Raw genomic sequence first — 144179 nt, 5'->3', positions numbered from 1 at the left:
GTAAGAACATTGTTCTTGAACATTTACTACACGCTACAAACCATTAAACACTTTTTCATAAATTCCCCCATGAATCACAGTGACCGATGAGAACATTAGAACTGAGTTTCATCTTTCAGAAGAATATCTTGGAAAAACTGTAGTAATAGTGTAGCTCAAGTTTTAGCCCAGATTGTCTGACTTTGAATTCGTCTAGTGGAACACACAGACCGCTATACAGAGGAAACCCTAAAAGAAGGTTCAGAGCAATTCTCAAAGTGAAAAACGTAATACAAACATAACTGAACCACAGAACTCATCACCAAAAAGGGGAATAGGATACAACATAAAACATGAAACATACAAATTGAATAAAAAATAAATGGGATAGAATTGAACTGTTTTGGTCATTGAAACCAAGAAATGTTTTCAGGGACTTAAAACGTATAGATCTATTTATGGTGGAAGATTTTTGTGTCATCCAAACACACCACAGAGACAACACTCACATTGATACAACCGACATAGCTATTGTTTGCGAATCCCCTAGTGTTTTCATAGTTTTTGTCTCATGGATCTTTTCTGCTGAATTTATTTTATATATTTAAGACAGTTGAGTCTATATGATGCATTTTTTCCCTAGAGCAACAGAGAACTGACAAGGAACAGTACATCTGTGACAAGAGTATAGAATCAGATGGAAACTTTCAGCAGCAAGGCCTGTCTGATTTACAATGTCCACTTTCAACACTAGTATCTTCAGCAAACATAAGAGAGAGCCTTATTTTCTAAAGAGACTAAAAACAACACGACACACAGAAGAGAATCTCCAGGTTAAATGAGGTGATTGATGTCCATCTTTCAGTAAGTCCTCCCAAGGAATTTAATGTTACATGGGAAAAATTATTAACCTATCGTGCAGGGATCTTGCAGGGAGCACAGAGCAAATGAAGTGCAGAGACCTGTAATGGTTCACAGTGGTGTCAGGTGCCCACCATTCCTGAAAGGACATATAATAACTGCTGGGAAATACATGTCCAGAGCAGCAAGGAAGTAAATAACGATGAAAAAAAACATGAAAACATGTTGACAGAAGCCCCAGTGCTCCTGCTGACTGATGTCTTTCTAATTTTTTTTCTTTCAAGGATGATGTTCTTCTCTTCCATCCTGAGAGTGCCCATAGCAAGGTACCTCTCCATATAAGCATTGTTCATCCAGTAAGGTAGAAGAGGGACAGGCAGAGTTTATCTAATGCCAGGGCTGAATCTATGTCTCCCTTACCTCAATTATCTCTCAAGTTTAACCAAAGAATGATTAAAATGTGATCCTTTTGAGGTGGTAGAAAAAGAGAAGAGGCACACCTCAAGTGGCAACCAAAAGATTGAATCAAGTCTCCATGGTATCCAGCTTGAGTTCAGTCAAGGGCATTAAGTGTATTTACAAAATGAAACAAAACCACAAAAATACTTCTATAATCAGAAGGATACTGCCCTTCTAGGCTAAGATTGAGAACCTATGCTCCAGACAAAATTCCAGGCCTGCATCACAGAAAATGAGCAGTTTCAAAGGATTCTTAAACATGGGGAAGAGGACAAAATAGGTGAGCCCAAGGCCCTTCTCAATCTTCACTTGTATCTCAAGCTGCCTCCACCTTTGCATGGAGTACTTTGTCAACCACTTTTATTTCCCCTTAATCTAGTCATCATGACAAAACTATTCTTGGAAATAGCTGGCTCTTTTAACAAGTACTTCAGGTACAACAGCTTCTGATTGCAATGTCCATTTCTTAGTTTGGAGCCAAGGATTCCATAGCCTTTCAAAATATCAAGTTTTCCCTGTCCTTTTAGTAATTCCCATGGCTTCATGCTACAGGATCAAATCACATTTCTTCGAAAATCTGGCTAAAATGAGCATGGACATAATATTTAATTGCACTTTCATGTTTCTCCAAAAGAATCCACTTCTGCAGAGAAGTCTTCAGAAGACATGTGCCTATTAGTACAGGCACTTTAGGAGGTGAGATATGAGAGAGAGCACACTGCAGGGCTAACAACTTAAGAAGCTCTCATAGAAATTATTATTCTTCATGTATCTCCTAGGCTGCTCAGGCTGTGAGGACTCCAGACTCCTCTAGATGCTCCTATTCACTTTTCCACTCAGCTGGGCACACTCCCCACTCTCCCATGTCCTACATTTCCTCCAGCAATTTACCTTCATCTCCATTTTGATAAAGATAAATTTGCTATCCTAAGTCTGCATTTTACTATGAACACCTAGGATGAGCATGATTTGGAGAGTAGGTTAAGCTTTCATTACAAGCAACTTCTTAACAAGAGTTTAACCTATATATATGTATATGTGTGTTGTGTATGTGTATTGGTATCTAATTTGTTTTCTCTTTGTTCTCTTAAAGTATACTTTATATACAATGTTATATCAGTTTAGATGTACAACTTGGTGATTTGACAACTCTATAGTGCTAATTATGTTCACCAGAAGTGGGCTACCATCTTTCACCATACAGTACTGTTATAATACTATCAAATGTATTCCCTGGGTCATACCTCTTATCAACATGACTTATTAATTCCCTAACTGGAATACTGTCCTTCCCTATCCCATTTACCCTTTTTGCCCATTCTTCCTCCCTGTTCCACTCTAGTAACCAAGTATTTCTACTTTTGTTGTCCTTTCTTGCCATTTGTGACAACATAGATAGACCTAGAAAGTATTATGCTATGTGACATAAATCAAAGAAAGAATATAATAGTATATCACATATATGTACAAATAAATAACAAAACAAATGCACAAACAAGAGGAGAAAATGACCCATGAATATCTACTTTGTTTTGATAAAATTCATGGAGAATCTTGAGAACTATAAAAATTCCATAATTCCACATATTCCATAATGTAATATTGGTTTGTAACAATTTTCCAATCCTGGCTGAAGACAGGAGACTCCTAGATCAACATCCAAGGATCTTATGGTTCATGACACAGCAAACACCATAAACTTCTTGATCACTCTAATATCACTTGCCAGCGCCGCTCCCCCTCCCCCACTCCTACAGGTAGATGCTCCACATAGAGTGTGTTTGTGAGACCCTGAGCATAGGAAACCCCAGTATCTTCAAGGATCAAGGATCCAAATCTCCACCCAAGGAGGAGCACAAACCTCACATAACATACAAAGTATGTATAGAAGAGTTTTCGTTCTTTTTTTCTTTTTTCTTTTTTTAAGTTTATTTATTTATTTATTTTGAGAGAGAGAGTGGGGGAAAAGGGAGAAAGAGAGAGAGAGAGACAAAGAGAGAGAGATAGAGACAATCCAAAGCAGGCACTACACTGTCAGCCTGGAGCCCAATGTGGGGCACTAACTCATGCATTATGAGATCATGCCCTGAGCTGAAATCAAGAGTCAGATGCTTAACTGACTGAGCCACCCAGCTGCTCCTAGAAGTGTTTTCTTAAGGTACTTTTACAATCTTATCCCTGATTCTATATAAGATGCCAAGACACCACTTCCTAAGTATCCACCTGAATCCTAAATAAAAGGAAATCTTTGTCCATTGGTCTTTAAATATCTCCTTTGTAAGTCATTCCCTCTGGTCTCTTTATTGGCTACAAACAATGAACAGGAAATTGGGAGATAAAGAATACAATTACTGAGTTTAAAAATACACTAAAGGGTCAACAACAGACTTGATCAACCAGAGGAAAAAGTCAGACAACCTAAAGTACTCTTGTGTTAAATTAGATCCCAATGGAAAATGTGGAAAAGGACAGTCTAGGGATTCATGGGACACCAACAAGTGATTTAATATGTACATTATGGGAACCATTGAGGAGGGGAGAGGGAGAGGTAGCAGAGCATTGACATGAATAATTAAAGTCTTGTAAGTGGAAAGAATAGACAAATGCAACAAGCTCAGTCAATTCTCAGTAGGATAAATGTCAAGATGTGAACACAGTGACACCTTATAATTAATCCATCAAAACTCACAGGTGAGAAGAGAAATTTGAACCAGCATGGCAAAAGCAACTCATCTCATCCAAGAGAGCTTCTTTAAGATTAGTAATGGGGTTTTCAGTAGACATTATGGGAAGAAATGCACGGGTCAATGTATTCAAATATTGAAAGTTCAAAACATATCCACTAAGAATACCCTACCTGGCAAAAACTGTTTTCCATGAATGTAGAAATAGAGACTTTCCCAAGTAAAAACCCCTCTACATTTACAAGTAGACCTCACGTACAAGAAATATTAAAGGAGGTCCTTCTGGTTGAAATAATTGGATTCTAAACAGTAACTGAAACCACATGAGAACATAAAACTCACTGCTAAATATAAAATTTACACAAGTATAGAAACCTGTAGTCTTGTAATGAGGTAGCATAAGTCGTTTTAATTTCTGCTACAATTTTTTCACCAAGAATATAATCTTAAATCTAAGTAACAAGGTACAAAACATAAAAGACAGTATTTGTGATACCAGTAAATTAATGTGGGTGCAGGAGTGGAACTGATAAGTAGAATAATTTTGTATGCATTTGAGAATATCAGTTTAAAATGGGTTTTTATATCTTTAAGATGTTTTAAGTAATCTCTGTGTAAACCACAATGAAAATACTACAGAAGACACACATTGCCAGGCACCTGGGTTGCTCAGTCAGTTAAGTGTCTGACATCGGCTCAGGTCATGATCTTGCAGTTGCTGAGTTTAAGCCCCTCATCAGGCTCTGTGCTGACAGCTCAGAGCTTGGAGCCTGCCTCAGATTTTGTGTCTCCTTCTCTTTCTGCCTCTTCGCTGCTCACTCTCTTTCTTGCTCTCACTCATTCTCAAAAATAAACATTAAAAAAAAAAACAGGAAGAGAAGACGCACAAGTGAATGAGAATGGTACCAAATAATGTCATGGGTATAACACCACATTAAGGATAAAATATCTAAACTTGATACAGAGGTATAGATTGGTTGATTGATTGGTTGATTGATTGATTTATTGAGAACAAGCGAGTGAGCAAGCAGGGGTGGGGGTGAGGGAGAGATAATCCCTAGGAAGTTCTATACTCAGCCGGGATCCTGACACAGGGCTCAATTTCGTGACCCTGAGTTCATGACCTGAACTGAAATCTAGAGTAGGAAACTTAGCTGATTGAGTCACCCAGGCACCCTGGAGGTGTAGAATGTTTAAAAATTACTTTCAATTCAAAAAAGTGATTCTTTCGTGAAAGGACAATATAAAGTCACCAATAAATACATGATGAAAAAATTGTCTATTCATATGACAACTCACCTAGACATAAAACGTTCACTGACCATTAACCAAGGAAAGAAATAAACAAGATGAGTCCCAAAGTGTTTATGAGTCATATTTTTACAAAGAAATACATACATAATTTTACTGGTAAAGACCATGGTTGATTCATATTTGACATAAACTCACAATGTCCTAAAATGTACTAGATGAACATTGTCATCATATAACAAAATACACAGTTAAAAAGGAAACTACAACTAAGGTGTAAAAAGTCCCAATCAAAAAAAATCACATTACTAGAGAATGCAAAACCAGAATAAAACAACATTTAACTGAAAACAGTCTACATAAAAGAAACAGGTTAATCCTTTAAAAGGAAACCTACTATGTAACTACAACTTTCAACTATGACTGTGCACCCATGAAAAAGGAGCATTTGAATTATTGGCATGTCTTCATTGACAGCAAAATAGGAAAAATATTCATTAAAATCAACCATAAAATACTCTAATAAAAACTTTTACAAATACACACTTAAAAGACATTAAAAATGTATAATTCTATTAATATATTCCTCCTCTTACACAGAGTGTAAGGGCATAATCCATTCTTTAGTACCAAGCTGACAGACCAAAACCTTTCATTTCTAAATAAGCAAACACCATCAAAGTTGCAAAATATACTAACAATCACTTTATAAAAAAAATAAATATTTGGGATGAAATTCAGATACATTCTGAGGAAAGCAAAAAAAAAAAAATCTCATGATGAATTCTTCCTGAAGTAAAATTACATTTATGAACAATCCTTTTATATATGTATATATATAAAATTCCATAAGGATTTATATATATAAATAAAAATATTTTTATTATATTTATTATATATATTATATATATATAATTCCAAAGGGATTTATATATATAAATTATATATAAATCCATTATATATAAAAAATTCCATACATGTATAAAAGGATTGTTCATAAATGTAATTTATATATATATAAATATTATATATATATGGAATTTTACTAATTATCTACCTCACTTCCTTATTTCCTTTTTTAAATGTTTATTTTTGAGAGAGAGAATGTTATGCAAGTGGGGGAGGGGCAGAGAGAGAGTGGACAGAGGATCAAATGCAGGCTCCACACCGACAGCGGACAGTCCAATGCAGGGCTCAAACTCATGAACCATGAGATCATGAACTGAGCCAAAGTCCAATGCTAAAATGACTGAGCTGCCCAGGCATTCCTCTACCTCACTTCTAATAAAGCACATAATCATGTCACATAGAACTTTTGATCTAAAACAATGAGAGATGAATCTCAGATACAACTCTTATACAATTAGAAAGTGAAAACCCATGTAGAAAAAGTCATAGAACTTTGTATTATACAAGGCAAAATTAGAAAATGATGCAATTACTAAGACAACCATTGAGACTTTATCGGAGGCTGTGAGTTCTAACTTCTAAATGTTCTACCTCCCTTATGGCACTGATATCTAAGAATGCTAGGATACTCATAGATACCTTATATGACTTAACTATTGAGGAATGGGACACATAGAGTGGAAATTTCAAATTTTAGTTAATGCAAAGAGAAATGAACTTTTGATGTGAAATAAAGTTTTCATTTTTCTCTTATTAGGGAGGTGCTCTGTTACCTGATAAAATTACTGTGCCTCAATTTTATACAACTAAGATAAAAGCCTCTGTAACATTGGAAAGCATAAACCAGAAATCAAGTGATCTCTGTCCCCAGTGTTCCCGGGAGTTGTGCACCAAACCCCAATATTCCCACCACTACCCTGAAACACTTCTTTTTTTTTTTTTTTAATGTTTTATTTATTTCTAGGAGAGAGAGAGAGAGACAGCGTGAGCAGGGGAGGGTCAGAGAGAGAGGGAGTCACAGACTGAAACAGGCTCCAGGCTCTGGGCTGGCAGTCAGCACAGAGCCCGACGCGGGGCTCGAACCCACGAACGCGAGATCATGACCTAAGCGAAAGTCGGACGCTCAACCGACTAAGCCACCCAGGCGCCCCTACCCTGAAACACTTCTCACAGGAGACAAGATAAAATTCTAAAATGACTTAGCATAGAATCCCTCAGAAATACAGAGATTTCCTCTGGAACCCTCAAAGCAATGGAGAAGCTCTCAGATTATGAAGGTCCTCACACAGCAAAGAGAGTCACCTGACCACTGAGGATGTGATGGACATTCACTGGAGCAGAAGGGGAATCTTTAGAGAATGTAAGAGCATGATAGTATTGGGTAGCAGATATTCCTCTGTGAGAGGGAGAAAACTAGGTTTCTCAAACTAATTTCCATTCACGGAGAGCAATCTGACCAAATTTTAGGGTCTGTCTTCCTCATTCACATTTGGACCTCACCTCTGTCATCTGCTTCCTTCCCACCTACCTGGGAAGGTGTCCTTTCTCTTCACATCCCACAGGTCTTTCTCTTGCTCCAAAAAGATGACCAGGTCTGGCTTCCCAACAATGAGACCTATTTATTAACAAAAGAAAAATGAGTAATACTGCAGATTCTCATTTTCAATCCATGATTGTGCTGAGTAGACAATCGAGGACATGAAAGAAGTTTAGAAAATGATTTCCCAAATGCAATTGCCCAAGGAACAGCCCCTTTACAACATGCAGGAGGAGCTTCAAATTTTCACATCATGATCTCTCCTTCCAAATCTTACCAATGCAATAAGGAGTAGAAATTGGTGGCTAAGATGTGGGCGGTACCATTTGATGTCATTCATTGTTTAGAATTGCCACTAATCCACATAAATGACAATGGTATCTTAAGGAAGGAGAAGCTAAAGCTAAGGAAACATCATGAAGATATTTCTCTACATCTACAAACACCTAATGCTATCCCTACTGCAGGGATCTGAATCCCAGTTGTGCAATGAGCAAGAGTAAGAGATGGTCTTCAAAAGAAGGAACAAAACCTCGACCACGGCTTGAGAGCTCTGGAAGGAATTGTCCTCACCCAAGAAGAGGAGGTGTCCATAGGTCTCTAACATCACATCTCTGTACAGTTCCCGCTGACTGTGGTTCAGGCATCCCCATTCTTCCTGAGAGAATTCTATGGCCACATCCCTGAATGTCAGCAGTCCCTGCAACAAATACCAGTTATCCAGTGGCCAAAGGCAGCATTCATAATGATACCTATGATGAAAGAGAGAGTTAATGTCACCAGCTAGACCCTACGACCTGACCTTCATGGCTTACCTGCTTGTGACTACCAATCTTAATCCCTCATTTTATTTAACCTCTTTTTTATACCTTATCTTCTACTGCTGGCAAAATACTCCATAGGCATAGCATCCTGTGCTGGAAACAGGAACCAACAAAATGTAATGACTACAACGAAGAGCTTGGGGAGGCCCAGTTTGAACTTACCCTCCACTTGTACCCAAGCTGATGGACTATGGAGTAACCATGGAGTAAGAAAGTTACCTTGACCTCCTTGTAATATCAAAATCTCCACCCAAGGAGGAGCACAAACCTCACCTAACATACAAAGTATGTATTGAAGTGTTTTCTTTTTTTTTAGTTTATTTATTTATTTTGAGAGAGAGAGAGGAGGGGGGCAGAGAGAGAGAGAGAGAGATCGAGAATCCAAAGCAGGTACTATGCTGTCAGCATGGAGCCTGATGTGGGACTCGAACTCATGAATCATGAGATCATGACCTGAGCTGAAATCAATAGTCAGACACTTAACTGACTGAGCCACCCAGGGGCTCCCAGAAGTGTTTTTCTTAAGGCACGTTTACAATCTTATCCCTCATCCTATATAACATGCCAAGACACCACTTCCTAATTATCCACCTGAATCCTAAATAAAAGGAAATCTTTCCCTCTTGGTCTTTAAGTCTCTACCTTGTAAGTTATTCCCTCTGATCTCCTTATTGGCTACAAATCAAGTTTCCTTTGTGTGACAACCCCAGCTTCTATACTTTCTATCTATGACTCTTTAATATTTGAGGACTTAAGACACTCAAATATGTCAGTTATGTGATTGTTTTCATTTTCTGAAAATATAAAGAAGTAAATAGAAGGGCATTTCTGTGACCTGAGTATGGAGTAAAGGAAAAACTTACGTGGGCTTTTTTTGTTATTGTTGTTATTCTAATCATGTTTGCTGTTTTCTGTCTTGTCTCTGCATCTGGTGATAACACGCTTTCACTCCCATAACTTCAACGGGACAGGTGATTCTTTCTACTCCAGGAAAGTCCCATATGTTATCAATTCTAAAGACAGCTGCCTTAGCCTTTCCTAACTCCTAGTAAATTCTCAACTGAACTACCTTGACTCATAGGTAGGGACATCTTTATGCCCCTATCAGCATGAAGAAGGTACAGAAGATGAGTCCTTCCATCTTTAACAACCTTAAAAATTTAAGGGTCAAAGTCATTCAAGGGGGGAAATGATGAGGATTATAAAGTCAAGAGACATGTAGCTTAGATAAAATTTTCTTACACTTTGCAGCCCACTGATAGAAACCTGAGACATGCAGAATATGCCCTTCCTCTAGGAACTCATAGCTGCTTTCGTGACTTAATGTTTATTTTTTATTAGATACTTGAGACAGGCAGGGTATGGAATTCCTTTATCAATGGGCTGCAAGTTGTAATGAAATTTCTTCTGCCTTCATTCTCATCAGAAATTACAAGCAAAGAGAAACTCGGAAGAAAGAAGTTTCCAGGGTTCTGCACATCGTTCGGGAAATGTAAGATCCTTGATAATGATAGGAGGGAAAATATGAACGTTATAGAGCAGAAATCTGGCAGAGAGCACCAAGTCAATAAAAGAAATGAACACCAGCTGTCATGAAACAAATTGCTATCAGTGCCTAAGACACACCAAAAGACATATAATCACTGTTGTGTTCTCCTGACCCCCAAACAGTAAATCAGATTATCAATCTAATTATGAGAATACAGTGGATTTATTCAAAATTCAATTACATATACTTTAAGTAGAGGCTGCTTTGAGGCAAACAGGCTTGAGCAATGGAATGTAGAGGTCCTTTGGGCCCACTTGGCTGAATACAGAGGAGCCCAGCAAGTGACCTGCCTCAAAATATCTATAGGCCCTAACAAAGGGCTACTTACAACCAGGCAGAATGACCAAATAAGGGCAAATTCCTAAGTCACCATACATCTTCATCTTCCCCTTTAAAAACAGCCCCAACTCACTGCCTCATGGCAGACAGCCTCTCCTCTGCTGTCCTGTTACTCGCTTGAAGTATAGTCATAAATCTATCACTTTATTCTGCCACAGGTGAATTGTTTTCACTGCTCATGCCCTCGGCTTTCACAGGATCATCGACCCATATTTGGTAGCCCCCACAGAATGGGAGTAACATCACATTTAGATGCTTATTTCCACGTCCTGTAATATCTAGTATATTAAATAGAGTATCACTTTCACATTTTATATTTTTATTATTTTTTTTTAAATTTTTTAAATGTTTTATTTATTTATAGGAGAGAGAGAGACAGTGTGAGCAGGGGAGGGTCAGAGAGAGAGGGAGTCACAGACTGAAACAGGCTCCAGGCTCTGAGCTGGCAGCCAGCACAGAGCCCGACGCGGGGCTCGAACCCACGAACCGCGAGATCATGACCTAAGCGAAAGTCGGACGCTCAACCGACTAAGCCACCCAGGCGCCCCAATATTTTTATTATTTTTAATAGTCTATTGTCAAGTTGGTTTCCATATAACACCCAATGCTCATCCCCACAAGTGTCCCCCTCCATGCCCATAACCTCCCTTCCCCTCTCCCCCACCCCCATCGGCCCTCAGTTTGTTCTCAGCATTCAAGAGTCTCTCATGGTTTGCCTCACTCCCTTTCCCCCACCATTTCCCCCCTTCTTCTCCCCCATGGTCCTCTGTTAAGTTCCTCCTAATCCTCCTATACGTGCAAACATATGATATTTGTCCTTCTCTGCCTGACTTATTTCGCTCAGCATAACACCCTCAAGGTCCATCCATGTTGCTACACATGGCCAGATTTCATTCTTTCTCATTGCCATGTAGTTTTCACATTTTAAAGAGCAAGACTGCCCTCCTTTTTCTGAGAACCTTCCAAGTTATTCTGGGCCTCATACCCATCCTGTGTCTTTTTGCATTTATTTTTTGGTACAAAAAGGTGGTTTCTGGGGCGCCTGGGTGGCTAAGTTGGTTAAGCGTCCAGCTTTGGCTCAGGTCATGATCTCACGGTTCGTGGGTTCGAGCCCCACATCGGGCTCTGTGCTGACAGCTCAGAGCCTGGAGCCTATTTCTGATTCAGTGTCTCCTTCTCTCCACCTCCCCCCCCACCCCCGCCGCTCATGCTCTGTCTCTCTCTGTCTCAAAAATAAATTAACTTCTCCAAAGAGGACATCCAGATGGCCAACAGACACATGAAACGATGCTCAGCATCCCTCCTCATCAGGGAAATACAAATCAAAACCACACTGAGATACCACCTCACGCCAGTCAGAGTGGCTAAAATGAGCAAATCAGAGAACTCTAGATGCTGGCGAGGATGTGGAGAAACGGGCACCCTCCTACACTGTTGGTGGGAATGTAAACTGGTACAGCCCCTCTGGAAAACAGTTTGAAGGCTCCTCAAAAAATTAACAATAGAACTCCCCTAGGACCCAGCAATAGCACTGCTAGGAATTTACCCAAGGGATACAGAAATGCTGATGCATAGGAGCACATGTACCCCAATGTTCATAGCAGCACTCTCCACAATAGCCAAAACATGGAAAGAAACTAAGTGTCCATCAACGGACGAATGGATCAAGAAGATGTGGCTTATCTATACCATGGAATACTACATGGCAATGAGAAACAATGAAATCTGGCCATGTGTAGCAACGTGGATGGACCTTGAGGGTGTTATGCTGAGTGAAATAAGTCAGGCAGAGAAGGACAGATACCATATGTTTACACGTATTGGAGGATTGGGAGGAACTTAACGGAGGATCGTGGGGGAGAAGAAGGGGGAAAATAGTGGGGGAGAGGGAGAGAGGCAAACCATGAGAGACTTGAATGCTGAGAACAAACTGAGGACTGATGGATGTGGGGGGAGGGGGGGATGGGCACGGAGAGGGGCACTTGTGGGGATGAGCACTGGGTGTTATATGGAAACCAACTTGACAATAAACTATTTGTAAAAAAAATAAACTAAAAACGTTAAAAAAACTTTTTTAAAGGTGGTTTTATTATAGCACAAGGAGAGGATCTGTGGTCAACAAGAGGCACGCTGGGGTTGTATCACGTATACAGTTTGCAGTCGGGGGAGGTAAAGACAGAAGACAGGTCTATGTCAGGACTTCCAAATGCTAAAGAGGATTCATAAGATATTAGAGGCCTTGTGTTGTGTTTTCTTAATCCTGGTCTACAGAAAGGTACTGAAGGGGGAACCTAAGGGGAAAGTGTTCTCCTTGACTGAAATCCCAGGACCAGACACCATCAGCAATAGGAATCTGGACTCCGTGCGTTCCACTGTGGATCTGTCATAAGGAAATATTTTCAAAACTCGCTGGACTTTGATTCAAAGTGACAATTGTTGATGCCCTGCTGGAAGCCAGGATGGAGAGAAGGGAGAGAAGACTCTGGGTTATAAGAGAGAAGTGTTCTAAAGATTTAACCTTGAGTACCATTTCTGAGAAGGTTTAAATACTTAAGTGAAAACATGAAGCGGAAACATCAGAAGTTACAGAAACCAACATTTGCAATTTTTAAATGCATGGAATTTTAGGAGAAAAAGATGACACAGCCTCTGACCTGGGACACTAGGCTTACCTGAGAGCTGGCCATTCCTTTTCTTTCACCTCGTCCTCGAGATTACTTTCTCAGAAGGTATTTGTGGAGAAATCACAGCTGCATCAGGAGGAAATGCCCTTAAAGGCACCAACACAAGCTTTTCACTAGTAAACTATTCACCGGCAGACAGGATATTAAATTCAGAAAGGCCCAACTTCCTAGTTTTTTTGGTGTCAGGATACTTTCAGAAATTAGAAGCTCCTACTTTCAGACCAGTCTCTGAGTTTTCCTTCTGTGCTTTCAGGAGCTTCTCCTTCCAAAGACACCCACAAATTCTGCTTGAGCATAGGCATACTTTGCTACATGAACCTGACCCTCCCTAACTCCTACAGAAGAGACCCAGGTACCTCTCCTTGAACAAAAGCCTGCACTCAAACTGTCATAAATTAATGGAAAGCCTTCCCCCTTAACGCTGGCCTCACTGAGAATCACCTGGAGAACTTAAACAACACAGTTGTTCCCACCCACGCCAATTGATAGACTCTGAGGAGGAGGGCACCAGGAAGGATTGGTTTGGAAGCTCCACACAAGATCATATTGGGAAGCATTTGAGAAAATAAGAAAGGCTACGGTTGTTATCCAGATTTAAATCCATTTTTTCTGCACTGATCAGAATTTCTAGACATTTCAGGGAAAAACAGTGTTACAAATTTAAGAGCTTTAGGAACCATTAGCTCTTTAGCCAACCTTTTCAAGGTGTTCCTCAGTCCCAATGACCGGGCTCCAAGGAGCCACAGAGGTCTTCCCAATCCCCCCTCTCAATTGGCTTGGAGAAACTACTCTCTGCACTGGGAATAAAAGTGTCTCTGTCCTTACTGACACTTGAGCTACACTCTTAGTGCTCAACCCAATGCTACCACACAGCCCCTGCCTCAGAGAACTAAAACAGTTCAAAGAACATGGGTCTTCCATAAATAACAATGGGTCCCTTTCTGTCTAGGCCTTTTGAGCATTACACACCCATTTCTCCTTAGTTCATCTGCCCCAAATTCATTTACTTGACTGAGGCTTCTTTGAAAAATGTCATACCAGAATTTCTTTTTCCCCAAAAAGGAGAAAAATCTAGAATTTAACAGTAGTAACCGTATTTGGAAACAAGGGAAAATAAATGATGCTTCAAGATGTCTTCTAAGCTCTGTCCCTCATGACATTATAGCTGACGGTAGGGGTAATGATCATTTATTCCTATCGGATCAGCTGCCGTCCTCTTGGTGAGAAAAATATTCAACCAATACTGGCACAAGCCACAGTGCATCACCCATCAAATTTCAAATACATCCCTTTATACTCTGTCTACAATTAATCATTGCCATATAAATAAACTCTTCAGGGCATCAACCACATAATAGAGTATTACAATAAGGAGGCTCAGGGCCTCCTTATTCCCTATACCAGTCCCTGTAACACCTGGAGTGTACCTGTGAGAAAACCCAAAGGCTGAGGATGGAAGTTTGATTATGACCTCTCAGCAGCAAATAACATTGTTATCTTTTTGTATTCTGTTGTTCCCAACCCTTATGTACTAGTGACATCCATTCCCACTGAAAAACATTTTCTTCTCAGAAACTGACCCATGCAGTGCTTTTTAAAAACATTCCAGGGGAAGAATGGCAATACACTCAGTCAGTAATCCTCAGAGTAACACAGAAGTTCCATTCTATATGTGACAACCTTAAAGGCTACATTGGATGATAGCGAGTTTCCTGCAGTCTCCCCTTTGTAACAATATGTACATGATTTTGTTCTCTGCCCCCTTCTCAAAGTTCTTTGCATGACACCAGCATACACCTGTGAAAACTTGTGGCTTTAAAGAGACATAAAGTGCCCAAAGAAAAATTGCAGTTTGCTCAAAGCCAGCTTAGATATTTAAGGCGCCTGCTGTCATAAAAGGATTAGATTTCAAGGCATCCTGAAAATCAAAAACCTAAAACTAAGTACCAATTCTGAGGCTTTCTCAGACTGTTTGGTTATTGCTGAAATTTGATTCCAAATTTCTCTCTTATAGTTCAAAGTGCATATGCTTTACTAAAAAAGGACAAACCTAACCCTATTATTTGGAAAGAAGGGGATGGGATAGTAATTGAGACTTTAACAAAACATCTAAATCTATAAAGAACTTCTCAAACTAAATACTGAAAAAACAAGCAACTCAGTTAAGAAATAGGCAGAAGACACGAATAGACACTTTTTGAAGACGGTAAGATGGTTAACAGACACATGAAAAGGTGCTCAACATCGCTCATCATCAGGGACATACAAATCAAAACAATGACTAGCTACCACCTCCCACCTGTCATAATGGGTGAAATTAACAACACAAGAAATAACAGGTGTTGACAAAGATGCAGAGAAAGAACCCTGTTTCACTGCTGGTGGGAATGCAAAGTGGTGCAGCCACTCTAGAGAGCAGGATGAGGTCCTAAAATAATTAAAAATATGCAGCACCTGGGTGACTTGGTGGGTTAAGTGTCCAGCTTTGGCTCAGTTCATGATCTCATGGTTCATTAGTTTAAGCCCTGTGTTGGGCTCAGTGCTGACAGTTCAGAGTCCAGAGCCTGCTTCAGATTCTGTGTCTCCCTTCTCTCTCTGCCTCTCCTCTGCTTGTGTTCTGTCCCTCTCTGTCTCTCAAAAGTGAATAAACATTAAGAAATTTTTAAATAACTCAAAAATTTAATTAGCGGTTCTTGGGTTCCTCAGTTGGTTGAGTGTTTAACTCTTGATTTTGCCTCAGGTCTTGATCTCATGGGCATGGGTCCAGCCCCACATGCAGCTCCACTGTGAATACAGAGCCTTTCTCCCTGTCTCTCTGCCCCTCCCTGACTCACACTTGCTCACTCGCTCTCTCAAATAAACATTTAAAAACACAACAGCAATTTCGTTTCAGTCCATGGTGCCCAAAAAGATAGCTGTATGATTTAATCTTCCTAAATTTCTTAATACTTGTTTTGTAGACTAGCATGTTATCTATACAGGATAATGAGCCATATACCGCAGATGTTTTGGGTTTAGGACTCATTTATGATTTTCATGCTGTGCATGCACAAGCTGAGAGGGCAACACATTGATAGAGTGTCACAAATAGATTGTCTCTGAGATAACAGGTACCCCAAGCATCCTTGTCCTAGGGAGCCTCTTGGTAGCTTTTTATACCTCTCTTCCATCATTGCAATTTTTCTCTTTTTCATTAGACCACCTGAGAGCAAGTGAACAATTGGAGCTAAATCAATGCCATTTTCCCCAACTGCCAGCTCCTTTATTGTCTTGCATGATGATTACTGTGTATTCAGGCTTTTCTCTATGTCCTGGAGAAATTACAGAACTTCCCCATCTCCGGAGAAAAATGTAATCTATTCTTCTTCATGTCAGTCAATTATATATTCATGCCTCCAAGAGTGTTTTGTACAATTGCAAGCCAGTGACATTGTAAGCAAAATTGTGAATAACGTAATCTATTCTAGGGGTGTCTGGGTGATGCAGTCGGTTAAGTCTCCAACTCTTGATCGCAGCTCAGGTTATGATCTTGTGGTTTGTGAATTAAAGCCCCACATCAGGCTGTGCACTGATGGTAACAAACCTGCTTGGAATTCTGTTTCTTCTCTCTGTTCCTTCCCTGCTTTTACTCTCTCTCTGTCTTAAAATAAATCAATAAATAAACTAATAGCAAAAATCTATTCTAGGAATAAATAATAAATTATAGGCATAGAATAAACCCATTATAATTATTATATAAGCAGCTGTACAATATTTAAATATAATTTATTATCAAACTGATTTACATACAACACCCAGTGCTCATCCCAACAAGTGCCCTCCTCCATGCCCACCATCCATTTTCCCCTTTCTCCCGCCCCCTCCCATCAACACACAGTTTGTTCTCTGTATTTAAGAGTCCCTTATGGTTTGCCTCGCTCCCTCTCTGTAACTATCTTTTGCCCCTTCCTTTGCCCTCTGGCCTTAAGTTTCTCAAGATCCGCCTATGAGTGAAAAATATGATATCTGTCCTTCTCTGACTGACTTATTTCACTCAGCATAATACCTTCCAATTCCATCCATGTTGCTGCAAATGGCAGGATTTCATTCTTTCTCATTGCCAAGTAGTATTCTATTGTATATATAAACCACATCTTCTTTTTCCATTCATCAGTTGATGGACATTTAGGCTCTTTCCATAATTTGGCTATTGTTGAAAGCGCTGCTATAAACATTGGGGTACATGTGCCCTAATGCATCAGCACTCTTGTATTAACTGAGTAAATTCCCAATAGTGCTATTTCTGGGTCATAGAGTAGTTCTATTTTTAATTTTTTGAGAAATCTCTACACTGTTTTCCAGAGCAACTGTACCAGTTTGCATTCCCACCAACAGTGGAAGAGGGTTCCTGTTTCTCCACATCCTCACCAGCATCTATAGTTTCCTGATTTGTTCATTTTAGCCACTCTGACCAGCATGAGGTGGTATCTCAGTGTTTTGATTTGTATTTCCCTGATGACGAGTGATGTTCAGTATCTTTTCATGTGTCTGTTGGCCAACTGGATGTCTTCTTTGGAAAAGTTTCTATTCATGCCTTCTCCCCATTACTTCACTGGATTATTTGTTTTTCAAGTGTTGAGTTTTGTAAGTTCTTTATAGAGATTTTGGGTAATAGCCCTTTATCCGATATGTCATTCACAAATATCTTTTCCCATTCTGTTGGCTGCCTTTTAGTTTTGTTGATTGTTTACTTTGCCATGCAGAGGTCCAATAGTTCATCTTTGCTTTTAATTCCCTTACCTTTTGAGATATGCCGAGTAAGAAATGGCTGTGGCTGAGGTCAAAGAGGTTGTTGTCTGCTTTCTCCTCTAGGGTTTTGATGGTTTTCTGTCTCAGATTTAGATATTTCATTCATTTTGAGTTTATTTTTGTGTATGATGTAAGTTAAGTGGTCTAGTTTCATCCTTCTTCATGTTGCTGTCTAGTTCTCCCACCACCATTTGCTAAAGAGACTGTCTTTTTTTCCATTGGATACTCTTTCCTGCCATACACTTGTGAGTCCAATTCTGAGTTCTCTATTCTATTCCATTGGTCTATGGATCTGTTTTTGTAAGCAGTTTTACAATTATGTTGTTAATGGTCTCAGCAATCAGGCGAGAGTCTTATCAGTAATATAACAGTTTGTCCCATAATAATGATGAAATACTTGAAATTATCTTTGAATGTGTATCTTTCAGAAAGAGAGGTTGTAGTTGCCCAACACTATCTGGGTATGGGGTTTGAAGACAGTTGCACAAAGACAGTTAACATGTTGGATGGTCCTTCAAGAATTGTCTCTATAGGAGGACACTTATGGGGATGAGCACTGAGTGTTATGTGGAAATTAATTTGACAATAAACTATTTGTAAAAAAAAAATAATAATAATAAAATAAAAATTAAAATAAAAAAAAAGAATTGTTTCTATAATGGAACTGAGTGGAGATGAAGCTGTAGGGAAAGTGAGGTTTTAGGGAATGCAGGCATTGGAGACCAAGTGGTGAACACTGTGCTTTGTATCTAGGAGAAATGCTGAAGCCTTGATAGACAAAATGCTCATGGAAATATTGCCATGTTTAAGTACTTTTATTATAATTGTAATAGTAAACTGCAAGGAACAGAAGAAAATGAAGGTGGATGTGTCAGCTGATATATATAAAAAGAATGCTGGTAGGTAGCAAATAATGAATAGACATTTCCTGTCTGAGATTAATTTAAATGGATTAGATATGCTGAAGTTCACTTGGTCTATGTTAAGCTTTGATTCCAACTGACACTTTTGAAAACAAACAGTTTACAAGGATAGTCTTCAAAAAGTCTCAATTTTCTTAAAATGTTAACTTATTTATTTTGAGAGAGAGAGAGAGGCAGTGAGAGCAGGAGAGAGAGAATCCCAAACAGGCTCTGTGTTGTCAGAGCAGAGCCTGATGTGGGTCTTGATCTCACAAACCCTGAGATCATGATCTGAGACAAATGAAGAGTCAGATGCTCAACCAACCAAGTCACCCAATTTCATGTCAATATGATTCTTAGTTTAGGCATAACAACACTATATGGGAAAGGAATTCTTACACCCCAAAAAGGGAACAGGACATTCTTGCTCCATGGTGGGTTCAAGAGCCAACCCATTCACCTTATTTTCCTTTTCTGAACATCTCGTGGTCACTCGGGTTTTAAAAAGGAAATATACATAGACCTTGTGAAATGGAAAGAGGACCCAGTAATACCTTCAACTGTCTCTATTTTGACCTCCGTCTCTACTTTCTTACTGATCCATTTCTTCCTAGTTCATCTTTTAGCTCAGACAGGTGCCCCGGCAGCCAAAGCATCCCAGGAGGGGAAAGGAAACTACCCCCTCAGACCTCCATCCTTCTTGGTGAGTCACAGATAGAATCTACACCAGCTGTGGTTGTCACACAAAGGAAGCTTGATTTGCAACAAGTAAGGAGCTCACAGGGAATAACTTCCAAAGCTGAGACTCAGAGAGAAAAGGGGAATAGTTTCCTTTTACTTAGGGTTAGGGTGGATATTTAGAAAGGGAAGCCCATCTTCTTCTGTAGAGCTGGGTAGACGGTTGTACAGGGACCTTAAGGAAACAGTTTTATACATATTTTGTTATGTAAATGAGGCTTTTGCTCCTCCTTGGGTGGAGATTTTAGTATTATAATGAGGTAATGATAACTGTCCTCCCTCTATGATTTTCTCCACTGTCCCCGTGCTTATGTGTGATTCAGGGATTGATCTCAAGTTGGGTGTGTATAAACTCTTTCTCTGGGAAGACATTACCTTTTGTATAGTTTCCGTTTGCATCACAGAAGGCTGTACCCTGGGGTGTTTTTCCTGAAGTAAAAGATAAGGTGGAATGGAGAAATTAGTAGGTACAGCAGGTAAGCAGTGAAGATCAGGTCTTGGGGTCCAGGTGGGGACATTAACTCCCTCTTTCATTTTAGGTACCATTATGAACACTGCTTATGGCCACTTGATAACTGTATTATTTATTGCAGGGACTGCTGACCTACAGGGATGTGGCCATAGAATTCTCTCAGGAGGAGTGGGGATGCCTGAACTACAGTCAGTGGGAACTGTACAGGGATGTGATGTTAGAGAAGTATGGACACCTACTCTTTCTGGGTGAGGATAACTCCTTCCAGATTTCCCAAATCACACTCAAGGTTTTGTTCCTTCCTCCAAAGGAAGATTCTCTCTTGGAAGCTTCCTCCATGCATGACTGGGATTCAGATCCCTGCAGTAAGAGAAAGAAGTAGGGGTTTGTAGAATAGAGAAATACCTGCATGGTGTTTCCTTTTCAGCTTTAGCTTCCCCTTCTTTAATGTAAGATCATCATTTCTGTAATTTACTGGCAATTGTAAACATTGACTGATATAAAATGGTATTGCCCACCTAATCTCCATTTGCTACTCATTATTGTAGTGGTAATACTTGAAGTGGAGGTCAAGATCTGAACACTGCAAATCCCTCCTGCATGTTATAAAGGGGCTGTTTGGCAACAGCTTTTGGGAAATCATTTTCTAGAATTCTACAATGTCTTCTCTTTTCTACTGAGTACAATACTGGTTGAAAGGTAGAATCTCCAATAACACATTACTTTTTCTGATAATCAGGTCTCATTGGTCAAAACCAGATCTGGTCATTTTTTTGGAACAAAAGAGGGAGCTCTGGAATATGAAGAGAAAGGAGACAGTAGCGTCACACCCAGCTAGGTGGGAATGAATGAAGCAGATGACAGAGATGAGGTCCAAATAGGAACCAGGAAGACAACTTAAAATGTTGTTCAAGTAGTCTCCTTGAGTGGAAATTAGTTTGAGAAGCCTACTTTTATGTCTCTCCCTCTCAGAGTAAGACATCTGCTTTCTAACACATCATGCTCTTACACTGTCTAAGGATTCTCCTTCAGCTCCAGTGATGGTCCATCACATCCACAGTGAGGGTCACCATAATCTGAGAGCTTTTCCACTGCTTTGAGGGCCCTGGGGAATTTTCTGTATTTCTGAAGAACTCTATGCTAAGCTGTTTCCAATTTCTGTTTTGCCTCCTGTGAGAAGTGTCTCAGGGTAGTATTGGGCATACTGGGGTGGAGGAGGGGTTGGTGCCCAAATTCCAGAAACACCAGAGACAAGTATCACATTATTTCTGTTTTATGCTTTCCAATGTTACTGAGGCTTTAATGATAATCATACTAAATTGAGATTCAGTAATTTCATCAGATAAAGCACCTTCCTAAAATGAGAAAATCTAATCCTCTATTTCACATCAGAAGTTCATTTTTCTTTGTATGAACTAAAATAAAAAATTTCGACTGCGTGTGTTCCATTCCTCAATGGTGAAATAATTTATGTTTATCCTAACATTCATAACTAAATTAATGCGACAGGTAAACTAGAAGATTTAGAACTTAGAACTTGCAGCCTGTAATTAAGTCTCAGTCGATACCTTATTTCTTAATAATTTCATAATTTTCATATTTTGTGTTATATGAAGTTCCTGTGATTTGTTATAAATGTTTTCATTTTCTAAGTAGTTATAGATGAGATTCATTTCTGATTTATTAGCTCAAAGTTGTAAATTGGGCATGTGCTTTATGATGTGTGAGGTAGAGAATTAGTAAAATTTTTATATTTAGAAAAAAGCCTTAATCATAAATGTAATTTTACTTCACAGTAGGTTTTTTTCTACTTTATGCAAAATGTATCTAAATTTAAACCAAGACTTTTTTTTTTTTTTTTATAAAGTGATTGTCAGCCTATTTTTCAACTTTGATGGTGTTTGTTTAGAAATGAAAGGGTTTTGCTTGGGGCACTTGGGTGGCTCAGTCCGTTAAGTCTCCCACTTTTGATTTCATCTCACACCATGATCTCAGTGTCCCTGAGATTGAATCTGTGTCAGGCTCTGTACTGAAAGTGTGGAGCCTGATTAGGATTCTCTCCCTCTCTCTGTCACTCCCCAGCCTGCGTGTGCTTGCATACTCTCTCTCTCTAAATAAAGAGGGCACTTGTGGGGATGAGCACTGGGTGTTATATGGAAACCAACTTGACAATAAACTATTAAAAAAAATTTAAAAAGATTTTTGTTAGCTTGATTCTAAAGAATGGATTATATATATACCCTTAAATCCTATGTGAGAAGAGGAATATATTGATAAAAATATATTTTAATGACTTTTAAGTGCTTATTCATAAAATTTTTTATTAGAAGTTTTCATGGTTGATTTTAACGAATATTCTTTACAATTTTACTGTCAATGGAGACATGCCAGTAATTCAAAATGCTTATTTTTTCTGGTTACACATAGTTTAAAATTATAGTTACATAAAAGGTTTCCTTTGAGGGGCTCCTGGGTGGCTCAGTCAGTTAAGCATCCGACTTCGGCTCAGGTCATGATCTCACCGTTCGTGGGTTCGAGCCTCGCGTCGGGCTCTGTGCTGACAGCTAGCTCAGAGCCTGGAGGCTGTTTCAGATTCTGTGTCTCCCTCTCACTCTGACCCTCCCCTGCTCATGATGTCTCTCTCTCAGAAATAAATTAAAAAAAAAAAAATTTAAAAAAAGGTTTCCTTTGAAATAATTCATCTCTTTTTTGGGTTAAATTTAGTCTTATTCTGTTTTTGCAATTCCATAAAATATGCCTCCTTGTCTATGGGATGTTCTGCAAGACTAGTTCGTTGTGGCTTCATTTGTACCTGTGTATTTTGTTATAAGATGACAACTATCAACTGGTTATGTTTTTGACAATGTGAGTGTAACTCGAATGTGAATCAGCTTTATGCCCTGTGCCACTAAAATTCTGTATTTGTCTGTATAAATTTCACCCGTACATACTTTGTCATTCGTCTTGTGTATTTCTTTCCTTGGTTAATGTTCAGTGTATGTTGTTTCATGTCTAGGTGAAATTGTCATAAGAATAGAATTAATTTCATCTCTATTTATTGGTGAATTTATATTCTCTTTGCATGAAAGTTTTTTTTTTTTTTTTTACAAATAGTTTATTGTCAAATTGGTTTCCATATAACACCCAGTGCTCATCCCCACAAGTGCCTCTCTCCGTGCCCATCTACCCCCTCCCCCCCACAACCATCAGTCCTCAGTTTGTTCTCAGCACTCAAGAGTCTCTCATGGTTTGCCTCTCTCCCTTTCCCCCACTGTTTCCCCCCTTCTTCTCCCCATGGTCCTCAGTTAAGTTCCTCCTAATCCTGCTATACATGCAAACATGTGATATTTGTCCTTCTCTGTCTGACTTATTTCGCTAAGCATAACACCCTCAAGATCCATCCATGTTGCTATACATGGCCAGATTTCATTGTTTCTCATTGCCATGTATTATTCCATCGTATAGATAAACCACATCTTCTTGATCCATTTTTCTGTTGATGGACACTTAGGCTCTTTCCATGTTTTGGCTATTGTTGAGAGTGCTGCTATGAACATTGGGGTACATGTACTCCTATGCATCAGCATTCCTGGATCCCTTGGGTAAATTCCTAGCAGTGCTATTGCTGGGTCATAGGGGAGTTCTATTGTTAGTTTCCTGAGGAACCTCCACACTGAGAAACACTCTTTTTAAGTTAAAAGTATTTTTTATTAAAAATTTTTAAATGTTTATTTATTTTTGACAGAGAGACAGACTGTGAGCAGGGGAGGGCCAGAGAAAGAGGGAGACACAGACTCTGAAATGGACTCCAGGCTCTGGGCTGTCAGCACAGAGTCTGACACGGGGCTCAAACTCATGAACCATGAGATCATGACCTTAGTTGAAGTTGGACGCCTAATCAACTGAGCCACCCAGACGCCCCTAAAGTAAAAATAATTTTTAAACATTATATCTGTTTGTCAAGATTAGTTATTATATCCTTAATTTTGGTGCAATACCCATGGCATGCTTTTAAACCATTCTCATTCACTTTTGTGTCTTCTGTTTGTATTTTCATTGTGGTTACATTGAGATTACTTAGCACTGGGTGTTATATGGAAACCAACTTGACAAACTATTAAAATTTTTTAAAAAAATCTTAAAGATATAAAAAACCATTTTAAACTCATATGTTCAATTTTACACAAAACTCTTGTACTTATCATCTATTATCCTGTACATACTTTATGGTGATGATATCACAAATTCCATACTTATGGTGTGTACTTGATTACCTAGATTTATGGTTTTTATGCGTTTAGGAAGAAACTCTGTACTATAAAAAATTCACTTGTGCCACCTCATTAAAAAATTATAGGTTTCTTTCTGTAAATATTTATATTTATCAGAGAGCTTTATGTTATAATGTGGTTTCAGGTACTCTTTAGAATCCTATTATTTTAACAAGAAGGACTTTCTTTAAAATTTGTTGTAAGATGGGTCTATTTATAAACTTAGAAGGGTTTTTACTTGGTAAAGTCTTCATTTCTACATTCCTGAAAAACAGCTTTGCCAAGTAGAGTATTCTTAGTGAGTATTTTTTGAGCTTATAGTACTTGAGTACATGGTCACATGCACTTCTTCCTATAAGCTCTACTGAGAATCCCACTACTAATTTTATAGGAGCTCTCTGCTACAAGATGAGTTGCTTCCATCATGCTGTTTCAAAATCCTCTTTTCACCTGTGATTTTTGATAAATACAGAGGTCACTGTTCATGTCTTGATACTTACCCTATGTTGACTTTACTGAGCTTGTTGAACTTGTCTCTTCTTTCCACATACTTGGGAAGTACGTGCCTTTAGTTCTTCATGTAAATACTCTAATCCTTTTTACTCTCCTCTCCTTACAGAGTCCCCTTAGTGTACATATTGGTCCACTTGTTGGTGTCCCATGAGTCCCTAGACTCTGTCCTTTTCCACATTTTTCTTTGGTCCTCTTAGTATATAAGTTAAAACTAGGGGTCTTAAAATTTTTTTAATGTTTATTCTTTTTTGAGAGAGAGCAACAATTTGAGTGGGAGCTGGACAGAGAGAGGAGACACAGAATCCAAAGCAGACTCCATGCCCTGAACTATCAGCACAGAGTCCGTTGCAGGACTGACACTCACTTGCCTTAGGGAGAAACAGATTATAGTGCTGCTGAAAGGCTGGGGCGGGAGGTCTGTGGTTGTGGAGAAGGGTGAGAGAGAGTGGAGCACACAGGAGAATGAACCATGAGATCATGACCTGAGCCAAAGTTGGATGCTTAACCGACTGAGCCACCCAGGATCATACCCCCAAACTAGAGGTCTTTAGAGTGTCTGATTCCTTCTTCTGCTTCATCAAGTCTGTTGCAGACTCCTTAGTATATTTTTAAATTCAGTGATTATACTCTTTGACTCCCAATTTCTGGTTGCTTGTTTGTTATACCTTGTCTCTTTGGGTTTACATGTTAGTCCTGCAGAGTTTTCCTATTATTTAGTTACTTGTTGTCTCTTCTTCTTCCATGAGTATCTTTAAAATGATTATTTGAATTGTTTGTCAAGCTATAGTTACTTATATTTTAATAAAATGGATGTTTTCATGTTTACATGTAGATTGTGGTTTACTTGTTCTGGGCATTTATTTCACAGCAGTTATTATGTGTCATTTGAAGAGCTTTAGGAATCTGATGCCAATGTAACCCGTTACAGGTTCATGCACATCATTTCCTCTGCTCTTTGCTGGATCCCTCCACTATAAGGTTAATATTTTTTTCTTTTATCATTAAGTATCTTCATTGAAAGATTTGTAAATCACCTCATTTATTCTGGAAGCTTCCTTCTTCATTTCACTTTGTTTTTAGTCTGCTTTGGAAAATGAAGGATCTCTCCTTTGTGTGCTGTAGAAAGTGGTGTTTGAAGTGGAGATTGTGAGTCAGTCAGGGCTTAGTCCTGAAAGTTTCCATTTTATTCTGCACTCATGTCCCACAGATACTCTTCCTTATGATTTCTCTGTTGCTTAGATAAACAAAATATCCATCATATGTGTTCAACTGCATTAAAATTGTAAAATATAACTCTGCACAAAAGATAAATGAGACAAAGATGTTCAATGCTATAGGAGATGCACAAACAATACTTATTTCTATTGCATGAGTGTGTGTGTGTTTGTGGTGTGTCTACAAGTCACAAAAACCTTCCTCCACAAATAGATGTATAAGTTTTATGCCACTGAAAACTTCTTAGTTTCAGTGAGAGTAAAAAAATCTTACTCTATCACTTTTATTCTTTTTTGTTCAATTTGTAATTTTTGTATTTTATGTGGCACCCTTACTTATTTTTTAGTTGATCAGTTTTGTGGTTTTATTGTATTTGTATTGCTATTGTCATGTTGAAATTTCCTGTGAACTTTTAGGTTTTCCTCTATATACTGGTTGGTGTATTTCTCATAGACAAATTGAAAGTCAGACAAGGAGGAGAAAACTTCATGCTCTACTGTTAATGAAATTTTGCCAGATATTCTTTTGAAAAATGAAAAACAATACTACTATTCTCATAGGTTACTGTGGATCCATGGGTGAATTTATGCAAAACTGTTAGAACGGAATGTAGTGTGTAGTAAATGTTCAAGGAAAATGGTTGTTTCTCTTCATTACTTTAGGGTTTATAATTTCCACATTATTCTTTAAGTTCAAAGTCTTCCACGATTTCTTGTCTTTCGTTTTTTTTTTTTTTTCTTGGAATTTTAAGAAATTTGGCTCTTGAACCAAAGATGTTAGCATCAGTTTCAGGCATGTGAGAAAGGTAGAAACTCAGACCGCATCTAGAAATCCAAATCAGAATGTGAGTTTTAAGGAGATCTTCTGTTCATTTTCATACACATTGACACTGAAGTGCACGTGTAGCTCAATATCTCTTTTTCATTATTCTATGCCTCTGTTTTCTTTTGTAGCTCATTATTTTGATAACTATGATTTTGTAGTATGGTGTAAACCAGGAAATGTGGTGCCACCAAAGTACTCTTCATTTTCAAGATTATTCCAAGTATGTAATATCCTGTAATATCCATGTGAATGTTCCATTTGGTTGTGATCATTCTGCCAAAAATGTCATTGGGATTCTGATAGAAAGTACATTAAATTGGTAGGTCATTTTGAGTAGTACCGAGAGCTGAATAGTTTTATGTGCTCCAGTGCAAGAACATGGATGTGTTTTCACTTATTTCTTCTTTCAATTCCTTTACAATATTTTATAGTTTTCATTACATCAGTTTTGACCTCTAGCATTATGTTAAATCTTAGGCAGTTTATTCTTTGTGAGGCTACTGTAAATGTAATTATATTTTATTTTGGGGCTTGTTCTTTGTATAAGCACAATAAATTTTTATGTGTTGAGTTTGTATTCTCCAATTTTGTAAACTTGTGTGAGTTTTAATATGTTTTTTAAAATGAGGATTCTTCAGGAGTGCCTGGGCGGCTCAGTCGGTGGAATGTCTGACTGATGATTTTGGTGAATTTTGTCATGGGATTGAGCCCTGTGTCGGGCTCCACACCTAGCATGGGGCTGGCTTGAGATACTCTCCCTACCTGTGCTGATCTCCCCACTTGTTCATTCTCTCTCTAAAATAAAATAAAGTTTAAATTTGAAAAATAAGGATTCTTAAGAGAAGAGGAAGAAGATAGTATAGTGACAGAGTAGGAGGACCTTAGCCTTATCACATCCCACAAACACATCTAGGTAACTACCAAATCATACTAAATATCCCAAAAAGCAATCTGAAGACTGAAAGAGGAACTACCCAGCTAATGAGAGAGAAGAGGCACATCAAAGATTGTAGAAAGTGTAGAGACTTGGCTTAGGGAGAAGCAGATTTTAGTGCTGTTGAGGTGTGTGTGTGTGTGAGCTGTGAGTGGAACCCACAGGAGAATGTACAAAGAGAACATTACTCCAAAGCCATTGAGTTGGAAAATGAGAATGGCTGAATATTGTGAGTTCTTGCAGTGTGGCTTCAAACTTCGAGTTTTATAGGTAAGCAGGCATAACTGGGAAAGAGCCAGGAGGACAGTGCACTGCTCCTGGACAGAAGACAGGCACACAACCTGGGATATACAGCATAGAATCAGTGATCTGTAGACCACTTGGGGGCACAATTGGGTGAGATTATTTGGTATTCTAGGAGTCCTTCACTGAGGTGCATGATGGGGAACAAAGGAGCTGGCTGGTGCCCTTTCCCTCCTCTGCTCCTCAGCCTACACAGAGCCACCTGAGAGAAACACCTCAGCAGGGACACTGGCTATCTGCCTTGCTTACAACAAGCCTCACCCACCCACCCCATGCTCTTGCGGGATTGCTCTTTTCAGTCAAGCTTCCCCCAACACAGCAAGGTTGGCCCCTGCCCCAGGAGACCTGCACAAGCTGCTGCGCACTCTGTATCTGACCACACTGTTTTGTAGGGCCTCTGTTCTGGTGGAGTTGATGTCAGGTCTCATCTCACAAGCAGACCACAGCACACATAGTTAAAACTCACCACATTAAGGCCAAACACAGGCAGTAGAGCCTCTACAGACCACTGGCCTGAAAGATAGAGCAGGAGACATAACTCGCTGTTTTAACATACAGAGGAAGGCCAAGACTTAGACAAATGTCAAGAATGGAAGAATTTCTTCAAAATGAAAGAACATGATATGGACATGGCCGGAGATCTAAGTGAAACACTTTATCAGTAACATCCTAGGTGGAAAATTTAAGGCAACTATCATAAGAATACTCAGTGGGTTGAGAAGAGAATGGAAGACAGCAGTGAGACCCTTACCACATGGAAAGAGAGTTAAAAATGGATCAGAGATACAAAATGCAATAAGCAGGATTCTTTTTTTTTTTTTTTAATATTTTTATTTATTTCTAGAAGAGAGAGAGAGAGAGAGAGAGAGAGAGAGAGACAGCGTGAAGAGGGGAGGGTCAGAGAGAGAGGGAGACACAGACTCCGAAATAGGCTCCAGGCTCTGAGCTGGCAGTCAGCACAGAGCCCGATGTGGGGCTCGAACCCACCACCGCGAGATCATGACCTAAGCGAAAGTCGGACGCCCAACTGACTAAGCCACCCAGGTGCCCCAATACAATAAGCAGGATTCTAAACACATTTAATGCAATGAACAGCTGGCTGGAAGAAGCAGAAGAACTAATTAGTAACCTTGAAAATAAAATAATGGAAATTAATGAAGCTTGAGGAAGAGAGAGAGATAAGAATTATGTAACACAAAGTAGACTTAGGAAATCAGGGACTCCATCAAACGTGATAACATTTGTATTGTAGGAGTCGCAGAAGAAGAGAGAAAGGGAGTCAGAAAATTTATTTCAAGGAATAATAGCAGAAAACTTCCCTATTCAGTTGAAGGAGGCATACCCTTCTCCAAAACCAAGAGGCACAGAGAACTCCCACTAAAATCATCAAAAGCAGGCAAACACCAAGACATATTGGAATCAAATTTGCAAACTATGGTGATAGTCTTAAAAGCAGCAAGACACAAGTATTTCACTTAAACTGAAAAACCCATAAGGCTAGCTGGAGATTTCTCAACAGAAACTTGGCAAGCCTGAAGGGAAGGGCATGATATATTCAAAGTGCTGAAGAGGAAAAATATGCACCCCAAAATACTCTATCTAGAAAGCTATCATTCAGAATAGAGGAGAGACAAAGAGTTTTCCAGACAGATAAAAGCTAAAGAAGTTTGTGACTACCTAACCAGCCCTCCAAAAAATGTTCAAGGGGAATCTTTGAATGAAGAGATCAAAATTGACAAAGACAAAAAAGGATTAGAGAAAATCTCCGGAATCAATACAAAACAAGTAATAAAATGGCAATAAATATGTATCAACCAAATAACTACTTTGAATGAAAATGTACTATACACTCCAATCAAAACACAGAGGGTGTTCTGTTCAATTAAAAAACAAACAAAAAAACAACCCCAGACCCATCTATAGCCTGCCTACAAGAGAATCAATTTAGACCTGAAGTACCCTGCAGACTGAAAGACAGAATAGGAGAAACATTTATCATGCAAATGATGTCAAAAGTAGGCCAGAGTAGCAATATTTATATTAGACAAGAAGACAATGTAGACTCTTTTTGTTCTTGTATTCTGGTTTCCTGTTTTGCTACAAGGGTAACGCCTGCCTTGGAGAATGATTTTGAATGGGTTCCCTGTATTCTACTATTTGTAATATTTTTTTACAAGTATTTATTTTTTTAAATGTTTTATTTATTTCTACGAGAGAGAGAGAGAGAGAGTGTATGAGCAGGGGAGGGTCAGAGAGAGAGGGAATCACAGACTGAAACAGGCTCCAGGCTCTGAGCTGGCAGTCAGCACAGAGCCCGACGCGGGGCTCGAACCCACGAACCGCGAGATCATGACCTAAGCGAAAGTCGGATGCTTAACCGACTATGCCACCCAGGCGCCCCAGTACTTACCTTTTTAAATGTAATGATCTCCATGATCTCTTTTCAGGTTTATTTATTCATTTTGAGAGAGAGAAAGAGGAGAGCATGCAAGGGAGAGGCACAGAGAGAGAATCCCAAGCAGGATCCTCACTGTGAGTGTAGAGCCCAATGTGGGGTTCAGACTCACAAATTGTGAGATAATGACCTGAGCCAAAACCAAATCGGATACTTAACGAACCGAGCCACGTAGGTTTCCCAGTAATTACTTTGGAAAATGTTTCATAGATGGACCAAAGAAGACATGTGGTCTTGTGCTTTTCTAAATTATATAACATATTAGTATATATTTGTTAATAGGAATCTTTTATCAAACTACATGTTTCTATGGTTGACTGTTGCATCATTTTCTTTTCCATTTCTCATTTTGGGCTTGAGTCTTTTTTTTAAGTTAGTGTATTTAAAGCATTGCCGATTTTGTTTCTTGTTTTGGAGAAAAAGGGTATTACATTCAACGTTATGTTATTATTTATTCGGGTGTTTTATTTATTTCTCGTTTCTCTTTAGTATTTCCGTCTATTGAATTTCTTCCTTCACTAGTTCCTTATGGTGTAATATTAAGATAAAAAGTTGAAATAAAGTACTTAACTCAAGCATTTATAGCATAAAAAACTGAAAGTGAAGTTTCTGTAAGTGTCTAATAGAAAAATTAGCAAAAATAAATACAAGTGATTATTCAAAAACTACGAGCAGATGAGGCAAGATGGTGGAGAAGTAGGGCACTCCATACATTTCGCTCACCTGCATCTCTCAAAGAAGGCCTGAAGCCATACGACACTGAACCACAAGAGTCTGGGAGGAAAAGAGACAGAGTCCACTAAGAAGACAGCCTCATAGGTGAGTGATTGCAAACTGGGGAAGATAAAAATGGGCCGGGTCGCAGAGGCACGGAGGGGAGGGAGCTCTCTTCGCAGAGAGCTGCAGAGAGAGGAGGGGAAGAGAAAGAGCAGCTGAAACCGCTCATAGATCTGTTCCTGGAGAAGAGAAAAACCTCAGCCCAGGACGAAGAGTGATCCTATCATCCCATTCCTAACCACAGGGCGCTCGGAGACATCCCATCTCTAGCTGTGGCGCTGTCTTTGGGCTGGGTGCCTTGGTCCCAGGCGGCACCAGGAGAAACTGCTCCACTGCTCTCGATCCCTGGCTAGGAGGCAGCCCGGCCTGTGGGATTACATTTCAGGTGGTATCATTAAAGCGCTCCGACTAAGATCTGGAAACAAGGCAGGACTTGGGATATGAACACAGCCCACCTTGGCTGCACCCGTGGCACAAGGAAATCGGACCCAAAAGAGATTTGCAATGCTTGGTTGAAGAAGGGACTGGGGCGCCGCCATTTTTCTCCCCATAACAACCAAGATGGGGCCGCAAGGAGCGGCCCAAGGGACCCTCAGTGGAGGGGAGATCTGCCTACACAAAACCACATCCATCCGCACTGGAGAGCTCCTTTTTTTTTTTTTTTTTTTTTTCTTTTTACCGGAGCCTGGGGCAAGAACAACAGTGATGCACTGCTGTGATTAGCTCTAGATCAATTCTTGCTATTCAGATATATTTCCCCCTTTCTCATTCTTATCACTCCCCTCTGCTGGAATGAGCACTCTGGTCATTGGTTTGCTTAAGCAGTCACATTTAATCCATTCTCTGGATGCGTATTCTACACCTCTGTCATTACTTTCCTTTCTCTCTCTCTCTGGAACAGACTATATAGTTTCTTTGGGTAACATTGTCTTTGTTCCTCTCTCCTCATCTCCTACCATATTCTCCTCTTTCTCCCTCTGAATTAAGCCTCTTAGTCTGCCTGGCCAATGTCCACATTTGCTTTCTCCCAACCCCTGTCATTTTGCTCTTTGTATATGCTCTTCCATCAGCACTGCATATACCCTGCTCTTTATTTGTAGCTGGAATTTCTGGTTTTATGCTTTTAGACTGTCATTTGTCTTTTGGGTTTTTTCTTTTTCTTTTTTATTTTCCTTTTCCCTTTCATTTTGCTTGCTTGTTGAATTTGTCTGTGCATTTGCGTGCTTTTGTTCCCTGTGTGTTTTTCTGTCTGTTTTCCTGTTCAGGGCTATCTCAAGAAGCAAGCCAAAGTACACATGGTGGAGAGTCCCAAATATCACTACATGTAAGGAAATAAAATAATCAAAGTTTCAACAAGAGAGACCAGGAGACACCATTAAAAGAACACTTCCTGAATGGACAGGCCCTGGACAGTGAGCCTTCTTTAATATAGCAGTACTCACAGGTGCAGAAGACATAACAATATTTTAAAACTGACAAGAGACAGAAAGCTATCCAAAATGATGAAATGGAAGAATTCTCCTCTAAAGAAATTCCAGGAAGAAGTGACAGCTAAAGAACTGCTCAAAACAGATATAAGCAACATAACTGAACAAGAATTTTGAACAATAGTCATAAAATTAATCTCTTGGCTTGAAAAAGGGATGAAAGACATTAGAGAAGCTATTCTTGCAAAGACTATGGCCCTTAAAAATACTTGTGATGAAGGGGCGCCTGGGTGGCTTAGTCGGTTAAGCGTCCGACTTTCACTTAGGTCATGATCTCGCGGTTCGTGGGTTCGAGCCCCGCGTCGGGCTCTGTGCTGACTGCCAGCTCGGAGCCTGGATTCTGTTTCAGTCTGTGACTCCCTCTCTCTCTGACCCTCCCCTGCTCATGCTGTCTCTCTCTCTCTCTCTCTCCTAGAAATAAATAAAAATATTAAAAAAAAATACTTGTGATGAATTAAAAAATGCTATAAATGAGGTGCATAATAAAATGGAAGTGGCCAGTGCACGGATTAAAGAGGCAGAGAGGAGAAGAGGTGAATTAGAAGGCACAATTATAGAAAAAGGAAGCTGAGAAAAAGAGATAAACTGGTCCAGGAGCACAAAAGTAGAATTCGAGAACTGAGTGATACAATCAAATGGAACAGTGACCGTATCATAGGAATTCCAGAAGAGGAAGAGAGAGGGAAAGGCGCTGAAGGGGTACTTGAAAAATTATAGCTGAGCACTTTCCTAATCTGGGGAAGGAAACAGACATTGAAATCCAAGAGGCACAGAGAATTCCTCTCAGACAGAAATCATAGTGAAACTGGCAAAGTATAAGGACAAAGAAAGAGTTCTGAAAGCAGCTAGGGAGAAAAGGGCCCTAATATACAAAGGGAGACCTATCACAGTAGTTAGAGACCTATCTACTGAAACTTGGCAGGCCATAAAGGAATGGCAGGAAATCTTCAATGTGATGAACAGAAAAAATCTGCAGCCAAGAATCCTCTATCCAGCAAGCCTGTCACTCAGAATAGAAGGAGAGATAAAAGTCATTCCAAAGAAACAAAAATTGAAAGAATTCGTCACCACTAAACCATCCCAGAAGAAATCCTGATGGGGACTCTATGAGGGAAATGTTGCAACGAACGCAAGGTACCAGAGACACCACCACAAGCATGAATCCTACAAAGAACTCAATGATTCTAAACCCATATTTTTTGATAATAACACTGAATGTAAATGGACTAAATGGTCCACTCAAAAGACATACGGTAGCAGAATGGATAAAAAAAATAAAATCCATCTATTTGCTGTCTACATGAGACTCATCTTAGACCTGAGGACACCTTCAGATTGAAAGTAATGGGATGGAGAAATATTTATCATGATACTGGAAGTCAAATGAAAGCTGGAGAAGCCATACTTATATCAGACAAACTGGACTTTAAAGTAAAGGCAGTAACAAGGGATGAAGAAGGGCATTCTATAATAATTACAGGGTCTATCCATCAGGAAGAACTAACAACTATAAATGTCTATGCACCAAATAAGAAAGCACCCAAATACATAAAACAATTGATCATAAACAGAAACAATCTTATGGATAAGAATGTGGTAATAGCAGGGGACTTTAATACTCCACGTACAGCAATGGATAGATCAACTAGACAGAAAATCACTAAAGAAACAATGGACCTGAATGACACATTGCACCACATGGATTTGATAGATATATTTAGAACTCTACACCCTGAGGCCATGGAATTCACTTTCTTTTCAAGTGTGCATGGCACATTCTCAAAGGTAGATCACATACTGGGACATAAAGCAGCCAGTATTGATCTCAATAAATATGAAAGAACTGAGATCATACCATGCACACTTTCAGATCACAATGCTATGAAACTTGAAATCAATCACAGGAAGAAGTCTGGAAAACCTCCAAAAACATGGAGGTTAAAGAACACCCTACTAAAGAACGAATGGGTCAATTGCCTGCAATTAGAGAAGAAATTTAAAAATATAAAGAAACAAATGAAAATGAAAATACAACAATCCAAGCTCTATGGGATGCAGCAAAGGCAGTCATAAGAGGAAAGTGCATTGCATTCCAGGCCTATTTCAAGAAACTAGAAAAAGCGCAAACACAAAATCTTACAGCGCATCTAAAGGAACTAAGAGGGATAGCAACAGGAGCACCCCAAGCCAGTAGAAGAAGAGAAATAATAAAAATCAGGGCAGAAATAAACAACATAGAAACAAACAAACAAAAAAACAACAGTCGAACAGATCAATGAAACCAAGAGTTGATTTTTTGAAAAAATAAACACAGTTGACAAACCTCTAGCCAGGCTTCTCAAAAAGAAAAGAGGCAGCACCCAAATAGACAAAATCATGAATGAAAAAGGACTTATTACATCCAACCCCTCAGAAATACAAGCAATTATCAGGGAATACTATGAAAAATTATATGCCAACAAATTGGACAACTTAGAAGAAATAAACAAATTGCTAAACACACACTCACTAAGAAAATTCAAACGGGAAGAGATAGAAAATCTGAACAGATCCATAACTAGTGAAGAAATCGAATCAGTTATCAAATTTAAATGTCTGGTAGAATTCCCCAGGGAAGGGTCCGATCTCCCTGTGCTGAGGACATAGTCAAGGTGGGCTGAGTTCTATACCCCACACCACGCTTCGTTTCCAGGTCCCAGTCCAGAGGCTTTGTTTATACCATCCGAAACAGTCCCGGAGGTCGCTGCTTCCCTGCTGCCAGGGGTTGAGTGGGGGGTGGGGGAAATGTCACAGCCTCAGGTCTGCTGGGGTCCAGCAGCGATACAACCTGGGATCCAAGGCCTCTGCGCCCCGCGTGCATGTGGGGGACGCAGCAGCCTCACCCCTCTGCGTTCCTGGGGGTCAAGCCCGGGGAACGCAGCCTCATACCCGCAGCATCCACGCCACTGCAGCCACCGCCACCGGGGATGGTGCCAGTGTTGGGCCCGATTCGCGAGTCCCCTGAGACCCCCAAGGAGCCAACACCGATGCAAGTACAAAAGGGTCTTTATTATAAGCTCAAGCAGTGGCTCACCTGCCTACCGGTGTAGTGGCAGCAAGGTGAAGCCCTGAACAATAGCGAGCAGGGTTTTTAAGGGGTAAGGGATGGGGGTGTTACAGTGCACACGTTGTATGTATAGCATCATCACATAAGCACCAATTACAATTGTACAGCATCCATGGTAACAGTTTTGACCAGTATCTGTGAGGTGTTCATTACTTTTGGTGGGACCCAGTCATGACTTTTGAGAATCCTTTGAAAATGACCAATTATGAGATGAGTTCAAAGGGCCCATGTGGGGTTCAGGCAAGTGGTGAGAAATTGGCTAGTTTGTACAGAATAACTGTCTACAGTTGCCAGCCTTGACTTAGACCACAGGAATGTTTTTTGATTAGCTGATATGACAGCGGTCCAAGGATGGCTTTAGCTTTGAGCAATCTGAGGAACTGGGGCTACGTGCAGCCTGAGGTTGCTCTTAATGGAGACCTTAATCTCAAAATGACGTTACTTAGGCTTTTCACCGGGAGGGCTGCAGAGCAGTTTTTTCTGGCACCTTCTGGGACCAGGGGCACTTAGTTCAAAGTCAGCACCCCAGCCAGAACTAAAAACACTCTCTTTCCAAGCCAAGGTTTTTCTCTTCTCCAGGGACGGTTCTATGAGCAATCTCAGCTTCTCTCTCCTTTCCCCTGGACTCGCCACGTCTCATCACTCAACGCAGCTGCACGCAAGCCAGGTTCCCTTCCCTCCCTCCGCATCTCCGGATCCTGGCCGCTTTTATCTTCCCCAGTTCCCACTCATGCACTTATGAGGTTTCCTTCCCAGTGTATTCTGTCTCTTTCTCTTCCCAAACTCCTATGGCTCAGTGTCCTATGACTTCAGGCCTTCTCTGTTTGAGAGATGGGTGCGAGCAAAATGCACGGAGCGCCCTACTTCTCCGCCATCTTGCTCTGTTCTAATTTGTACTTTTAACAACCGTTGAGGTTGCTGTCCCCAGACTTCACCTCCAGTAGCACAAATCAAGAGAAAACAGAAGAACACACTTGAACGTCTTATGCCCAACCATGCTGTCTCAACACAAATAGTGCTATTGCCAGTGGAAATTCTGAACAGCTTCTGGAAGGATGACATTCTCTGCTCATCCCCTGCAAGTTAAGAAGGGACTAGATAAGGCAGTAGTGTCTGAGCAAGGCTGTATGGAACAAATAATATGTACTCATTTATGAAAGGGATGTTTATTGAGTATCTAATACACAGTCCAAGTGTATAAGGATTCACGGTCTCCAGGATGCTGGGCAGGAATGTTACATTATGCAGTTTAATCTTTCTAAAACCCTGGTACTTAGAAACCATATGTTCATTTTTTTTTTCTCTAGGATTTAGATGCTGGGTGACCCTTCCTGGGAGCAAAGATTCCTTCTCTTGTTTTTCATTATCAGTAATCTTAAAAATAATGTTGGATGCGGAAGCACAAACATAGAGAACAGACTGGGAGACAGGAAGGTGGATTAGAGGCTCTGAGGGAAATTTAATGGGTCAATCATTTGCACTTATGTTTGGTTAATTTTAATGTGTGGAGAATCAATGGATATCCCAGGGATGGAAGGTGGGATGTTATGTTCTTGGAAGCACAGTTTGAACCAGAAAGGTGAAACTGACTCCCTAAATTCTAAGTTCTTTGCTCTCCTTTATCCGGGCCTGAGTATCAGGAAAGTATGAATGCCAGTTCGCCTAGGAAGTGGAGCTGCTAGGAACTCTGTTCTCTGAACTGTTCTGAGAAGGATCAGGGGCTGGCGGTGGAGCTATGGAGGGCAGTTTTGTGGTCTACGAGATCATTTTCGACAGAATCTGAAGGGATAATTCTCCGCTAGGCTCTGCAAGCACCATGTAGACACGAGGCCTATTCCAGATGCAAATTCTGGGACTGCTGAACTCTGCCCACAATGTTAGCCCCAAAGTATGAAACAGGAATAGGGGGTGGGGGAAGGCTCATCATAAGTTCTACTGGAGTTGGGATTGATGGACACCTTATGCGTTTATATTACACAGGGTGATCCTGAGTGGCTAGTCCCTGATCCCTGTCTGCTCAGGGTCCCTTACATTGTGGGTTGTATGGTTAGGTTGGGGGGGGGGCGGGTTCACCTACATTCTGCCTGTGCACATGTGTGAAGTTTTGGTACTAGGTAAGGCAGAAATGGGAGAGGGCATTAAAAACTCTGGGTGTGGTAACATTGGTTTGAGAGAGGCCTGGTCCCAACTTGCCTTAACTGTGAACTCAGATATGTGGGTGGTTAAGCTAATATTCAGAGCTGTTGCTCTGAAAACATGGGCAGGTGACGGTAGGAGCACATGACTGCAGGCTTTGGCCCTGAAGGGCGTGGTGTGTGCCCTAAGTCCTTTGTGCACATGTGCAGCACTTGAGGGGGAAACTCTATCTGCACAGGCGCTCTGGGGAGCCATTACTAAGTGTGAAATCTTATAAAGCACATGTGCAAAAGTGAGCAGAGTAAAGATGTCACCTTGACTCTTATGCCCACAATGCAAGCGGGCAAGATATTCATACCATATGAGAAAAGTGATCAAAAGGTGATACTGTGTGGTGTTAAATGATGAGCTGATGTATATTCAAATTTTCAAGAATTCACTGGACCAGTAAATTTGTCCATTCAAAAGGTTAGGCATGTTCCTTCTGTAGTAGACAGCGGTAAGCTTTGTCTAGGGATGATGTGGAAGCAAAGGAAGGACAGTGTTTGATTGGATAAACTTTCAGTAGTTACCTTATTTTTAGAATGCAATTTTATACAAAGAAAAATTGCCCCAAAATTAATATAATAAATCTTAGGACTTAGGGGTATTATGGCAACCTGCCTGAAAGGACAAATATGGAGATTAAAATACCACATAAAATGTAAATTAGATGACATGAGCGGGAAAAAAATAGTACAGGGTACAACAGCAAGAGGTTAGAAAACAGATTACTGTAGAAAAGATTTATTAGCCTATACAAGTGGTTTTGATAAACTATTGGCTACTTGTTACAGTAAATTACAATTTTTAGTCAACAGTATTTTCCCACACACAAATTCTAGAAACATTTCTTTCATTGTTTTTTGGCTGTTTTAGAATTATTTGCCCTTTCTTATTGATTTGCTCTTTACTTTTGTGATTTGATAGTGATGTACTTCCATTCTTTTATCTTTTGTGTATGTACTACAGGTTTTCACTTTATGGTTACCATGACGCTTAAAGAAAACATAATAGTCTACTTTCAGTTGTTAATAGCTTAATTTTGCATACTAAAACTCCTCCAAACCTAAAGTAATTATTTAAAAATGTGAATGTACAATCTTATGCCATTTTAGGGAAGAGTTAGCTATTCTCTTTCTGATATCTATGAAGATTTCATTTCAATCACATCAATTCATATTCTCTAGTTCTATTATTATGAAATTTATCAGTACGTTACTAGACTGCCACCTCTTTTTCCTTAAAGACCAATCAGTAAAAGTTTTGTTTCTAATAATGAGAAACTTGTTTAGTTTTAATAAATGGAGGATGATATTCTAAATTCTTTCATGATAAATTCCATCAATGTGATAACCACAAATAGCATCTTCATTTAGATTTCTACATATACTGCACATTGCATTGTCCTTCATCTTCCATGGAAAATTAGATATGCCTGAGCCTCACCTAAGGAAGGGCATCTCATATCTTTGATGCAGCAACAATCAGACACAAACTTTCTTACACCCCCTAGGAATAAATGAATTTTCTAAAGTAATATGAAACTAGAAACACATTAATATTTGCTAGTCACAAATCTTAAAGAAGGTCAATGTAAAACAAAAACATATTGAAATTATACCTATGCAAAAACCTATCTCTTCTATCTTTTGAAGTAAAATAGCACATACATTGTCTAAGTGTTGAACTTCACATTATTCCTTGTAAGTCTTTTGATGTAATGTCTGAATAGAGTGACTGATGTGGTGCTTTCTACTGTGAATTTGATGTTCAATTAAATACATTTCTAAATATATGTTTCAAGTTACTTTATTTTTTCTCTGATGCTTTCTAAAGTTTATATTAAAATGAAGGTCTTTGTTCATTCATAACATTCGTAGGGATTCAACCAAGCATACATTTTGGAGTATCTCATGAGTAACGACTGAATGGCAATTAAAGGCTAGGCCACTCTCTTTACATTTTACAGTTTTTTCTTGTATCATAACTATGATGTTAAGTGCATTGTGAGTTTCAGCTAGAGGTTTGTCACTTTCTTTACATTTGTAATGTTTCTCCTTAGTATGAACACTGTGATGCTGAATAAGGCTGAAGCAGTCTAAAAATGTTACATTTTCCCTATTTATAGAGCACCCCTCTAGTATGAATTGTCTGGTGTCGACTGAGACTTGAACATGGATTAAAGGGCTTGCCAATTTTTTTATATTGTAAAATCATCTCTAGGACACATTATCTGACCAGGCATCAGGGTTTACACAGCTTAGACACCTTGCCACAGTCTTTACATGTGTATCATGACTCTCCAATATTAATTCTCTGATGTGGAGTAAGAGTTGAACTGTCCTTACAAATTCTCAGTCTTAAAATTTGTAAGGTTTGCTCCAGTATGAATTCTGATAATGACTATAGGTAGAATAGTGATTAAAGGCCTTTCCACATTTTTTACACTGGTAAGTATTTTCCCCAGTATGAACTCTGTGATGGTCGAGTAAGGCTTGAGTCCTGGGTAAAGCCCTTGCCACATTCTTTACATTATAAGGTTTCTATACAGTATGAATTCTTTGATGTCGAATAAGGTTTGAGTGCTGATTAAAAGCCTTACCACATTCTTTACAGTCGTAAGGTTTCTCTCCAGTATGGATTCTGTGATGTTGAGTAAGGTTTGATTGGTGTTTAAAGGCCTTGCCACATTTTTTACAGTCATAAGGTTTCTCTCCAGTGTGGATTCTGTGATGTATAGTCAGTTGTGAATATCCATTAAATACTTTGCCACATTCTTTACATTTGTAAGGTTTTTCTCCAGTATGGATTCTGTGATGTTGAATAAGGTTTGAGTGCCTCTTAAAGGCTTTGCCACATTCTTTACATTTGTAAGGTTTCTCTCCAGTATGAATTCTGTGATGTTGAGTAAGGTGTGAGTGCTGGTTAAAGGCCTTGCCACATTCTTTACATTGGTAAGGTTTCTCTCCAGTATGGATTCTGTGATGTTGAGTAAGGTTTGAGTGCAAGTTAAAGGCCTTGCCACATTTTTTACATTGGTAAGGTTTTTCTCCAGTATGAATTCTGTGATGTTGAATAACTTTTGAGTACTGGTTAAAGGCCTTACCACATTCTTTACATATGTATGGTTTCTCTCCAGTATGAATTCTGTGATGTTGAGTAAGGCTTGAGCGATGGGTAAAGGCCTTGCCACATTCTTTACATTTGTAATGTTTCTCTCCAGTATGGATTCGCCTATGTCCATTTAGTGACGAGCCGTCCTTAAAGGCTTTACCACATTCTTCACATTTGTAAGGTTTCTCTCCAGTATGGATTTGTTGACGTTGAGTTGGTTTTGAGTGTGAGTCAAAAGTTTTGCCACATTCCTTACAAACATACCTATTCTCTCTAGTTTCAATTGTCTTATGTATAGTTAGTCTTGATGAGTGACTAAACATGTTCCCAGGTTTATGACATCTGTATGTGTTTTTTCCCACATCAGTCCTCTGATGATTACCAACACTGGAGAACTGGTTATGAGCTTTCCCATATTCATTATATTTATAAGAATTCTCTCCCATATGCTTACTCTTATTATATGTAATTAGTTTTGAGCTTTGATAAAAGTCTTCCCAACATTTATTATATTCAAAATGCTTCTCTGAAAAATGACTCCTCAGACATTTGTTAACATTTGAGGTATGGCTAAATATTTTCTCAGATTGACTGCATTTAGAAATTGTGTCTTCATTATAAATGCTCTCGTAAGTTTGTGGGGTTGACTGCTCAGTAAAGGACCTCTGAAATTTATGCAACTTAGCACTTTTTTCTTCATTTTTAAATCTCCGACTTTCAGAAATATTAGACTGAAAGGTCAATGCAATCCTATTTTCAAAATAGTTCAGATAATTATTTTCAGCATGGACTAGGTAATTTTCCACAGTTTCCAAATTTTCATTCCATAAATCTGTATGTTTGAATACTTGATTTGAGCTATTGCTTACAGAAACACACTGCGCTGCTGAAGTACTGGACTTAAAAAGGAAGTGTTTCCAAAATGCTTTATATTCTTCACCATTTGGGGCAGTGAGATTCTTATTATGGGCACTTGTCTCAGTTTGGATATGTCCTCCATGATATCCTTGATGCCCTTCACTTTCACCATCATTGTCCCCATCTGTCGTTAAGTGTAAATTCTCAAGTGTACTGTGTTTATATGCCTCCATTGACTTGTTTTGAAAAGATGCTTCTATGCATGACTTTAGCTGGAAGCTCAAGGTGCCATGTGAAGATACAGCTGAAAGATATCAAATAACAGAAAAGTAAAATCATTCCACTTCCTACTTTCAGATGAATGGGCTGATGACTTCTATTATACAACCTTAATATCAGTCACAGAAGGTCAGCAAGATGGCTGAGAAGTAAGCATAAAGACTTCATTCCTCCGTGGGCACATAAATTAGTACACAACGTACTGAGCACATGGCCTGATAGATAATTCAGTGTCATGGTGTAGCACAAATCACTTTCCTATGCCTCATGTAAGCCCAAAATTACTAGAAGGAAGGAAATTTAAACATAAAACACAAATGAACAAACTAGGATATAGCAAACATAGGAAATATCAATAGTAGAAATATTTATTTTTCAGAATAAGTCAACAAAGTTGATAGACTTTTAACTAAATCAAGAAGGAATCAAAGAGAAAATCAACTAAGGTCAGAAGTGAAGAAGCGATGGCAGACACAGTATAATAATACCATGCAAATAAGAATAATTTTAAAAGGTGACAATGGATAATTATAAGCCAAGATAGATACTAAAAAATAGGTATAAATTTCAAAAAAGATATAATCTACCTGGACTTCATCATGAAGAAATATTTTTAAAAATCTCAACTGATCTACAACTATTAAGTAAATTGAAAAAGTTCTTAAAACAAAACAAAAAACTCCCAATAAATAAAAGTCCTGTGCCAAATGAATTCTCAGAGAATTCATACAAACAGTTAATGAGAAAGTACTTCATTCTCCTCAAACATTTCCAAGGAGTAAAAACAAGGGAGATTATGGAAAAACTCTCTGTGACACTAGCATTAAGAGGTTATCAACACTAAAGGAAGATGCTACAAATAAAGAAGAATACAAATTACTACCTGTAGAGAATACTCATGCAAAGTACACACACACACACACACACACACACACACACACACACAAATAAAGCAAACTGGATCAAAAGTTCATTTTACCATTTTATAGCAGTCAACTGTGAATTCTTCCTAGAATTCAAGGGTGTTTCAGCACATGAAAACTATCAGTTTAAGACTTCACATTAACAGAATAAAGATCAAAAATGGTGATCATATTAGTTACAGAACAGGAAGTGAGCATATTGAACACCATTTCATGATTAAAAACAGTCAATAAAATGAGCTGCCTGGGTGGCTCAGTCGGTTAAGTGTCCGACTTTGGCTCAGGTCATGATCTCACGATTTGTGGGTTTGAGCCCTGCATCTGGCTCTGTGCTGATAGCTTGGAGCCTGGAGCCTGCTTCAGATTCTGTGTCTCCCTCTCTCTCTGCCCCTCTCCCATTCATGCTCTGTTCCTCTCTGTCTCAATAATAAACATTAAAAAATATTTTAAGAAAACTCAATAAAGCAGGAATGCAAGGAAACAACTGCAACCTAATAAAAGCCATGTATGTATGAAAAGCTGAAATCTCACATATTCAATAGTAAAAGACTGGAAGCTTCTCCTGTATGATCAGACAAGGCAATGAATGAAGTGACTTCACCACTTCCATTCAAAATAGTTGTGGATGTTTTAGTCAGAATACTTAGTAAAGAAAAAAAAGTAAATGAATCTAAATTAGATGACAAAAAACAAAATTATTTCTGTTCATAGATGACATAATCTATAAAAATCCTAGAGAATCCTTATTTTTATATTTTAGTTGTGTTATTCTTTTGGTCATCAGTTGCATTATTTGTTTCTAATAATTTTATCTATTAGACACACCAATTTCAATTTTTTATGCTATAAAGGCTTAAATTGTTTGTTTCAATTTTATTTTCCTTTTTTCCTAAATGTTTATTTATATTTGAAAGACACAATCCAAAGCAAGCTACATGCTCTCAGCATGGAACCTGACATGTGGCTTGAACTCACGAACTCTGAGATGGTGACCTGAACCAAAATCAACAGTAGTGTGCTTAATCAACTGAGCCACCCAGGTGCCCCTCAAATTTATTTTCTTAACCTTACACCATAAGGAACTAGAAAAAAAGAACAAATATAGGTGAACTGTAGTAGAGGAAGAAAACAACAAGGAAAAGTCAGAAATAAATAAAATAGAGACCAGAATAAATAACATAACATTGAAAGTAATGCCCAGTATTTCCAAAAAATAAACATCATCTATTTTCTCACTAGATTAACTAAGGAAAAAAGGAGACAAGACCCAAAAACCAAATGAGAAATGGAAGAGAAAATAACACAACAAATAATCCAATTAGTATATAGTATGATAACAGATTACTATGAATAATTATATATTAACAAATCAGATAATTTATGGGGAAAACACAGATAATCCCTAAAAATGCACACAAGTTAGCAAGATTGAAATATGAATCTTGAAACCAAGAAATATGAAATCTTCTGAGATGAATAACAAAATTGAATTTGAAATTTAAAAAAACCCTCCCAGCACAGAAAAGCCCAAGACCACATACCTTCACTGGTCAATTCTAACAAACATTAAAAAAAAAAAAAAAAGATTAATGACAATCTTCTTATAGATCTTACAAATGATGGAATAGAGGGAATCTGTTCAAAGTCATTCTATGAGGCCAGGATTACACTGGTACCAAAGCAGGATAAATGCAATACTAGAACAAAAATGTTTAGTTTGTCCATCATAAGTATTGCTACTCTGACTTTCTTTTGACATCCATTTGCAGGATAAATGTTTCTCCACCCCTTCACTTTTAATCTCAAGATGTCTTCAGTACTTGATTGAGTCTCTTATAGGCAGCATATAGATGGGTCTGGGTCATTTTTGTTTTTGTTTTTTAACAAAACACCCTAAGTGTTCTTATGGGAATGTATAAGTACCTTTTCTTCAAAGTAATTATTGATAGATATGCATTTATTGTTGTTTTATTACTTGTTTTGTCATTTTTTCTGGACATTTTCTCTGATCCATTCTTGTCTTTGTCACATTTGGTGTTTTCTGTGACCGCAAAGATCCCTCTTTAACATTTCTTGCAGGGCTGTTTGAGTAGTCCCAAATTCCTTTACTGTTTGCTTATCTGCGAAACTCTATCTTTCCTTCTATTCTGAATGATAGCCTTGGTGGGTACAGTATTCTTGGCTACAGATGTTTCCCATTCAGCACATTAAAGCTATCATGTCACTCACTTCTCACTTTCCAAGTTTCTGTTGAGAAATCTCCAGCTAGCCTTATGGGTTTTCCCCTGCAAGTGAATAACTGCTGATTTTAAGATTTTTTATTTATCACCGTATTTGAAATTTTAAACCCAATGTCTTGGTGTGGGCCTGCTTTTGGTTATTTTGATGCAAGTACACTGTGCCTCCTGAGGATGTCTGTTTCCCTACCAGACTAGGGAAGTTTTCTGCTATTTCTTGAAGAAATTTTTCTACTTTTTTTCTGTCTCTCCTTATTCTGAAGCTCCTATAATAAGAATGTCATTACTTTTGATAGAGACATTGAATGCCCTAAATCTCTTCTGATATTGGATAACTCTTCTGTCTCATTTGTTCAACTTAATTACTTTAGATTATTTTGTCTTCTAGGTCACCAATTCATTCTTCTGTTTACTCCAGCCTGCTATTCATTGTAACAAACCAATTTCCAATCTCATTTATTTGCATTCTTCATCATTGTTTGATTCTTCTTTAATTCTTTTTTTCCTCTGTGGTAAGGTTCTCACAGGGTGCCTGAGTGGCTCAGTTGATTAAGTGACCAACTTCAGCTCGGGTCATAATCCTGCAGTCTGTGGGGTCAAGCCCCACATCAGGCTCTGTGCTGACAGCTCACAGCCTGGGCCTGCTTTGGATTCTTTCTCTCTCTCTGCCCCTCCCCTGCTCATGCTCTGTCTCTCTCTCTCTCAAAAATAAAGCAAGGTTCTCACTATTCTTTTCTCAACTCAGTGAATGTCCTTATGATTAATGTCTCATAATCTCCATTTGGTATGCTACTGATAAATATGTTGCTTAAATCTCTGGCTGAAGCCACACCTTGTTCTTTCATTTGGGAAACATTCTTCCATCTTGGCATTTTGTCTAAGTCTCTGCCTTCCTGTGTAATTTAGAAAAGCCAGTTATATCTTCTGCTAAATCCTCCAGGCCAGTGATCTCTAGATGCTATCCTTGTCTGCTGTGGACAGTGCTTGGTCCCCGGCCTGAATGTAGTGAGTGTTCAGTAGGTGTGCTCTGGTGTCTTTGTGAAATTAGACCTGATACCAGCTCCACCAGAACTGAGGCCCTGCAGAACTGTCTGCTCAGGAAATGTGTGGGCAGCAGCTTGTGCAGGTCTCCTGGTGATGAGCTGAGCTTGCTCAGCCTGAGGCAAGCTTGAATCAGAATGGCACTTCCACCACAGCACTGGGTGGAAACCACTGTCACCAACTTAGACAACCAGTGTCCTCATTGAGCAGCCTCACTCAGGTGGCTCTGTGTGTATGCTGAGGAACAGGGACGGAAATAGTGCCACCCATCTCTCTCGTTCTCAGAAAGGCATCTCAGTGAATGTTGCCTTTGAGGGAAGTGCTCCTAGAATAGTGGATAATCTCACCCCTGTGTGCCCCTAACATTCTTCAGATGATTGTTTCCAACCTGTCTGCTCCTGAGTTGTGTGCCTGCCTTCTCTCCAGGAGCAGTGTGGTGGTCTCCTGTTACTTGTCTCCACTTGACTGTTAAAACTCTAGGCTTTAAGCCATGATGGTTTAAGAATTTATGAAGTACAGCCCCTGGCTTTTGAGAAGCATTCTCCTGCGTTCCCCTGTGTGCTCCCCTTTCTCTCACCCTTCATCACAACCACAGCTCCCTGCCCTCCACAGCACTACAATCCATTTCCCTTAATGACCTGTACATTCATGACTTCTTTGCAGCTGTGTGAGGGACTTGTTTCTGTCATGGTTGACATGGAAAATAGAGGGAATGAGAGCACCCTCTGGACGCAATGTGGTGGCCACTCAGATAAAAGGTTACCATTTGTCCAAACAATAGTGACTACAGAGCTGGAGACAAAGAGAGGAAGAATTGCAACTACAATTTCTTAAACTGGGAAATAATAAAAACTCAAACATTGCAAATCCCCAGATCATGTGTGAAAGGCACCAGAAATACCATTCTTCGCATTCCCTTCTACATATGGCTGTGCCCAGAGGGTTTTTTTAATTCCCAAATCTTACAAAAAGGTCACAAAATACACAAAGAAATGGAAAAAGGCATTCAGATCAGAAGAACAAAATAAACCTACAAAGTTGGCCCTAAATTAATTAATAAAGAACTAGAATTGCCTAACAAAGATTTCAAAAAAAACGATCATAAATGGGGCACCTGGCTGGCTCAGTTGGTGGAGTGTGTGACTCTTGATCTTGGGGTTGTGAGTTCTTGCCTCACATGGGTGTAGAAATCATTTAAATATAAAATCTTAAAAAGAAAAAAAAGAAAAAAGTATCATAAGGTGCTCATGGAGGAACAAAGGAAAACAACTAGATAACTAAATGATATCAGAAAACTATGCATAATATTTTCAGACCACAATGCTATAAAATTTGAAATCAACCACAAGAAAAAATATGGAAAGACCATGGATATTTGGAGATTAAAGATTATCCTAGTAAGGAATTAATGTGTTAACCAAGAAATTAGAGAGGAAATTAAAAAGTACATGGAAGCCAATGAAAATGAAAACACTCCATCCCCAAACCTCTGGGATGCAGTAAAGGCAGTCATAAGAGGGAAGGATATAGCACTCTGGGCCTTCCTAAATAAGGAAGAAAGGTTTCAAATACAGAACATAACCTTACATTCAAAGGAATGGGAAAAAGAACAGCATATAAAGCCCAAAACCGGAATAAAGATTAGAGCAGAAATCAATGATATTGGGGGGCGGGGAGCAAAAACAACAACAAAACACAGTAGAACAGATCAAGGAAACCAGGAGCTGGTTCTTTGAAAGTATTAACAAAATTGATAAACCCCTTGCCAGACTGATCACAAAGAAAAAACAAAGGACCCAAATTAATGAAATCACAAATCAAACAGGAGAGATCACAACCAACACTGCAGAAACACAAACAATAATAAGAGAATATTATGAGCCAACAAATATATGCCAACAAATTGGGTAATCTGGAAGAAATAGACAAATTCCTAGTAACATATAAACTACCAAAACTGAAGCAGGAAGAAATAAAATATTTGAACAGACCAGTAAAGACAATGAATCAGTAATCAAAAATCTCCCAACAAACAAGAGTCTAGGGTCAGATGGCTCCCTAGGGAGAATTCTACCAAAAATTTAAAGAAGAGTTAACACCTATTCTTTTGAAGCTGTTCCAAAAAGTGGTAATGGAAGGAAAACTTCCAAATTCATTCTATAAGGCCAGCATTATCTTGATTTCCAAATCAAAGACCCCACTAAAGTGGAGAACTACAGACTAATTTCCCTGATGAACATGGATACAAAAATTCTCAACAAGATACTAACCAACCAGATCCAACAACACATTACAAAAATTATTCACCACAATCAAGTGGGGTTTATTCCTGGGATGCAAGGCTGGTTCAATATCCCTAATCAATCACAGTGGTACATCACATTAATAAAAGAAAGGATAAGAATCACATGACCCTCTCAATAGATGCAGAAAAAACATTTGACAAAGTACAGCATCCTTTCTTGATAAAAAACCTCAAGAAAGTAGGAACAGAAGGAACATACCTCAACATCATAAAAGCCATATACGAAAAACCCACAGCTAATATCATCCTCAATGGGGAAAAACTGAGAGCTTTCCCCCTAAGGTCAGGAACATGACAAGGATGTCCACTCACACCACATATGTTGGAAGTTCTAGCCTCATCAACCAGACAACAAAATGAAGTAAAAGGCTTCCAAATCAGCAAGGAGGAAGTCAAACTCTCACTCTTCACAGACAACATGATACTCTATGTGGAAAACCCAAAAGACTCCACAAAAAAAAAAACCCTGCTAGAACTGATCAGCAATGTCCCAAGATATAAAATCAATACAGAAATCAGTTGCATTTCTATACACCAATAATGAAGCAGCAGAAAAATAAATCAAAGAATCAATCCCATTTATAATTGCACCAAAAAACAAAATATCTAAGGATAAACCTAACCAAAGACGTGAAAAATCTATACACAGAAAACTATAGAAAGCTAATGAAAGGAACTGAAGAAGACACTGAAGAAAGAAATGGAAAAACATTCCATGCTCATGGATTGGAAGAACAAATATTGTTAAAATATTGATACTACTCAAAGCAATCTATATCTTCAATGTAATCCCTATCAAAATAACACCAGCATTGTTCACAGAGATAAAACAACTCTAAAATTTGTAAGCAACCACAAAAGACCCAGAATACCCAAAGTAATGTTGGAAAATAAAGCCAAAGCTGGAGGCATCACAATTCTAGACTTCAAGTTGTATTACAAAGCTGTAATCATAGAGACAGTACAGTACTGGCACAAAAACAGACACACAGATCACTTGAACAGAATAGAGAACTCAGAAATGGACCCACAAATGTATGGCCAACGAATGTATGACAAAGCAGGAAAAAATATCCAATGGAATAAAGACAGTCTCTTCAGCAAATTGTGTTGGGAAAACTAGACAGCAACATGCAAAATTAACCTGGACCACTCTCTTATACCATACACAAAAGTAAACTCAAAAGAGATGAAAGACCTAAATGTCAGACAGGAAGCCACCAAAATCCTAGAGGAGAAAACAGGCAACAACCTCTTTGACCTCAGCTACACAAACTTCTTACTTGTCATGTCTCCAGAGGCAAGAGAAACAAAAGTAAAAATGGACCTCATCCAGATAAAAAGCTTCTGCATGGGGAAGAAACAAACAGCAAAACTAAAACACACTAGATGGAATGGGAGAAGATATTTGCAAATGACATATCAGACAAAGGGTTAGTATCCAAAATCTATAAAGAATTTATCAAACTCAACACCCAAAACCCCCCAAATAATCCAGTGAAGAAATGGGCAAAACACATGAATAGACACTTTTCCAAAGAAGACATGCAGTGGCTAACAGACACATGAAAAAAATGCTCAAGATCGCTCATCATCAGGAAAACACAAATCAAAATCACAGTGGATACCACCTCACACCAGTCAGAATAGCTAAAATTAACAACTTGGGCAACAACAGATGCTGGTGAGGATGCAGAGAAAGAGGGACCCTTTTGCACTGCTGGTTGGGAATGCAAACTGGTACACCCCCTTTGGAAAACTGTATGGAGGTTCCTCAAAAAATTAAAAATAGAACTACTCTACAACCCAGCGACTGCACTTATACAAAGGATACAGGAATGCTGATTCAAAAGGGCACATGCACCCCAATGTTTATAGAAGCACTATTGACAATAGCTAAAGTATGGAAGGAGCCCAAATGTCCATCGACTGATTAATGGATAAAGATGTAGTGTGTGTACACACACATACATACACACACACAATAGAATATTACTTGGTGATCAAAAAGAATGAAATCTTGCCATTTAGAACAACATGGATGGAAATAGAGTAAATTACGCTAAGCGAAGTAAGTCAGAAAAAAAAGATATGATTTCACTCATTTGTAGACTTTAAGAAACAAAACAGATGATCATAGGGAAAGGGAAGCAAATAGAAGATAAAAACAGAAAGAGAGAAAACCATAAGAGACTCTTAAATACAGAGAACAAACTGAGGGTTGCTGGTGGGGTGTTGGATGGGGGATGGACTTGATCAAGCAGAGAAAGATCAGACAACTTAAAGATACCTTGTTTTAAATTATCTACTGGGAGTAAACAAGAAAAATATGGAAAAGGATGGAGCCTAAGTGACTCAAGGGACACAAAAAAGAGGTCCAAATGTAAATTAAGGGCACCCCATAAGGAGAGGAGAGTGAAAGGGAACAGAGAGTTTACGTGAAAAACTAAAGGTTTGTACTTCTTACATATGTGGAAAGAAGAGATAATTTCAACAAGCTCAGTAAATTCACAGCAGGATAAATGTCAAGGTATGAACACAGTGAAACATTATTTAAAAAAAATAACATGAACATGGTGACACATTATAAAATTAACCTATTGAAAATTACAAGGGAAAGGCGAACTTTAAAACACCATGACAAAAGCAACTCAGAGCTCCAATCAGATTAGTAGTGGGATTTTCAATAGACTTATTGGAGGAAGTGCATGGGACAATGTATTCAAGTACTGAAAGATTAAAAACAAAACAAAACAAAAAAACTCAGCTTGAGTGGCTGAGTGATTGAGCATCTGACTTGGTTTCAGCTCAGGTCATGATAGCACAGTTCATGCGTTTGAGCCCTGTGTCAGGCCGTGTGCTGACAGTGCAGAGCCTACTTGGGATTCTCTCTCTGCCCCTCTCTCTGTCTCTCTCAAATAAATAAACTTAAAAAATATATCAACCAACTCTAAGTTTACCAGTAGACCTGTCCTAATTAATGTTTAGGGAAGTCCTTTTGGTTGAAATAAAAGGATTGTAAAGAGTAAGTGAAACCACATGACAATACAGAGGTTTCTGTTAAATATAAATGTTTACAGAATCATAGAGATCTTTAGTATTGTACTTAGGTAGCACATATAACTTTCATTTCTGCTAGCATTTTTTTCTTTTTAATAAGGGCATAAAATTCTCAAATCTAAGTAATAAAGTATACAACATAAAGAAAAGAATTTGTGATATGGTAACAAAGTGGGTACAGGGGTGGAGAAGATTAAGTAGAAGAGTTTTGCATGTAATGAACAATGTCAGTTTACAACGGTACATTGCATCTTTACAATGTTTTAAGGAGTCTCTAGGGTAACCACAATTTAAAATACAGAGGACACAAAAGTTAATGAGACTATTATCAAATCATGTCATGGGTATAACACCACAATTAAGGATAAATGTAATATTAAATTTTTTTAAATGTTTTATTTATTTCTGAGAGTGAGCGAGTGAGCATGAGCAGGGGAGGGTCAGAGAGAGGGGGAGATACAGACTCTAAAACAGGCTCCAGGCTCTGAGCTAGCTGTCAGCACAGAGCCTGACATGGGGCTGGAACCCACGAACTATGAGTTCATGACCTGAGCCAAAGTCAGACACTTTTTTTTTTTTTTAATATTTTTATTTATTTCTAGGAGAGAGAGAGAGAGACAGCGTGAGCAGGGGAGGGTCAGANGAGCTGGCAGTCAGCACAGAGCCCGACACGGGGCTTGAACCCACGAACCGCGAGATCATGACCTAAGCAAAAGTCGGACGCTTAACCGACTAAGCCACCCAGACGCCCCATGGTTTTTTTTTTTTAAATAGTTTATTGTCAAGTTGTTTTCCATATAACACCCAGTGCTCATCCCCACAAGTGCCCTCCTCCATGCCCATCACCCCCTTTCTCTCCTCTCCCCCATCGGCCCTCAGTTTGTTCTCGGCATTCAAGAGTCTCTTATGGTTTGCCTCCCTTCCTCTCCCCAACTATTTTCCCCTTCTTCTCCCCCAGAGTCCTCCGTTAAGTTCCTCCTAATCCTTCTATATGTGCAAACATATGGTATCTGTCCTTCTCTGCCAAAGTCACTTTGATGCCACCAGATGACTGAGCCACCCAGATGCCCCTACACCTTACTTCTTATAAAGCACATGCCCATGTCATAACGTTTGAGTTAAAAAATCAGAGCTGAATCTCATATATAACTAATCAGAAAGTAAAAACACATATAAAAAGGTAACAGGATCTTCATATCATATAAGTCAAAATTATAAAATGATACAATTATTAATGAATAAAGTTATAATTGAAACTTTATTATAGGCTGCAAATTCTACATTCTAAATGTTCTAGGTCTAGGTGACATTAATTTACCCAAGAATTCTAGGATACAAATAGGTACATTAAATTACTTCATCACTGAGGAATAAACACATAGAATGGAAATCCCAGCTTCAGTTAATACAATGAAACCATGAGAGACTCTTGAATGCCGAGAACAAACTGAGGGCTGATGGAGGTGGGGAGGGGGGGAGGGGGGTGATGGGCATGGAGGAGGGCACTGGTGGGGATGAGCACTGGGTGTTATATGGAAACCAACTTGACAATAAACTAAAAAAATGAACTTTTGAAGTGAAGTAAAGGATTAGATTTTCTCATTTTAGGGAGGTGCTTTGTTAACTGACAAAATTACGGACTCTCAATTTTGTAGGAATGAGACTAAAGCCTCCATAATATTGGAAAGCATACACCAGAAAACATGTGATCATGGTCTCCAGTGGATTTCTGCGCTGAAACCCAATATAGCCACCACTATCCTGACACACTTGTGACAGGAAGCTAAACAGAATTTAGAAAAAACTTAGCATAGAGTTCCTCAGAAATACAGAGATTTCCTCTGGAGCCCTCAAAGCAATGCAGAAGATCCCAGATTACGGAGGCGCTCACACTCCAAGGGGAATCTCCCGACCCTCACAGTAGATATGATGGACCATCACTGGACCTAAAGGAGAATCCTTAGGTAGTGTAAGAGCATGATAATGTTGGATAGCATATATCCCTCTGTGAGAGGGAGAGAAATAAAACTAGGCTTCTCAACTAATTTCCATTCAAAGAGAGCTAGTCAAACCACGTTTTAGGGTCTACCTTCCTCCTTTACATTTGGACCTCACCCATGTCATTTGCTTCATTCAGGTCCACCTACCTGGCTGTGTGGCTACTGTCCCCTTTCCATTCACATCCCAAGTCTCCTTCTTTTGCTCCAAAAAGTTGACCAGGTCTGGTTTTGACACAAGACCTGTATATTGGAAAAGAGGAAAAGGAGTATTACTGGAGATTCTACCTTTTAATCCACCACTGTGCTCAACAGACAACAGAGAACATTGTAGAATTCTAGAAAATGATTTCCCAAATGCTGTTGACCAACAGCCCCTTTAAGAACACACAGAAGGGATTTCCAGTCTTCACATCTTGACTGCCACCTCCATGTCCTAGACACAATAATGAGGAGTGAAAACTGGAGTTTAAGATGTGGGCAGTACCTTGTTATGTCATTCAGTGTTTAGAATGGCCACTAATCAACAGAAATGATGATGGTAAGTTAAGGAAGGGGAAGCTGAAGCTCAAAAAGAAACATCATGAATGTATTTCTCTATCTTCAAAACCCTACTTCTTTCCCTTACTGCAGGGATCGGAATTCCAGTCATGCAAAGAGGAAGCTTCCAAAGAGACAGTCTTCAACGGAAGGAACAAAATCCCAAGTGTGGTTTGGGAAGATAAAAGGAGTTATCCTCACCCAAGAGGAGAAGGTGTCCATAGTTCTCCAACATCACATCCCTGTACAGATCCCGCTGACTGTGGTTCAGGAAACCCCACTCCTCCTGAGAGAATTCTATCGCCACATCCCTGAAGGTCAGCAGCTCCTGCAATAAATACCACAGTTACCAAGTGGCCAAACACAGAGTTCATAATGGTACCTAAGATGAAAGAGGGAGTTAATGTCACCAGTTGGACCCCAAGACCTGACCTTTACTGCTTACCTGCTTGTGCCCACTGACCTTACTCTCTCATTTTACTTAACCTCTTATTTCCACCTTATCTTTTATTTCAGGCAAAACACCCCATGGACTGAGTCTCCTGTGATGGAAACAGAAAGTATCCAATAGAAGGTAATGACTGCCCTGAGGAAGAGCTTGGATTGGCCTAGTTTGAGCTTAACCCCTGACTCACACCTATGCAGATAGATCAAAGAGTAACCCAGCCTCCTCATGACTCATTACCATTATTCATTATAATACTAAAAACCTCCACCCAAGGAGTAACATAAACTTCATTTATATAAGATACAAAGTATGTAAAGAACTGTTATCTTAAGGAACATGTGCGGCCTTATGCCCATTTCTATATAATATGACAAGACCTCTCTTTCTAAATATCCACCCTAACCCTAAATAAAAGGAAACCATTCCCCTTCCCTCTGTGTGTCTCTGCTTTGGAAGTTATTCTCTGTGATCTCCTTACTGGTGAAAAAAATCAAGTTTCCTTTCTGTGATGACCCCACCTGGTGTAGTTCCTATCTATGACTGTTATACTTCAAGATTTTAAGATACTAAAACATGTCAATCATATGATTCTTGTTTTCATTTTCTGAAAATATAAAGAAGTAAATAGAATGGGATTTTTGTGACCTGATGTGGAGTGAATCAAAAACATAGAGGTTGGTGGGCACCTGGGTGGCTCAGTTGGTTGAGCGTCCGACTTCAGCTCAGATCATGATCTCATGGTTCATGAGTTCAAGCCCCATGTTGGATTCTGTGCTGACAGCTCAGAGTTGGGAGCCTGCTTCAGATTCTGTCTTCCTCTCTATCTGCCTCTTCCACCTCACGCTCTGTTTTCTCTCTCTCTCAAAAATAAATAAACATTAAAAAAAATACAAAGACAATGGAGGTCTGATTGAGAATCTCTACTCCCACCAGTCAATATCCTTACAACAGAAAGGTGAGCCCTGTATTGTCCAGTGGAAACTGATATGACGTGGGACTGGAGCTCAGGGTCATGAAAGTATCCTTGAGATAGTTTTGGTGTAAAAAGCTATTTTTAATCAAGCATGGGCAATGACCCATGGGCAGAACGACCTACACTGTCATTTGATTTTAGTTGAGAAACTATTGATTTTATACTTTTAAGTTGGAGGGTAGAGACAAGAAAGTTTCTAAAGGGATTTTTCATATGTTAAAGAAGACTAATAGAATCCCAAAAGTCTGGCTCTGGTCAAGCTAAAGTCCCTTTTTGCATCTAACAAAGCATCAAATTAAGGCTGTTGGGCATTCCTTGAGCCAGGTCATACTCTTCCTACTCGATGTATTTATAAATGCACTGCATATTCAAGGAAATTTAATTTTATCTACATTTCCTTTGTCTTTGTTTTCCTCATCAAAAACTGCAGCCAAGAGAAACTCAGAATAAAGTTTCCAGTTTATTCTGGAATAATAACCATCCAGTTGTGATGGCTTCTGAACCTCATTCCATAAATCCACATAAGATTCCTATGAATTATGAGAGCGCAAATATGAACTTTGTAAGGGAAAAATCCACCAAAGACATCAAGCCAAATAATAGAAGGTAATATCAGCTTTAATGAAAAAATGAGGCACACCAAAGGACCTATAATTACTAGTATGTTCTTAAGGCCACAAAAGAGTAAATCAGAATTAAAATACAATTATTAGAATACAGTGCATTTATATAAAGTTCAATCACATATAATTTCCATGTTCTGTAATATCCAGTATATTTTAAACAGTATTTTTTTCACATTCTAAAGAGGAAGACTCCTTTTATTTTTTTCCAAGATCTTTTTGAGTTATTCCAGTCTCATATCCATCTTGTGCATTTGTGCATTTTCTTAATCCTGGTCTACAGAGAACTGATAAAGCATCCAGATGGAACCTACTGAACTTGACTGAAATCCCAGGAACAGAGCCAATATGCAATAGGAATCTCGGACTCAACACCTTCCCCCTGTGGATCTGTCAGAAGGGGAATATTTTCACTACGTGCAGGACCTTATGTCAAAGTGACAATTGTTGATGCCCTATGGGAAGCCACATTGGAGAATGAGGAAGAGCTTCTGGGAAATAGGTGGGGAGTATTCTATGGGAAATAAGTTCAAGAATTCTGTACACTTGCACCAATGGGTTAACAAGGCTTAGGGTGGAAAGCTGCCACAGGGTGAAAGTGCACCCAATGACAGTCATTAAGACAAAGCACAGAGGCAGAAAGGTGCCACTGAGAGAAAGCACCTAAGATTAGCTAGTGAAAAAAGGTGCTTTGTTAGCCTTGCGGTAGCACGTTCCAGCAATCTTAAACTTTGGAGATTAACAGCTACTTGGTTGTATTGCCCACAGAGAAACACTGTCCATCTGCTGTTTTGCACCAATATATCATTGTGCTTTAATCTCAACTTCTAATGCCACTCGCCCCCCCCAAACCCTTTGCTTCTTACACCTACAAATTAATGGTCACTATCTTATTATTTTCTTCTGCACGTTCACCACGTATGTAAACCCTTGAAAGCTCAATAAATGTGGTACAAAACCCCTGTTCGGGGCGCTTGTCATCTCCCAGACATTAGCCTCTCTCATGTTCAATTCTGTGTCTGCTCTCTTGCTGGACAAGAGAGAATTCCAGACAAAAAGTCTGTGACAGTGTTCTAAAGACCTAACCTTGAATACCATTTCTGAAAACGTTTTAAATATAGGTGAAAAATGAGGCAGAAACATCAGAGGTAGAGGCATCAACACTTCCAATTTCCAAATGCATGGAATTTCAGGAGAAAAAGACATCATGGACTCTGACCTGGGATACCAGGCTTACCTGAGAACTGGCCATTACTTCTTTCACCTTGTCCCCTAGATTTGTTTCTCAGAAGATATCTGTGGAGAAATCACAGCTGCATCAGGAGAAAATGGCTTTATACCCACTGGAAGAGCTTCTTCATAAGTAAACTGCTCACCTGCAGGTAAGACATTGTAATGCAAAAAAAGGTTGAACTTCCTAGTCCTTTGCATCCTGACATTCGGAAACTATGAGCTCCTACTTGCAAACCAATCAATATCTGAGTTTTCCTTTTCGGCTTTCAGGAGCTTCTCCTCCTACACATGCCTACAAATTCTGCCACAGCATAGGAACAATGTGCTGCACGGGCCTGACCCACACAGACTCCTGTAGGGAAGACCCTGTTACCTCTCTTTGAGCCAAAACCTGCACTCAACTCTTTTAAAGTAATGGGAAGCCTTCTTGCTTAATCCTGGCCTCACTTAGAATCAACTGGAGCACTTAAAACAACACTGTTGTTTTCACTCACACCAACTGATGGAATATGAAGGGGAAGGCATCAGATATGATTGTTTTTTGAAACTCCAAGCGCGATCTATTGGGAAACATTAGGGGATGTGACCAAGCAAAAAAAACATTAACCAAGGCTATGGTTGTTATCCAGATTTAAATCCATTCCTTTTTCACTGATTGGAGTTTCTGGAGAATTACACATTCTCCTTCCTTTGGCTTCATGGAGGGAGACACCCTTCCAAATGGAACTTTCCCTGATACATGCAAATGTCTCTTACAAAGGAAACTTGTACTGGGTCTAGAGGTTTTCCTTTGTTGTTTCTTTAAAATAACAACTTACAATAATCCTTAGGTCAAAGATACATTCTGGGGTGAGAACATGGTCCTCTTCAGTAGGGAAATGTTTATTTTCATAAGTAACTGCATACACAGTTTTCTAAAATGAATATATCTTTTGTGCACCCATCAGCAATATATGAGAATTGTAATTCCTCAACATTTAAGTGGAAATTTGGTGTTATCCTTTTTCTTCATTTTAGCCATTCTAGAAAATTTCAAGTGGTTCCTCACTCTAAAATATGAAGTGGTCTTATTCCAGTTGTCCTGGTGACTCAAACTGAAACCACTTAAAAACATAAAGTTGAACAAAAATCGAACGGCTGCATCAAAACATCAGTGAGTGTTGACATTAAACTAAATAACCTTTTTTTTCTCCTTTGGGAAAACTTTGGTCTTTCCTTCTTAGTCTCTCTCTCTTTTTTTCTTTTTTTTACAGAACCAGTACTACACTGAAAATATGAGGAACAAGGCTGGCAGCAAAGACAATTCCTGTTTAAACCAGCTAGGTCTTGTGTTTCCCTACAAAACCCTCCAGCCCCTTCCTCTGGGTGGGTTTGAAGTTCTGAAGGCCCTAACCTACTATAGCCTCCTTTGCCTGTCAAAGCAATATAGCTATTGTTTCTCTTTTTCCCAACCTGTCTTCTGGTTATATTGACTCTGAAGCACTGAGGTCAGTTTTCAATAACAGAATGAATGTGTAGGAGAGGAAAACTTTTTTCTTCTTCCATTCTCAATTCTTTGATTGTTCTAATTGTTAAACTGACATAAGACAGAATCACAAGAGGAAAAAAAAATCTTAATTATAAGAACCTTAAGGGTCCAAGGCCTCAAAGCCCTCCTGACATATTGGATGATAATTGCTTGTTATTCTATGGGGATAACAGGACCCTGTGGGTGTACGATTATTTGAACAACTGGAAAATGGGATGGATTCCCCAACAACTTCGTAACTCAACTATCACCCTGACCATTATTTTGTGGCTAGAATGACAAAATTGATCTTTAAAAGCCAGAGCGTACCCTACTCCAGGGTTAACTATGGACCTGTGGACATAATGGATGACCTCACTTTCCTTAGGACTGGATTGGATGGCGCACTTGGGGATGCCTTTATCTCTTGAGACAAATCTCCTCCCACTTGCCAGTGATTCCTTATAATTACGATATTGGTAAGGCTAGACCTCAAACAAAGAGAGTTTCTTGATGGTTTTATTCCTTAGTCCTATTTGTCCCAGGAACTACCTCTATTGATGTCCAATTCCAAATAGAGGTTTTATTCAAGCACACAACAGCCCTCCTGGTAAAGAAACCTCAAAACTTACGATGGGGTAGTCTCTGACAGTAATGACTCCACATTAGGTCCAGAGTGTCTTAGAGACCAAAGGCCCAGTGGGTGATGAGAGGCTTATTAACTACCAGATTACGCTCTTAGATACACCTGAAATACTTAACACTTGTCCAACTTTAAACCCAGCTACCCTTATGTCTGGGCCTGACCATCGTACCTCCGTGTTACAACATGACTGCTCAGAGGTTATTGATCTCGTTTATCCTAGTCAGCCAGATTTAAAAGACTCCCCTACTGAAGATGCAGATGACAGTTGGTTTAGTGATGGCAGTAGTTTCATGGAAAGGGGGATAAGAAAAGCTGGGGAGGCTATAGTCAGTCTGACTCAGACTGCTGAGGCCAAAGCCCTCCCAGCAAATACATCCGCCCAAGAAGCAGAGTCACTCATGCTTTACAACTGGCAAAGGGTCTCAAAACTAACATGTGTACTGACTCTAAATATGCCTTCCTAAACTAATTTGACAATAAACTATTTGTAAAAAAAAAAAAAATAAATATGCCTTCCTAATCCTACATACCCATGGAGCAATTTGGAAGAAAAGGGACTTATAGCCCATAATAACTCCCCAATCAAATATGGTCCCTAAATGATAACTCTTCTTGAGCCTGTACACCTACTGAAGTAGCTGTAATTCACTTCAAAGGACAGCAAAAAGACATGACCTTAGGATCTAAGGGAAACAGTTTGGCAGGCCGTGCAGCCAAGCAGGCCACACAAAATAAACAAATACTAAATCTTACACCAGTCTAACTCCAATAAAGTCCATAACTCCAGTCTATTCAGGCCAAAAAATTCACATAGCCTAGTAACAAGGATATTTAAAATATGCACAGGACTGGCTTGTTAACAATAAGAGCAAAATATTTATTATCCTCCCTACCCCATATAGCCAATGGAAGGTAATATGGGGCTCACATGAGGCTACTTGAGTAAAAAGGCTACTGAGGTGACAAAAGTCCTGCTAAGAGGAATTATCCCTAGATCTGGACTGCCTTCGTCTCCACAAAGTAATAATAGCCTGTTTTTTATTGCACAAATAATTCAGAAAATAGCTTGCGCCTTAAAGAAATTACTATTTACATTTAGCCTGGTATCCATAGTGCTCTGGAAAGGTGGCTCTCCAAAACCAAATGGCCCTTGATAACCTGACTGCAGTTCAAGGAGGCCCAGAATTAGATGACTGGCTCCTAAAGGACCAGATGGCTATGTGGCTCTAACTTGTGTCCACGGCTTCAACCAGGCTGAATAGGCCACTGTACTTTGGGTTTTGCCTGAATGCATGGATGCATTATTAAAACCATTGCCAACCCAGCCAAACTTCCCAATTTAAAGCAACGATGGACATATTCTATGTCTTATCAATCTTTGTTCCCTCCTTGGTTTGACACATGGAAGCTCTATAGATACAGTCAAAGCCCTAAATGACACTCAAAATAGCATTTCCCTATTAAATACTGAAGGAACACAAATGCATAAAGCAGTTTCACAAAATAAAATGGGATTAGATGTTTAAACTGCTGCACAAGGTGGAACATGTACTATCATAAATACAGAATGCTGTGTATACATTCTAGGTTACTATAAAAAGGTTTTGGGGTTTCTAACTGATATGAATACTCACCTGCTGCTTTAAAAGATCCCTTTCTTTCTTTTAATGATTGGTTAAACTTCTGGACTGGAAGAGGACTTTTGTTAACTACCAAAGGACTCTTATTTAGGCTTCATTTTCATTTTGTTATTCTAATCAAGTTTTGTTGTTTTTTCCCAGGTCTCTCTACTTGGTGCCCAGGCTCTTTCACCATGATAACTTCAAGACGACAGATGATCTTTTGCACTTGGGAAGATCCATACATGTGGTCTCCCTTGGACTCAGCTGCCTCTGCCTTTTGTAACTCCTATAAGCATAAGTTCCCAACTGATCAATGTTGACCCATAGGTAGGGACATCTCTATGCCCCTCATTCAGTAGGAAGAAGTTGCAGAAGATGAGACCTTCCACCCTCAGCAGCCTGAAAGATTTAAGGGTCAAAACTGTTCAGGGGGGATGACGTGAGAAACAAAGGCAAAAGAAAAATAAAATAAATTTCCTTACTGCCTATGGCCCATTCACAAGTCCTTGAAACACATAGAGTGACATTTCCTCTAGGAACTTAGCTGCATTGATGATGACTCTTTGCTAAGGGAAAAAGGGAATCTTAGCTCGACCCTCCAGGATCCTGTAAGTCTACTTTAACATATAAAAATTTCTTTGGAAACTTCTTTTATCTCTACCCAACCCAGCCAACCACCCCAAGATACATGTTGGAAACCATTTCCAAGCATCTGGCCCACTGATCTACATCTGAAGGGTCTCGTGACTGAGTTTTTACTAAACGATAATAAATGACCTTTTCCTAACAATAGCTAGTCCCCTCAGGATCCTGAAAACCTTGCCACCAAAATTCCTTAGACTTACACTACCCCTAACCCCCTCCCAACTTGAAGGTATATAATTAGTCACCCGTCATAAGCCCAATGCAGCCCTCTCTGCTCATGGTCCCTGTGCTTTAATAAAACCACCTTTTTGTACCAAAGACATCTCAAGAATTCTTTCTTGGCCACGGGCTCCAAATCCCAACATTCCCACATCACTGAGATGAGGATTATTATTTTAGGTACCCGGAGGCCAGAAATACAAGGAAACAAAGTCTACAGCCTTGGAGGGCCTTCCAGGCACTAGCTGCCGAAAATTACAACCTCTTCACCACAGAAGTGGTGATTTTCACGGTTGCTCACATTTACAAATGTCAGAGAGGAAAAAAATCTGACTCAAACTTTGCCTCTATTCAAACCAGTTCACCCAGTGAAGAGATTTTTTTCTTTTTTTAAAATTTTTAGCTGTAAGTACACAGCAAGCTTTCTGAGCTTCTGGACAAGGGCAGGAAGTAAATGTTAAACTATAGGGGTTCCTTTGAGCACCGGACAGAGGAAGCTGCCCTGAAGCAACTGACTGTCATTGCTAGTCAGGGCTCACTGTCAGTCAGGACCTTCCAGCTCTTTCTTTCCCTGCCGATAATGCTCTCACAACCATGGTGAACATTCCTAAAACCCACCAGACTTTCTCCAAGAAGTGTGGCAAGCACCAATCCCGCAAAGTGACACAGCACAAGAAAGGCAAAGATTCGCTTTATGCCCAGGGAAAGTGGTGTTATGACAGGAAGCAGAGAGGCTATGGGAGGCAACCGAAACTGACTTTCTGGAAAAAGGCTAAACCTACAAAGAAGATTATGCTGAGGCTTGAATGTGTTGTGACCAACTGCAGATAAAGAATCCTGGCTATTAAGACATGCAAGCATTTTGAACTGGAAGGAGATAAGATAAAGGGCTGAGTGATCCAGTTCTAAACTTCATAATTCGTTACATTATGAAGATAATAAGATCTTGAGGTTATGTTCAAATAAAGAAAGTGGGGGAGGGGGTGCCTGGGTGGCTTAGTAGGTTAAGCATCTGACTCTTGACTTGGATTCAGGTCATGATCTCATGGTTTGCGGTGGGAGTCGCTGTCTCTCTGCCTCCCGGCTTACACGCATGTATGCCCTCTCTCTCAAAATCAATTAAAAATTTTAAAAATGAGAACCTTCCAGGAACTGATTCTCGGTACCAAGAGAAGGTGGAGAGTTCTTCACAGGGTGGTCTGTGCGGCCCGACGGACAGGTAACCTGCTTCTAGCTCAGTGGGACAGAGGGAGTCAGTGCCCTGCCCGGCTGCAGGAACAGGGCTGGGAAGTTAAGCATCTGGTTCCCACTGACTGGGTCTGTGTTGCACACGACCCTGGGCAAGTCCTTTCTCTTCCCCGGTTCAGTTTTCTTCCGCGTGAAATGGGCCGGTTGAGAAGTTGGTCTTTGCTAATTCTGCCGTCCAACAGGTTCTGAGACTGCTGGGAATCCAGGGCGAGGCTCAGGAGCAAGATCTCAGAAGGGGGTTTCAATGCAGGATGTCTCCTCCTCAGCTGGGAGCCATAAATGGGCGCCTCCATAGCGCACCCGTTGCTTCAGCAGCCCCTCCAATCGGCGACTTCCTCCTTCCAGGCGGCCTTCCACAGCCTCCCGTGCAGGCAGCGCTCCACAGCTCCCTCTTTTCCCGACCTCCTTTGCAAGCTCCCACAAGGCCCGCGGCTCCTCCTCTTCTTCCCCGGAAGTCACGGAAGTCACGTGCCCTGCATGCGCCCACCTTCCGGCCCAGCGGGCGCCCCTCCCCCCCTCCGAGTCCACCCCCTCCCGTACCTTACTTACCTGGACAGACGCGTGCAGGTCAAGTCAGGAATCCCGACCCCTGACGTCGGCCTCCAGCTCTCGGGAGCGGGTGGCGACGGCAGGGAGGCCGGAGGGGGAAGGGCTCCGGTCAGCAGCCGCCCCGGCCCTTCTCAAGTTTCACTTTTAGTCTGTGGGTCCGCTCCCCGGCCCCGCGCGAGCTCTCCCGGGACAGGTAGCGTTAGCGAGCAGGCAAGAGCTGGGGGGGCGGCGCGGTGAGGGCGGGCCGCGCTGCCCGGGGCGCGGGGCGGGGCCTGCCCGGGGCGGGGCCCCCCGCCCCCTCCTTCCGTCTGCCTCCGCCTCCGCCTCCAGCCGCCGCCGCCGCCGCCGCCTGGGCCGCCTTCTCACCGAGGTATTGTTGCAAATCCCCCTTCCTTCCCCACCACCCTTCTCTCGGGGGCGCCCCGGGAACCCCCGGCGCTCCTCAGGCGAGCGCGGGGCGTGGAGCGCGCGCCTAGCTCCGACCCATGGTGCGGAAGTGCCGGCCGCGGCGCAATCGCGGGGTGCACGCACGGCGGAGGGGACCCCGAGTTTCCCGGAAGCCTGGACCCGGGGCTGGGCGGCGTTGGAGCCCCTCCCTGAGTGCCCCCGCACACCCTGCCTCGGGTTTCCTGGGGCGGCCCACACACGGCTGCTTGGAGCTCCCTTGGTGGAGAGAGCCTAGAAGCAAGTCCCGCCATTTTATAGTCCGCGCAGTTCAGCCCCGGAGGGGAGGGCCTCCCCGGAGTCCCTCACTTACTGGAGGCCGAGCCATAGGTGACATAGATGGTTCCCAAGTGCTGTTTCCTTTTCTCCAAGCATTTCTGCAGCACCCACTGTGTGCCCAGCGCTGTGCTGAGCGTGCGGGGTCAGAAAGGCCGGTGGAGCCCGGTCCCAGCCTTTAAAGAGCTCTTAGTCAACTGGGGTGCTCAGCCGGATCCAGATAAATTGCAGCGTGCTGGGGGGAAAGCATGGATAAAGTTCTTTTGGTTTTGTTTTGAGAGAGAGGGCAAGTCGGGAGGGGCAGAGAGAGGATCTCGAGGGCTCTGCGCTGACAGTAGCAAGCCCAGCGTGGAGCTCGAACTCACCTGAGACGAACTCCTACACGCAACTGACTGAGCCACCCAGGTGACCCTTTTCTTCCCTCTTAACGCCGCCCCCCCCCCCATCTCACAGAGGTCATTAGTATTGCATTGCCTTCATAGCATTTTTAATGTGGCAAGTGAATTTTACAATTGTTTTTAATTACTTACCTCACAGTTGCAGTCAGAGATGGGTCAGAAAGATTAGTCTTATTTTGCAGAGTGTGAGCAAGAGTTCACGGGTGAAGAACCTTCCCACGGGCTGCTCCACTTTAACTGACAGAATGAGAATCAGATTCCCATCTCCAAAGCTCCTCTCCTGCTCCTTAACTCATGCAGGTTAAGCATGAGAAATTGATGGGAAGGTTCTTAGCAGGCCCTATACACAGGCAAGAAACTGTTCACTGTGTGCTATAGTTAGCATTGGCTCCGTGTGTCTGTGACTTTGAGAACCAGGTTGGAGACCCGAAGCTCTGAGGATCTGAGCTTTGCCATGCTATCGTTTTGGCAGTACCATCACCAAGGTTTTTGGTGTATGAAAAGCAAAGACCTGTTAACTTTGAATAGAGATCTTCTATGACAATGCGTTTGTAAGAACCAGAGAAATTTCCAGAACAGTGTTTTTTAAGCTGTAGTGCCGTGTGCAATGTGGCTATGTATGTGCACATGTGGCGATTTTCAGTGCCCAGCATGGTGTCTGTCACACGGTGGAGATTGCGAGATTGAGACCCAGAGAGCTCCAAGTTCAAACTGTAGCTGTACCACTTAATGGAGAGCACGCCCTGGGGTGGTCACAGGTGTGATTTCATAAACTGACTTGCTCAGTTTTTAGACTTCTTATCGATGAGGGCATCACCATTGAGAACAGTGTGCCCTGCAAAGTGGGCTGAATGCCATAGACCTGATGGCACTTCCAGGCTGTGCAGATGTGAACGGGGTTCTTAGCAGTGAACGTCCCCTCTGTGCAATATCCCCTCTTCCACTGTGACCATTCCCCTCTTTCATGGGATTTGTTTGTGTGGTACTGGTGCTTGTCAGCCCTGCAGAGTTTGCTTCTACTGAAGTAATGGCCTGTGTCATGGTTTCATATCAAAGCCCCCTGTGATGGGGGATGGTGCCCATCCTCCCACGAAAAACACTGTGGGAACCTTTCACAGGGCAGGTCAGCAGAGGATCAAGACAAGATGGGGGTAGTTCACTGACCTTTTTTTTTTTTTTAAATATTCTTATTTATTTCTAGGAGAGAGAGAGAGAGAGACAGAGTGAGCAGGGGAGGGTCAGAGAGAGAGGGAGATACAGACTCTGAAATAGGCTCCAGGCTCTGAGCTGGCAGTCAGCACAGAGCCTGACGCAGGGCTCGAACCCACGAACTGTGAGATCATGACCTAAGCGAAAGTCGGACGCTTAACCGACTAAGCCACACAGGCGCCCTTAGTTCACTGACCTTTAAGAAGTGCATTTTGCCCTTGTTCCACCCACAGTAGGGGGTCTTTTCCTCCCATTGCCATTCTCAGCCTTCCCTGGTCACTCAGGCCATTAACCAGCAGATCAGGTGACACACTGAAGGGCTTTGGGAGGCAGATATACTGGCTGCCTTAGGAGAAGATGGCAGTGGACATATGTGATGTAGGTGTCCTGGCATCTTTAGGAGACTGCTTTGTGGATATTAAGGGATTCCTGTCCTTATAACGTTAGTCTCCATTTGCTTGTCAGTAAAGCTGGCTGTACCAACAGTATTTGGGTAACAGGTGGAAGAACTGTGCTTTCTCGTCTGCCCAGCACAGCCCTGCTTTATGTCTGTGCCCTAATGTAGGATTCATAGTGACCCTTTTCACTCCCAAAGGTGTTCTGATTTGGAAGATAGAGTATATGGTTGCCCCGTTTGTAGGAGAGTCTCATGGTAGGTAGTGCAAGAAATGAGTGTAAGTCTAGGCCCATGTTAATGACTCAACAAATACCCACTGGTTTTGTTAGAGAAGATGCTACGTGGCCAAGAAATGTTGGTTCAATGAACTGACTTTATTTTTTAAGTCTTTTTTTTTTTTTTTTTGAGAGAGAGAGAGAGACCAGAAGCAGGGGAGGGGTAGAGAGACAGAGAGAGAGAGTCCCAAGCAAGCCTCGTGCCCAGAGCTTGGGTGACTCAGTCGGTGAAGAGTCTGACTCTTGGTTTCCACTCAGGTCATGTTCTCATGGTTCATGAATTTGAGCCCCAAGTCAGGATCTGCACTGACAGTGTGGAGCTTGCTTGGGATTCTCTCTCTCCTTCTCTCTGCCCCTTCCCCACTCATGAGCACACACTCTCTCTCTCTTTCAAAAGTAAATAAACTTTAAAAAAAAAAGAAGGGAAGAAGGTTCTGCCACAAGGGTGGTACAATACAGCAACTAGGTGTGTATGCTCTGGAACTCGTGTGGGAATTTGTTGGAAGGTCCGGGTCTTAGGTTAGACATTAAAGTTAAGTCTGAATTAGATACAGACAGGTCCTGTTTATTCCCTTCAGTCTGCAAACACCATATCCCCACTTTCCATCCCTAAAGGCCTTTGGTTTTCCCATGGCTTTCATTTTCTGATTTGTCATCTTCATTTTCTTCTGGTTGATGCCTGACTTGGGCAAAGGAGGGGGGGAAGGACGTAGGGAGTCCATGGTGTTATGAGAACTTCTGGCTTAGACATAGCTGAGGAGCTTCTGTGCTATTCCGTTCAGTTCTGTTCCATTCTGCAAGAGTTACTGACCACTTTTTTTTTTAAGTTTATTTATTTATTTTGAGAGAGAGCATGAGCAGGGGAGAGGCAGAGAGAGAGAGAGACTGGGAGACAGGAGATCTGAAGCAGACTCTTTGCTGACAGCTGAGAGCCTGGTGCTGGACTTGAGTTCACAAACAGATCATGACCTGAGTCAAAGTCAGGCGCTCAACTGACTGAGTCACCACTGCACACCTTCTTTATGTAAGACATTCTTTTAAACACTTAGAAAGATCTAGAGAAAGTTGTGTTGACATATTTGGCCTTATTTTCTCATCATGGAAATAAGATGATTGGGTTTAGTGCATTCATTTACCACATATTTAGTGGCTTACAGTTTATAAAGCACTTTGCTGTGTCTTGGGTACCATGATGATTTGGAAAAGGCCCTTGCTATTTGTTTGTTTGTTTAGAGAGTGTGGGGGAGGGGCAGAGAGAGGGAGAGAGAGAATCCCAAGCAAGTATTTGATATCAGGGATTTAGCCTGAGATCACAACCTGAGTCAAAATCAAGAGTCTGACACTCAACCGACAGAGCCACCCACGTGTTCTTAGGTCCTTGCCTTTTTTTTAAACATTTATTCATTGTTGACCGACAGAGATAGAGCACAAGCAGGGGAGGGGCAGAGAGGGAAGGAGACACCAATCCAAAGCAGGTTCCAAGCTCTGAGCTGTCCGCACAGAGCCTGACGCAGCACTTGAATTCTTGAACCATGAGATCATGACCTGAGTCCAAGTAGGACACTTAACTGACTGAGCTACCCAGGAACCTCCAAGGTCCTTGCCTTGAAAAGAATACACACAGTCTGGTATGAGAGGTACAGTAGAATATATATTGAACAAGATGCTGATGTCCCTTAGAATGCTATAATTATTTAGGGTCCTGTTCCCCAAAGTGTTAACGAATATTCTATGAGGAAAAGGTCCTGTAGCCAAGTAAGTGTAGTAATGTCCAAGTTCAACAAAATTAAATGGATATTTTTATCATGGGATCCTCTGAGCCTTTAGTAACCTAATGCACACTGTGACCTCCCAAGAGGTTTGTTTCTCAAAGTTATTTGATCAGAGAATCCCAGCATCACCACCTCCTCCTGTTGGGTTTGTTTTTTTTTGTTTTTTTTAAGTCTCCCTAAGACATTTCGTAGGCTTAGTGTTCCAGTGTGCTTTGGGAAAAGCTGCTGTGGGCCATGGATCCAGTCTGTACCATGTGGATATAGGAGGGTTACTCAGGCTGCACCCTAGTCACAGATACAGGGTTCAAAGTTCTGTGCATGAAATGTGTGCTCACACAGTAGGTGATTTCAGACACAAGGACATGTGGCTAGGGTTGAGGGTATGAAATCAGAACAATAGGGCTGAGCTTGTGAAGGTGGGTCTGTTGTGTAATCAGAGGGGCTGGAGAATTGTCAAGAGTTGTCAGGAATAGGGGTTGAGTGTCTGACTCTTGATTTTGGCTCAGGTCATGATCTCACAGTGCTGAATTCAAGCCCTAAGTCAGCACGGAGTCTGCTTAAGATTCTCTCTCTCTGCCCCTTCTGTGCTCATGTACATTTCTCTCTCTCAAAAAAAAGAACCACTGGGAAGCAGAGGTGCAGATTCCCTTCTCTGAGCTGACCCCTCCCCACCTGCACCACAATTTTCCCAGCACCCCATCTCTCCTTCCTTTCTGCTAATTCCATCTGGAGTCATTTTAGACCAGATTTGCTCCTGACTGACTTTACTGATTCACTTTCCTGATCAACGTTTCTCAGGACCTTCTGGTCAGAAGTAAGCTTACAAATTAAATTGGGCATTCAACCCTCTTTCCCCTTCTACAATGTTCTCCTGAAAATCTGGTTTTATTCTGGGTTTTCCTGCCTGGTGTCAGTCAGTTCTATGAATAACTGGCAAACACTATATTCCCGGGAGGACTCTTGGCCCAAGGGAGTCAGGGAATTGGGGCCAACAGTGGGGATAGTTTTAGGGCTCACCTGCCTTCAGAAGAACTGGGACCTAGATTCTTGGTCACCTCTTCAGGTACATCTTCCTCAGATAACACCCCGTCCCTCTTCTGAATTAACAGATCGACTTCATAAATGTCATTGCATTCTAGAAGGCCCATTCCTCAGGTCAATGTAAAGCCTTTCAAACCAGTCACTTCCTTGTTTGGGCTGAAGATACCTTATTCCTGTAACAGGACATCCCGTGGGGCAGTTACGACTCCACTTTTTTGGGGGTTAATTGTCTACTCTGAGTAAGGAATTCTGTCCTATATGGGGGCATGTTCTTCAAATACCAGAGGAGGGAACAGCCTACTTCTCCATATATGGAAATTCTTACCCACCACACTGATCTATTGGAAGAGAAGGAGGTGACTCAGGGTTTAGGAGAAGCAGGATTTGAATGCTAGTTCCTAGAAATAAAGTTGCCCCCGTCCTCCCTCTCCTCCTGCCCCCTCTATTCCTTTGCCCGTTTTTCTGGAAACTGAGGAGAGAATGTCTCAGTGCTGTTTCCCTCAGGCCTTAGGACCACCTCCCTGCAGTGGGGCTTCAGGTGTGTGAGAGGGATTGAGGACCAGTGGAGGGCCAGCTCCCTGTGGGGCCTCACTGTGGTGAGGACATCATTGTTGACAGAGCAAATGGCATTTCTGCTCACAGACCTGGGGCTTGCAGCCGTGGGAGGTTTCACAGTGATGGGACATGTTGCCGGAAGCTCTGGCCACTTTGATTTGGGGTGTGGACAGCTACTTTCCCAGGGGAGCTCTTCTCACAGTGGGATTTAGAGAGGGACTCTGCCTGAGGGAAAATTCTGTTTTTCTGTAGAGAGAGAGGCAGAGATTTTCCCCACCTGAGGCATAGCCAGAGTTGAGTAGAAAGATAATTGAGGAGTGTTGTCTGATTACTAAGGTTAGACCAATGAGCCAGAAGCACTTTTCTAGAGACTTGGGTAGGAATCATTTTAGCTAAAGAAGCAGAATTATGGTTGGCTTGAAGCACATAGAAATGTCACCAAATCTGCAGCATTTACATGGCATCCATGTCTGGAGTCAGTACCCAGAGCACAGGACAGTGTGTGTGGGTTGATGGACTCTCTGCATTGGAAGGAGTCATAGAGATTATTTGGTCGGCCTGCCTCGTTCTCCTGCAGGATGGTAGGTGGTAGAAGCCTGGGGAGCCCAGCTGACTCCCCCTGCCATCAGGTACCGGGCTGATGGGGTGGGATTGGAACCCAGATCATTTGGCTCTCAGATCATTCCTCCTTTCATTACATTCTGCAGGCAGAGGCAGAGAAGGACATGGCCATTTTGCACATGAGGAAATTGGGACTCTGGGTGCCAGAGTTGCCCACACTTAGTGATCCGATTGGTGAGACTGAGAACTAGCACCCAGTTTTTTCAGACCTCTTTGTACCATGTTACATGACCTCAGATGCCTGAATTTGTTGTTTTTAGAATTTTTCCTTTTTTTTCTTTTTTGGTTTCTACTTACTCTGCCTTTGGTCATTTGAATGTGAACTGCTGCCTTATTTTCGTTTCTCCCAGGCGGTGGAAGTTACAGATGGGCCTCGGAAGAGAATGAGCATGATTTCCCATCTTAGTTCCTATCACTATCCTGGAAGCTGCTGGAATTCTGGAGTGTAATTCCCATTGAAAGGTGAGCCTCTGAATGGATTTTATACGCACACACACTCACACACATACACACAAATACACTCATAGACACACACTCAGACATGTACATAGATACGTATACAGAGAGACACATATACATACAGCACACACATTGACACAAAGACACAGACACACAGACATGTACTCTTAGAAACACACGGGCACACACACACAGGCACATACACGCAGATACGTATACACATATATGTGCACACAGACATATATACACAGTAGACACACACAGACATGCACAGCAGAGACAAACAGAAATACACAAGAAATACACACAGCAGACACATAGATACACACTCAGAGACACACATAGACACACACTTCTTTGCCTTCTGTGATATCAGGACAGCTTTCGAGAGCGACTTAGAGGGCACCATCCTTTCTCACAGCCCCCAGATGTTACATGGCCGTAAGTAGTTCTTTGTAGTCAGTTCGGTTTTGCCAGTGTCTTCCATGACATTCACAGTGAATTCCAAAAGCTTCTCCATGTACAGTGAGGGTGTATGTGATCCAACTGCTATTCCATTGATTTTTAGGGGGATGTGAAATTTTGTACATATAAGGAGCTTTTATATGGAGGCCCCAATGTGATTCACTCCCTTCCCATTTGGGGATGCACTTGTCTCCTGGTACAACATCAGGAATGCAGCGCAGATGTCAAATCTTAGGCAGAGCAGCCCTCCCCATGGAGGCTTCCCTATTGACCAAACTTGGTATTCTGTCCTCAGAAATGTACTGGAAGACTCAGTATTTACATTGGCCTCACGGTGGAATAATTGGGCCAGTTCATTAAGACCTAATTGATCCAAGGCCCCATCAAGGACTAAGGATTGTGGGGTTGGGACATAGGAGATTGTAGTTCTAAAACTACACCAATGGATCCCAATGTGAAACCAGTGCTGAGAACAACTTTTCTAAGCATGCCTTGTCAGACTTTCATGTATGTACAAATCACTTGAGGTTCCCTTTAAAAACAGATTCTGGATCTCCACACTCAGATATCATGACTTTTTAGATCTGGACAAAGCCCATTAATTTGTGTTTTTAACAGACATTGAGGTTGCTGTCCCCAGACTTCATTTCTGGGAGCACTAAGCTAGAGAAAGCCAGAAGAGCACACCTAAGTCCCTTCTACACAATCATCCTATCTCAGCACAAATAGTACTGTTGCCAGTGAAAACTAATAGCTTCAGGAAAGATGTCATTCTCTGCTCATCTCCTGCAAGTTGAGAAGGGACTGGATAAGGCAGTGGTGTCTGATCAAGTCTATTTGGGGTAATTAGTATGTACTCATTCATCAAAGGGATGTTTATGGAGTATCTGCTACATGCTCCAGGTGTATGAGGGCACACTGTGTCCAGAACACTGTGCTGGGAATCTTACATACAAGATGTGAGTTAATCTTTCTAAAGCCACGGTGGTATATGTTCATTTCTTCCAGGAGGATTGATTTCTGTGTATGCCTTCCTGGGAGTAGAGAGTCCTCTTCTTTCTCATTATCAGTAATTTAAAAAATAATGCTGGATGTGAGAGCACAAATATAGAGAGCAGACTGGGAGACAGAATGGAAGTTGGATTGGGGCTCTGAGGGAAATCTGATGTGTTTGCATTTAGATATTTGGTTTATTTTTATGTGTGGAAAATCAGTGGGCACCCCAGGAATGGAAGATGGGATGCTGTGTGTTACCTTAGAAGCACTGTTTGAACCAGAAAGGTGAAACTGACTCCCCAGATTGTAAGTCCTTTGCTCTCCTTTATCTGAGACCAAGTGTCAGAAAGTGTAAATGCCAACTTGGGTCACCCAGGAGGTGGAGCTGCCAGAAACTCTGTTCTCTGAGCTCTCCTCAGAAGGGAGGATCTGGGACTGGCAGTGGAGTTGTGGAGGGCAGTTTCATGGTGGAATGGGTCATTTTTGACAGAATCTGAAGAGACAATTCCATTAGGCTCTGCAAACCTATTTAGGTAGAGGGACTATTCCTGATGCATATTCTGGGACAGCTGAGCTCTGTGACCAGAATGTTAGCCCCGAAGTATGAAACAGGAACCGGGGGTGGGGGCAGGAGCATCAGAAGGTCCGCTTGAGGTGGGATTGATGGGTGCCTTATGTGCTCATATTACACAGCATGATCCTGGGTGGCCAGTCCCTGGTCCCTGTCTGCTCCGTGATCCCCTGCATTGTGGGAAGTGCAGGTTTTGGCCCTAAGAGGGTGTGTGCCAGAAGTCCTCTGTGCGCATGTGCAGCACTTCTCCAGAAACTGAATCTGCGCAGGCGCTATGTGGAGCTCTTACCAAGAGTGAAGTCTGGGCAAGTAAGGGTGGAGTTTCATTGGTGTCTTAAGCATGCATGTGCAAAAGTGGGGCAAAAGGGGCAGGAGAAGATGTCACAGTAACTCTTAAGCCCACAATGCAAGTGGGCAAGGTATTCAGGCCAGTGAAAAAAGTGGTCAGAATGGAAGGTGATACTGTGTGATGTTAAATGATGCACTGATATATGTTCAAATTTTCAAGAGTTCATTTGACCAATTGTCTATTCAGACAGTTGGTCATCCTCCACCTATAGGAGTTAGTGGTGAGGATTTTACAGAGAGGATGTGGAAGCAAAGCAAGGACATTGTTTGACTGGATATACCTTAAGCAGTTGCCTTAGTTTTGAAGTCCTACTTGACTATAACTTTTTCAGTTCAGTTTCTTCTGTTCCAGTGCAGTGACTGTGAATTACATTGTGGTTTCTTTACAGAGACTATCAAGGCATTAGAGCCACCTCAGGTTTTGGCTTCCATAGGGAAGTTATTTAACATCTGAGGTCTTTAACAATGAAAACATAGATGGTAGTATATTACAGTTCTGTTTGAATCCATTAGCATGCTGATTTAGAAATTGCTGACTCATTGTAAGAATGCAGTCATGATGGCACAACAGTCCCTTGTCCCAGAACCACCCAGCTAAGTCACATGTGTACAAATCAAAGATGCACATTTCATGATGTGTGTGATAGCACGAGACAGATACCTTCAATGATGTAAGTCTATAAATAAGAATGGTTCAAGGAGGAGGTTTAATTTATAATTACCTGGGGTATGAAGCAGATCCATTTCTACTGGTGTGAAAATATCACCTTCATGTATTATTGGTTAAGGAAAGCAATTTGACTGGTAGTAAGTTTGATATGATAATATTTATGTAAACATTGAACCAAGGAGAAAATATTTTACTGCCGGTATATGTTATACAATTTCAAATGCAATTGCACGTGCACTCTGAATTTGCATAAGAGGGAGGCTCCACCTCAACTTGACACACTGTTATGTCTGAAGATCAAAGTATTATCGATTGGTGGTAATTTTTTTTCTTTTTACTTTAAGTATTTTATAAGTTTATAGTGTATAATTTTCATTTTACAATTGATGATATGCTTATGTTTAGTTGTTAAAATCAAGGTTTTATGAGGCAATGAATCTTCTTTGGAACATCTAGATCAGGTCACTTCCTTGACCATACAACTTATGGGCAGAATCCATTTCCTCTCGTGGTTTCCATATGGTCTCCTCCAAGGTCACACTTTGTGCATGGTATTCCCACAGTAGACAGAAAATATTGAGTCTCACTGATAACTCAAAATTTCACTTGTGTTCCTTTACTGTCTATATAATTGAAAGGATTACTGGGTATTTTATCACCTTGTGGACTGAAATTCAAATCTGTTGCCAATTGTGAATTGGCAAATGAGAACATTAACATCTGTTGCAAATGAGAAATTAATAAGTAGGAGAAGGAATTAGGGACATCCAAATGTACCCATGAAGTTTTCATTACCCCAACCTCCATTTTCCTTCTCCCCCTCACTATCCCCATTGTCACCTCTGCAACCCTGGGGCCTTTAGATTTCCATGAAACCTGACTCTTTCCCTGAAAATGACCCTCCTAATTCTCTTCATTGCTTACCTAAGTCCATCAGGTGCATTTTAGACCTCTATACCAATAACCCTGTTTTACCTGATCCCAGAACCCTCAGCCCAAACCTCTTCCTCTTCCATGGCCCCCAGCTCCTCCATCCTCCATTTTTTCCTTCTGCTCCATTGCCATTTATATCACCTCTCCAGCCCCCATTTCAATGACTTTAGCCCATTTATGGTCTCTTTTATGTCTACTGCCCTCAATGTCCCAGCCGTCATTTATCATGAGTCCTTAGTTTCCTCATGACCTTGCACCCATGACCCCCAACTACTCCCTGATTTTTTCTCTTGGGTCTTTTGCCTTCTGTTACCTACTCTTCTCCCAGCTCTTATGATCTGCCTCCACCCACATTAACTCACTGTACCCATTATGTTCCTCAGGCATCATCTTTTCTTCCTACCCTTTATTTCTTTGGAGCACTGAATACTCTCAAAGGCCTCCATTCACCAGCAACTATCTCCCTTCTATCCCTATGTTCTGTTGCCCTTCATAAGCAGTAAAGTTTGTGTACCTTTTACCCAACTTTGTCTCCTGACTCCCTTTTGTCAATCATTTCCTTGCCCATTATCCCCTTCCTTCCCATGATTTCCTTCACCCTCTTATTCTCTCAATTCCCTCATTTCTTTAATGTCCCTGCATACGCCCCACCCCCAACCTCAAAACCTTTAATGCACTTTAACCCCTCAGTGACATTTAACTACCTAGTGCCTTTTGTGGATTACATAGTGTGCCTCAGATAAATATGCTTAAGTCCTAACCCTCAGTACCTGCAATTGTAACCATATTGTGCAGGAAGTACTTTGCAGATGTAATCAAGTTAAAATAAGGTCATACTGGATTTGGGTCAACTTTAACTCAATGACTGATAACCTTATAAGAGGAAAATTTAGACACACACAGAACTGTGTGTGATGATGAAGGCAGAGACTGAGTTATGGATCCACAAGTCAGGCCAAGCCAAGGATAGTCCTCAGAAGTTAAAAAGAGGAAAGACTCTGGTAAAATTCCCCAGGGAAGCCATCTGGCCCAGGGCTCTTATTTGTTGGGAGATTTTTGATAACTGATTTGATTTCTTCACTAGCTATGGGTCTGTTCAGATTTTCTATCTCTTCCTGTGTGAATTTTGGTAGTGCGTGTGTGTTTCAGAGTTTGTCTATTTTTTCTAGGTTGTCCAGTTTGTTGGCATATAATTTTTCATAGTATTCCCTGACAATTGCTTGTATTTCTGAGGGGTTGGTTGTAATAAGTCCGTTTTCATTCATGATTTTGTCTGTTTGGGTGCTCTCTCTTTTCTTTTTGAGAAGCCTGGCTAGAGGTTTGTCAATTTTGTTTATTTTTTCGAAAAACCAACTGTTGGTTTCATTGATCTGTTCAATTGTTTCTTTGGTCTCTATGTTGTTTATTTCTGCCCTGATCTTTATTATTTCTCTTCTTCTGTTAGGTTTGGGGTGCTCTTGTTGCTCTGCTTGTAGTTACTTTAGGTGTGCCATTAGATTTTGTAGTTGCACTTTTTCTAGTTTCTTGAAATAGGCCTGGAGAGCAATGTACTTTCCTCTTAGGACTGCCTTTGCTGCATCCTAGTTTGGATTGTTGTGTTTTCATTTTCATTTGTTTTAATATATATTTTAATTTCTTCTCTAATTTCCTGATTGGCCCATTCGTTCTTTAGTAGGGTGTTCTTTAACCTCCATGTTTTTGGAGGTTTTCCAGACTTCTTCCTGTGATTGATTTCAAGTTTCATAGCAATGTGATCTGAAAGTGTACATGGTATGATCTCAATTCTTTCATATTTCTTGAGGGCTGCTTTATGTCCCAGTATGTGATCTATCTTGGAGAATGTGCCATGCGCACTTGAGAAGAAAGTGAATTCCCTGGTCTCAGGATGTAGAGTTCTAAATATATCTGTCAAATCCATCTGGTCCAATGTGCCATTTAAGTCCATTGTTTTCTTTATTGATTTTCCGTCTAGTTGATCTGTCCATTGCTGTAAGTGGAGTATTAAAGTCCCCTGCTATTAACACATTCTTATCCATAAGAGTGTTTCTGTTTGTGATTGTTTTATGGATTTGGGTGCTTCTGAATTTGGTGTGTAGACATTTATAATTGTTAGCTCTTCCTGATGGATAGACCCTATAATTATTATAGAAACCCTTCTTCATCCCTTATTACTGCCTTTACTTTAAAGTCCAGTTTGCCTGATATAAGTATGGTTACTCTGGCTTTCTTTTGACTTCCAATAATTGATAGATATTTCTCCATCCCCTTACTTTCAATCTGAAGGTGTCCTCATGTCTACAATGTCTCTTGTAGACAGTAAATAGATGGATTTTGGGTTTTTTAAAAAATCCATTCTTCTACCCTATATCTTTTGATTGGAGCATTTAGTCCATTTACATTCAGTGTTATTGAAAAATATGGGTTTAGAGTCATTGTGTCCTTTGTAGGATTCATGCTTGTGGTGGTGTTTGTGGTACCTTTTGTTCCTTGCAACATTTCTCTCATCGAGTCCCCCTTAGGATTTCTTGTAGGGCTGATTTAGTGGTGATGAATTCTTTCAATTTTCGTTTATTTGGGAAGACCTTTATCTCTCCTTCTATTCTGAATTACAGGCTTGCTGGTTAGAGGATTCTTGGCTGCAGATTTTTTCTGTTCATCACATTGAAGATTTCCTGCCATTCCTTTCTGGCCTGCCAAGTTTCAGTAGATAGGTCTGCCACTACTCTGATAGGTTTCCCTTTGTAATGTTAGGGCCCTTTTATCCCTAGCTGCTTTCAAAATTCTCTCTTTGTCCTTATATTTATCCAGTTTTACTATGATATATCGTGCAGAAGATCGATTCAATTTCCCTCTGAGGGGAGTTCTCTGTGCTTCTTGGATTTCAATGTCTATTTCCTTCCCCAGATTGGGGAAGTTCTCTGCTATAATTTTTCAAATACCCCTTCAGTGCCTTTCCCTCTCTATTCTTCTAGAATTTCTATGATACAGATAGTATTCCATTTGATTGTATCACTCAGTTCTCGAACTCTCCTTTCATGCTCCTAGATCAGTTTATGTCTCTTTTCTTCAGCTTCCTCTTTTTCTATAATTGTGTCTTCTAATTCACCTATTCTCCCCTCTGCCTCTTCAATCTGTGCATTGGCCATCTCCATTTTGTTATACACCTCATTTATAGCATTTTTCAATTCACCACAACTGTTCTTAAGCTCCATAGTCTTTGTAGCAATAGCTTCTTTGATGTCTTCCATGCCTTTTTCAAGCCCAACGATTAATTTTATGACTATTATTCTAAATTCTTGTTCAGTTATGTTGCTTATATCTGTTTTGAGCAATTCTTTAGCTGTCACTTCTTCCTGGAATTTCTTTAGAGGAGAGTTCTTCCATTTCATCACTTTGGCTAACTTTCTATCTCTTGTCAGTTTTAAAAGCTTGTTATGCGCTCTGCACTTGTGAGTACTGTTATCTTAAAGGACGCTTATTGACTGTCCAGGGTCTGTCCGTTCAGGTAATGTTCTTTTAATGCTGTCTCTTGGTCTCTTTCGTTGAGACTTTGGTTATTTTATTTCCTTCTCCTAGTGATATTTGGGACTCTCCACCATGTGTACTTTGGCTTGTTTCTTGAGGTAGCCCTGGAAAGGAAAACAGAGACAAACAGGAAACAAAAGCACACACATGTACAAACAAATCAAACCAGCAAATCAAAAGGAAAAAAAGAAAAAAATAACAACAACAACAACAGCAAAAACCCAGCAAAAGACAAAGGACAGTCTAAAAGCATAAAACCATAAATCCCATTACAAATAAAGAGTAGTGTGCTGATGGAAGGGCATGTACAAAGAGAGAAACAACAGGAATGGGGAAAAAAAGAAGTTGAACATTGACCAGGCAGAGAGACTAAAAGGCTTAATTTTATCTTAAAGATAAAGAGAGAGGTGAATATGGCAGGAGGTAAGGAGAATAGAAAAGAAAAGAAAGAAAAGAAGAAGAAGAAAACCCCGAAGATAATGTTACCCAGAGAAACCATATAGTCTGATTATTTCAGATAGAGAGAAAGGAAGGTAACAATGGAGATAGAACATGCATCAAGCTAACGGATTATATATGCCTGTTTAAGTGAACCTGTAACCAGAAAACCAGGTCCAGAGGAAGGGAGAGATAAGGACGTGATAAGGGTGAATGTCTGTCTGAATAGCCAGAATTGATCTAGAGTCAATCACAGCAATGCATCAGTGTTGATCTTGGGAGAGGGGCTCCTTCCATATTCTATATACAGCCTCTGGTAATCAAGCCAACCAAGGAAGGCAGATGGGCGTAGTTTGGTGTAGGTGGGTCTAGCCTCCACTATGTGTCCCTCCTCCCCAGCTCAGTGGTTGTGGGGAGAAAGATGGCGACCCTGTCCCCTTTTGAACCAGATATTGCAAAGCCCTTATTTGGGTCAGATCTCACTGCGCCATGGATGCAGCCAAGGTGGGCCATGTTTTATATCCCACACCTGGCCTTGTTTCCAGATCTTATTCTATTTGCATTAATAACACTACCTAGAATGTAATCCCGCAAGCCCAGGCACTTCCTACTGGGGGATGGGGTGATCGAGTATGGGGCTGGCTCCTCTTGAATCCGACTGTGACTGTGATCCCCCAGCACCTGGCCTGAAGAAATCTCTGCAGCTAGAGGTGGTATTTTCTTCTCCAAAAGCCCTGCAGCTATGATGCTGTCTTTTTAGTGGACTCTGTCTCTTTTCCTCCCAGCCTCTTGCAGCTCATAGTTTTTTGGCTTCAGCCCTTCTTTGTTTGAAAGATGCAGGCAGGAGATAGCAAACTCCCTATTTCTCCGCCATCTTGCCCAATCTTTCCCAACGGACCTATTATCACTTGTGTGTTCCTATGGTCCCCAAACAGTAAATCAGAATATAAATCAAATTTTAAGAATACAGTGGATTTATACAAACTTCAATCACACACCCACAAATTCTGCTACAGCATAGAAAGTGTGCTGCATGGGCCTGACCCATGCAGACTCCTGTAGAGGAGACCTGTTACCTCTCCTCGAGCCAAAGCATGCACTCAACTCTTAAATTAATGGGAAGCCTTGGTGGGTAACCCTGGCCTCACTTAGAATCACCTGGAGCACGTAATTAAAACAGTGCTGTTGTTTCCACCCATGCCAATCTGAGAGCAAAGGCGGCAGCAATGAGTTTTTGAAACTCCACATGGGTTCCAGTTGGGAAGCATTTGGGGAGGTGACCAGACATAAAACAGTAACAGTGGCTGTGGTTGTTGTCCAGATTTAAATCCATGCCATTTCCACTGATCAGAGTTTCTGGAGATTTACACATTCCCTCTCTTTCTTCTACTCAGAGGGAGACACCCTTCCAAATGGAACTTTCCCTGATACATGTAAATATCTTTTACAAAGGAAACTTCTACTGGCTTTAGAGCTTTTCCTTCAAAGTAATTCTTAGGCTAAATAGACATATTTAGAGATGGCAAAATACTCCCCTTCAGTAGGAAGGTTTATTTTCACAAGTCACTGCCAAATAGTTTTCCAAATAGAATGTACTTTTTAAACTCTCATTGACAATGTATGAGAATTCTAATTGGTCAGTATTTTCACTGAAATTTTGTGTTGTCCTCTCTTTTGTATTTTAGCCATTCTAGGAAATATTGAGTGGTTTCTCATGGGAAAATATGAAGTGGTTTTGATGAGGGAGCATAAGACAAGCTGGCAGGCCTCAACTCTCCCCCACACCCCAGGTGGGATATGTGTGATATTCCTCAGGCACTCTTGGCTGCCCAAGAACAAAGAAAATGGGAAAAACAAATGTTTAACTGATAGAGATCATAGTTTCCATCACCCCTTCATAGTGTGATGTGGAAAACAAAGGCAGAAGGAAATGGCAGATAGAACTAAACTGCCTTATAACCTGCAGTCCATCGACATATAGTACTTTAGGCTGGCAGAGTAAAACATTTCTCCAGGAACTCCTTACTGTCTTAAAGCTAATGCTTTGCTACAGGGAAAAACAACCTTACCTTGACAATAGCTAAGGCCTCCAGTATCTTGTGAGTTTTTAGCATTTGAAAATCTAACTGGAAACTTCCCCCGGACTTTACCTCCCCCCAACTCCATAGTATAAAACCAGTCTCTCCTCATGGTCCCAGGACAGCTACTCCTGCCCACAGGTCCTGTCCTCGTGCTTCAGTAAAATCACCTTTCTGCCCCAAAGATGTCTTCAAGAATTCTTTCTTGGCCATCAGCTCTGGACTCCATGAACCCCACTATCACCCCCAAAAACCTCATCAGTTTTACTACAGTTATCCTGGTGACTGAAATCGAAATCACTTAAAAGCATAAAGCTGAACAAAATCAAAATGGCAGCATTAAAACATTAGTGAGACTTGATATTAAACTAAGTAACTTTTGGGGTGCCTGGGTGGCTCAGTTGGTTAAGCATCCGGCCGAAGCTCAGGTCATGATCTCACAGTTTGTGGGTTTGAGCCCTGCATTGGGCTCTGTGCTGACAGCTAGCTCAGAGCCTGGAGCCTGTCTTCGGATTCTGTAACTCCCTCTCTCTCTGACCCTCCCCTGCTCACGCTGTCTCTATCTCTGTCTCAAAAAAAAAAAAAAATAAAACATTTAAAAAATTTTTTAAATAAATAAACTAAGTAACTTTTTTTCTCTTTGGAGAAACTTCCTCTCCTACCTTATTAGCCTTTTTTGGTGTGTTTTTGTTTCTGTTGTTGCTGTTTGCTTTATTTTATTTTTATTTTATTTTATTTTATTTTATTTTATATTATTTTTTATTTTATTTTATTTTATTTTATTTTATTTTATTTTATTTTATTTATGTTTGTTTGTTGAGGAAACTGGTACCACACTGAAAACATTATGAACAACATTGGCAGCACAAACACATTTCCTGTCAGAAGGGGCTAGTTTCTCTATTTCCCTCCCTGCTGCAGCCTCCTTTGCCTACCAAAGCAATAAAGCTACCGTTCCTGTTTATCCCAAAGTCCGTCTTTGCATTTCATTTTGGCTCTGGAGCATGAAGGTCAGTTTTCAACCAGAGAATGAATGTGTTGAAGAGGAAAACATTTTTCTTCATCTGTTCTCAAATATTTGGCTGGCCTAATAATTAAACTGACATAATTTCTTAATTATGGAACCTCAAAGATACGAGGCTCAAAGACAGGTACTTGATGCTTATATGCTATTGTTACTGAAGGAAAGATGGATAGAGATTTAGAATTTCAAAAAGGGGAAAATACATTCACAGGAAAAGGAAAGAGCAAGTGTTATTAAACATTTGCCTTGCCACGCACACAGCTCTTCATGATACAACAAGTTAAACTCTGGTATTAGCTCTTTTCCTGGTAGTAGTCCCTCATCTAATTTTTTTCTAGAAATGTATATTGGCTTCAAAAAAGAATGAAATCTTCCATTTGCAACAAGAGAATAAACCTTAGCACCTTTTGCTAAGTTAAATAAGCCTCACACAGAAAAATGTAAACTGTATGAAATCATATACATGTGGAATTTAAGGAAAATGTAGGACCAGGGTAGTAGTACATTCAGGTGATGATAAAGTTCAGGCCAACCACTGCATTGCTGTCAGGCATGTGGAGTCTTGCTGGCTCAGGGCCAGTCCCTATTGCTAAAGGGGGTAGTTCCCTTTTCCATCCTGGGATGCTTTGCCTGCTGGGGCTTCTACTTGAGCTAAAAGATGAGCTGGAAAGAACTGAATTAGAAAGTACAGATGAAGGCATTCCTGGGTCCTCTTTCCATCTCACAATGTGTATGTTTAATTACCTTTTATTTATTTATTTTTTTTTATTTTTTTTTTACAAATAGTTTATTGTCAAATTAGTTTCTACATAACACTCAGTGCTCATCCCCAAAGTGCCCTCCTCCATGCCCATCCCCCCCTCCCCCCCACATCCAGTGTTTAATTACCTTTTAAAACTTGAGTGACCACTAGATTTTCAGAAATTGAAAACAGGGTGCTCAATGGGTTGGCTCTTGAAGCTGCCCTGAAGCAAGAATGTCCTGTCCCCTTTTGGGGGGAGTAAGAATCCCTGTCCCTTTCAAGGTTGTTCTGGCTGAGCTAAGTATCAAATTGACATGAGACAGATGAACAGGAGAGAATCAAATTTAATAGCATAACCATGGTAGAGTCCCCTCCCTAAGGAATGTGGTCAGAAAAGACCTCAAGAAAAATGAAGACAGCCTGGGTATGTGCATAGGTGGCATTCCTCAAGACCCTGTTAACATGAGACACCCAATCAGATGGTATGCTTATACGCCACCCATATATGGGAGACAAAGAGGTAGAAAATGCATAAAAGGCTGCCCCACGTGGCGTTTGGGGCTGTTTTTCTGGTACGAACCCAGCTGAGTGTGTTGGCATGAATAAACTTGCTTCCTGGAAAGAAAAGCCTTGGTGTCACTACTCTCTGGGTAAGAATCCCACTACTTTTCTTAGGGGCTCACATCAGGATCCAGAGATGGAACGTTTCCACCCCCTTTGCCACCAGGGTCTGAACCTCAGAGCGCTGAGAGAAGAGACTTAGCCTGGTACCAGTGGATCTGCAGACTAGCCCCTCCTGGTGCATCAGAGTGAGCACCCATTGTGGACCAATGGAATCTGTGAGGCCCAGGAACCAACTCAAGGAGCATCGTCCAAGACTGGTAAGAAGCTGGATTTATTCTGGTAGACCTGACCCTAATAGGCAGAAGGGGAGCCTGATCACCTCTCAGAGTAGCTCTAGTAGTTCCATAAGGAATAAAGAGTGAAGCCGCAATCTAAGGCACTGGGTGTTGGGTTGGAGACGCTGTGTGACAGTGTGTGGGGCTTCTCTCTCATTCATTTCCTGGGTCAATGACTATGATAATCAGAGCCAACTATCTCTGGTCAGTCTGCCTCAGAATGGGGACGTTAAGGATTATTCCCAAGCAGCTGCCAAAACTCCCTTGTTTTGTGGAAATTCTCATGTCTTCTCCCGACTGACATGGACTACCTAATTCCACTAGTGGAAAATGAATACAAAACAAAACAAAAACCTGGAGTCTGCTCCTCTGTCTGAGCTGACAAGATTTAAAACTGGGAATTCTTTTTCTCTGCCTTCTGCTAGCACCTCGCCTCTTCTGCTTTCCCTTCTCCCTCCTCGTGTTTCTGCACCACCTGGGGTACAACCTGCACAACTGACTCCTCAATGCCTCAGGCACCATTAGCTCCTCCTCCCACCCTAGATGTGGAGGAGCAAAGACCACCCACTTCAGATTTCCCCACTAATGTTCCAGGTAAAAATTAACCATGGGGAACAAATTGTCTCAAGTGGACCCAAGGAAACATATTCAGTGTTAAGCTAATTTAAGTTTATTGGTTTGAGATAGACCTGTTTATCAACAGTAAATTTTTAAAAAATCTTTTATTCTACCTAGGTTTGCTGAAGGTCAAATAAGTTCGTGTTATCTCTGTTCCAATTTGTTAGCAAAAGGATGACTTAAAGTAATGGTTAACTTTGTCTTACAGCTTTCATGGGTAACTGGTAAGATAGCTTTCAAAGTCTTTGATAGCCTAAAATGTTAAAGTTTTGCTTCCATGGTAAATTGGAATTGAATTAATTGGATTTCTAATGAGATAAAAGGCTAAGGCACTAATTACTAGATGTAGATTTTTATTACAAAAAAAGAACTATTTGAATCATACAAACATGCTTTGTGCTTTATTGAGATTTTACTATGGAAAACCTGCTTTGTGCTTAATTGATAAATTTATCATCTAAAAAAATTCTGATGTAAGGGAATAGTTCACAGTTGGTTACTACTTAATTTTCACTGGAGACTAAAGTTTCTAAGAGTTAAAATTCTGCTAAATATAATTAAGACTAACAAAAATAAGGAAAGTGACTATGTAAAAAAGTAGGAGCTATTTAAGGAAGATAAAAGGAATGGAAATACTTTTTTGTTGAAGGTAAAATAAAGTAATTTTGTTGTAAATGAGACTGGTTATTTGGAGATAGATGGCTTGGGACAAAATCTGAATGTAAAGGAAAGTTGTAGAAGGTTTGTGAAGGGAAATCTTTGGAAGGGAATTTTATGTGTGGTCAGGACTGACTAAGGTTAAAATGCGTGGATTTAAAAGTACACTGGTTTAAGATTAAAATCTTTTCCTCCTTTGATCCAAAGGCTGGGAAAATGGTGGTGATACTGTTAGTGCTGGCCTCCAAATCCTCCATATTTGTTTACTCCTGTTTAGCAGAGGAATAGATGCCCCCTGTGCCATATTAGGGATAGATGGTATATGAAGGGCTTTTACGAGGATACGTGGGAGCCATTTTGATAAACTTAGTCACTCTATGCAAAAATGGATGTCCACATGGCTGGAACATATTTCTGTGGGCATTGCTGAAAAGGCAAGGGAATAGACCTCAACCTTGGCCCTGTTAGCCCCCTTGATGGCCAATTTTATCCTTACAAAAAATGGTTTTTGCCAGCCTTTTCAAATATATGTGAAGAGGAGTACTGTTTGGCCAAAATAAAACTAATGCACCCTTCTACAACCAGGGAAGTCCTGCTTGGTCACAATACCTCCAAAGTCCTGCAGGTGGAAAACAGGGATAGGAGAAGTCAGGGAAGACCAGGTCAGCTTTCAGAGGCAGAGTTGAGCCTTGGTAAGAGCGACTGCTTCCAGTACCTCAAGAGACTGACAAAGTCTTTGTCTGCCAATTGAATATCCAGCCAAAATGTAGGGCTAGGAGATGAGGCTTCTCCTGGCAAGCTATAGAAAATAGAGATAAGGGACGTTTTCCTATGTGTGGGCAATTCCCCAACCAAGGCCAATGCTCCCTTGAGATGCATTCTGAAAAATTTGGATGATTTTGATCTATAAACTCTGAAGAAACAGCAACTCATTAATTATCTTGGGGCTGGAGGTCCTATAGGGAACTCCAGTTTCCTACTGGGGCTCAGGCATTTTCATCCCAATATCCTAAATGGGACTATGACCATACCACTGGGAAATGATATTGCCACCACTCCCAAGCTGGTGCTTTAGAGAAATTAAGGAAATCCAATATTAACTCTTAAATTATGCTAAACTAGCCACTGTATTTTACAAACACAAAATGAGAGCCCGGTGGCCTTCCTGGAGAGGTTGAGGAAGGCTTTCATTAAGTATATGGCTATCTCCCTCTGACACCCTAAGGCTGAGATTATTTTAAAGGACAAATTTTCACTCTATGAGCTCTAGATTTTTAGAGGAAATACAAAAATTGTCTGTTGGCCCAGAAAGGACCATGGAGGGGCTCTTACCAGCTGTCAATCGGGTATATTACAACCTAGATAAAAACATGAACAGCAAAACCACAGGAAGAGGGCTTAAGAAAAATCTGAGGCCTTAGTCGTGACTTTTTGCATTATGTCAGACCAGACTTCCCAAGGTCCTAGCACCAAATGCCACTTACATGGTCAGTCAGAGCACTGGAAATGAGATTGCCCTCAGAAGGGACAACAGAAGTCAAAGTCCCCCAAGCCATGCCCCTTATGTGGAGACAATCACTGGATGTCTGAATGCCCTCTGGGACCTCTATCTGTGAGGGCTCAGATAGCCAGTGTCCATGAAAGGGACTGATGGGGCTGGGGCTCTTTGAGGTAGCTCCTGAAACCAACTGTCTGTTGCAACCCCAGACCCTCAGGTAACTCTGAAAAATTTCAGGTAACTAAAAAGTCGGTTCATTGATACCAGAGCCACCTTTTTTGTCCTCCTTTTCCCTCCAGGTCAACTATCCAAATTCTAGCATGATGATTAGAGGCATCTCTGGAAAACTTCTAACTAAATTTTTCTTTCCTCCACTGGGATGCATATGGGGAAAACACATTTTTTTCTTGATAATACCAAAGAGCCTTACTCCCTTGTTAGAAAGGGACATTACAACTAAATTAGAGACTGTAGTGCTACTAACTCCAGAACAGATAAACAATTGTGTGAGTATTTGGGAATTACTGGATATTGTGGGCTGTAGATACCGGGGTTCAGGAAAATAGTTTGCCTACTGTATCAAGTTTTTTTTTTAATGTTTTTATTTATTTCTAGGAGAGAGAGAGAGACAGCGTGAGCAGGGGAGGGTCAGAGAGAGAGGGAGTCACAGACTGAAACAGGCTCTAGGCTTTGAGCTGGCAGGCAGCACAGAGCCCGATGCGGGGCTCGAACCCACGAACCGCGAGATCATGACCTAAGCGAAAGTCGGACGCTTAACCAACTAAGCCACCCAGGCGCCCCTACTGTATCAAGTATTAAAGTGGACTCAATCCCACCTACTGTGCCAAGGAAATAAACTGAGGTCTGACTCATGGACACGGTCTCCAGGGCAATTACTATTACCAAGCTCACAGAACTAAAAGATCATTAATGCACTGCATCAGGCCTTTCATTTAGGGAGGGATAAAATTTATCAAATGCCCAAAATGATGGGGAAGATTTGGCAAGGACAGTTCAACAAGTAGTATCAGCATAAAGTATGTCTTAGAAACAATCATCTCAACCACAGACTTGCTCTCCCAGACAATCAAAGAACTGGAGGCTATCCAGGGAAGACTGACCATTAGGATTCACTCATATGTCAAGGTCAAAGAAATTCCAACATCTGTTGGTATGATTTGACACTTTTACTAATTGGGTAGAGGTCTCCCCCCCCTCAAAAAAATTAAAAAGGTACAAGAAGTAATAAAAGTTCCGCTTTATAAAATAATACCCAGTTTCAACTTACCTAAAAATTTGCAAATTAATAATGGGAAACAGCTTCTTGACTCTTTCTCTGCTAGGACCCCCAGCTCTTGAAAAAAGTTTGGCACCTTGAAATAAAGCAAACTATCTGCTTATACTCAGCAAAATTCTAAATAACACCTCATAACCATTAGATGCTTTAAATAAAAAATAAATAACGTTAGGCTAGACTCTTGGAAAATAGAGTCATCATTGATTACTTACTACTCCTCCATCACTTGGGTTATGAGAGATTCCCTGACATGTTGCTTTAACATGACTGATAATTCTCAGTCTTAGAACTGATAGATGGCATTCGGGTATAATTGAAGAAAGTTAGAGTCTCTCCTGGATTGTTTGATTAGTTTGGGAACTGGGGACATTATCTTAAGATCCCATCTTATTAGTCAGTATAATCTTTAGTTTGTGTTTTTCTCTTTGTGTCTGCCAGTGTTTATGTCACTTCATGCCTGCTGGCCTTCCTGTAGAACCATACCGTGGGCTATTCAACTGACCCTTGGGTAGACTCTAACTGCTGTACTCCCACACAAACCCTTATCAGCTTGAAGAAGCCAGTAAGGTCTTTGTCCCTCTTCCCTAACAGCAGTTAGGGGCCCTTTTCAGGAGGAACAATACATAGGGGAAGGGTTAACTAATTGTAAGCAGGGAGAGATAAGGGACCTTCAGAAAGCCAGACTGCAGCTGCAAATGGGAGGCTGAAGAAACAGATGGATTTCTCCCCTTATGAAATCCTTTGCAGGCACCCTTGCCTCCATTGTCAAGGGCATAAGTGGGGATCTAAATGAGAGAGGCAATCTAACCGGAAAGCAACAGATGTGGGCCTTTGGCTCTCCCCTAACCACCTTACACCACTGGGTTAGCGAGTGATTGATTACCTGTGAGACTGACCACAGACACTCATCCATTTAAACCAGGAAATGCTTTATGGGTGAAGGAGTGGAATGTCCAAACCCTAAAACCCCTCTGGAGGAGCCTGTTCACTGTCATTCTGTCCACCCCTACTGTAGAAAAGGTGGCCGAGTTGGGTCCCTGGATTCACCACAGCTGAGTGAAACCAACATCTCAAAACTTGGAGTGCATTCCTGATCCACCAAGGGTGTGCAAGCTGACCATACAGAAGAAGCAATCTAACTCCAGAGGCTCTGGGAGACTACATCCCTGCTTTAGTCACTCCAGAAGCTGACTAATCTACACAAGGCAGAAGTTGAGGAATCGACAGTCGGGTGGAACAAATAGACTATCCTTATTTTCTATAGGTGTTTCCTTACTGTGATGCGCTGTCACCCTTTGTCTCTCGCTGTTATTGTGATTCTTGCTCTACTTTTCACCATAGGATTGGCAGAGGCCACCCTGGCCAGCTGGGAATGTGGTGAGAGGTTTTTGTTAGCACTCACCTTCCCTTTGTGGATAGGATGCTTCGTTGGTACCAACATGAAGAATCAATGGCGATGGGAGGCTAGAGAATTAATTCCCCACTAACTTTATAGTGGAACAGAATACCCCAGTCCTTTTACTGGTGTTTGGCTCCACAAAAGCTCAATTATGGGAAAAACTGTCTTGGCAAGTGGGGGAGAAAGTCCACCATCTCTGTTGGCAACTTAACATGCCTAGGCTAAAGATTTTATAACTTAACTGCCCAGGAAACCCAATGGTGGGGGTCCCAGAGGCACCTCCCCACCCTTTGTGTAACTTCTCTCATCTCCGAGAGGCTTGGGACAATGTTGACACAGTCATCATATGGCGGGCCCCAGGTGGACTATACTGGATATGTGGAAGGACAGCCTATCTAGTACTTCCCTTGGGCCGGTCAGGGTCATGTGTGCTGGGAACTATTTGTCCACCCTTCTTCATGCTCGCACTTGCCAGAGGGGACCATTTGGGAGTCCCAAGACTATGGGGACGGGAAGACTCAAGGGAAATGACATGCCCTAGAAATTGGAAATTGTGGGGAGGGGCCAAGATGTTGGAGAAGTAGGGAGCTCCGTGCATTGCACTCGCCCCCATATCTCACACGGAAAAGATCTGAAGCCATAGGAAACCTTACAGAACCCAAGAGATTGGGAGAGAAAGGACGCAGAATCCACTGAAAAAGCCTTCTAATGGCTACCTCAAGAAACAACCAAAGTACACATGGTGGAGAGTCCCAAATATCACTATGAATAGGAAAATAAAATAACCGAGGTCCCAACAAGAGAGACCAAGAGATACCATTCAAAAAACACTCTCAGAAAGGATAGGCACTGGACAGCCAAAGAGTCTTCTTGGATACAGCAGCGCTCACAGGTGCAGAGAGCATAACAAGTCTTTAAATCTAACAAGAGACAAAAAGCTAACTAAAATGACGAAACGAAAGAACTCTCCTCCAAAGAAATTCCAAGAAGAATTGACAGCTAATGAACTGCTCAAAACAGATATAAGCAGCATAACTGAACAAGATTTTAGAATAAAAATCATAAAATTAATAGCTGGGCTTGAAAAAAGCATAGGGGACATCAAAGAAACTGGCTACAGACAAAATGGAGAATAAAAATAGGCATGAAGAATTAAAGTATGCGATAAATGAGATACATAATAAATTAGAGGCCTCCAATGCACGGATTGAAGAGGCAGAAATGAGAATAAGTGATTTAGAAGACACCATTATAGAAAAACAAGAAGCTGACACAAAAAGAGACAGACTGGCCCAGGAACATGAAAGATTTCGAGAGCTCAGCGATACGGTCAAATGCAACAATATCTGTATCATAGGAACCCAGAAGAGGAAGAGAGGGAAAGGTGCTGAAGGAGTCCTGGAACAAATTATAGCAGAGAACTTCCCCAACCTGGGGAAGGAAGTAAACGTTGAAGTACAAGAGGCTCAGAGGACTCCCCTCAGACATAACTTGAATCGATCTTCTGCACGACATATCATAGTGAAAATGGCAAAATATAAGGACAAAGAGAAAATTTTGAAAGCAGCTAGGGAGAAAAGGGCCCTAACATACAAAGGGAAACCTATCAGATTGGTGACAGACCTATCTACTGAAACTTGGCAGGCCAGAAAGGAATGGCAGGAGATCTTCAATGTGATGAACAGAAAAAAATCTGCAGCCAAGAATCCTCTATCCAGCAAGCCTGTCATTCAAAATAGGACAGATAAAAATCTTTCCAAATAAACAGAAGTTGAAAGAATTTGTCACCACTAAACCAGCCCTACAAGAAATCGTGAGGGGGTCTGAAGGAAAGGTTGCAAGAAACAAAGACACCAGAGACACCACCACAAACACGAACCCTGCAAAGGATACAAAGACTCTCAACCCACATAATTTCAATAATAGCACTGAATGTAAATGGACTGAATGCTCCAATCAAAAGACATAGGGTAGCAGAATGAATAAAAAACAAAATCCATCTATATGCTGTCTCCTAGAAACTCAACTTAGACAGGAAGATACCTTCAGATTAAAAGTAAGGGAATGGAGAAATATGTATCATGCTACTGGATATCAAAAGAAAGCCTGAGTAGCTATACTTATATCAGACAAAGTGGACTTTAAATTAAAGACAATAACAAGAGATGAAGAAGGGCATTACATAATAATTACAGGATCTATGCATCAGGAAGAACTAACAGTCATAAAGGTCTATGCACTGAATATGGGAGCACCTACATATTTAAAACAATCACAAACAGAAATGAGCTTATAGATAAGAATGCGCTAACAGCAGGGTACTTTAATACTCCGCTTACAGCAATGGATAGGTCAACCAGACAGAAAATCACTAAAGAAATAATGGACTTGAAAGACACATTGGACCAGATGGATCTCACAGATATATTTAGAACCTTACATCCTGAGGCCAGGGAATTTACTTTCTTCTCAAGTGCGCATGGCACATTCTCCAAGATCACATACTGGGACATAAAACAGCTCTCAATAAATATAAAAGAATTGAGATCCTACCATGCATACTCTCAGATCATAATGCTTTGAAACTTGAAATCAATCACAAAAGAAGTCTGGAAAAACTCCAAAAACATGGAGGTTAAAGAACACCCTACTAAAGAACGAATGGGCCAATCAGGAAATTAGAGAGGAAATTTAAAAATATATGGAAACAAATGAAAATGAAAACACAACAATTCAAAATCTATGGGATGCGGCCAAGGCAGTCCTAAGAGGAAAGTACATTGCTCTCCAGGCCTATTTCAAGAGATTAGAAAAAGCACAAGTCCAAAATCTAACAGCTCACCTAAAGGAGCTAGAGGCAGAGCAACAAGAACGCCCTAAACCCAGTAGAAGAAGAGAAATAGTAAAAATTAGAGCAGAAATAAACAACATAGAGACCAAAGAAACAATTGAACAGATCAATGAAACCAAGAGTTGGTTTTTTGAAAAAGTAAACAAAATTGACAAACCTCTAGCCAGGCTTATCAAAAAGAAAAGAGAGAGCACCCAAATAGACAAAATTATGAATGAAAATGGACTTATTACAACCAACCCCTCAGAAATACAAGCAATTATCAGGGAATACTATGAAAAATTATATGCCAACAAATTGGACAACTTAGAAGAAATGGACAAATTCCTAAACACACACTCACTACCAAAATTCACACGGGAAGAAATAGAAAACCTGAACAGACCCATAACGAGTGAAGAAATCGAATCAGTGATCAAAAATCTCCCAACAAATAAGAGCCCTGGACCTGATGGTTTCCCTGGGGAATTCTACCAGACATTTAAAACAGAATTAATCCCAATTCTTCTCAAGCTATTCCAAAAAATAGAAGTCGAAGGAAAACTCCCGGACTCATTTTATGAAGCCAGCATCACTCTGATTCCCAAGCCAGACAGAGATCCAACAAAAAAAGAGAACTATAGGCCAATATCCTTGATGAATACGGATGCAAAAATTCTCAACAAGATCCTTGCAAATCGAATCCAGCAGCATATCAAAAGAATCATCCACCAAGATCAAGTGGGATTCATTCCTGGGTTACAGGGCTGGTTCAACATTCGCAAATCAATCAATGTGATCCATCATATCAATAAAAGAAAAGATAAAAACCATATGATCCTGTCAATAGATGCAGAAAAAGCATTTGACAAAATACAGCATCCCTTCTTAATAAAGACTCTCGAGAAAGTTGGGATAGAAGGAACCTACTTAAACATCATCAAAGCCATCTATGAGAAGCCTTCAGCTAACATCATCCTCAACGGGGAAAAACTGAGAGCTTTCCCCCTGAGATCAGGAACACGACAGGGATGTCCACTCTCACCACTGTTGTTTAACATAGTGCTGGAAGTCCTAGCATCAGCCATCAGACAACAAAAGGAAATCAAAGGCATCAGAATTGGCAAAGAGGAAGTCAAACTTTCACTCTTCGCAGATGACATGATACTCTACATAGAAAACCCGACAGACTCCACCAGAAGCCTACTAGAACTGATCCAAGAATTCAGCCAAGTTGCAGGGTACAAAATCAACGTACAGAAATCGGTTGCATTTTTATACACCAATAATGAAGCAACAGAAAGAGAAATCAAGAAACTGATCCCATTCACAATTGCACAAAAAACCATAAAATACCTCGGAATAAACCTAACCAAGGATACAAGAGATCTGTATGATGAAAACTATAGAAAACTTATGAAGGAAATTGAAGAAGACACAAAGAAATGGAAAAACATTCCATGCTCATGGATAGGAAGAATAAATATAGTTAAGATGTCATTACTACCTAAAGCACTCTACACATTCAATGCAATTCCAATCAAAATTGCACCAGCATACTTCTCAAAACTAGAACAAACTATCCAAAAATTTGTATGGAACCACAAAAGACCCCGAATAGCCAAAGTAATACTGAAAAATAAAACCAAAACGGGAGGTATCACCATCCCAGACTTCAGCCTCTACTACAAAGCTGTCATCCTCAAGACAGTATGGTATTGGCACAAAAACAGACACATAGACCAATGGAACAGAATTGAGAACTCAGAAGTGGACCCAAAAGTATACAGCCAACTGATCTTTGACAAAGCAGGAAAGAATATCCAATGGAAAAAAGACAGCCTTTTTAACAGATGGTGTTGGGAGAACTGGACAGCAACATGCAGAAGAATGAAACTAGATCATTTTCTCACACCATGCACAAAAATCAACTCAAAATGGATAAAGGACCTGAACGTGAGACAGGAAACTATCAACACCCTAGAGGAGAAAGCAGGAAACAACCTCCTTGACCTCCACCGCAGCAACTTCTTACTTGACACATCCCCAAAAGCAAGGGAATCAAGAGCAAAAATAAATTGTTGGGACCTCATCAAGATTAAAAGCTTCTGCACAGCAAAGGAAACAACCCACAAAACTAATAGGCAACCGACAGAATGGGAAAAGATAGTTGCAAATGACATATCAGATAAAGGGTTAATATCCAGAATCTATAAGGATCTCACCAAACTCCACACCCGAAAAACAAACAACCCAGTGAAGAAATGGGCAGAAGATATGAACAGACACTTCTCCAAAGAGGACATCCAGATGGCCAACAGACACATGAAACGATGCTCAGCATCCCTCCTCATCAGGGAAATACAAATCAAAACCACACTGAGATACCACCTCACGCCAGTCAGAGTGGCTAAAATGAGCAAATCAGAGAACGCAAGATGCTGGCGAGGATATGGAGAAACAGGCACCCTCCTACACTGTTGGTGGGAATGTAAACTGGTGCAGCCCCTCTGGAAAACAGTGTGGAGGTTCCTCAGGAAACTAACAATAGAACTCCCCTAGGACCCAGCAATAGCACTGCTAGGAATTTACCCAAGGGACCCAGGAGTGCTGATGCATAGGAGCACATGTACCCCAATGTTCATAGCAGCACTCTCCACAATAGCTAAAACATGGAAAGAGCCTAAGTGTCCATCAACAGATGAATGGATCAAGAAGATGTGGTTTATCTATACGATGGAATACTCCATGGCAATGAGAAAGAATGAAATGTGGCCATGTGTAGCAACATGGATGGACCTTGAGGGTATTATGCTGAGCGAAATAAGTCAGGCAGAGAAGGACAAATATATGTTTGCATGTATAGGAGGATTAGGAGGAACTTAACAGTGGACCATGGGGGAGAAGAGGGGAGAAATGGTTGGGAAAAGGGAGAGAGGCAAACCATGAGAGACTCTTGAATTTGAGAACAAACTGAGGACTGATGGATATGGGGTGGGTGAGATGGGCATGGAGGAGGGCACTTGTTGGGATGAGCACTGGGTGTTATATGGAAACCAACTTGACAATAAACTACTTGTGAAAGAAAGAAAAGAAATGAAAAGAAAGAAGAAAGAAAGAGAAATTGGAAATTGAAATGATGATGAAGAAAGAAAGAAAGAAAAGAAAGAAATTGGAAATTGAAATGATAAAGAAAGAAATTGGAAATTGAAATGATGAAAGAAAGAAAGAAAGAAAGAAAAAAAGAAAGAAAGAAAGAAAAAGAAGGAAGGGAGGGAGGGAGGGAGGGAGGAAGGAAGGAAGGAAGGAAGGAAGGAAGGAAGGAAGGAAGGAAGGAATTGGAAATTGAAATGATGATGAATGCCCTCCCAAACATAATCCAATAATACGGTCCTGCCACCTAGGCAGAGGATGGGTCCTGGGGCTACCGCACTCCTATTTCCATGGGAAACCACATAACCAGGCTGCAAGCAGTTGTAGTAGAAATTATAACCAATGAAAATGCCAGAGCTCTTAACTTAGTAGCCAAGCAGCAAACCAAAGTGTGCAATGCTATCAAAACTGCTTCACCTTAGATTACCTGCTTGCTCCTGAGGGAGGAGTTCATGGAATGTTTAACCTGAGTAACTGCCTCCTGCAGATAGATGATGAAAGGAGAGTCATATAAGAAATCACAGATCGAATGAGAAAGGGTGCTCACATCCCAGTCCAGAGCTAGAAAGATTGGGACTCTGGGGAGTTATTCGGAGGATGGTTTTCAACTCTCAGGAGATTCAAAACCCTCATGGGAATTATTCTCTTGATTTTGGGAGCTTTCTTAATCCTACCTTGCCTAGCTCCTCTGGTTTTACAGTCTGTCTCCAGCCTCATTGAAGCAGTGGTTGAAAGAAAAATGGCCACACTTGTGACGATGTCCTGGAAATATAAACCTCTAAACCAAGATGATGCTCTTTGACCCAAGATAGGCGGGTTGAGGATCAAAGAGGGTCATGTGGTAGAGTCCCCTCCCTAAGGAATGTGGTGAGAAAAGACCTCAAGATAAGAAAAAGCAACCTGGCTATGTGTGTAGGTGACCTCCCTCACGACCTTGTAACACAATACCACCCAGTCGGACTGTATGTCTATCTGTTGCCCATATATGCTAAACGAAGAAGTAGAAAATGCATAAAAGGCTACACATTGCAGCATTCAGGGCTCAGTTTTTCAGGTATGAACCCCACTGAGCCTGGGTCAGCACAAATAAGGAAGGCTTCCTCGAAAGAAAAGCCTCTTTGTCACGTCACTCTGTGCAAGAATCCTACTACATACCTAGGGGGAATCCATAGGCACATAGACATTCCAAAGTCAGGCAGGCAAAATGAGGTATATATGTCATCCTGAACCAAGGAGAAGGGTGTAGGAGTCTGGGATTTTAAGATAAAGGAATAGTATTGGCAGGGTGAATAGGGAGGAGCAGGCGTTTGATGAAGAGGTTCAGGACAGCCAGAATGTGCCATTTTGTATGGTCTCAGGGGGAAACTTTTGTTCCTTTCTTAACCACACAGAAGAGTCTAAATTGAAAATCTTTTTCAGAATAAAGGTTATTAAATATATTTTCTCTGAGTGACTCATCTCTGTGGTATGGCAAATGTCTAATTACCTGACTTCTGCTCTTCTATCCCCCTGTGAATTATGATCCTTTCCTCTGAAATCCTGGACCTCTACTCTCTTTGCCTTAGTTCAGAATCACATATATACCTCATTTACCTTTCTTTAAAATTTTCATATCTCTGTGGATTCCTTGTACATGTGCCATTACACTTGATTTTCTCCTGTTAATCTCTTCTGTCCTTTTGATTCTTATTCCAGCTAGAAAGACCCTTGAAAGAGCATGAATTCTTGCTCCCTGATATTGGTAATTAGATGTTTCCTCTGCCATATATGTTGAATACTCAGATAAACTTTATCTCTGTAATAACTCTTATTATGGAAAGGGCCCCCAATTTAGATTCTTCTATGTAGTTAAAGGAGGGACCAATGTTCCTCTTGAGCCTACAAGGTCTTCATTGCCTTCATTGCCTTCAGCTCCAAATAATCCACATGCCAAAGTGGCATATTCTGGCAGGGCCTGTCCCAACCCCTTTTAAGGCACAGAATTTAATAAGAAAGAAATTAAGTCACCAAAACCTACAGACTTTGCTTCCGTATTGGGTTTTCAGTAAAACATTAGCACCTACCATTGGGAAGTGGGAGGAGCAGCGAGCCAAACTTCCTCTAACCTGTTCAGTGAAGGGAGAGACCAGGAGGGGGCCAGACCTAGAAAAGCTTTACAAGAGAGGGTTCTGGATGAAGTTGGGGAGACAAAGGGCTTTTTCTTTATCTCCCTGCCTATGGGATATTCCCAGTTTTGTCTTTCTAAATTTGTCTAGAAAAACTTTGTACAATCCTATTCTACTTAAGCCAATTCCATGTCTGTTTTGTAACAGAATAATCAATTTAACATAAACATTCAGATTTCTGGACCAATATTACTAGTAACTAAATTTGACCCTTGAAAGACATGGGTTTGAATGCATGGATCTATCAGCACACACTTTTTTTTTTTTATAAATACAGTAGAGTACTGTAAATGTAACTTCCTTACAGTTTTCTTAATACTTCTCTAGCTTCTATTGTGAGACTATACTTACTTCTATTATATATATAATAGAATATATATATACATATATATAATAAACTATATATATTTCTAATAGACATATATATACACATATGTATATATATGTTTTATTATATACATATATATGTACATATTATAACAAAGGCAATTACACATTTTGTATCGTGTGTGTGTATATATGTGTGTATATATCTATATATGTATATCATATATCTGTGTGTGTATGTATATATAATAGAAGTAAGCTTACACACATATTTATAAATATACATAAACACACATGATACACACATACATATATATACGCACATACACACACACACACGATACAAAATGTGTAATTGCCTATGTTATTGGTAAGGTTTCCAGTCAACAGTTGTCTATTAACAGTTAAATTTGGGGATATCAGAAGTGATACATGAATTATCAACTTCACCATGGCATCGATGGCCCTAATTCCCACATTATTTAGGGGTCAACTATCTATTATTCTTAACAAGGTAAACAAATATAGTACTACTAATAACGAAATTCTTTTCTTGGGGCAATTGGGTGGCTCAATCAGTTGAGCCTCTGACTCTTGATTTCGGCTCAGGTGATAATCCCAGGAATGGTTGTAGAATTGAGCCCTGCTTTAGTATCTGTGCTGACAGTGTTTAAGATTATCTCACACTCCCTCTGCCTCTCTCTCCTGCTCATGCTCTCTCTCTCAAAATAAAGCAACATTTCTTGTCCAAAAAATTGAGACTGCCAAAGACTATATTTGTAACCTATTTCTTTTCAAAGGAGTCCACTGGCATCAAAGCTTAACACAGACCAAGTGAAATACAGCACATCACCTAATTCATTTAACTTGATCTCAGACAGGAAAAATCTATTATTTGCTACCTACCAGTATTCTCTTCATATATCAGCTGACACATCTGCCTGCATTTTCTTCTGTGCCAGCAGTTCAATATTATGATTATAACTGAAAGCACTTAAACATGCTAATAAATTTCCTTGAGTATCGTCACCTGTCAAGACTTCAACTTTTCTCCTAGGGTACAAGGCACAATGTTCACCACTTTGTCTCTAATGCTTACATTCCCTAAAGCCTAGCTTTCCCTACAGCATCATCTCTGCTCAGTTGCATTACAATGCAGAGACAATTTCCCTCACTCCTATTTCTTGATGGATCCTCTAACTTGTTAACTGTTTTTGTGCAGCTGTCATCAAACCCCATCCCCAAATAAGTGTTGAGCAAATATAATCTCTCATATTGAAAGATACACAAAGATAACTTCAAGTATTTCTGCATTATTACAGGACAACCAGTTATATTACCAATAAGATTTTGGCATTATTCTTGGGACTATTAACAACATAACTGTACAGGCAATTATATAATAAATATAAAAGGTTTTATTCTATGGATATAATTTGTTGTTTATTACTAGAATAGATTACCTTATTGATAATTTTACCCACAATGTCACTGGGTTGTAATTCTACATAATGCTGTATGGAGCATGAATATATAAATGGCTGACATGAAGAACAACAGGCTACATTTTTCTCATAAGATGAGGAAGTTTTGTAATTCCTCCAGGATACAGAGAAGAACCTGGATACACAGTGGGAGTCACTCAAGACAACATGGGCTGGCAGTTGGGAAAAATGCATTGATTAAGCCCCAGATGTTCACTTGCTTCCAGGTGGTCTAGTGAAAAAGAAAAAAATTACAATGATGGAAGAGAGGGTATAAAAAGTTACCAAGATGCTCCCTAGGAAAAGGATGCTTGGGGTAGATGTAATTTCAAGAGGCAATCTACTTGAGATTGTTTTCCTATCAATGTCTTGACCCCTGGGCTTGTGCATGCACAGAATGAGAACCATAATGAGTCCTAAAATCAAAACATCTGAGATACATCGATCATCATCCTGTATAGATGACATGCTAGTCTACAAAACAAGTCTTAAGAAATTTAGGAAGATTTGGGGCGCCTGGGTGGCTTAGTCGGTTAAGTGTCCGACTTTCGCTTAGGTCATGATCTCACGGTTCGTGGGTTCGAGCCCCTCGTCGGGCTCTGTGCTGACTGCCAGCTCGGAGCCTGGAGCCTGTTTCAGTCTGTGACTCCCTCTCTCTCTGACCCTCCCCTGTTCACGCTGTCTCTCTCTCTCTCTCCTAGAAATGAATTAAAAAAAAAAAAATTATTTATTAAAAAATAAATTTAGGAAGATTAAAATAAGTATCTTTTTCATTTTTGTAATGTTTATTTATTTTTGAGACAGAGAGAGACAAAGTGTGATCAGAGGAGGACCAGAGAGAAAAGGAGACACAGAATCTGAAGCAGGCTCCAGGCTCTGAGCTGTCAGCACAGAGCCGGACGCAGGGCTCAAACCCACAAACTGCGAGATCATGACTTGAGCCGAAGTCGGACACTTAACTGACTGAGCCACCCAGGCACCCCTAATATAAGTATCTTTATTGGCCATGATGGACTGAAACTAAGTTGTTCTTGTTTTTAAATGTTTATTTATTTGGGGGCAGGGGTGGAGGAGCAGCAAGCAATGGAGACAGAGACTGTCAAGCACACTCCATTCTTAGTGTGGAGCTCCATGTGGGGCTCAATTCCACAATCATGAGGTCTCAACCTGAGCCAAAATCAAGAGTCAGATTCAGCCAACTGAGGCACCCAGTTGCCCCAAATTGTATTTTTAGTTTTCTGAGGACTTCATACAGCTTTCCAGATGGGCTGGAGCACTTTGCATTCCCACCAGCAGTGGAAGAGGGTTCCCCTTCTCTTCATCCTTGCCCACACCTGTTGTTTCTTCTTTTGTTAATTTTACCCATTCTGAGAGGTGTGACATGGTACCTCATTATTGCTTTGATTTGTATTTACCTGAAGAAGAATGATATTGAGCAGTTTTTCATGTGTCTGTTAGCCAACTGGATGTCTTCTTTCAAGAACTGTCTATTCATGTCTTCTGTCCATTTCTTAACTGGGTTGTTTGTTTCGGGAGGGGGGGTGTTGAGTTTAATAAGTTCTTTATGGATTTAGAGTCTTCGTTAAAGACTCAACTACTATGCCATCCCACACTTCTGAAATAATAGGGTTAAGTTTGTCCTTTTGTAGTACAGTATATACACTTTGAGCTATAAGAGAGAAGCTTGCATTCCAAATTAGGCAAGACCCAAAAAGTCTGAGAAAGCCTCAGAATTGGAACACAGGTTTTAGATTTTTGATTTTCAGGATGCCTGGAAATCTAATCACTTTTCAGACACCAGGTGCCTTAAATATCTAACCTGGGTTTAAGCAAACCACTTTTTCTTGGGCACTTTATATCTCTTTAAAGCCACAAGTTTCCACAGGTGTATGCTGGTGTCAGGCAAAGAACCTTGAGAAGGGGGCAGAGTGCAAATCGATGTACATCCTATAACAAAAGAGACTGCAGAAAACTTACTATCATTCAATATAGTCTTTAAGGCAGTCACTATAAGGAGGACCCTGTGGAACCCTGAGGATTACTGACCAGGTGTATTGCCATTCCTCCCAAGTGAAGGTAAATAGACACTGGCTATCCTTTTCCACTGGAATATTTTTTAAAAGGCCTGCATGGGTCAGTTTCAGGGAAAAATTGGTTTTCTGTGGAAATCATTGTCACTAGTACATGAACTTTGGGAACAACAGAATACAGAGAGATAACAATGATTTATTGTTCAGTAGTCCTAATCAAACTTCCATCCTCAGCCTTTGGGTTTTTTCACAGGAAGGGGTGTTATAGGGACTGGAACAACTCTTCCTCCTAATATCCCATTCTCTTGCCAGGACTCTCCTTTCCAGGATTGCCTTTCCCCCTGGATCCCTCCTCCTCCCCCCCAGGACCTCCTCCACCCCATGGCCTCTGGCTCCCACAGGTTGCCATGGTCCCAAGTCCTGGCCTTTACAGCAGCTGTGGCCCAAGATGGCTTGAGCGTGACCCATGATCTAGGTTCTGAGCTTTGTAAGCCTCTATTTTGTGCTTGATGCCCTGTTTGGATTTCTTTATTTATAGGGTGAGGATTAATTTTAGGCATAGATGTTCAGGGATCTATTTGAAACTTAATGAGTGATGCACTGTGGATTGTGCCAATATCTGTTGAACATTTTCCTCACAAGAAGGTTGGTAGCTCTTCCAATAGGAATAAATGATCAGTACCACTGACCTCACCTAAAGGTCCATCAGAGACAGAGATTAGAAAACATGTATAAATATCATTATTTCCCCTTCTTTACAACTGTGGTTACTGGTGTAAAATTCTAGACTTTCCCCCCTTTTTGGGAAAAGAAATTCTGGTATGACATTTTTCAAAGAAATTTCCTCCAAATAAATGAATCGGGGTACTGAGAAACGGGTATGTAATGCTCAAAAGGCCTAACACAAAGGAATAAGTTCATAGACTGGGACCCATTGCTATTTATGGGAGACCCATATTCTTTGAATTGTTTTAGTTCTCTGTGGCAGGGGGTGCTTGGTAGCATTGGGCTTGAATGCTAAGATTGTAGCTCAGGTGTCAATAAGGACAGAAACAACTTTATTCCCAGTGCAGAGAGTAGTTTCTCCAAACCAACTGAGAGGGGGAATCGGGAAGACGCCCGTGGCTCCTTAGACCCATCTCAATGGAAATGAAGAAGACATGGAAAAGTTTGGCTAAAGAGCTGAAGGTGTGCTTGGCTCTTAAGTTTCTAACTCTTTTTTCCAATGTCCAGAAACTCTGATCAGTGGAGAGGAAGTGAGTTTAAATCTGGATGATAACCATAGCCTTCCTTACTTACCCAAATGGTTCCCAATGGGATCCCATGTGGAGTCTCAAAACCAACCCTTTCTGGGGCGCCTGGGTGGCTCAGTTGGTTAGCATCCGACTTTGGCTCAGGTCATGATCTCGTTCGTGGTCCATGGGTTTGAGCTCTGCACTGAGTTCTGTGCTGACAGCTCAGAGCCTGGAACCTGCTTCGGATTCTGTGTCTTCCTCTGTCTCTGTCACTCCCGCTTGCACTCTGTCTCTCTCTCTCTCTCAAAAATAAAAACAAACATTAAAAAAAAAATAAAACGACCCTTGCTATGGACCCTCTCCTCAGATTCTGTCAATTGGTGGGGATGGATACAGCAGTGTCATTCAAGTGCTCCAGGTGATTTTACGTATGGCCAGAGTTAAGCAGGAACGCTTCCCATTAATTTATGAGAGTTGAGTGCAGGCTTTTGCTCAAGGAGAGGTAACAGGGTCTCCTCTACACGAGTGTGGGAGGATTAGGTCCGCACAGCACACTGTTCGTATGGTGTAGAAGAAGTCTTGGGTTTCTGTGGGAGTGGAAGCCCCTGAAAATACAGAAGGAAAACTCAGAGATTGGGCTCCAAGTAGGTAGTTTTGGTTTCTGAAAACCTTCTGACACAAACAACTAGGAAGTTGGACCCACTGCATTTCAACGTCCTTTATGGCAGTGAGCACGTTTCTGGTGAGAAGTTCTCTTGGTGCCTTTAGGGCATTTTCTCCTGATGCAGCTGATTTCTCCACAAATACCTTCTGAGAAAGAAATCTAGAGGACGAGGGGAAAGAAGAAGAAATGGCCAGCTCTCAGGTAAACTTGATGTCCCAGGTCGAAGGCCATGCCATCCTTTCCCTTTAAATTTCATGGATTTAGAAATCGCAAATGTTGATTTCCGTATTTTTGATGTTTCTGCCTCATGTTTTCACCTAAGTTTTAAAACCTTCCCAGGAATGATACTCAAGGTTAGGGCTTTAGAACTCTTCTCCCCTATAACCTGGAGTCTTCTCTACATTTTCCAACCCGGCTTTCAGTAGGGCATCAACACCTGTCACTTTGAAAGAAAGTCTTGCAAGTATTGCAAACATCCCCTTTAGGACAGATCCAAAGGGGAAGGCGTTGAGTCCAAGAATCCTATTGCTGATGGGGTCTGGTCCTGGGATTTCAGTCAAGGACATTAGTTTTCCCTTTAGTTCCCTGCTTAGTAGCTTCTGTAGACTAGGAGTAAGAAAAGGAAAAACACAAGGCCTCCAGGATCGTAGGATTCCCCTTGAGCATATCCGAGTCCTTCTGGAGGCCTCCCTTCTGCCTTTACGTCCCCTAACTGCATAGTCTGTAGCCAGTCACTCTTCACAGCCCCATTGTGGCACTTGGTGCCCACCCGGCCTAAATCATGCTATTAAAAAAACCCACCTTTTTGCACCAAAAAATGAATGCAAAAATACACAGGATGGATCTGAGGCCCAGAATAACTCAGAATGTTTAAAAAAAAAAAAGGGTGGAGGGGGTCAGTCTTGGTTTTTAAAATGTGAAAAAAGATACTCTGTTTAAAATATACTAGACATTACAGGACAGGGAAACAGGTTTCTACATATGGCGTTGATTCAGATGGGGGCTCCCAAATACAGGTTGATGATCATGTGGAAGCCAAGGGCATGAGTGGTGAACAGAATTCACCTGTGGCAGAATAGGACGCTAGATTTATGAATACACTTCAAGGGAGTGGTGAGCAGGACAGCAGAGGAAAGGATGCCTGCCATGGGGCAGTGAGTTGGGGCTGATTTTGCAGGGGGAATTTGAGAATGTATGGTGACTTTTGGAATTTCCCCTTATTTGGTAATTCTGCCTGGTTGTAAGTAGCCCATTTGTTAGATAGGGCCTGTAGATATTTTGAGTCAGGTCACCTGCTGGCCTGCCTCTATTCAGCCAGGTGGGCCCTATGGGCCTCTTTACAATCCATTGCTCAAGTCTGTTTGCCTCAAAGCAGCCTCTACTGAAACGATTTGTGATTGAACTTTGTATAAGTCCACTATATTCTTATAATTGATAATCTGACTTAGAGTTTGGTGGCCAGAGAACACATCAGTGATCATGTGTTGCTGGAGTCCAGCTGCAGCCAGTCCAGAGGTCCCTGAAGGATGGATTATGTCGGCAAGAGAGAGTGAGAGAGCCCCGAGATTCTTTCTTTTTTTTTTTTAAATATTTTTATTTATTTCTAGGAGAGAGAGAGAGAGACAGCGTGAGCAGGGGAGGGTCAGAGAGAGAGGGAGACACAGACTCTGAAATAGGCTCCAGGCTCTGAGCTGGCAGTCAGCACAGAGCCCGACGCGGGGCTCGAACCCACGAACCGTGAGATCATGACCTAAGCGAAAGTCGGACGCTTAACCGACTAAGCCACCCAGGCGCCCCAACCCCGAGATTCTTTCTGATCACCAGGCAGGCATCTCTGCACTCTTGGTTTTGTTGTCTTTATTTATAGATCAAACAATAACATGGCATCAGAAAATGGAGTTTTCACAATGGATAGTTCTCTGTGGTAAGATCCTTTGGAAAGTGTACAGAAACAGGTATTACAGAAGTATTCTTGCAGAACTGCCCCAATTATAGTGAGGTTGAGTAACCAAGAAAATAACAGGGTGTTCTTAGTGAAAAACAGGCTAACATACAGATTTTAATAATGCTAAGATTAAGTCATAGGTTAAGTTGTTGATACTCTTATCCATCCTCATCACAGCTGTCGGTGTAAGGGAAGGTGTTTGTGGAATGTAGGCCTTAGGGAAGGGACGGCTGTACATCACCAGTTAGCAAAGGTATAGGTACTAACTTATGTTCTGCCCTTATCTGTTCCTTCTAAGTTCAGCTCTTTGTCTCCGAGCAAGACTTAATTGTCCAGTTATATTCCTTATGGCACCAGAGTGCCAACCATACCCTTAAAGGGTTTATCTCATTTCCAATACATAGAATAGCCTCTTCAAGTGCATTTACTTTTGTGTCCAGTTTTTAGTCTATGATTTCTTAAACAGCTAGGGCATGAGAAACATTTTTGGTTAGTTGATTTACATGTTGACCTGTATGAACCTCTTGGACTAATGCAATGGCAGAAACAGAATTTTACACGTAAAGGTTAATCTTTTATGAGTAAGGGTCATTAGCCTGTTTATAGCTCAAGGGAAGTATCGAGGAAAACAGGACCTATCAGAGAAATGAGGTCTGTTCCCATAAACACAAAAGTTGAAGTTCCCATAATAAGTTCCTTTACAAGGTGCAGTCATCATACCAGGGCCAGAATAAGGGGACAGGTCACTCCCAAAACCAATCAACAAGGTGCCTTGGGGGTTGGTGCGCAAGTAGAAATAATTGAGTGGGGGGTGGATATCAGTCATCATCTGATGGCAAGAGGCTGTGCAAACTTGCCTTAACCTCCCAAGGAATTTTCTCAACTAGTGACTTCAGAAATGGCTCCCAATAATGTGTCCTTTGGTATGTCTTAACCACTGGTAACAATATGTTTCATTTAGTTTGTCTTCACTTCTTTAATTGGCTTGGTGCTCTCTACCAGATGTCTCCTCTATAATATTGATCTTTCCCTTCATCATTCCTAAGGATCTTAGATTTACTGAGCATTGTGCAGAACCCATCACATTTCAGCTGGAAACTTCTTTTTTCTAAGCTTGTCTTTTCTTGTAGTCTCTGATGGGGAGAACAAAGGCAAAAGAAATGTAGCTTCAATTAAATTTCCACACACCTTGTAGCCCATTGATAAAAGAATGTCATACTCTGCCTGTCTCAAGTATTTTATAAAAAGTAAACATTAAGGCAAGAAAGGAGCTATGATTTCCTTGAGGAAGGGCATGTTTGCATGTCTCAGGTGTCTGTCATTGGGCTGCCAGATATAAGGTGAAGTTCTGCCACTGAAAGAGTCTCATCACCATGTGGAGAGAAAAAGAAAAAAAACCAGCAAAACATGATAGAATAACAAAAAGAAAAAAGGCCAAAGAACTTTTTGTTTTACTCCACACTCTGGTCACAGAAATGCCCTTTTATTTACTTCTTTTCATTGTCAGAAAATGAAAACAAGAATCACATGATTAACATATTTGTGTGTCTGAAAATCCTTAAATATAATAGAGTCTTAGATAGAAAGTACAGCAACTGGGGTTGTCATCACACAAAGGAACTTTGATTTGCAGCCAATAAGGAGATCAGAGGGAATACCATCCAAAGGAGAGACTTACAGATCAAGGGTGTGTGTGTGTGTGTGTGTGTGTGTGTGTGTGTGTGTGTGTGATGATTTCCTTTTATTTAAGATTCGGGTGATAATTAGGAAGTGGAAGCTTGTCATCTTATGTAGAACTGGACATAAGGTGGCACATGGTCCTATAGAGAACACCTCTATACATACTTTGTGTGTTGTGTAAGTGAGGTTTGTGCTTCTCCTTGGGTGGAGATTTTAATATTACAAGGAGGTCAAGGTAGCTGTCCTCACTCCAGGAGTCAACTTCATCATCTATCTGCATAGGTATGAGTCAGGGGATAAGCTCCAAGTGGGCCTGCCCATGCTGTTCCTTAGGGCAGACTTTACATTTTGTTGAATGTTTTCTGTTTCTATCACAGGAGACTGTGTCCATAGGGTGTTTTGCCAGAGGTAAAATATAAGAGAGAAAAAAGGTTAAGTAAAATGAAGGATGAAGGTCAGTGGGTACAAGCAGGTAAGCAGTGAAGGTCAGTTTTTGGAGTCTACCTAGTGACATTAACTCCCTCTTTCATCTTAGGTACCATTATGAACACTGCCAATGGCCACTGGATAACTCTGGTATTTGTTGCAGGGACTGCTGACCTTCAGGGATGTGGCCATAGAATTCACTCAGGAGGAGTGGGGATGCCTGAGTCACAGTCAGCGGGAACTGTACAGGGATGTGATACTAGAGACCTATGGGCACCTCCACTTCTTGGGTGAGGATCACTTTCCAGATTTCCCAAACCACACTCAGGACTTTGTTCCTTCCTTTGAAGACTCTTTCTTGGAAGCTTGCTCTTTGCATGACTGGAATTCAGATCCCTGCAGTAATGGAAGCAAGTAGGGATTTGTAGATGTAGAGCAATACCTCATGAGGCTTCCTTTTCAGTTTTAGCCTCCGTTTTTTTTTTATGGTACCACCACCATTTCTGTAGATTCATGGCAATTCTGAACACTGAGTGGCATAAGACGGTACTGCCCACATCTTAGACTCCAATTTTCACTGCTTCTTGTACTGGTAGTACTCGGAAGTGGGTCATGATGTGAATATGTGAAACTTCTCCTACATGTGCTAAAGAGACTCTTTCTTGGGCAACAGTGTTTTGCAAGTCATTTTTTTTAGATTTCTATCATGTCCTCTCTTGTCTACTGAGTACAATACTGGGTTGAAAGGTAGACTCTCCAGCAATAATTCTATTCCTTCTTTTGATAAACAGGTCTCATTGTATCAAAACCAGATCTGGTCATCTTTTTGGAGGAAGAGAAGGAGCTGCGGGGTGTGAAGAGAAAGGACACGGTAGCCTCACACCCAGGTAGGTGGGAAGGAAGCAGATGACAGAGGTAAATCCAAATGTGAAGGAGGAAGATCGACCTTAAAATGTAGTTCAAGTAGTTCTCCTTGAATGGAAATTCGTTTATGAAGGCTAGTTTTATGTGTTTCCCTCTCATAGAGGGACATCTGCTATCTAACACATTATGTTCTTTGATTCTCCAAGGACTCTCTTTCAGCTCCAGTGAACATCCACCACCTCATAGTGAGGACCTCCATAATCTGAGAGCTTCTCCATTGCTTTGTGAGCCCCAGAGGGTATCTCTATATTTCTGAGGAACTCTATGCTAAGTCATTTCTAAATTCTCTTTTGCTTCTTGTGACAAGTGTGTCAGGGTAGCAGTGGGCATATTGGGGTTTGTTGCAGAAATCCCAGGAACACTGGAGACAGAGATCACATGTTTTCTGGTTTCTGCTTTCCAAAGCTACAGAGGCTTTAATCTTAATTATACAAAATTGAGGCTCAGAAATTTTAAAAGATCCCAGAACGCCTTCCTCAAATGACAAAATCTAATCCTTTATTTCGCATCAAAACTTAGTTTGTCTTTGTATTAACTAAAATTTGACATTTCTACTCTGTGTGTTCCTTTGCTCAATGGTGAACTACTTTAATGTATCTATGAGTACCCTAGCATTCCTGCATATTAATGCCATAAGGGAGCTAGAACGTTTTGAAGTTATTTACTCAGAGCCTATAGTAAAGTCTCAGTGGTAACCTTATTTCCTAGTATTTACATCATGTAATCATTTGTATAGTAGGAAGTTCCTGTGACTTTTTCATATGTTTTCACTTTTTAATAAGTTGCATGTGAGACACCCCTCTGATTGTTTTGAATCCAAAGTTCTGTATGACATGGGTATGTGCCTTATAAAAATGAGATAGAGGGGTTCCCTGAGTGGCTCAGTCGATTGAGCATTGGACTCTGGCTCAGTTCATGATCTCACAGTTGGTGAGTTTGAGCCTAGCATGGGGCTCTCTGGTGTCAACGTGGAACCTGCTTTATATCATCTGTCCCCTCTCTCTTTGCCCCTCTATCGCTTGAGTGATCTCTCTCTCTCTCTCTCTCTCTCTCTCTCTCCCCCCCCCAGTAATAAATAAATATTTAAAAAAGAGGTGAGGTAGATAATTAGTAAAATTCGATATATATATAAAAGGATTGTTCATAAATGTGATTTTACTTCAGGAAAAAAATCCCAAGACAATTCTTCTACTTTCCTCAGAATGTGTCTGAATTTCATCCCACATACTTATTAGTTTATAAAGTGATTCTCAGGATATTTTGCAACTTTGGCAGGGTCCCTTGATTTAGAAAGGAAAGTTATTTTAGGCAGCTTAGTTCTAAAGAATGGATTATATCCTTGCACTCTGTGTAACAGGAGCAATATATAAAGAAAATAGTACATTTTAAATGCCTTTTAATTGCTTATTTGTAAAAATTTTTATTAGAGCATTTTATGTTTGATTTTAACGAATATCTTTCCTGTTTTACTGTCAATGAAGACACGCCAGTAATTCAAAGCGCCTTTTTCGTGGCCTCATAGTCATAGTTTAAAAGGAAAGTTATATAGTAGGCTTCCTTTGAAAGGATTCATCTATTTCTTTTATGTAGACTGGGGTTAAATTTTGTCTTATTCTGGGTTTGTAATAATGTGCTGTCTTTTGTATGGGACTTACCACATGTTATTTGTAGTTTCATGTACCTGTATATTTTGTTAGAGATGGCAATGTTCATGTAGTACATTTTAAGACATTGTGAGTTTAAGTCAAGTATGAAATAACCATACCCTTTACCAGTAAAATTGTGTATGTATTTCTTTGTATAAATATTATACATACATACTTTGGGACTTACTTTGTTTCTTTCTTTCCTTAGTTGGTGGTCGGTGAATGTTTTATCATGTCTAGGTGAATAGACTAATGATAGTCTAGATGAATTGTCATAATGATAGACTAGTAATGTCATGGTGAGTCGTCATAACAGACCATTAACTTCATCATGTGTTTATTTGTGACTTTATATTCTCCTTGCCTGAGTGAATTACTCTTCAGTATTGTAATTTTTCAACATTCTATATTTCCATGATGCCAGGGTGACTCAGTTTGGTAAGCACCTGAGTCTTGATTTTGGCTCGGAGATTGAGCCCTGTGTCAGGCTAGGAGCAGAGAATGGAATCTGCTTGAAAATGTCTCTCCCTCCTCCTTCTGCCCTTCCACTGCTCTCTCACACGTGCACTGTCTGTCTCTGTCTCTCTCTTAAACAAACAATTCTGTACCTCTGTATCAAATTTAGAATTTTTTATCCCTAATTGTACTCTTATACCCATGACATGCTTTGGTACCATTCTCATTAACTTTTCTGTTTTCTGTAGTATAGTTATTACTTAAAACATCTTCAAGGTATAAAATCCCACTTTAAACTGATACTCTCAGTTGCTTACAAAATTATTTTACCTATCAGCTCCACCCGTGCACTCACCTTAAGTTACAGATACCACAAATTCTGTCTTTCAATATGTACTTGATTACCTAGGTTAATGATTTTTTATTCTTTTGTAAAAATTTCTTTTTTCCTTATTTAGAGAGATCTAGCAGGGGAGGGGCAGAGAGAAAGGGTGGACAGAAGACTAGAAGCAGGCTCTGTGCTTACAGCATGGAACCTGATGTGGGGCTCAAACTCATTACTTGTGAGATTATGACCTGAAATGAAGTCTGATGCTTAACAAGCTGAGCCACCTAGGGACCCCCGACTTTTTATTGTAGCAGAAATTAAAATCTTGTGCTTCCTCATTACAACATGACAGGTTTGTATACTTGTGTATTTTTAGAACTTTCTTAATGTGTTTTTATTTTTGAGAAAGAGATAGAGACACAGAATCCAAAGCAGACTCCAGGCTCTGACTGTCAGCACAGAGCCCAATGTGGGGATAGTTCTCACAGACCTCGAGATCATGACTTGCGCCAAAGTCGGTCGCTTAACCAAATGAGTCCCCCAGGTGCCCCAGTTGTGTAAAATTTTATATTTAGCAGAGGCCTTTATGTTCTCATGTGGTTTCAGTTACTGTTTAGAATCCCTTCATTTCAACCAGAAGGACCTCCTTTACTGTTTGTTTTAGGACAGGTCTACTTGTAAACTTGGAAGACTTTTTATTTGGGAAAGTCTCTACCCTACATTCATGGGAAAGTTTTGCCAGGTAGGATATTCTTATATGTTGGGTTGTGCACTTCTTCCCATAAGGTCTGAGAATCCCATTACTAATCTCCTAGGAGCTCTCCTGGACAAGAGGAGATTTTTTTGCCACGCTGGTTCAAATTTCTCTTCTCACCCGTGAGTTTTGAAGGGTTAATTTTGTGTTACTGTGCTCACGTCTTGACATTTATCCTACTGTGAATTGACTGAGCTTGTTGCATTTGTGTCTTCTTTCCACATAGAAGACTTTAATTCGTCATATCAATGGTCTGCCCACTTCCCCTCCCCTCTCCTCAGGAATTCCCTTAATGTACTTATTGAATCCTCTGTTGCTGTCCCATGAGTCCCTAGAATCTGTCCTTTGATTCTTAGTAGATAATTTAACACAAGAATACTTTGTTGTGCTGATTCTTTCTTATACTTGATCAAGTCCGTTGTTGACTCCTTCGTGTATTTTTAAATTGAGGAATTGTAATCTTTGTCTCCCAATTTCATGTTTATTGTTGGTTACATGTCCTGTTTCCTTGGGTGTACATTTTGGTCATGAATAGTATTCCTGCTATCATTTAGTTACCTGTCTATTTTTGTTCTTCCTCCGTTAACATCTTAGTGACGATTCTTTTGAATCTTTGTCAGGCAATTAATGGTACTTGATTAATTTACCACCAGGTTTGGAGATACATTTTGTTCCTCTAATTGGCACACAATTTCCTGTTTCTTGTATCTTTTTATATCTTTGGTTGACATTTGGGAATTAAAAAGCAAAAAAACCCCCCACAAAAACAATCAAACAAAACAAAACCAAGAAAATAACAGCCCCTAGGCCAGGATTATGGACTTGGTTTGTACAGAGGGACACAAATTATAGTAATTCTGAGGACAGTGACACATGTTTTCGGCTATTGTCATCTCTGAATTTCTGTAATTGCTAAGTTTAAGACGTGTAGTTACTTTTTAAGGCCTGTGATACCTTCTTCTCTCTGTTTGTGTTCAACTCAGTAGACTCTCCAATGTTTGAACAAATGCACAACTTCTTTCTGAGCAGCCACCACAGTGTATCCAGAGGGTGCTCTCATTCCTCTGGAATGAGTGGCAGAAGCAAGCTCTTCAGGACAACAAGGAAACCTGATCATTGATCATACATTTGTTTCTCTCCTCAACAGACAGAAGACTTTTCTCACCGTGTTGCCATGGAGTGTCAGGGACAGTGAGCAGTTACTATAGGCAACTGTCCTAAACATTCTTTGCCTTTTCCATGTGGCTCTTCTTCATTTGTACCTGCCTGGGTGCGCTGTATGCTTCTAACTGGCTTCTGGAGCCCTCAAAGAAGCCCTTTGCTCTATTTTTGTCTCCATGGAGGAGCAGAGTCCTGGTGCTTCCAGTTTCTCCATTCTGCTGATGTCCTATCATGGGTATTGCATTTGCACATTCGGTATTTACATATATGTATGTCAGTGTAGTAAGTGTGATGACTTCTTTTGTATCTTGCAGTTGTATCTCCGTAACACCTTTAGGCTGGTTGGTAGACAGACCAAGATGAGTCATTTGGTACAGTGGTATTGGAAGCAATGGACACTGTAGCCCTGAGTATTTAGACTTAAGGGATGATGGGGAAGGTGATGGGGTATAGTGAAATGTAGAATGCATATTAGGATGGGTATAACGAAACAGAGACAATGAAATGAATCCTGTCATGTAATCCTATTGCTAGGAGAGATCAAGGATAGAAAAGCTTCTGGCGGAAACCCCACCTTATATCAGCTCTTTGCAGAACAGTACCTTTGAAGCAGAAGTCAAAAATCTGTTTTTAAACATACATCTTCTCTGGATGGACATTTGGAAATTCTGAAAAGTCACCTAGTCCAAACTGAAAATAATCACTGAAAGTATTTCAAATATAAAATTGATTAACCATTCAGTGACACAATTCTGCAAATGAGAGATTTGAAAAGGAAGATAAAAATTCAAACCGTGATTGACTTGAGAAGTCCAGTGTGTAAGGTTCATTATTCTTCCACCAACACATAATTCCCCTGTTCCAAGGTCTCTAATTTTGATGAACACAGAAAGGTTTTATCCAAACACCACTGTTTAATAGTTACAATATAGTACTTAATTTGGAGCAAGTATTTATGTGCTGTGTTCTTAGGAAGGCCTTTAGTTGAGGACTCTAGCTTCCATAATTACTGAGGTGTTTATAGTGGAGACAGAAGTTACCAAGGCAATGAGTGTGTGAAAAACATGAATCAAGGGTCAAATGCTAATAAACATGAGAGAACTCCATCTCCAGAGAGCCAGGATAAAAGTAAGAAATGTGGGGAAGTCTTGTATGTAACCTCAAGTCTTCTTATACATCATAGTATCCTGACTGGAGAGAAGATTGAAAAATGTAGTAACTCTGGGATACCTTTTAATTAGTCTTCAAAACTCATTCAACAGTAGAGATTTCATAATGGGAAGAAATCTAACAAATTTATACAATGAGGCAAAGTCTTTAACTACCACTCATGACTTATCGACCTAAGGAGATATATACTGGGGAGAAGGCTAAATAAATATATTTAAATATAAATACACACACACACACACACACACACACGTGTGTGTTCATTATAGTTTAGTGTGTGTGTGTGGCAAAGTTGTTAGGCCCAACTACAAACTTTCTGAACATCAGGCAGAGCATAGTGAATGAAACCCTATAAATGTAAAGGATGTGATGAAGAAGCATTTAGTTTGTAAGCAAGACTATTCATGATGAGATAATACATCCTGAGGAGATAACTTACAGATGTCAAGAATATTGGCAAATCTTGGGGCGCCTGAGTGGCTTAGTCGGTTAGGCGTCTGACTTTCGCTTGGGTCGTGATCTCGCGGTTCGTGGGTTCGAGCCCCGCGTCGGGCTCTGTGCTGACTGCCAGCTCAGAGCCTGAAGCCTGTTTCAGTCTGTGACTCCCTCTCTCTCTGACCCTCCCCTGCTCACGCTGTCTCTCTCTCTCTCCTAGAAATAAATAAAACATTAAAAAAAAAATTAAAAAAAAAAAAAAGAATATTGGCAAATCTTCAACTGGAACTGAACCTTTACTGAACATGAGAGAAAACACAATGGATAGAAACTCTAGAAATGTAATAAAGGAGGAAGGACTTTTGGTTTTAATATACGATTCAGTAAAAACCAGTCTTTTATAAAGGATAAAAACTTGTAAAATGTTAAAAAACAGTCTTTAATAAAGGATTAAAAACTTGTAAAATATTGGGGCGCCTGTGTGGCTTAGTCGGTTAAGCATCCAACTTTCGCTTAGGTCATGATCTGGGGGTTCGCGGGTTCGAGCCCCGCATCAGGCTCTGTGCTGACTGCCAGCTCAGAGCCTGGAGCCTGTTTCAGAGTCTGTGACTCCCTCTCTCTCTGACCTTCCCCTGCTCACGCTGTCTCTCTCTCTCTCTCCTAGAAATAAATAAAACATTAAAAAAATTAGAAAAAAACTTGTAAAATATTGACATTTGGCAAACTATAGAATGAAAAGGCAAATCTAACCAAAATCAGAGCATTCACAGCAGGAAGCAGTAGGTCAATACCACTTTTCAGACATGATTCTAAATCGGAGTGGTTATTTAGAGGAAAATCCAAAGTTGAAACCCCGATATCACTTACATGAGTGTAAGTGTAAGGGGCACTAACCCCTCCACCATTGAAAATTTGTGGGTATCTCTTGAATCCCCAGAACTTAAAACCTTACCTGCTTTTCCATGGAAACAGCCTGTTGTTGACCTGAAGCCTTACCTAGAACATTACCAGTCAACCATCCCATTCTTTGTTTGTTGTCTGTATTATAAGTGGTATTGTCATGATTAAGTAAGCTTGAGAAAACAAAAGGTTAAGGAAATTATAATGAATACAAATTTATAGTAGCTCATTGGATTTATATGTTTTAAAAATCTGTATAAATGGACACACAATATTTAAACCCATGTTATTGAATGGTTAACTATGTTTTTAAGATGCCAGAAAGGGGGAATGGATGTGTGAAGAAGGATAATTATTCTCTTTGTTTCTCTTGACCATATCTAAGGTTTTTTTCTTGCATGATATATATTATTAATTTTACTCATAAATCTTCTCATGCTATGGCTTTATTGCTTATGTCATGCAAAATGATTTGATTGTTGTTGTCTTACAGACATGAGGAGCTCTGTTATGAGAGAAAATCCATGCTTTTTGTGAAAAAAGGATGCTTTTTGTGAATGACATATAAGAGCAGTATCAGTCACCAAGAAGGGTTCACGGCATCATTCTAGCATTAAAATTAGAGAAACATTCTGAATTTAAATGTTTTGCCAATTAGTGTTTAGAAAAAATACAGTAACAGTTCCTAAATATCTGAGTGTATCTTCATAATAGCACTTCTTACAAGTCAAGAATATTAGTTATGTAGTTGAAATAAAGAGATTTCACAGAAATTGAGGAAAGTATAGCTAACTCTTCTATAAAAGTGTGAAAGCTACTCTCACTTTACTTTTACTCAGTAATTAGTGTTAGTTTGAGCAGCATGGAATGTACAACTCACAAATCCATACATCAGAGGAACAAGAATGGTTCTTGAAAGATTTTAATCTGTATTTTGACCAAGGATCATACAGTGATTTTGCAGTGGTTTGTTAAGGGTACATTTGAAATTAAGATATATCCATTAATAAGCCTGAATGCACTTTAATATGTTAACTCTGATTTATAATGAGAGAAGTGGCATCCAATCCAACCTTAGCCTGCCCCATTATTATCAAGGTTGCAGGTAAACAGACAGGAACACAAAGTACTCTTGACTCTTGTGCAACATGGGTTTGAACTGTGTGAGCCCAACTTATAGGCATATGTACACATAGTACAGTGGTGTAAATGTATTTACTCTTCATTTTAATTTCCTTAATATTTTCTTTTCTTGAGCTTCCTTGATGGTAGGAATACCCTAAAACATCCCTATAAAATATCAAGTATATTGTAATTGACTGCTTTTCTTGTCAGTGGTAGGCTATTAAAATGACGTGTTGGGGTGTCAGACTTTTACACGGATTATCAACTGCATGCCTGGTGGGTACACCGAACCCCTGCTTTATTCAAGGGTCACTTGTACTTGTTTAAGCTGTAGGCTGAGAGCACAAATAATCTCTTTTCCCAGTGGCCTTAACCTCAAATTATTTGAACTTAATTCTCCCAAAGTTTACATATTCTATCTTGTCTTCCTTTTTGTAAGTGCTGGGGCATTACGTGCTTTTAATCACGATGATATAGAAGTATTATTGAGAGTGTGGCTGAACAATTTCTTGCTACTGCTGCCTTGGAATCCTTTTTGTATAACCAGGCTGGCTGCAGGGACTTTGAACTGACTCTAGCTCCACCCAGTAGCAAACTCACTACATAACAGCCCCATAGTCACAAGCAAATAGAAGTTCCTGTTAAGAATTCCCCAATAAGCATTTGAATAAGAATGTCCACTCTCATATATTTACCTTGTGAGTCCCTTAGAAAAGACCCCTGAGACTTTTCTATTTTTTTATAAAAAAATTCTCAATCACTATTTAAAGTCTTAACCTATGAGTTCTTTTTTGTTTTGTTTTCTTTGTTAGTGTGGTTTTTGTGAGCATATGTAGCCCAGATTTTTATGGTTTTGACGTATGCACAATGCAATATGTTATATGAATTTAAAGATTGATATTGGAGTAAGAGTACTAATCAGGAAAAAGAATGCGTGCATATATGTGTGTATGTGAACCTAGATCTTCAGAAGGAATTGGGATATGTTCAAATGAGGATATTTCAAATCTCAAAATTCATAATTTCCTGACAACCAAAAAAGTCATGGATTGTTGAGAATGGAAATAATTCTCTACATCGTTTGTACTGAATTTATGTCTCCTAAATCTCTGTGTGTCTTAGTTTGAGAATCTCCCCGTGTAATTCCTATTTTAATTAACTTAAATGGCTGATGCTCATGTAGGAGTATTCTATTTCCGTGTTCTAATGTTCATGGACTGTTGCTGTTATGACTTGTGCAGGGATTTGAAGATTTGTTTGCATAAAATGACATGGTGTTCAAATGTTAATTTGAATATAGGAGTAATTCTACAGAGAGCTTATTAAATTCCATGTAATTTATTTGATGCATTTCCTTCCTACTCAATTGGAGAAGAACACGGAGTACGATTTCCTTAGTCTCTATACTTTTCCGTTCTTGGGAGTGACCTCATCCAACTTATTCACTTTAGTGGAATAATTTGATGAGCTAAACATTTGGAGATTCATGAGTTATGGGCTGTGTTCACCTTTATTGGAAGGAAACAAATATGGACAGTGCTGAGAGCTTGGTAGATGTCCTAAATGTAGGAAGAAAACACTATTCTATTAAGAGTGATAATGCAGCCCAAGATAAGAGATTTAAAAAAAATCTAGCCTCAAGCATTGGCATAAATTCTTCATGTGAAGAAGGACATATGTCCTAGGCTGCACGAGTGACTCTGAATGATAGAAGAATAAATTTTACTTGTTTTCTTGCCAAATCATCTCCAGTTCTTCTGTCTCCTCTTCTCCATTCTGATGATGTAGGCATCACAGCTGTTCTTTCCTGTGTTGGGTAGACTCCCCTCCCCCTCATGAAAATAATGCAGGCTCTTCTTATTTCTTAGCAACTAATAGTTTTCAATATTTTTAATGTTATCTCATTACCTTAGAGAGAAAAAGAATGGAAAAGAACATAGAGAGTGAAAGAGAGAGAACCCCAAGCAGAATCTGCACTGTAATCACAGCCTGATGCAGGGCTCAAACTCACAACCATGAGATCACGACCTGAGCTGAAGTCAGGTGCTAAGCTGACTGAGCCACCCAGGTACCTCTACAGTTTTTTAATAACGAGACATGGCTGGTAATTGAATCAACTGAGCCATCTCTCAATATTTCAATACAATCTTGTCACCACTTCAATGGAAGGAACAGGAAAACACTGTCAGTGTTCCACAGGATTCCTTCAGGCACTTGGTATGGAGAGAGTTATGAGGATAGTATACTTTGAGAGGAAGATAGGTCCTACCAAAAGCAAATATGGAAACCTCCTGAAATATGAGGAAAACTCAGGTAGGAAGCTCTCTTTGGTCCCTGCAAGGCCTTAGAAAACTTCTTGTGATCAACAGATGTGACAGAGATGGTGATTGGCAACCAACACGGTGGTTTTCTGGGATTGAGGGAAGTCCGATCCTTTTCTCATGATTAAAGAACTCCCTGGTGGTACGTGGGCCAGATGCTGTTGGGTGCCATAGAAAATGGTACTTTCCCAGACCCAGATGTGTGGAGGTTGTTGGTGCGGGGACACTGTGGGAATAGCTTGAAGATGTCATATGACAGAGTTGACGTTAAAGATGAAAAAGGCTGCCGGACACTAATTGAATGAGCATGGCATGTGGGCAGTTTCTTGAAGCACTGGGATTGCAGGAATATAAGCCAAAAATAGGTCTGATCCAGTGTTGGTGGATGTCTTCAAAGTAACCTGACCATAGCTGGCAGGACTTCCCTGACTTCCACTGAGCCCTGTGATGAGTCTAGTCCCCTGCTCTGAACTGTGTGTAGAGCAGTGATTAATTGGGAAGCAGGTCACCAGTCAGCAGCACTGAGATGATTTCTGCTTCAAACAGCCTACCCAGGTTTTAGGCTAGATGTCCCTATGTTGTTTCATGGCCTAGGCTGTCCTTAGACCCATTCGGACCTGAGTGGAAAGAGAATGTCTGTCACTTGTAGAAACCAATAAAATCAAGTAGGGTACCATGTTCTACTCCCATTTCACATTGGTGTTTCATGGAAGGAGAAGAATTCATTTTTCAGTACCGGTTATTTTGGGTTATTGAGATTTTCCCAGCAAAGTCCAATGGGAATAGTTGCCAAGAGAGCTGATTCTGAGAAGTACTGAAGTAGGAACTGCCTATGTCACCAGCTTTATGATGTCATTCCCCCATGATGAGTGTTTTTATGTCTCATGAGCTAAAAAAGCAAAGCTTCTCTATATACATCTATTTGTATTTTATACTTGTGTACAAATATATGTGTGTCTGTGTGTGTGTGTAATACACAGACACATTAAGATTGTTATCCATGCGGTAGGATATTGAAATGGTGTATCTTGATAATGAAAAATAACACTATTAATACAGTGACATGGTCCTTCCTTTTATAGATTATTCTATACACTGTATTGACTTGCTCCTTGTATCATTGGTTATAAAAATATAGTTTTGTTTATTATTGTTTTCCCAATTTTAACATCTTCTTTTATGTATAGTTCTTAGGAAATTCCAATGTACTATCTTTAAGCAAAGATTCTTGTTATCAGGAAGATATTGTTTATTTATGCTTAATATTCTACTGATGATACTGGGGATGGGATTTACCACATTTGTTTTTCCTTGTGATGTACGTCCTTACTGCTCTGGACATGTATTTCCCAGCAGTTGTTATATGTCCTTTCAGGAATGCTAGGCACCTGACACCACTGTGAACCATTACAGGTCTCTGCACTTCATTTCCTCTGTGCTCCCTGCAAGATCCCTGCACGATAGGTTAATAATTTTTCCATGTAACATTAACTAATGGAGATAGGGGGAGAGAATGGGGGGTTATGGGCATGGAGGAGGGCACTTGTGGGGATGAGCACTGGGTGTTATATGGAAACCAACTTGACAATAAACTATTTAAAAAAATACCTTGGGTGGATGTACTGAAAGATGGGCATAAGTCACCTCATTTAACCTGGAAATTCACTTCTACATCTCATGCTGTTTTTATTTTTATTTTTTTTCTGAGCTCTCCAGCATTTGTTTTTTTGTCTTAAATAGCTTATTGTCAAGTTAGTTTCCGTGTAACACCCAGTGCTCATCCCAACACTGCCCTTCCCCATGCCCATCACCCTCCTTCCAGTCTTCCCCACCCCCAACAGCCCTCAGTTTGTTCTCAACATTCAGCAGTCTCTCATGGTTTGCCTCCCTCCCTCTCCCCAACTATTTTCCCCCTTCTTGTCCCACATGGTCCTCTGTTAAGTTCCTCCGAAGCTACCTATGGCTTAGGTATTGTCCTCCTCAGCCTGACTTATTTCGCTCAGCATAACACCCTCTAGTTCCATCCGTGTTGTTGCAAATGGCCAGATTTCATTCTTTCTCATTGCCATGTAGTATTCTATTGTACAAATATACCACATCTTCTTGATCCATTCATCCGTTGATGGACACTTAGGTTCTTTTCATGTTTTGGCCATTGTTGAGAGTGCTGTTGTGAACATTGGGGGACATGTGCCCCTATGCATCAGCACTCCTGGATCCCTTGGGTAAATTCCTAGCAGTGTTATTGCTGGGTCATAGGGGAGTTCTGTTGTTAACCTTTTGAGTAACCTCCATATGGTTTTCCAGCTGCCTTGCACCAGCTTACATTCCCACCAACAGTGTAGGAGGGTGTCCATTTCTCCACGTCCTCATCAGCATCTAGAATCTCCTGATTTGTTCATTTTAGCCACTCTGACTGGCGTGAGGTGGTATCTCAGTGTGGTTTTGATTTGCATTTCCCTGATGAGGAGGGCCACTGAGCATCGTTTCATGTGTCTGTTGACCATCTGGATGTCCTCTTTGGAGAAGTGTCTGTTCATATCTTCTGCCCGTTTCTTCACTGGATTGTTTGTTTTTCAGATGTGGAGTTTGGGGAGTTCTTTATAGATTTTGGATACTAGCCCTTTATCTGATATGTCCTTTGCAACTATCTTTTCCCATTCTGTCGTTTGCCTATTAGTTTTATGATTGTTTTCTTTGCCATGCACGGAACTCCATACTTCTCTGCCATCTTGCCTCCCCACTCCTGAGTTCTCCAGCATTTAGATAAGGGCAGCAGAATAGAATTTCTCAAATAGAAGGACTGTGGGTAGGTTGTAGAGCTGCGTTTCCTTTCACTTAGCCTCCAATCAAACTTCAGATGTCCTGTCATGTTGTTTTTAGTCTCTTTAAAGAATGAAGGCTCTCTCTTATGTTTGCTAGAGTTACTAGTGTAGAAAGTGGAAATTGTAAATCAATTAAGCCTTGCTGCTGAAAGTTTCCATTTGGTTCTATACTCATGTCACAGATGTACTGTTCCTTATCAGTTCTCTGTTGCTCAAGGAGAAAAAAATATGCATCATATATACTCAATTGTCTTAAATATGTTAATTATAATTCAGCAGGAAAGATCAATGAGACAAAACCTTTGAAAACCCTAGGGGATTCACAAACAATAGCTACGTCGTTGTATCAAAGTGAGTGTTGTCTCTGTGCTGCGTTCAGAGGACACAAAAAGCTTCCACCTCAAATAGATCTATGTGTTTTAAGCCCCTCAAAACATTTCTTGTTTTCAATGACCAAAACAGTTCAATTCTGTAACAGTTATTTTTTTATTCGATTTTTAATATTCATATTTTGTATTGTATCCATACTCTGCTCTTTTGGTCGAAATCTTCCAAAATCCTGGAAGGAAACAGACACCCAGATCCAGGAGTATCAAAATGGTAAAAACAAACAACAACACAGCAACAACATCAAAACGATTTGCTTCCTTTAAGAGACTTATTTAGACATAAAGACACCTGCAGATTGACAATCATGGGGAAATGGAAAAACACATACCGAGCAACTGGATGTCAAAAGAAAGCCAGAGTGGCAAGACTTCTATCAGACAAGCCAGACTTCTTTGTATTTATATTGTGTTTATCCTGGTTGGAGTCAGAGTAATGATCTCCTCACAGGATAGTTTTGAATGTTTCCACTCTTCCACTATTTGTAGGATTTTGAAAAGATTGTCATTAGTTATTTTTTTTACATTTCAGAATTAACCAATGGATACATGTGATCTTGGGCTTTTCTGTGCTGAGAGACTTTTTACTTTGAATTCAACTTTTATTTTTCTTATAGGTATAAGAAGATTCCTGAATTCTTGGGCTCAGGAGTCATACTTCAATCTTAGTAACTTGTGCATATTTAAGAATTAAGTGGAAATATTTTTTATTTATTTCGTTCTGTGTTTGAAAGAGAGACACAGTATGAGCAGGTGAGGGTCAGACAGAGAGAGGGAGACAAGGATCCAAAGCAAGGTCCAGTCCCTGAGCTGTGAGCACAGAGCCCAATGCAGGGCTCAAACTCACTAACCCTGAGATCAAGATCAGAGCCAAAATCAGATGCTTAACCAAGTGAGCCACCCAAGCACCCCAGTGGATTTCTCTCCTAGTTATTTGACTTGTTAGTATATCATTGTTTATGTAGTTGAAGCGCTGCCAATTTTGTTATTCTTCTCGTTAAATTGGGCATTACTTTCAATGTTATGTCTGGTCTCTATTTTATTTACTTCTCACTTTCCTTTCTAAAAAAAATAATTTCAGATGTTGCTTTATTATTTCTTCCTCTACTAAATTTCGGTTGTTTTCTTTTCTAGTTCCTTTTGGTGTAATGTTATTTATTTCAATTTTTTCCTTATCTGACGTATTTATACCATTAAAAATTAGGAAAATCAAAAGTAGTAAAAAATTTAGCAGAAATAATTCAAGCATTGACCAAAACAATACAAAATAAAAGTAAGGATTCATTAGAGTTTTCTATAGATCCTGTGAACTGTGAACAGAGATGCTTTTTTTAGGAGTTTGTAGCCTTCATTACAGTTGATTTTGTAACCTGATAATGCTGTTATCACAGAGATGATTTTCATATTTTCCTTTCTGGTATGACAAAGAGTATTTTCATGTTTTGCCTTATCTTCACTCCTTGGAAATAGTTGAGATTTACAGTACTTTCTCATACAATGTTTGTTTGAATTATCCAGTGAATTTATGAGACATAGGACTTTCCCTTCTTTGGAGTTGGTTTGGGATTTTTGTTTTTTGGATTTTTTTTGGTTTATTTTTAAATTAGCCTTTCTTTATTTTTTTTAATCGTTTATTGTCAAGTTGGTTTCCATATAACACCCAGTGCTCATCCCAACAAGTGCCCTCCTCCAGCCCATCAACCTCTTCCCCTCCCCCCCACCCCATCAGTCCTCAGTTTGTTCTCAGCATTCAAGAGTCTCTCATGGTTTGCCTCCCTCCCTCTCCCCCACTATTTCCCCCCTTCTTCTCCCCCACAGTCCTCCATTAAGTTCCTCCTAATCCTCCTATATGTGCAAACATATGATATCTGTCCTTCTCTGCCTGACTTATTTCGCTCAGCATAACACCCTCTAGCTCCATCCATGTTGCTACACATGGCCAGATTTCATTCTTTCTCATTGCCATTTAGTATTCGATTCTGTAGATAAACCACATCTTCCTGACCCATTCATCAGTGGATGGACACTTAGGCTCTTTCCATGTTTTGGCTAAATTACCCTTTCAATCTACTTAGTTGTTGGCAGTAGTGATCTTTTTCTCATGATGGAGTATAGGTGGCTATATCTTTTTTTGAATTATTCTCATCTATTGGTAACAATATGTGGACATATAATTAGCCATTGTTGCCTCATACTCATTTTTCTTTCAATGGTTCAGTTATAATGTGTCTGCTTTCATTTCACTGCTGTAAGGAAAGTTGGTCTCTTCTCTTTCATTCTTACTTGATTGAAAAGTCTGTCAGTGTTGATCTTTTCTAAAAGCCAATGCTTCCTATGGTTAATCTGGTCTTACTTTTTCTGTATCCTACTTTGCTAATTTCAGTTTTATGTTTAAGTTTCCTTCGGTGGTAATTTTGAGCTTGTGTGTTACGTTTCCTGATTATTTGAGGTATAGGAAAATGATTTGTACTGTAGCATGACAATGCTACAAAATTATTGGACTGAATGTGCTGTGTGCAAGTTTTGTGTTAATGGAGAAACCATTTAGCTGACTTTATCTGAATGATTTTAAGGTTTATAATAGAGATCTTCAGTATATTCATCTGAGAGTAGTAAGTGGGATGATTTTACTTTCCTGTTTTTGGTATCTTTCAGCTGTATCTTCACAATGCACCCAGAGTCTCCTGCCACAGCCGTCCTTAGAACCTTTTCTCCAAGCAGTGTCAGTGGGGGAACATAGTGGCCTTGAGAATGACTTACACTTACTGATAGACTGGGACAACAATGCGGAGAGTCAAGGGCATGAAACATATCAGGAAGGACATATCCAAATGGAGACATCTGCCCATAAGAAGAATCTCACTGCCCGACATGGTGAAAAATATCAAGTATTTGGCAAAACCTCCCCTTTTAAGTTAGCTACTTCTATCAAGCAGTGTGTTTCAGTAACCAAAACCTCAAATCAAATATTCAAACATAAATATTTGTCAAAAGAAAATCTGGAAAATCTGGAAAGTGACCTCATTCATGTTGAAAATAAGAATTTGAGCCAATTTGAAAATAGGATTGGATTGACCTTTCAGTCAAATGTTTCTGAACATCATAGATTGAAAACTAAAGAAGAAAGCGTTAAATGGAATCAATTTGAGGGGTGCGTCACAAAGTCAACCCTAGAAAATTACCAGAAGATTCTGAATGGACATCGAATTGCTGTTTATAATGAATCTGGGGAGAAATTGGACCAGGGCTCAAACGTTAACAAATGTCTACATACTCCATTGCCAGAAAGCCATTTTGAATTGAATAAAGATGAGGAAGTCTTGTCTCAAAGATCTAAACATATTATACAGACAAGTACTCATCTGAAAGAAAATCCTTGTAAATATAACGAACGAGGGAAAGCTCTGAAGCTGACCTCCAGTGCTGGCGATCATCAGACAATTTGTATGGGAAAAAACGCGTACACATGTAGTCAATCTGGAAACACGGTTAGTCAGTCACCAAGACTAAATACACAGAAGACGATTGGTCCTGGAGAGAAAGGGTACACTTGTAAGGACTGTGGCACCGTCTTTCATTGGAGCTCAACACTATCTCAACCTCAGCGAGCGCGTGCTGGAGAGAAACCATACACATGTGAAGAATGTGGTAAAACCTTTGAGGACTGCTCATCACTAAACAGACATGGGCAAATCCACATTAGAGGGAGACTTGCCAAATGTCAACAATGTGGCAAGACCTTTAACAGGCACTCCTACCTCACTAGACATCACCGCATCCACACTGGAGAGAAACCTTACCAATGTAAGGAATGTGGCAAGTCGTATACCCACCCCTCAAACTTTACCAAGCACCTCAGAATCCACACTGGAGAGAAACCTTACCAATGTCAGAAATGTGGCAAGGCCTTTTGCGAGCACTCAGGCCTTACTCGACACCTCAGAATCCATACTGGAAAAAAACCTTACAAATGTAAAGAATGTGGCAAGGCCTTTAGCCAGTACACAAACCTTACTCAACATCTCAGAATCCATACTGGAGAAAAACCTTACAAATGTAAAGAATGTGGCAAGGCCTTTAGCCAGTACGCATACCTTACTGGACACCTCAGAATTCATACTGGAGAAAAACCTTACAAATGTAAAGAATGTGGCAAGGCCTTTAGCCAGTACGCAAACCTTACTCAGCATCACAGAATCCATACTGGAGAAAAACCTTACAAATGTAAAGTATGTGGCAGAGCCTTTAGCCAGTACGCAAACCTTACTGGACACCTCAGAATTCATACTGGAGAGAAACCTTATCAATGTCAGAAATGTGGCAAGGCCTTTTGCGACCACTCAGGCCTTACTCGACATCTCAGAATTCATACTGGAGAGAAACCTTACAAATGTAAAGAATGTGGCAAGGCCTTTATCAAGCACTCAAACCTTATTCGACACCTCAGAATTCATACTAGAGAGAAACCTTATCAATGTAAAGAATGTGGCAAGGCCTTTAACCAGCACTCAAACCTAACTCAGCATCTCCGAATTCATACTGGAGAGAAACCTTATAAATGTAAAGAATGCGGCAAGGCCTTTAAACAGCACGCACACCTTACCAAACATCACAGAATTCATACAAAAGAGAAACCTTGAAAATATAAAAAGAACGTCAGTGCCTGTAAGTGACCCTCAGCCCTTACTGGACATCAGAAAATTCCTATTGGAGACTAACCATACAAATGTAAACAATGTGGCAGGCTCCCCCTGAAAGTCATAACTTACTCAACATTCTAGTTATCACATAGGAGCAAATCTGTGAAACGGAAAGACAGTGTCCTCCCCTTTACCTAGAATTCCATCTTTGCTCAATATCACGAAATGCAACCTTGATGCAAGCCCTCGAAATGTAATGAATGAGGAAAGACCATCATTTTACAATAAACTTTAGCAAACACCAGAGAGTGCATATATGAAAGTAACTGGAAAGATAGATTTACCAAAGTATTAAATTGAACATCAAAAGTCAATAATATTACAGAAATCAAGTAGAAAGCAGTACATCAGTCACTCTCTTCAGACACTATGTCAAAATACTTGTAGGGAATAGGAGAAAGTTAAACACTTAGAAAACATAGGTGCTATTCTGGTTCCACAGATAAAGTGGATGTGTTTTTGAGTAGGTATAATTAACTTCATAATGTGCTTGCTTTTTTTTTTTTTTTTTTACATTGACCCTGTTTGGGATTAGTCAATAGCAAATATTAATGTATTTGCCTCTCAAGTCACTACAGATTACTCATTTATTCCCAGCGGGTATGTGAAACGATTGGCTGATTGTTGTTGCATCAAAGATAAGACATGCCCTTCTTCATTAGGCAGGAATCGTGCGTATCTAATTTTCCACAGAAGATAAAGGACGATATGATGTACAACATGTGAAGAAAATCTAAATGGAGATACTCTTTGTGGTTATAAGATTGATGCAAGTTACCATGAAATAGGTGTTCAGAACACTATGCTTCTCCATTTATTAAAACTAAAATCTTCCTGAATATTAGAAATAAAATGTTTCACGATATGGTCTTAAAGAAAAAAGAGGTAGCAGTCCAGTGAAGTACTGGTAGATCTTCATAATAGCAAGAGGGCATATGAGTTGATACAGCTGCCATGAAGACGTCTTCACAGACACCAGAAAGAGGATAGCTACCTCTTCCCAGGAATGGCATACAGTTGTACATGCACATGTCTCAAGAATTACCTCAGGCTTCAGATTTATGTAAAGACTACTCCCACATCATTATGTCAGCATATGAATGGTCTTTTTAACGTTTGTATTCTGTATATTGAACAAGGACTTGTTGAGTTGGGTGGATTTGAAATGCACAAATTAGTCTGTAAATATATTTTAATTAATAAACATGATGGTTTTATGTGTTAACAGGGATATGTGATGAATGAAGTGTGATTCCTACCAGCGATGTTTATCTATCGTCTTTATTTTAAGCTTGTAGGTAACTGATGGAATCTGTAACTTATTTACTAACTCAATGTCATAACATACCTAGTAATCCATTTTCTCAGCAGCCTTAGGATTTACATTATATGTCATTATTTTTCCCCTGGTTTATCCATTGTACCACTTTCTCCTCTTTGTGAATATGGTGATATTATGATGGATATGTTAGTGATCCTATATGGGTGCTGTTGAGCTTCTGTCTAAAGTACTTCATGAAACTGCTATTTGGAATTCATTTTTCGCAGCCAGTATATCTTTTTAAGTTTATTTCTTTATTCTGAGAGAGAGACATAGAACATAAATATGGGAGGGAAGTGGGGGAAGAGAGAATCTCAAGCAGGCTCTGCTGTTAGCACACAACCCAACACAGACTTTGGACCCATGAACTATGAGATCGAGAACAATCAGCTTAACCTACTGAGGCACCCAGGTGCTCCTAGACAGGCGTTTTACAGGGTCTTGACTGATACCAGCCCCCCTCACTAGTACGTTCCCTAGACAACACCCTACAGAGTCACAAGATAATGCGACTTCTGATCAAACCTTTTTAATCTGCCCTTGTGAGCCACCAGGTCTCCTTTCTCCCAATGCTTTCCCTTCTGTGTCCCTTACAGAAGGCACAGAGCTTGATTTAACCTGTTTTAGTTTGAATGGCCCAGTCCGGACATATCCAGGGGCTCTAAAGCATGCCACCATGGCAGCTATTCCAGGTATGTGCCCCCCCTCATAAGGGGTGTGGAGGTATTGTTTTGTTGTGTGCATGAAGTGAACATGCACATGCTAGTGCTGGGTGTGTAATAGACACCCCATAAGTAGGAGAAACAAATTCCAGTAGTAGTGATCTTGTAGCCCCAGGTAAGACATAGAAAATATACAAGGTAAAGAATTAGCATATGCCATCTGCATGTGAGAAAGACCCCTGTCCCAGGTTGCACAACTGAGACTGTATGTAGAAAAATCACTTCTACTTGTGTTATTTCTGAGTTGTCTCTGTATCTCCAGTTCTGTGTTTCTTCCTTTTTGATTCCAGCTACAGAAGCATCACAAACATTGTTCTTTGCCTGTGTTGTGGTGAGAGTGTCCTCACTAACTGCTTAGTTGAGACGAAAGACAGGTAAGGCCAATGGGTATTCAGATGTGTAGCGCTGGGATGTGGGATGGGAATCTAAGTAAAACATGACGATGCCATCATCCTTAGAAAGACCTATGAAAGGAAAATGTGAAGGACTCTTTCCAACGAAAGGAGGTAACTCGAGGTGGCTCCCTTTAGTCACCCCGGGTCATAGGCAGCTCTTGGTGGTGTCATCGGATGAATAAATGTCATGGGGATCAGGAATTGGCAAATGTGGTGGGTTTTGAAGATTGGGGATGTCCTCCTTTATCTTCATGATTTCACTGAATTCCTTTTTGTCTTCCTGAGGCCCAGAGGCTGTTCGTTGACAAAGATTACTGGTTTGCCCAGGCCAAGACCAGAGGCGGTGGAGGGAGGAGGGATTTTAGATGATGCAGGTATTTTGGGCATAGCTGTAAAATGTCACATGGCAGGGTGGCAGAGTAGATTTTGGAGATGAAGGAGACTTCTGGACACTGCAATAGGCAGGGTCAGCAGGACGTGTGCTGTAGTTGTCCCCGAGCACTAATATCCCAGGATGGAACTCCAATGACAGTTCTATCCGGTGTAGATAGGTGACCTTTCAGGACAGCTGATTCACTGCTGTGAAGGACCTCCTGCCTTCAGTCAGCCCCGTGATGAAGAGAGTCCTGTGCTCTGGTTCTGTCCATAGCCCAGATTTGTTGGAGCCGAAGTTCAGCAGTGAGAGGTAGTGAACTTTTCTGTTTCAAATAGTCCAGCACAAGTGTTCACTGACTCTTGATTAAATAAAGATTTGGTATGTATGTGTATATATGTACGAATATACCATAGAATGTTAATAGGCCATGAAAAGTTATGAAACCTTGATATTTCAGTGAGTGGATGGTGCTATAGAGCATTTTGCTAAGTGAAATAAGTCAGAGAAAGACAAATTGCATATCATTTCACTCATATGTGGAATTCCAGAAATAAAACAAGTGAACAAGGGGGAAAAAAAGGGGGCTGGGGGTTGAGGCAAACCAAGAGAAAGACGCTTTAGAGAGCAAACTGATGGTTACCAGAGTGGAGATGGGTAGGCAGATGGGTTAAACAAGTTAATGGGAATAATGAGGTCACTTGTGAGTTGAGACCTAGGGATTCTATGGAATTGTTGCATCATTATATTGCCCACATGAAACTAATGTTACACTATATGTTAACTAACTGGAATTTAAAGAAAAACCTTCAGAAAAATGTTTTGTTTTTTACAGATTTTAGAAACTTTTCCTCTTATGGTAACTGACATGCATTAATTGCACAGAATATAATTTGGTAGACAAATGGAAACACTTATCTTTTCTCCCTACCTGGTTCTTCCAGATTCCAGAAACTCTCAGTGACTGTTCTTCTATGCTTGCCAATATACATATATGCATACTTTCAATAAGGAGCTTTTCTCCTTATGACAAGATGCAGTTGGAAACACTGTTAGGGAACCAAGGCTTTCACTAGAGTTTCATTGCTGAGAAAGACCTGAATAATTCAGTATGAGGAGATAGCTCTAAAGATCTCTGATGGACATCATGGATCCAATAAAGCCCCCTTGGAAGTATGACCAGGATACTTGCTTACAGAGTCCCTGAGACAGCCTTACCAGGTGAATCAAGAACTGTATTTCCTAATAGGTTCAAGAACCTTGGAATATTTTGGAGAATTCATGAATATAGGAATTCATCCAAATCTATAGGTTTTGCAGGCACAGTGTGAGGGCAGGTATTGGCTTCATTTCTGCCCTTTAGAGCTTATTAAAAGTTCAATCTAGGGGCGCCTGGGTGGCTTAGTCGGTTAAGCGTCCGACTTTCGCTTAGGTCATGATCTCGCGGTTCGTGGGTTCGAGCCCCGCGTCGGGCTCTGTGCTGACTGCCAGCTCAGAGCCTGGAGCCTGCTTCAGATTCTGTGTCTCCCTCTCTCTCTGACCCTCCTCTGCTCACGCTGTCTCTCTCTCTCTCTCTCCTAGAAATAAATGAAACATTAAAATATTTAAAAAAATAAAAAAGTTCAATCTAGTGATTCTTTATGAAAACACCAGCAAAGCTAGTTTTAAAAAAATCTATAGGTCAAACCTCTACTGTGGCTGCACTTATGTAAATAATGAGGTCACATTTTTCTCAAAATACACTGAGTTTGCAATCCAATTAGTGTTAATTTGGCTCTGCTTTGTAAATGAGAGTAATTATAGACAACACTGTTTCAGTAACACATCTTTGTAGATTTCGACTTTAATAATATTCATCATAAACTGTACCATATCCTGATTTTTCTGTCCTCAAATGCCTGGCTAGAAGTCCCAAGGTAACATTTGTATTAAATTTTTATTGACTTTGAGAGAGAGCGCGTGTACAAGCAAGGGAGGGCCAGAGAGATGGTGAGAGGGAGAATCGCAAGCAGTCTGTCTGCTGTCAGGGCACAATCCAAAGCTGGCTCAATCTCAGCAACTGTACATTTGATGACCTCAGCCAAAGTCAAGAGTCCAATGCTTCATGGACTCAGCCACGCATGCATCGCCCCTTCCCCAAAGGAACATTTAGATTTTTCTTCTACCTCTCTGTGTTGGAATCATTGGAGAACTATAACTTCCTTCTTTCCTGAAGCTCTGAAAACTTTATACAAGTGACTTGATATAAAGAAATCGTCATTACAGTTCATGTACAGACCATCTTAGTGTTGTGCCTCTATGGGCCACTGAAAAGCTTATCAGAGGCATTTGAACTATAAACCAGGAAGATCCATCAGGCTACCCCTACTTGCCCTCACTGTATCTGAAGATGATTGAAGCCTGACATCTAGACATCTGTGCCACTGGCTACCCTTTGAAATCAGAAACTGGCTTCACAGTTGATCTAATCAGGAAGCATAGTTGTCTTCTTTTGTTTTCATAGAAATGTCTCATTGAATCATATTACATGAACCACAGGGCTTTCTTTGAAAAGATACCTGCATCTTGGCCACCTAAAACGAATTTGACTAGGGAGTGGGTAAGATGGCGGAGAAGTAAGGAGCTCCATACATTGCAGTCGCCCCCATATCTCGCACGGAAAAGATCTGAAGCCATAGGAAACCTTACAGAACCCAAGAGATTGGGAGAGAAAGGACGCAGAATACACTGAGAAAGCCTCCTAACCTGAGTGAGAACTGGAGAAGATAAAATCGGGCTGGGATCGCAGACTCCAGGGATGGGGGCGATCCCCCCCTGCAGGGAGTGAGAGGGGAAAAAGAGTCTGAAACCGCTCAAGACACGATCCCTGTCGCTGGGAAACAGGAAAACCTCCGCTCGGGGCACAGAAGAACCATGCACCCCAAATCCCTGCTCTCCAGGTCCCCGCGCGCCAACTCATCCCTGAGGGGCTGTGCACAGACCACTTCATTGTGCTCCTGGCTGTCAGGACTCAGAGGAGCTGCGCGCCTCCGCGCCATTGTGCTCCTGGCTGGCCTGACCCCTGGAGGAGCTGTGCACGTTCGGGGCCTCCGCGCTCCTGGCCTGGTTGGATCCCTAGAGGGAAGGCGAAGAGCTGAAAAACTGGGAGATTTGCCCGCGAGTTCATGTTTCGGGTGACGAGACACAGAGGGACCTGGTTTCCCTCTCTCCAGCAGGCCCGGCGCGCCCCACAGGCAGACCCTCGCCCATGCTCGCCAACCCAACCCAGAGGAGAAGGGAACAGCGATTCTGGCTCCATCCCCAGGGCCAGGGAAGAGACTTGGAATTGCCCTGAAGAGATCACCTGCGAGGTTATGTCAACTCAATTTCAGTGAGGTGCACAGGCTGGGATTTGGAAACTAGGCCTGGCCTGGGTTAAAGAGTGCAACCCACTTTGACTGTGCCCCCGGCATGGGGAGTTTACACACCCAAAAAAGCGAGGTGCAGTGCTTGGTTCAAGAAGAGACTGGAGCGCTGCCACTCTCCTCCCCACAACCTCCAAGGCTGAACTCCCACCTGACGCACTGGATCACACCATGACCATCCCTGCTTGAAAGCAGCCCTCCCCTATTTTTTTTCTTTTTTTCCCCCGGAAGACTGACCTGATTAACTCTGGTCACCAGCTTGCTTAAACAGTCACATTCAATCCATTCTGTAGATGTAAATTCTACACCTATCGACCTTTTCATCTCTTTGTCTCAGGAGTAATTAGACTATATAGTTTCTCTGGATAACACCAGCATCTTTCTCTCACCTATCCAACCATATTCCACCCTTTAGCTCTTTGAAAAAAGCTTCTTATCCCTTCTGTCTGTTCCTTCTATTTCCAATTTTGCCTCATTCCCGCCCTGTCTTCTCTCTCTTTCTCTCTGCTCTTCAACCAGCACTGCATACACCCGGCTATTTAATTGTAGCTGGGAAATCTGTTTATATGATTTAAACCTTTGTCCATCAGTTTTCTTCTTTTTTCCTTTTCTTCTTTTTGACCTTTTTATGTATTTTTTAATTTCTATTATTCGCCTTCCCTCCTCCGTCTTTTCTCTTAACTTTTTCGTTTTCCCTCTCTGTTTGCATGTTAGTTGGGTTTGTCTGTGTGTTTGTGTGTCTCTGCTCCCTGTGTGTTTGTCTGTCTGTTTTCTTCTCCAGGGCTACGTCAAGAAAAAAGCCAAAGTACACATGGTGGAGAGTCCCAAATCTCACTGCGAGTAGGAAAATAAAATAACCAAGGTCTCAACAAGAGAGACAAAAAGATACCATTCAAAAAATACTCTCCAAAAGTATAGGCCCTGGACAGTCAAAAAGTTTTCTTGGTTACAGCGGCGCTCACAGGTGTAGAGAGCATAACAAGTCTTTAAGACTAACAAGAGAATGAAAGCTAAGCAAAGTGACGAAGCGAAAGAGCTCTCCTCCAAAGAAATTCCAATATGAATTGACAGCTAATGAACTGCTCAAAACAGATATAAGCAGCATAACTGAACAAGATTTTAAAACAGTAATCCTAAAATTAATAGCTGGACTTGAAAAAAGCATAGGGGACATCAAAGAAACTATGGCTACAAGCAACACGGAGAATAAAAATAGGCATGATGAATTTAAAAACGTGATAAATGAGATACATAATAAATTAGAGGCCTCCAATGCACGGATTGAAGAGGCAGAAAGGAGAATAAGTGATTTAGAAGACACCATTATAGAAAAAAAGGAAACAGAAAAAAAGAGACAACCTGATCCAGGAACATGAAAGGAGAGTTCGAGAGCTCAGCGATACGGTCATATGCAACAGTATCCATATCATAGGAATCCCAGAAGAGGAAGAGAGAGGGAAAGGTGCTGAAGGAGTCCTGGAACAAATTATAGCTGAGAACTTCCCCTACCTGGGGAAGGAAGTAAATGTTGAAATACAAGAGGCTCAGAGGACTTCCCTCAGACTTAATTTGAATCGATCTTCTGCTCGTCATATCATAGTAAAAATGGCAAAATACAAGGACAAAGAGAGAACTTTGAAAGCAGCTACGGACAAAAGGGCACTAACACACAAAGGGAAACATCAGAGTGGTGACAGACTATCTACTGAAACTTGGTAGGGAAGAAAGGAAAGGCAGGAGATCTTCAATGTGATGAACAGAAAAAATATGCAGCCAAGATTCTCTATCCAGCAAGCCTGTCATTCAAAATAGAAGGAGAGATAAAAGTCTTTGCAAATAAACAGAATTTGTAAGAATTTGTCACCACAAAGCCAGCCCTACAAGAAATCCTGAGGGAGACACTCTGAGGGAAGTGTTGCCAGGAACAAAGATACCAGAGACACAACCACAAACATGAACCCCAGAAAAGACACAAAGACTCTAAACCCACATATTTCAATAATAACTCTGAATGCAAATGGACTGAATGCTCCAATCAAAAGATATAGGGTAGAGAAATTGAAACTGATCCTGACATTTCACTTCAAGAGCCACACTTTTAGATGGGGAGGCAAGATGGTGGAGAAGTAGGAAGCAGCGTACATTTCGCCTGCTCCCATCTCTCAAACAGAGAAGGCCTGAAGTCGTAGGACACTGAGCCACAGGAATTTGGGAAGAGAAAGAGACAGAGTACACTGGGAAGGAAACCTCATAAGTGCATGAGTGCGAACTGGGGAAGATAAAAGTGGGATGGGACCCAGAGACACGGAGGGAGGGGAGGGAACCCGGCTCGCGTGCAGCTGCGGTGAGTGATACCCGGTGAGTGGTGGCGAGCTGCCACCGAGTCTAGGCGAAAGGAAAGAAAAGCTGAGATTGCTCATAGAACCGTCCCTGGAGAAGAGAAAAAAACCTCGGCTTGGAAAGACAGTGTTTTTTAGCTCTTGCTGGGGTGCTGACTTTAAACTAGGTGCCCTGGTTCCTGAAGGCGCCAGGAAAAACTGACCTGCCGTGTGCCTGGCAACATCCATGACGGTGTCAGCCCGGTGAACTGGCAGCAACGCTTGCGGAGGCGGTCCCGGCTCCGGGTGAAGCGGCAGTGGCGCGCGCCACATCGGCCCACTGTGGCAGCGGCCAGTAAAGCGGTTGCGGCGGGGTGAGGTGACGCGGACTCTGTGGACATGAAGTTGCTATGATCCCCAGATGCACTCGGGTTGTATTGCTGCTTGACCCCGGGGGATCTGAGGCTGCGGCCCTTCCCCCACCCTCCACTCAACGTCCAGAAACAGGGAAGCAGTGACCAGCGGAACTGTTAATGGCGGTATAACAAAGCTTCTCAGGAGTAATCAGACTAGATAGTTTCTCTAGATAACACCACCTTCTTTCTCTCACCTCTCCTACCATATTCCACACTAAAGCTCTTTGAAAAAAGCTTCTTCTCCCTTCGGCCTGTTCATTCTGTCTCCAATTTTGCCTCATCTCCACCCTATCATCTCTCTATTTCTCTAGCTCTTCAACAAGCACTGCATACACCTGGCTATTTCATTGTAGCTGAGAATCTGGTTATATGCTTTAAACTGTCCTTTGTCTATCGGTTTTCTTCATTCTTCCTTTTCTTTTCAAATTTTTAATGTATTTTTTCTACCATTCGCCTTCCCTCCTCCGTCTTTTCTCATTACTTTTTAGTTTTTCATCTTGGTTAGCATGATTGTTGGATTTGCTTGTACATTTGTGTCCCTTTGTTCCCTGTGTGTTTGTCTGTCTGTTTTCTTCTCCAGGTCTACCTCAAGAAACAAGCCAAAGTACACTTGGTGGAGAGTCCCAAATACCACTACGAGTAGTAAAAAAAATATAACCAAGGTCTCAACAAGAGAAACCAAGAGATACCATTCAAAGAACACTTTCTGAAAGGATAGGCCCTGGACAGTCAAAGAGTCTTCTTGGGTACAGCAGCACTCACAGGTGCAAAGTACATAACAAGCTTTTAAAACTAACAAGAGACAGCTAACCAAAATGACGAAACGAAAGAGCTCTCCTCCAAAGAAACTCCCAAGAAGAATTGACAGCTAATGAACTGCTCAAAACAGATATAAACAGCATAACTGAACAAGATTTTAGAGCAATAATCGTAAAATTAATCGCTGGGCTTCAAAAAGCATACAGGACCTCAAAGAAACTATGGCTACAGACAAAATGGAGAACAAAAATAGTCATGATGAATTAAAAAATGCGATAAATGAAATACCTAACAAACTGGAGGTGTCCAATGCACGTATTGAAGAGTCAGAAAGGAGAATAAGTGATTTACAAGACACCATTATAGAAAAACAAGAAGCTGACAAAAAAAGAGACAAATTGATCCAGGAACATGAAAGAAGAGTTAGAGAGCTCAGCGATACGGACAAATGCAACAATATCCGTATCATAGGAATCCCAGAGAGGAAGAGAGAGGGAAAGGTGCTGAAGGAGTCCTGGAACAAATTATAGCTGAGAACTTCCCCAACCTGGGGAAGGAAGTAAACGTTGAAATACAAGAGGCACAGAGAACTCCCCTCAGACGTAATTTGAATCGATCTTCGGCACGACATAGTGAAAATGGCAAAATACAAGGACAAAGAGAGAACTTTGAAAGCAGCTAGGGAGAAAAGGGTGCTAACATACACAGGGAAACCTATCAGAGTGGTGACATACCTATCTAATGAAACTTGGCAGGCCAGAAAGGAATGGCAGGAGATCTTCAATGTGATGAGCAGAAAAAATATGCAGCCAAGAATCCTCTATCCAGCAAACCAGTCATTTAGAATAGAAGGAGAGATAAAAGTCTTTCCAAATAAACAAAAATTGAAAGAATTTGTCACCACTAAGCGAGCCCTACACGAAATCCTGAGGGAGACTCTCTGAGGGAAGTATTGCAAGGAACGAAGACACCAGAGACCCCACCACAAGCATGAACCTCACAAAGGACACAATGACTCTTAACCCACATAATTTCAATAATAACACTGAATATAAATGGGCTGAATGCTCCAATCAAAAGACATAGGGTAGCAGAATGGATAAAAAAAAAAATCCATCTATTTGCTGTCTACAAGAAATGCATTTTAGATTGGAAGATACCTTCAGATTAAAAGTAAGGGGATGGAGAAATATCTATCATGCTACGGGAAGTCAAAAGAAAGCTGGAGTAGCTATACTTATATCGGAGAAACAGGGCTTGAAATTAAAGACCATAACATGGGATGAATAAGGGCATTATATAATAATTACAGGGTGTTTCCATCAGGAAGAGCTAACAATCATAAGTGTCTACCCACCGAAATGGGAGCACCTAAATATATAAAACAATCACAAACAGAAACAAGCTTATAGATAAGAATGTGCTAATAGCAGGGGAATTTAATACTCCACTTACAGCAATGGATAGGTCAACCAGACAGAAAATCAGTAAAAAAACAATGGACTTGAATGACACAATGGACCAGATGTATCTGATAGATATATTTAGGTCCTGAGGTCAAGGAATTCACTTTCTTCTCAAGTGCGCATGGCACATTCTCCAAGATAGATCACATACTGGGACATAAAGCAGCCCTCAATAAATATAAAAAAATTGAGATCATACCATGCACACTCTCAGATCATAATGCTTTGAAACTTGAAATCAATCACAGGAAGAAGTCTGGAAAACCTCCAAACACATGGAGGTTAAAGAACACCCTACTAAAGAATGAATGGGCGAATCAGGCAATTAAAGAAGAAATTAAAAAATATATGGAAACAAATGAAAATGAAAATACAACAATCCAAACTCTATGGGATGCAGCAAAGGCAGTCCTAAGAGGAAAGTACATTGCACTCCAGGGCTATTTCAAGAAATTAGAGAAAGCGCAAGTGCAAAATCTAGCACCTCGCCTAAAGGAACTAGAGGGAGAGCAACAAGAGCACCCCAAACCAAGTAGAAGAAGAGAAATAGTAAAAACCAGAGCAGAAATAAACAACATAGAGACCAAGAAACAACTGAACAGATCAATGAAACCAAGAGTTGGTTCTTTGAAAAAATAAACACAATTGACAAACCTCTAGCCAGGCTTCTCAAAAAGAAAAGAGAGAGCACCCAAATAGACAAAATCATGAATGAAAATGGACTTATTACAATCAACCCCTCAGAAATACAAGCAATTATCAGGGAATACTATGAAACATTATATGCCAACAAATTGGACAACTTAGAAGAAATGGTCAAATTCCTAAACACACAGTCACTACCAAAATTTACACGTGAAGAAATAGAATATCTGAACAGACCCATAACTAGTGAAGAAATCGAATCAGTTATCAAAAATCTCCCAACAAATAAAAGTCCTGGACCTGATGGCTTCGCAGGGGAGTTCTACCAGACATTTAAAACGGAATTAATATCCATTCTTCTCAAGCTATTGCAAAAAAATAGAAATCAAAGGAAAACTCCGGGACTCATTTTATGAAGCGAACATCACTCAGATTCCCAAGCCAGACAGAAATCCAGCAAAAAAAAGAGAACTACAGGCCAATACCCTTGATGAATATGGATGCAAAAATCCTAAACAAGATACTTGCAAATCGAATCCAACAGCACATGAAAAGAATTATCCACAAAGATCAAGTGGGATTCATTCCTGGGTTACAGGGCTGGTTCCACATTCGCAATTCAATCAATGTGATACATCACATCAACAAAAGAAAAGATAAAAACCATATGATCCTGTCAATAGATGGATAAAAGCATTTGACAAATTACAACATCCCTTCTTAATAAAGACCCTTGAGAAAGTCGGGATAGAAGGAACTTACTTAAACATCATCAAAGCCATCTATGAGAAGCCCTCAGCTAACATCATCCTCAATGGGGAAAAACTGAGAGCTTTACCCCTGAGATCAGGACACGACACAGATGTCCACTCTCACCACTGTTGTTTAACATAGTGCTGGAAGTCCTAGCATCAGCCATCAGACAACAAAGGGAAATCAAAGGCATCAGAATTGACAAAGAGGAAGTGAAACTTTCACTCTTCGCAGACGACATGATACTCTACATAGAAAACCCGACAGACTCCACCAGAAGCCTACTAGAACTGATCCAGGAATTCAGGAAAGTTGCAGGATACAAAATCAACGTACAGAAATCGGTTGCATTTTTATACACTAACAATGAAGCAACAGAAAGAGAAATCAAGAAACTGATCCCATTCACAACTGCACAAAAAACCATAAAATACCTAGGAATAAACCTAACCAAGGATACAAGAGATCTGTTTGATGAAAACTATAGAAAACTTATGAAGGAAATTGAAGAAGACACAAAGAAATGGAAAAACATCCCATGCTCATGGATAGGAAGAATAAATATAGTTAAGATGTCATTACTACCCAAAGCTATCTACACATTCAATGCAATTCCTTTCTTTTTTGCACCAGCATACTTCTCAAAACTAGAACAAACTATCCAAAAATTTGTATGGAACCACAAAAGACCCCGAATAGCCAAAGTAATACTGAAAAATAAAACCAAAACGGGAGGTATCACCATCCCAGACTTTAGCCTCTACTACAAAGCTGTCATCATCAAGACAGTATGGTATTGGCACAAAAACAACACATAGACCAATGGAACAGAATTGAGAACTCAGAAGTGGACCCAAAAGTATACAGCCAACTGATCTTTGACAAAGCAGGAAAGAATATCCAATGGAAAAAAGACAGCCTTTTTAACAGATGGTGTTGGGAGAACTGGACAGCAACATGCAGAAGAATGAAACTGAATGCACTTTAATATGTTAACTCTGATTTATAACGAAAGAAGTGGCATCCAATCCAACCTTAGCCTGCCCCATTATTATCAAGGTTGCAGGTAAACAGACAGGAACACAAAGTACATTTGACTCTTGTACAACATGGGTTTGAACTGTGTGAGCCCAACTTATAGGCATATGTACACATAGTGCAGTGGTGTAAATGTATTTACTCTTCCTTTTGATTTCCTTAATATTTTCTTTTCTTGAGCTTCCTTGATGGTAGGAATACCCTAAAACACCCCTATAAAATATCAAGTATATTGTAATTGACTGCTTTTCTTGTCAGTGGTAGGCTATTAAAATGACGTGTTGGGGTGTCAAACTTTTACAAGGATTATCAACTGCATGCCTGGTGGCTACACCGAACCCCTGCTTTATTCAAGGGTCACTTGTACTTGTTTAAGCTGTAGGCTGAGAGCACAAATAAACTCTTTTCCCAGTGGCCTTAACCTCAAATTATTTGAACTTAATTCTCCCAAAGTTTACATATTCTATCTTGTCTTCCTTTTTGTAAGTGCTGGGGCATTACGTGCTTTTAATCACGATGATATAGAAGTATTATTGAGAGTGTGGCTGAACAATTTCTTGCTACTGCTGCCTTGGAATCCTTTTTGTATAACCAGGCTGGCTGCAGGGATTTGAACTGACTCTAGCTCCACCCAGTAGCAAACTCACTACATAACAGCCCCATAGTCACAAGCAAATAGAAGTTCCTGTTAAGAATTCCCCAATAAGCATTTGAATAAGAATGTCCACTCTCATATATTTACCTTGTGAGTCCCTTAGAAAAGACCCCTGAGACTTTTCTATTTTTTTATTAAAAAATTCTCAATCACTATTTAAAGTCTTAACCTGAGTTCTTTTTTGTTTTGTTTTCTTTGTTAGTGTGGTTTTTGTGAGCATATGTAGCCCAGATTTTTATGGTTTTGATGTATGCACAATGCAATATGTTATATGAATTTAAAGATTGATATTGGAGTAAGAGTACTAATCAGGAAAAAGAATGCGTGCATATATGTGTGTATGTGAACCTAGATCTTCAGAAGGAATTGGGATATGTTCAAATGAGGATATTTCAAATCTCAAAATTCATAATTTCCTGACAACCAAAAAAGTCATGGATTGTTGAGAATGGAAATAATTCTCTACATCGTTTGTACTGAATTTATGTCTCCTAAATCTCTGTGTGTCTTAGTTTGAGAATCTCCCCGTGTAATTCCTATTTTAATTAACTTAAATGGCTGATGCTCATGTAGGAGTATTCTATTTCCGTGTTCTAATGTTCATGGACTGTTGCTGTTATGACTTGTGCAGGGATTTGAAGATTTGTTTGCATAAAATGACATGGTGTTCAAATGTTAATTTGAATATAGGAGTAATTCTACAGAGAGCTTATTAAATTCCATGTAATTTATTTGATGCATTTCCTTCCTACTCAATTGGAGAAGAACACGGAGTACGATTTCCTTAGTCTCTATACTTTTCCGTTCTTGGGAGTGACCTCATCCAACTTATTCACTTTAGTGGAACAATTTGATGAGCTAAACATTTGGAGATTCATGAGTTATGGGCTGTGTTTACCTTTATTGGAAGGAAACAAATATGGACAGTGCTGAGAGCTTGGTAGATGTCCTAAATGTAGGAAGAAAACACTATTCTATTAAGAGTGATAATGCAGCCCAAGATAAGAGATTTTAAAAAAATCTAGCCTCAAGCATTGGCATAAATTCTTCATGTGAAGAAGGACATATGTCCTAGGCTGCACGAGTGACTCTGAATGATAGAAGGATAAATTTTACTTGCTTTCTTTCCAAATTCTTTCCAAATTCCAGTTCTTCTGTCTCCTCTTCTCCATTCTGATGATGTAGGCATCACAGCTGTTCTTTCCTGTGTTGGGTAGACTCCCCACCCCACCCCCACATGAAAATAATGCAGGCTCTTCTTATTTCTTAGCAACTAATAGTTTTCAATATTTTTAATGTTATCTCATTACCTTAGAGAGAAAGAGAATGGGAAAGAACATAGAGAGTGAAAGAGAGAGAACCCCAAGCAGAATCTGCACTGTAATCACAGAGCCTGATGCAGGGCTCAAACTCACAACCATGAGATCACGACCTGAGCTGAAGTCAGGTGCTAAACTGACTGAGCCACCCAGGTACCTCTACAGTTTTTTAATATAATGGGAAATGGTTGGTAATTGAATCAACTGAGCCATCAATAATATTTCAATACAATCTTGTCACCACTTCAATGGAAGGAACAGGAAAACACTGTCTATTTTCCACAGGATTCCTCAAGGCACTTGGTACAGAGAAAGTTTGAGAGGAAGATAGGTCCTACCAAAAGCAAATATGGAAACCTCCTGAAATGTGAGGAAAACTCAGGTAGGAAGCTCCTTTTGGTCCCTGCAAGGTCTTAGAAAACTTCTTGTGATCAACAAATGTGACAGAGATTGGGACTGGCAGCCAACACGGTGGTTTTCTGGGATTGAGGGAAGTCCGATCCTTTTCTCATGATTAAAGAATTCCCTAGTGGTACATGGGCCAGATGCTGTTGGGTACCATGGAAAACGGTACTTTCCCAGGCCCAGATGTGTGGAGGTTGTTGGAGCAGGGACACTGGGCATAGCTTGAAGATGTCACAGGACAGAGTTGGCGTTAAAGATGAAAAAGGCTGCCGGACACTAATAGTCAGAATGAGCATGTCATGTGGGCAGTTTCTTGAAGCACTGGCATTGCAGGAATATAAGCCAAAAATAGGTCTGATCCAGTGTTGGTGGGTGTCCTCTAAAGATCCTGACCACAGCTGGCAGGACTTCCGTCACTTCCACTGAGCTCTGTGATGAGTCTAGTCCCTTGCTCTGAATTGTGTGTAGATAACTGATTAATTGGGAAGCAGGTCACCAGTCACCAGAGATGATTTCTGCTTCAAACTACCCAGGTTTTAGGCTAGATGTCCCTATGTTGTTTCTTGGCCTAGGCTTTCCTTAGACCCATTTGGACCTGAGTGGAAAGAGAATGTCTGTCACTTGTAGAAACCAATAAAATCAAGTAGGGTAGCATGTTCTACTCACATTTCACATTGATGTTCAATGGAAGGAAAAGAATTTATTTTTCAGTGCTGGTTATTTTGGGTTATTGAGATTTGCTCAACGATGTTTAATGGAAATAGTTGCCAGTAGAGCTTATTCTGAGAAGTACTGAAGTGGGAACTACCTATGTCAGCAGCTTTATTGTGTCAGTCCTCCATGATGAGTGTTTTTATGTCTTAAGAGCTAGAAAAGAAAGGTTTCCCTATATACATGTATTTGTATTTTATACTTGTGTACAAATGTATGTGTGTGTTTGTGTGTGTGTAAATATGCACACACACTAAGATTATCCATGGAGTAGAATATTGAAATAATGTAACTTGATAATGAAAAACAGCACTATTAATACCATGACAAAGTCCTTCCTTTTAAAGATTATTCTATATGCTGTATTGTCTTGCTGCTTGATTGGTTATAACAACATGTTTTTTTGTTTTCCAATTTTATCATTCTCTTTTAGGTATAGTTCTTAGAAAATTCCAATGTACTATCTTTAAGCAAAGTTTCTTGTTATCAGGAACATATTGTTTATTTATGTTTAATATTATACTGAAGATACTGGGGTTTGGATTTACTACATATGTTTTTTCCTTGCACTTTATCTATTTTCTATTATTTCTTTGTTGTGATTTCCTGTCTACATATTCAGAAAATAGGCCTACCGTTCATTCTATTTCTGTGGACATTGTATAATCAGAAACATATTGCTTTAAGTAGAAGTTAA

General features: G+C 40.4%; 3 protein-coding genes across 3 annotated transcripts; 1 reads left to right on the top strand and 2 right to left on the bottom strand.

Annotated features, from left to right (window-relative positions):
- Window positions 1-7648: 7648 nt before the first annotated feature.
- Window positions 7649-8488, bottom strand: LOC120222066 (putative protein ZNF720). The gene is made up of 3 exons (XM_039219749.1): window positions 8483-8488; window positions 8254-8380; window positions 7649-7758 (listed from the first exon to the last, which is right to left on the bottom strand). The coding sequence occupies exons 1-3, from the start codon at window positions 8486-8488 to the stop codon at window positions 7649-7651; spliced, it is 243 nt and encodes an 80-aa protein (XP_039075680.1).
- Window positions 8489-40219: 31731 nt separating this feature from the next.
- On the bottom strand, window positions 40220-64397 carry LOC120222054 (zinc finger protein 345-like). The gene is made up of 5 exons (XM_039219740.1): window positions 64108-64397; window positions 57676-57734; window positions 54596-54722; window positions 54005-54097; window positions 40220-42316 (listed from the first exon to the last, which is right to left on the bottom strand). Exons 2-5 carry the CDS (start codon window positions 57688-57690, stop codon window positions 40584-40586), a joined length of 1968 nt encoding a protein of 655 aa, XP_039075671.1. The 5' UTR covers window positions 57691-57734; window positions 64108-64397; the 3' UTR covers window positions 40220-40583.
- A 36-nt stretch (window positions 64398-64433) lies between these two features.
- On the top strand, window positions 64434-128047 carry LOC120222053 (zinc finger protein 93-like). Its single transcript, XM_039219739.1, has 6 exons — window positions 64434-64477; window positions 71446-71557; window positions 84020-84225; window positions 107815-107941; window positions 108443-108538; window positions 124738-128047. Exons 3-6 carry the CDS (start codon window positions 84175-84177, stop codon window positions 126720-126722), a joined length of 2259 nt encoding a protein of 752 aa, XP_039075670.1. The 5' UTR covers window positions 64434-64477; window positions 71446-71557; window positions 84020-84174; the 3' UTR covers window positions 126723-128047.
- Window positions 128048-144179: the final 16132 nt, after the last annotated feature.

Source organism: Hyaena hyaena, unplaced genomic scaffold (assembly GCF_003009895.1).
Source record: "Hyaena hyaena isolate Hyena2069 unplaced genomic scaffold, ASM300989v1 scaffold_838, whole genome shotgun sequence".
NCBI classification, from domain to species: Eukaryota; Metazoa; Chordata; class Mammalia; order Carnivora; family Hyaenidae; genus Hyaena; species Hyaena hyaena.
The sequence above is the reverse complement of the archived record's forward strand: the minus strand, read 5'-3'. Positions and strand labels throughout refer to the sequence as shown.

What these genes read in the sequence shown, in the direction of transcription:
- LOC120222066 (XM_039219749.1), bottom strand. An exon ending in TGGACACCTCCTCTTCTTGG is followed by an intron (nt 7,759 to 8,253) that starts GTGAGGACAATT and finishes GTTAATAAATAG; the next exon opens with GTCTCATTGTTGGGAAGCCA.
- LOC120222054 (XM_039219740.1), bottom strand. An exon ending in TGGACACCTTCTCCTCTTGG is followed by an intron (nt 54,098 to 54,595) that starts GTGAGGATAACT and finishes TCCAATATACAG; the next exon opens with GTCTTGTGTCAAAACCAGAC. An exon ending in GACAGTAGCCACACAGCCAG is followed by an intron (nt 42,317 to 54,004) that starts GTAGGTGGACCT and finishes GATATCTTTCAG; the next exon opens with CTGTATCTTCACATGGCACC.
- LOC120222053 (XM_039219739.1), top strand. Translation starts at nt 84,175, where the DNA reads ATGGAATCTGTGAGGCCCAGGAACCAACTCAAGGAGCATCGTCCAAGA. An exon ending in AGGAGCATCGTCCAAGACTG is followed by an intron (nt 84,226 to 107,814) that starts GTAAGAAGCTGG and finishes TATTTGTTGCAG; the next exon opens with GGACTGCTGACCTTCAGGGA. An exon ending in TGGGCACCTCCACTTCTTGG is followed by an intron (nt 107,942 to 108,442) that starts GTGAGGATCACT and finishes TTTGATAAACAG; the next exon opens with GTCTCATTGTATCAAAACCA.